Source organism: Fundulus heteroclitus, chromosome 21, assembly GCF_011125445.2.
Source record: "Fundulus heteroclitus isolate FHET01 chromosome 21, MU-UCD_Fhet_4.1, whole genome shotgun sequence".
NCBI lineage: Eukaryota > Metazoa > Chordata > Actinopteri > Cyprinodontiformes > Fundulidae > Fundulus > Fundulus heteroclitus.
In genome coordinates this window covers 5,420,664-5,564,842 of record NC_046381.1, presented here as the reverse complement: position 1 = coordinate 5,564,842, position 144,179 = coordinate 5,420,664, and the positions used below count along the sequence as shown (strand labels likewise).

General features: G+C 40.2%; 6 protein-coding genes across 17 annotated transcripts in view; 3 read left to right on the top strand and 3 right to left on the bottom strand.

The window, feature by feature from the left end:
- Positions 1 to 33,610, top strand: part of abi1a (abl-interactor 1a) — an 80,767-nt gene extending 47,157 nt beyond the window's left edge. The window contains exons 4-12 of one of the 12 annotated variants that reach the window (XM_036125578.1): positions 7,349 to 7,363; positions 9,180 to 9,280; positions 10,111 to 10,251; positions 16,865 to 16,965; positions 20,228 to 20,374; positions 23,803 to 24,063; positions 27,193 to 27,279; positions 31,009 to 31,191; positions 32,794 to 33,610. In XM_036125578.1, the coding sequence (XP_035981471.1) occupies positions 7,349 to 7,363; positions 9,180 to 9,280; positions 10,111 to 10,251; positions 16,865 to 16,965; positions 20,228 to 20,374; positions 23,803 to 24,063; positions 27,193 to 27,279; positions 31,009 to 31,191; positions 32,794 to 32,969 (1,212 nt within the window). In that variant the 3' untranslated portion in view covers positions 32,970 to 33,610. Of the gene's footprint in view, positions 1 to 7,348; positions 7,364 to 9,176; positions 9,281 to 10,110; positions 10,252 to 16,864; positions 16,966 to 20,227; positions 20,375 to 23,802; positions 24,064 to 27,192; positions 27,280 to 31,008; positions 31,192 to 32,793 lie in introns of all 12 variants that reach the window. The other 11 variants (XM_036125577.1, XM_036125580.1, XM_036125581.1 and 8 more) reach the window with 11 other exon arrangements.
- A 2,752-nt stretch (positions 33,611 to 36,362) lies between these two features.
- On the bottom strand, positions 36,363 to 46,184 carry pdss1 (prenyl (decaprenyl) diphosphate synthase, subunit 1). The gene is made up of 11 exons (XM_012876323.3): positions 45,975 to 46,184; positions 44,394 to 44,458; positions 44,171 to 44,306; positions 42,893 to 43,023; positions 42,590 to 42,731; positions 40,967 to 41,078; positions 40,760 to 40,869; positions 40,584 to 40,664; positions 40,387 to 40,500; positions 40,204 to 40,284; positions 36,363 to 37,023 (listed from the first exon to the last, which is right to left on the bottom strand). The coding sequence occupies exons 1-11, from the start codon at positions 46,128 to 46,130 to the stop codon at positions 36,883 to 36,885; spliced, it is 1,269 nt and encodes a 422-aa protein (XP_012731777.3). The 5' UTR covers positions 46,131 to 46,184; the 3' UTR covers positions 36,363 to 36,882.
- Positions 46,181 to 60,194, top strand: LOC105935766 (protein adenylyltransferase SelO). The gene is made up of 20 exons (XM_036125734.1): positions 46,181 to 46,289; positions 49,949 to 50,183; positions 50,273 to 50,391; positions 50,496 to 50,624; positions 52,430 to 52,494; positions 52,575 to 52,631; positions 55,211 to 55,309; positions 56,362 to 56,429; positions 56,517 to 56,604; positions 56,693 to 56,762; positions 56,841 to 56,913; positions 56,985 to 57,068; positions 57,145 to 57,274; positions 57,888 to 57,932; positions 58,552 to 58,642; positions 58,724 to 58,816; positions 58,957 to 59,033; positions 59,119 to 59,162; positions 59,233 to 59,312; positions 59,391 to 60,194. The coding sequence occupies exons 1-20, from the start codon at positions 46,227 to 46,229 to the stop codon at positions 59,511 to 59,513; spliced, it is 1,833 nt and encodes a 610-aa protein (XP_035981627.1). The 5' UTR covers positions 46,181 to 46,226; the 3' UTR covers positions 59,514 to 60,194.
- Positions 60,195 to 61,174: 980 nt separating this feature from the next.
- On the bottom strand, positions 61,175 to 98,962 carry LOC105935737 (amyloid beta (A4) precursor protein-binding, family B, member 1 interacting protein). The gene is made up of 14 exons (XM_036124885.1): positions 98,753 to 98,962; positions 88,463 to 88,522; positions 87,200 to 87,287; positions 85,208 to 85,503; positions 80,662 to 80,739; positions 76,990 to 77,149; positions 70,835 to 70,956; positions 69,385 to 69,459; positions 69,156 to 69,299; positions 67,307 to 67,417; positions 63,507 to 63,605; positions 63,280 to 63,406; positions 63,111 to 63,172; positions 61,175 to 62,100 (listed from the first exon to the last, which is right to left on the bottom strand). The coding sequence occupies exons 2-14, from the start codon at positions 88,520 to 88,522 to the stop codon at positions 61,525 to 61,527; spliced, it is 1,998 nt and encodes a 665-aa protein (XP_035980778.1). The 5' UTR covers positions 98,753 to 98,962; the 3' UTR covers positions 61,175 to 61,524.
- A 12,881-nt stretch (positions 98,963 to 111,843) lies between these two features.
- On the top strand, positions 111,844 to 120,059 carry si:ch211-37e10.2. The gene is made up of 4 exons (XM_012876283.3): positions 111,844 to 112,653; positions 114,740 to 115,299; positions 116,782 to 116,848; positions 116,938 to 120,059. Exons 1-4 carry the CDS (start codon positions 112,053 to 112,055, stop codon positions 118,467 to 118,469), a joined length of 2,760 nt encoding a protein of 919 aa, XP_012731737.2. The 5' UTR covers positions 111,844 to 112,052; the 3' UTR covers positions 118,470 to 120,059.
- A 20,023-nt stretch (positions 120,060 to 140,082) lies between these two features.
- gad2 (glutamate decarboxylase 2) overlaps positions 140,083 to 144,179 on the bottom strand; it is a 31,630-nt gene continuing 27,533 nt past the window's right edge. The window contains exon 16 of the mRNA XM_012876316.3: positions 140,083 to 143,800. Coding sequence (XP_012731770.2) covers positions 143,627 to 143,800 — 174 coding nt within the window. The 3' untranslated portion in view covers positions 140,083 to 143,626. The remainder of the gene's footprint in view (positions 143,801 to 144,179) is intronic.

Below are 144,179 nucleotides of genomic sequence, written 5' to 3'. Positions count from 1 at the left end.
TCACTGCAATCCCAAACCCTTAGAAATGTCTTTGGAACCCTTTCCAGACCAATTTAGATATCACCGATTTCGTCTCTGTTTTTAGATTTCTTTACATTGGGGCGTGATGCATTGCTTTTTGAGATCTGTGCTTCATTTAGTCAGACAGGTTCTGTTAAAGTATTTTCTTGATTTTACAGGTTATGTTTTATTCTCTTACCTGGAATTGTCATTGCAATATTTAAATGTGACAAAAAAGCAAAAAGAGAAGAAGCCTTTAAGGGGGTAAATAATCTTTCATAGCCCCGTTTCTCTTCTTCCCCTTTCACCTTCTTCACACTCTTCTCTCTTTTACTTTCTCTTTTATTTTCTGAAAGCCCTCCTCCCCCGAGGACAATCCTTTTTGCATGTGGGTTGGTGGGAATCGTGCGGGGGTGGAGAAGGACTGTAAAGGGATTACATCATCCAGCTTTCAGAAAACGGCTCTGCACTCAGAGCTTTGTGAAAACGGCAATAGAGACAAATTTGTGAGATTTTTAATAGCACTTATGCCCTCATAATCTTGTTGTACAGTTATTTGGATATCAGTCAGCTTGATCTAAACGGTGGGCAAGAAGCTTTTTGATGCGATAAACCTCTCTCCCGTTAGGACGGACTGTAGGGTCATGACGGTGTCCCGGCAGTGACATAATTCCCTGTTTGCCCATCCCGTCTCTTGAGTGTCGTCTGCCCCATCAGTCAGACAATCAATGGCAGCTGTCAAATGAATTCGATTAGCGGCCGGCCACAGTTTTCGTCCTCGGGATACAGGATTACTCACGTCTGATGAAGAACAGAGTCACAAAGATGAGAGATGTTAACAAGTCTGTGATCCTGAAACATTTTCTGTACATTTTCTGCTTCTCTTTTAATGAAGGACAGACATTAAGAAAGATTTAATGGCTGATGTTTAGTGACGTGTAGGTTTTAGAAAGCAGGATGTACAATTGCTTCCCAAAAATGTAGACGTTCAAATGAACCAGTTTGTTATTAAAATGAGGAGATGGCTACAAGTTTAAATCCCCCCAAGCCAGGAGGTGGCGCACTCACGCTTGCTCACTCTTGTTCCAGCCTTTGCCAATGTACTGTTTACATTGGCAAAGGTTAGCATTAGCAAACATTTAACTTGCTTGTCCAGAAGGAAAGCAGAAATCTCCTCTTGGCTTCTGAGCCCCTTTGCTCGGCTGTTTTGTAGATGTTCTGTGAATGTATTATTTTAGAAAAATTTAGTTTTTGGATTAAAAAAAAAGTTGTAGCTACGACCTTTAACAAAGCTTTGTTTTAGTGATGCACTGGTCAGTTTTGAGGCTGATATCCAGTTAATGTAGCCAGAAAATAAACACTAAGTTCACCCTTGACTTGTTTTGTCCTAAACCGAAAATTAGCTCTTAAATTTATAGGATTGTTGTCGTACAAACCAAAGTAAACACACATTACAACGGATGTAGTCATCTTGGTTTCTCTCATGTACGCGGTGGCAGAAATGTTAGATTTCATCAGTCCGTGTCGGGCAAACACCCACAGACGTTACAGCACTGCAAAAACAGATCTAAAATAAGTAAAATGTTATCAAAATATCTGTTTTTGTCCTTGATCTGAGCAGGTAAATAATATTATTTGCCAATTAAATGAGTATTTTGACCCCTAAAATAAGATAATTAGATATACTGCACTTGAAATAAGATGAAGGAGATGAGTTGTTCCTATTTTAAGTGCAAAAATCTCATTCCATTGGCAGATCATCTTATTTAGCTGCTCAAGTCAAGGACAGATACGCTCATTTTAAGAAAATATTACTTATTTTTAGTTCCGTTTTTTGCAGTGTGCTGTTGCACTGCAAAAAGGAAACTAAAAGTAGGTAAAATCCTCTTGAAATTAGTGTATTTTTCATTGGTTTGAGCTGGTAATTCAGACTATTTGCCAATGGAATAAGATTTTTTGCACTTGAAATAAGATGATGGAGATGAATTGTTCTCATTTTAAGTGCAGGATGTCTAATTATCATATTTTAGGGGTAGAAATTCTCATTCCATTGGCAAATAGTGTTATTTAACTGCTGAAATCAAGGAAAATATACATATTTTAAGAAAATTTTACTTGCTTTTAGTTCCCTTTTTGCAGTGTGTCTTCATGGTTAAACTCCTAATCTGTCCACGTCACCGTCCAAAGCGCCAGTCAATACATCTCGTCAATTCTCCATATAAGTTCATGTTGCATGTTGGCCTTTCGGTGTCGACATGCTTTACTTACTGACCGTAATCGATGATGCGGTGAGGCGGGGGTTGGGGAGGGAAATCACATTTACAGGCGTCAGTTTACGGTTAAACTCACTGTGTTTGCCTGAGGGTGAATTATGGCCTAAAAGTTTATCCGTCTCACACCAGATCCTGCGATCAGATCCAGAAATAAAAATTGGGGGGGAAACGAAACGGGGACGTCAGGAGAAGGGAAGCATGAAGCAGCAGATCTGGAGTGCTGTCCATCTTTAAGGCACTCCGTTGGTGACATAATGAGATTTATGCCTCCCCGTCAGATTATGTTTAATCTAGTCAGCGAGGCATTCAGGAATCCAGCTGGGGTGACGTCAGGGTTTCCGCGTTAGATGTCAGACGTCCCTGTAGTTACAAAACCCCTCCGGAATGAAGTGATTCAGTAGCTGTAAAACGAGGTAAAACGATTACAGAAGTGACTAAAGAGTCTTTAGCATTTTATATTAGCATGGTTAGCATTGTTGAATGTAAAGGGACCAGTCTCCTGAAACTTATATCTGCACCAACACACCTGAACCCAATAATAGGGAGGTAGCAGTTTGATTCGACTGGAACAGAGATGCTTGTAAACCCTAAGACCCTGAGAATGCACAATATACAGGACTGTCTCAGAAAATTAGAATGTTGTGATAAAGTTCTTTATTTTCTGTAATGCAATTAAAAAACATGAAATGTCATACATTCTGGATTCATTACAAATCAACTGAAATATCGCAAGCCTTTTATTGTTTTAATATCGCTGATTATGGCGTACAGGTGAAGAAAACTCAAAAATCCTATCTCAAAATATTAGAATATTTCCTCAGACCAAGTAAAAAAAAAAAAATTATAACAGCAAAACAAATCCAAACATTTGAAAATGTCCATTAATGCACTCAGTACTTGGTTGGGAATCCTTTTGCACAGATTACTGCATCAATGCGGCGTGGCATGGAGGCAGTCAGCCTGTGGCATTGCTGAGGTGTTATGGATGCCCAGGATGCTTCAATAGCGGCCTTTAGCTCATTTGCATTGTTGGCTCTGGTGTCTTTCAGCTTCTTCTTCACAATACCCCACAAATTCTCTATGGGGTTCAGGTCAGGGGAATTGGCAGGCCAATCAAGGACAGTAATGCCATGGTCAGTACACCAGTTACTGTGAGAATCTTATGTCGTCTATTAACCACTACCATACTTGTGATTTAGTTTACTGAACCAAGCTGAGTGTTTTTCAAGGCTCAGGAAACCCTGCAGTGTTTCAAGTTAATTAGACGATTCAAGTGATTAGTTGAATAGCCTACTAGTATACTTTTTCACGATATTCTAATATTTTGAGATAGGATATTTGGGTTTCTTAAGCTGTAAGCCATAATCAGCGATATTAAAACAATAAAAGGCTTGCGATATTTCAGTTGATTTGTAATGAATCCAGAATGTATGACATTTCATGTTTTTTAATTGCATTACAGAAAATAAAGAACTTTATCACAATATTCTAATTTTCTGAGACAGTCCTGTATTGTTGCAGTTGTCGTACGCATACCTATGCGTGCAGTGCAGTTGCAAACGACCGCATGGATGCAATGTTTTATAGGACATTGTCTGTGCAAATTCTGCATGCCAATAACTCGTCTGCACTGTTGGACGGACTTTCACGGCCCTCTATGGTCACACTAGATGTGTGTCTTTAGTAGCTGAGATGCTAAAGTTCACAAAGACGGTTAGGTGTATTGTATCGGATGAAAAGTAGAAAAAAAAGGCTCTTATAAATACATGTTTAATTGATATGGTGCAGCCCTAAAATCCAGCACTTTTCATGTTTCAATAAAAGCTCAAAAGGACAAAAACAGATTTGCTGTATTCCTTGCGGCCTTCTTGTGATCTGCTCTCAGTCTAACTCTCGCAGCCTCAACTTTATACATCATAGAAAACCAGATTCTTCTTAAACAGCTTCCGCCACCCTTCACCCCTCCTCTGGGTTTATCTTTAAACACCTTGCTGATGCTGAGGAGTGTAGCTGTTGTTCTAGAGCATCCATTGATCGAAAAAGGATCAGATTTTTGATATTTCTGCTCTACAGCTGACCGTCCGGTACCGGTATGATTAACTCGTAAATGTAGAGGATACTAAAGGTGCTAAAGCTCATGGAGATGAATGAAAATGTCAAGATGAAAGAAAAGAAACAGAAAAGTGGAGAAAATGGGGGTTTATTTAAAACGACGTAAACATTGCGTTATTCACCCTTTTTGTACTGCGATCACATGTTCAGTTTGCCTTTTTTGCTTTTGGCACATTGGTGCCTATAAATGTAATCTAGGGAACAAGTATATTTAGAAACTATAAACTGGCTCCCTTCCTCTGCCTCCTGGTGCTGCTTCTGCCTGTTCTGTTCACCCACAGCTTATCAGAAGTATAAACTCGCAAATAGACAGCCGTACTTTGGATGGATACACTGCAAAAACGGATCTAAAACTATGTAAAATGTTCTTAAAATTTGTGTTTTTGTCCTAGATTTGAGCAGGTAAATAAGATTATCTGCCAATGGAATGAGTATTTTGACCCCTAAAATGAGATAATTAGACATGATGCACTTAAAATAAGATGATGGAGATGAATTGTTCCTATTTTAAGTTCAAAAATCTTATTCTGTTGGCAGATGATCTTATTTACCTGCTCAAATCAAGGAAAAATGCACAACTTTTAAGAACATTTTACTTATTTTTAGTTCTGTTTTTGCAGTGTAGCAGCAAGAAACAACTGAATCTGCAGACAATTGGGTCTTTTTCTGGTTGTTCTCCAAAAGTGACGCGCAGAACCGGAGGTCTTGCCTCTTATTATCCCTTTAGATATCCTCTGGGCTCAGAAACGTTGTACTTTTGCTGTTTTTAAGTGCTCGGCTCTAACTTTTGCTTCAGAAAGTGTTTTTTTTTTTGTTGGATTATTTCGCTTAGTTGCAGCAGTCAGAAGTGCTCGGTTTGATTTAACTGTAGACTAACATTAAGAGCCACACTGACCTTTAGGAGTGTCTATATCTCCTGCAGCTCAGTCGAGTTTTATCCAAACTTGACGTTCCAGGTCCTTGTGAAACCTGACGGCGATCTCAGCGCGAGGACGTCTGTCCTTCGTTCAGTACTGAAACATTTCCACGCTGATTCAGCAGAGCAGACGCAGCGTTTGCCTGAAAGATGCGGCATCGAGGCTTCAGCATTTCTAACATGACCTAGATAGTACATCTGAATCTGCTCCTGCGCGGATAAGAGGGATAAATCTGAATGGGAAATCTGCCATTCACCGCTGAGTTAAATGGCTTTTTTTTTTTTGAAGAGCCAGAAGATGCTGCTGTTTTGCTGCAGGTTTGTCCTCTTTTTCCTCATAGACTGGGGGTATTATAACGCTTCCTGCTGAGGCCACCAGGAAAGCTGCATTATAGATGAGCCACTTGACTCTGTAGCTTCCCTGCAGCTTTGGCTCTCCTTGACATCGGCCCACACACCAGGGCTGATCTGAAGCTGCCAATAGTATGATAGGATTTGGACGTTTTTTTGCATTTTTAACTTGGAAATGGACAATGCAGAAGGGAAAATGTGTTTATGTACACAAGCATACTGAAGCTTTTTTTGGTTTTTGCCTGTTGGATGGACTTTCTCAGGTATATTTCTCATAAATCAGAGGCTAAAGTTCATGATGGGTGCTGCACTGCAAAAAGAGAACAAAAATAAGTAAAAAATTTCTTGAAATGAGTGTATTTTTCCTTGATTTGAGCAGGTAGATAAGACTATTTGCCAATAGAATGAGATTTTTGAACTTAAAACAGGAGCAATTCATCTCTAAAACAACATAATCAGACATCCTGCACTTGAAATAAGACGATGGAGATTAATTGTTCCTATTTTAAGTGCAAAAATCTTATTCCATTGGCAAATAGTCTTATTTACCTGCTCTAATTAAGGAAAATTACAATGATTTCAAGAAAATTTCACCTACTTTTAGTTCTGTTTTTGCAGTGTGGGGACGTTGTGATTAAGGAACGAAAAGAACAACGCTAGATAATCTGGGTTAATTATCATTATTTTAGGAAAATATTGCAAGTTTTCCTGATATTGTTGAACCTTGTTAATTATCTTTAGCTTCTTTTGATAGCGAGTGACCCAATCACGCATTAATGCATATAACCGCAGTATAAGCTTTTTTTTCCCTCAATGGCACTTTTTGATAAAAGAAGAAACTAATAAACCGAGGGGCTTCTGGTAACGTATTCACTGCAAAAACGGATCTAAAAACAAGTAAAATGTTCTTAAAGTTAGTCTATTCGTCTTTGATTTGAGTCAGTAAATAAGATTATCCGCCAATGGAATGAGTATTTTGACCCCCTAAAATAAGATAATTAGACATCCTGCTCTTGAAATAAGATGATTGAGATGAATTGTTCCTATTTTCAGTGGAAAAATCTTATTCCATTGGCAAATAGTCTTATTTACTTGCTCAAATCAAGGACAAATACACTCATTTAAAGAAAATTTTACTTATTTTTAGTTCTGTTTTTGCAGTTCGGCTTCCAGTTGCTTAAAAACGGAAACCATGAGCTTATATGATCTACAGTTCACTTCTAGGGCTTCCACCTTTCTCTCTTGTAGCCTTTTTAACGCTTTATTGATATTAAAAACGCCAAACTCTGAGTCGTTTTACGCTGTAAAAACTTCCACACCAAATTGTTGCCCTGGCTGGATGCTTGCGTTGGTTTAAGTTCACAGGGTTATGGATTCTTTGCATCCTGAACGTTGTTCTGATGCATTTAGTAAACATTTTTGGTTATTATGACGTCTAGATAATCTAGTTTATTTCATTTAAAGCTTGGGATGTATTTAGAGGCTGACCTTTGTATGGTTCTGAGTAAATGGACCCTTGAGGTTTCCCTCTAGTTACACAGAGTCTAATTGCAGACCTTCCCTGGTCTAGTAAAATGTTTAAATACAATAAGGGACTTTATGTTTTTTGTACTTTCTGTCCATGCAGACAAGGCTATGTTGACCTGCCCTCTCTCTGTCTCTTTTTTGTGCTCATATTTTCTCCTTCCATGCTAAGTGGCTAAAAGCAAAGGTAAGTAGAGATTGTTGTACGACCCGTTTTGTTCAGTCGTCTGTTTGTCCACCTCCTCCTCATCCTCACTTCCGACCCCTCTAAGTGTGAGTAATGTTGTCGTTCCCCATGTTAACCAACCCGTAGAACATCCCATAGTACCCTCGCTGTCTGTGAACCCAAACCGTGTCACTGTTTAGCCGTGACGTGGGACTTTACCACCACAGTTTCTGTGCTAAGCTAGTACTGGTGCTGGAGCCTGGATGTGTAAAAACAAAAGTACAGAGTGGCCAGAAAGCAAAATCAAACAGGAGCTTGCGGGGTTTTAATTGGTTGTTGAACCCACCTCTGGTTAGTGTCAGCACTGCACAAATGGATCTAAAAACAAGTAAAATGTTCTTAAAGTTAGTCTATTTGTCCTTGATTTGAGCAGGTAAATAAGATTATCTGCCAATGGAATGTATATCCTTGCGCCCAAAATAAGATAATTAGACATCCTGCACTTGAAATAAGATGATGGAGATGAATTGTTCCTATTTTAGGTGGAAAAATCTTATTCCATTGGCAAATAGTCTTATTTACCTGCTCAAATCAAGGACAAATACACTCATTTCAAGAAAGTTTTACTTATTTTTAGTTCTGTTTTTGCAGTGAGGTTTTTAAAATTATGGCCTGTTGTTATTTGACCGGCTGTAGATCATTATTTTATTGCCTAAATGGAAAACAACACCTGATTTACCCGACGTTCCTCACAATGGCACGCAGACTAGTCATAAACGCACACTTTCCATTCTGTTGGTTCACTTAAAGAGGAAGTCTTGCATTAATCTGATTGGTCAATATGGACAACTTGCATCCATGACCTTCAGAGTAGCTTTGCATGTTTTCCTTCTAGTCGGCCTGTAAGGCTGAGCAAGTCAATGGAGGCTTTCTGTCTGACCAGAATTGCTCTACAGTTTTCATCAAAATATAAAAATAAAATAACTCTGATCGGGTTAACTGATTAGTCCTGTGGACGGATCCGTGAGGATGAAAACGTTCCTAAACACCACAATTTCACGGCTTCCCGATGGAAGACGAAAATTCCTTTTTTATTTCCAGATTGCCAAACTTTTTCTTTCTTGTGAGCGAGAGAAAAATTCTTGGAGCCTCCTTTCAGCCAACAGTGTGCAGAAACAGGTTGGGGAGGGGCAGCACTGTTAAAATTCCTATGTCTAAAATAACTTTTAGACATAGGAACTTTTTATGTTAAAAAAATAAATAATAATTTTGTGGTTTTGAAGCTGAACCCGTTTAAAAAAAAGCCTCGCTGTTGATACTGACCCATGTCTCATAAATATGCATTGAAATGCTCACAGTTCTCTCAATTTGGACAATTTGCCCTAATAAATGGTGGGAGGGGGGGGGGTAGATTATCTTCCAGGGGAGCATACCTCTGATATAATTTCTGATCCAGCTGTTGACAAAACTGCTGGCGTAGAACGGAGTTCGTGGAAGGACCGAAGGATCCATGTAAGCAGGAGTACTAGTTTAGCACTGCCACTGGTTTGGTGGAGGTAAAAAAAACAAAACACTAGGTCCTAAAAAATAACAAAAAAAAAAAGTTTAGTAGTAGAGTTAAATCTTACAGGCTTCTCAGACAGATGTTAAAACCACGCTGTCACAAGCTTGGTGGGATTATGTAAGCACGGTGTGAAGCCAAGCGCCGCGTGTCGTCTGAGCAGGCTGTAACGTTTCGCTTCAGTCACATCAGTGAAGGAAGTTATTTGTGAAATAAAGCAAATGTTTTGTTTATGTGTTGTTGTTTTTTTTTTTTTTTTTTTTTAAACCACAGCAGCATGGAAACAATCAGGCGGTCAGAGCAGGAACGCTGTCCAGGACCAATCCACCGACGCAGAAGCCGCCCAGTCCGCCGATGTCGGGCCGCGGCACGATTGGGTAAGAGGCCCAATTTAGGCTTCCTCAGAGGAGCGAATGGTTAACGAGGCTGAAGAAGAGATATTATGTGCCGGAATAAAATAGATCTTTATTTATCTATAGTAATTTAGCTTTTTTTTGTTTTGTTTTATCTTCTGAAATTGCCAAAGCCCTATTAGACAGTATTGAGGTTTAATCTTTAAAGTCAAATATCCACCCAGAATTATGGCGGAAATATCCTGTGGTTTCTCTTTGCAACTTATTAAGGGACATTAATCTAAATAATCTAAATATCAGTAGAGGTTTATATATTTACGCCTATTTATATATATATATAAACATATATATATATATATATATATAATATATAGATAGATAGATAGATAGATAGATAGATAGATAGATAGATAGATAGATAGATAGATAGATAGATAGATAGAGAGATAGATATAGACTACTATGAATGTAAATAAGACACCATATGCCCATTCCTATTTCCTTTTTTTTGTATTTTTTGGTATTCTTTTTGATCCATTGTATATATGAAGATTTACTGTATATAACTGAATGCACCTTCCCTACTCAGCACCTTCTTGTATGAGCCGATGTGACGAGTGAATTTCTCCATTGTGAGATCAATAAAGACCATCTTATCTGATCTTATCTTTAACCACAATAACTTAAATATGGAGATTTTTTTTAATTACTTACATTTTCTTGGTATTCTTACTCTACCCTCATGAAATAGCAGTTCAGATTAATAATAAAACGCAGTATGGAGAATCTGGACAGTTCTCATCATTTATTTGGTGTTTATTTTTTTTTATCTTCTACTTTTCTGGCCGCTGCAGACGCAACACGTCTTACAAGACGCTGGAGCCGGTGAAGCCGCCCACGGTGCCCAACGACTACATGACCAGTCCGGCCCGATTGGGCCCCCAGAACAGCCCCGGACGCACAGGGTCGCTCAACCAGAGGCAACGCACGCACAGGTACGCCAGAGACGGGCGGGTAAAGGGAGGAGGGTAGAAAAATGCTCACTAGAATCCCCCATGGATGAGTATCAGGGTGTCTGGATCAATGGGGGCAAAGGTAGTTTAATGGTGACTGAAGACATTCGCCCAGTCCAGAAGAGGAGATTGATTTTGGTTTTTCCGTAAAAGCTTGTTTTGTGATTTCAACATTTAAAAAAAAAAAAAAATTTTTTTTTTTACGCGTTTTTAATTCCTCTGCAACTGGTCGCTCTAGTCTGACATGCTGGATGTCAACGTCCGGGCCAAATGCTGACTGATGGTGACCCGTTCGGATTTTATTCTCAGAGGGAGTTTTTCTGGCTTCTTTTAATTCACAAATTTTCAGAAATGATCACAATTTCTCAATGGAGTTCAGATCTGGCCAGTTTGCTGAACTCGGGTTCACAATTTAGTTTTTCTGATCTTACTGAGCCACTTTGCTCCAGTTTGTCCATCAAAGTCAGAGCATCATCAGCAAACGGGTTTAGTTGGGTTATATCGAAGGTCTGGAAGCGGTGGCTCTGAAATCCCATGTGGCTCTTTAGCCCTTCTGGTCTGGCTCTTTTCTCTAAGTTTGATCCAAAATAACAGGAACTCTTCTAATGATCATATTTAAATGCCATTGAGATAGGTGAAATCGATTTATCAGATATTTATGCCTTATAGTGTGAAAGATAAGATGCATAATTACTTTAATAACAGGGAAAAAAGAGGAGCCAGTCATGTAAAACCATTATAAATGCATGATATCAACAGCTTTCCATAAGTTTTATTCGGATAGGCTGAATATGTCAAGTTTTAACTAGTAGAACACACAAAGATGATTAGTTTGACTACTAAATGAATAGTTTATTCATCTGCTTTCGTCTTTGATTGTCCATCCTTTAGTTGCTCTCCAAAACATGCAGAAGGGATGAAGTGTTTGAATTGTTAAAGGAAAAGCAGAAACCTGTCAATTCCCAGTTTTCTGACATCAAGTCATTCTGAAGAAAAAAAAACCCTGCATTTATCTGAGTGCAAAATACAGAGAAAGGGGAAAGGGAAAAAAAATTAACCTTATTTAAGTAATAACTGTCTTATTTTGCTTTCTTCCTTATGTCTTATTTATTTTCAGCAAATATGATTAGCATTTTTTTGAATGCTGGGCAGCATTTCCCGCTCTACACATTTTATATTAAACAGAAAAAGTATAATGGTAAGAAAATAATAAATTAGTTATCTGTGGAGCCAGTTTTTACTTTTTAAATGGTGTTTAAGCGTTTTTCCTTTTATCCCCTGAAAGTTCATGAATAAAACTCTCTAAAATGCCTCAAAGAACGAGCCGTGTTTTGACACAAGTGGAGTAGGTGTGAGCCCAAAAACCTAAACTGTGCAGTAACAACGTTGCCAGGCTTTCACTGCTGTGTGAAAAACATCCCTGTGTCAGAAAGTTTTAATCTCTTCATTTGCCTCCACAGCTTAGTGTACTTTCACACCTCTTTTATTTTTTTTATTTTTATTTTTCACCCCCTCTCTGCTGCACTAAATCCTGTATTTGTCTGTCGAGGCTCGGAGTGGCTTTTACCACGGCCAGGATCACTCTGATACTAATATCTGTAAAAGCCTCAGATATAAAGCGCTATTTGATATGAAGAGGGAGGAAAAAAACAAAAAAAACCCAATGCAGCATGGAAACCCTTGAACGCTGCAGCTCTCCCCGGAAAGGCAGCTGCGCTTTCATTAAATTTGACTTATGAGTGAATGTAGTCGCCTCATTAGCTAAAAAGCCGGTTATGCTGACTGCGACGCTAATAAATACCCCTCAACTTCATGTTTTCTTTAATCCTTCTTTCCCAGTTCACTTTTTTTTTGGAAGAAGGTTTAGCACTATTATAGCGAAAGAGGCTGCAGCCTCCCTGCTTCTGCTAATATAACCGTGCTATCGCTATTCGATTATACCGGCGCGAGGTCAATTGGGTTTATTCAGCTCATCGGTCTCAGTCAGTCTCAGCTGTGCTCTGATCGAATCTAAGCTCCTGTTGCACCTTAATGTGTAGCGCAGGATCCATTAGCGTGCCACATATTACGGCTCTGGCAGATGAGGCAGGATCACTGCTTTGTAGCGGCTCGCTTTCAACGTTTGGCATACAGCTGGTATTTTCCGCTCTCTTTGCTTACATCCTGAATGACTAAAATACTCAAAGCGAGTAATTTAGCCACGCATCATAAATAACAAAAATATTTGAGGGTTAAATGTCAAAAATTGGCAGCAACAATTGTTTTTTTTTTTGTGCAAAGCTGTTTTTTTTCCCCATATTTGCAAGTTGGTAGTTTTCCAGTACATGAAAAAATATCAGATTGAAATATTTAAAAAAGCAAAAACAAAGATGTCACATTGCAATGGATGCGTGTTTTACACAAAACAAACAACATTTTGAATTGGAGTCCATGCTGTAAGAATGTTAAAGGGACAGAGACTGGTCTGTAAATATGCTGGTGAAGATTCTCAGTCATCCAGGTCATGGTCATTCCAAAAAAAGTAAAAAAAAAAAAAACAAAGCAACTGGACTTGTTTTCCATAGTTTGAAGACGTTTTCGCTTCCTCTCCAGGAAGCTTTCTCAATTCAAAAAGTCTGGAGTAATGTGGAGTACTTTTTGAATTGAGAAAGCTTCCTGGAGAGGAAGTGAAATGTCTTCAAACTATGGAAAACAAGTCCGGTTGCTTTGTTTTTTTTTTTTTACTTTTTTTGAACTGGTCTGTTGAGTTTAAAAGGCATGAAGTTGAATAATTATGAGAAATTAAAATTCTTCTAAAAATTTTCAACCTGATCGATTTTATACGGTTTTGCATAAAAACAACCAAAATTGTGCAAATATAAAAACTAATGGGAAGATTGCAAGCAAGCAATCAAGCAGGGCTGATTGTAGCCATGTAGGTTAATATTACATCATAACATCCTCCCAACCAATCACAAACACAGATCCAGGAACCAAGCTCCGCCCCCTTCAAAGAGTTCAGAGAGCAGGTGTTATTTTTTTCTTTTTTAAAAACTTGCAGTTTTGGTAAAAAGTTGGTTGAATAAAGGGTTGAGTTTGAATTCAGTGTTTGTGTGTTCTTTATCTAAAAATCGGTCTCTGGCCAGGGCTGCACTTAAAATATATGTATTCCATTTGTTGATAATTATCGATATCATTCAATATGATTTTTGTTTTATCGATGCGCTTTTTTTTATATATATCGTCCAGCCCTAATTTATAGTCCATATTATCTTCTAGACGATATCAAACGTTATTATTTTGATGAAAAAAAAAAAAGAAGAGAAAAACTGGGCTAAAAATAATGTTAAATATATCAATTAGTTTTATAGATCTAATCAATAAAGCAGAGACCTGGCTAGACCAAATGATGACTTCGGGAGGAATTTGTTCTCTGAATAGTGGAACAGGGTTTTCCTGCAGGAGGAGAATGTCTTATATTCTTCCACCCTTTTGTCCGTCATCTGTTAATACAGTACATCAGTCTGTTTTTCCATCTATCCACCTAGAAATCTGTCCCTCAATCTACACTGCAAAAAGGGAACTAAAAGTAAAATTTACTTGAAATGTTTGTGTTTTTCCTTGATTTGAGCGGCTAACTCAGTCTGTTCGCCAATGGGATGAGTATTTTTACCCCTGAAATAAGATTATTAGATATCCTGCACCTTTAAATAAGATGATGGAGATGAATTGTTCTTATTTTAAGTGCAAAAGTCTTATTCCATTGGCAAATGGTCTTAGTTACCTGCTCGAATCAAGGAAAAATACAAACATTTCAAGAACATTTTACTTATTTTGAGTTCCCTTTTTGCAGTGTAGACCTGAGTCCACATATCTGTCTCTAACAGGGTTCCCGCGGATCCTTAAAAATTCTTAAAAGGCATTGAATTCTGTAATATGAAACTAAGGCCTTAATTGGCATTAAAATGTCTTAAATCAGTCTTTCTTAGATCTTAAAATTGTTACCAGGTCATAAATAGGATTTTATTTTTGTAATCCTTACCAAACAGTAAAATAATTGACACAATTATATTTTTTATTAATTTACCGAACGGCTCAATGTAACCATTATTGGTTCCGTCCCGATAGCGGAACCAATAAAAACTGTTGCGGCCGGACCATAGCTGTGAAAAAGAGTTGGCACTGGTTATGTTGTGGTTTTTAAAACTGATTTATAGTTTTATTTTAGTAGGGAACAAAACAAAGTTTGTGAAATCAGTTCAGTAGTTGTTAAAAATATATCTGTAATTTGTGTTTTTTTTTATCTTTCTTCCTATATGGAATGTTTTTTCAAAATTTTAAGCATGTCTACTGGGCCAGAAAGTAATGTTTTATGTTAAAATCAACATTTGGGTGAAGTTGTCGCAACCAGGTTTTTCTTGTTTATCGTGAATTTGGTCTTAACTTTTTTATTTTAAGAGGCATTAAAAAGTCTTAAAAAGTCTTGAATTTAACTTGCCTTATGCTGTAGGAACCCTGCTCTAAGTTTTATCCATCTATACCTCCGTCCGTCCATACGTTGACGCATCTGTACATATTTCCATTCATCTGTTTTTTAAGCTTTCTGTTTTCCATCTATCTGTCTGGCCTTCCCTCCATTCACCCACCCATTATTTAACAAAATGTCCTACATTTTCCTTCCTTTTCTCTACTTAACATTACCGTGAACTCTGGACGTTTTAGTCTGTAGAAATATGGACTTATGACGTAGAAATATACGTAGGAAATGAGGTTAACAGATGAAGGGAAAGTTGCTAAAGTCCAACGTTGCCAATGTTGAGTGGGGCTGACATTCATCTGTGGGGGTCTTTATCCCCTGCAGACTCTTTGCTCTCAGTGCCACAAGAGGGGGTGACCCTTTTGTCTGTGCCTAAAAAGCTGGGAGGGGGGAGCGTTGATTGGGGGGGGGGGAAGGGATAAAGAGATGTAGGGGGGGAGGTGGAGGAGAGCTGCAGTTCAGCGGGACGGAAAGAATCGCACGACTCGAAGGAAACTCGCTAGGAATCTCCTCGAAGACGAGGAGGACGTGAGGGAAGCGGGTCAAGCAGCGAACACAGGGGTGAGAGGCAGGGAGGGTCAGCTGTAGTGCAGCGATGAAAGGGGGACGAAGAGGTTTGGGTGTAGGGGGGGGGGGGGGAAACAAAAAAACTAGGATCAAGGCCAGGCTGAAAGGGAGAGCGAGATGGCAGGAAGGGGATTTAGTTTGGCAGACTGCTGATCTAAAAGCCCTGAGGTCAAAGGCAGGGTGTAACGGAGCCACGCCACGCCAGGGCTGACATACATACTCCAGTCACATGTCCTGTAGCTGATGAGGCCAAATACCCGCCAACAAGACCTCTACTAGAACGTCGATGATGCGTTCATGACAACAACTAGTGCAGCTGTTTGCACACTTTAATGCCGGTGAATTATTTTACATGAAAACAAACATTCAGCTCAGAGTAGAGACTTTATCTGAAGAACGGAAAGCTCAGAGTGACGGGTTCAGTCTGGGTTTTCTTTTTTTAGCATTTGTCATTTAAAAACACCCTGATCACTATTACATTTTATTCCAAAAGCAGTTTCTAGCCATTTCTAATTTATTAAATATCTTTGAATATTCTCTAAATTGAGTCATGCGTCACCCTCCTAAGCTTATGCTGTGAACGTGAATTGAATGGATTCAATTCAATTCAATGTTATTTATATAGCGCCAATTCATGAAACATGTCATCTCAAGGCACTTTACAAAGTCAAATTCAATCATATTATACAGATTGGGTCAGATTATACAGATTGGTCAAACGTTTCCTATATAAGGAAACCAGTTGATTGCATCAAAGTCCCGACAAGCAGCATTCACTCCTGGGGAACTGTAGAGCCACAGGGAGAGTCGTCTGCATTGTTCATGGCTTTGCAGCAATCCCTCATACCGAGCAAGCATGAAGCGACAGTGGGAAGAAAAACTCCCCATTAACGGGAAGGAAAACCTCCAGCAGAACCGGGCTCAGTATGAACGGTCATCTGCCTCGACCGACTGGGGTTACAGAAGACAGAACAGAGACACAACAAGAGAGACAAAAAATCACAGAAGCACACATTGATCCAGTAATCTGTTCTACATTAGATGGTAATAGCGGGTGATCCGTCTTCTCTGGATGATGTCACAGTTAACAGAACGCCAGACCAGGTGTACCTACTATGAAGAAAAAGAGAGAGAGCAAAAAGGTAGAAGCTGAAATAACAACAAGCAATGCAAATTTAGAGAACAGTAGAAATCAGCAGGGTGAGAAAAATAGGCCCTGATGTCCTCCAGTAGCCTAAGCCTATATTAGCATAACTATAAAGGTAGCTCAGAGTAACATAAGCCACTCAAACTGTAAGCTTTGTCAAAAAGGAAAGTTTTAAGATTGGTCTTAAAAGTAGACAGGGTGTCTGCCTCACGGACCAAAACTGGGAGTTGGTTCCACAGGAGAGGAGCCTGATAGCTAAAGGATCTGCCTCCCATTCTACTTTTGCAAAGTAGAAACCCAGAGGTAGTCCGAGCAGGTTTCCTTGAATTAAACGACTTCTCTTCTGTGTTCCTCTCCTCCCTTAGCGGAAGCAGTGGGGGCAGCGGCAGCCGGGAGAACAGCGGCGGCAGCGGGATCGGCTTCCCCATCGCCGTGCCCACTCCCTCCATCCCCAACTCTGGACCAGGTGAGCAACACGGCAGCTGCGGCTCTCAGTCGACCCCTTCAGCTCAGGTCACTCTCGCTCTCCCTCCTCTGCAGTGCGGCCTGAAATAAGCCACGGCCCCGCCTAGATTCACCAGCAGCCGGCGTGTTTTCTGATATTCTGAATGTACGATTGGGTGAAAATCGTCAGATGCGTTAAAATCTGCTGTTTTTTCACCACCTTGACAGGGTTTTCAGGAGTATAATTTTGTTTTAACCTATGAAGGAATCTTAAATATAACTCAAAAGCTTGGGTTTAGCAGACGGGGGATTATTCTGAGCCATTATGCTCTCTATCCTAACGTGTAAATGGGCCAAGCTGTCGGAGGCCTTCTGCTTTTCGTCTAAATGGTTAAAGGTCCACGTAACTCACTGTTCAGGCTACACTGCAAAAACGGGTCTAAAAATAAGTAAAATGTTCTTAAAGTCAGTGTATTTGTCCTTGATTTGAGCAGGTAAAAAAGATTATCTGCCAATGGAATGAGTATTTTGACCCCCAAAATAAGATAATTAGATATACTGCACTTGAAATAAGGTGATGGAGATAACTTGTTCCTATTTTAAGTGCAAAAATCTCATTCCATTGGCAAATTATCTTATTTACCTGCTCAAATCAAGGACAAATACACTAATTTTAAGAACATTTTACTTATTTTAAGTTCCGTTTTTGCAGCGTACAGATGCAGAACAGGTGTGTCCTGCACTGCAAAACCAGAACTAGAAATAAGTAAAATGTTCTTAAAATTAGTGTATTTGTCCTTGAGCAGGTAAATAAGATGATTTGCCAATTGAATAAGATTTTTGCACTTAAAATAGGACCATTCATCTCAATCATCTTATTTCAAGTGCAGGATGTCTAATTATCTTATTTTAGGGGTCAAAATACTCATTCCATTGGCAGATAATCTTATTTATCTGCTCAAATCAAGGATAAATGCATTAACTTTAAGAACATTTTACTTATTTTTAGATCCGTTTTTGCAGTGTGATAAAGTGATTTGATGAACAAAGTGAAATTCTGATCCAATATGCACTGAGCGCCATATTTCAGGTAATGTTAATGATTATGGCTCAAAGGTAATGAAAATCCAAATCTCAGATTGTCAGACATTAAGAAGTTGTGGCAAATGGCTTAATACAGAGACACCAGCCTATTGAAATTATGTCCATGGAGTAAATGGACCCAGTTGAGGCTTGAATTATTGCATCAATGCTTTAATATCCGCCTCCAGCTCATGTGGATTGCTGGTTCTAGTGTCTAGTACCACCTAGCTTAGGGGTTCAGATCAGGTCGGTTTGCTGGCCCAGCGACACCATGGTGATTAAACCAGGGATTTGTACCTGTTGGCAGAGTGAGCCGGTGCCCTGATGGAAAATTAAATTGGCAGCTCCATGACTTCTCCCGGCTTCAAAGGGTCATTGCTTAAGAAGCTTGCTTGTTTCCACAGCGCTGTGTGTAAGCACCATTACAACGGTAAGTTTAGTGGAAGGAAAAACTGTGGTGGGAAAAAGATGCGTCAAGGATTGTGAAGCAAAGCCCTTTGGAGAACTTGGTTGGGATAGTGATGAGGTGCGGACTGCGGCTGGAGTCTGTGCCTTAAGAGCCACTACACACAGATATATCTTTTTTTTTTTTTTTTTAAGTTATTCCTTAAAGCTAGGCATACACTGTACGATATTTTCAATCTCAGATACAGCTCAAACTGTACGATGAAACCTCAGGGTGTAAAAGTTCCCTGCTCTCCATATCTGTTCTTACTGTACGGCCCGACGCTCTGATGCGACCTGACTGCTCACACTGTACGTCTAAAAGCCACATGTCGGACTCAGCCTCGTAGAGAGATGGCGCTACTCGGACTCGTCTGTCTGGAAGCCAAATGTAAACAGTAGAAGAAGAAAAAAGACGGAAGTGTCGATGCTCACTGTTAAATATGAGGCTCACTAGAACGAAACGCGCTGCTTTGGCAATTCTACCAGTTGTTCCTCCGTAGTTTGACTCCATGTCACACGTACCGCCACCATGCTTCTCTCCATTCCTATGTTTTCATTTGAGAAGAATAAGAATTCCCTTGTTTGCACATGCTCAGTGCACGAGGTTGGGGGAAATTGTCTCGTAGCTCTGCTTCACCAACAGGAGGCGCTCACGATCACCTCATGAAGGCCGACTGAATTTAAAAATGTTTAATTTTCAGGCGACTGTCTGATTCCTGATCAGGAGGTGGTCGTGAGAGGCTAATCGCCCCTCGTTACGCCCTGTATGCTACACGACGCACGATGCAGCTGAAGCTCGGCCCGGTCCAAAAAATTCTCGCACGACCTCAGATTGGAAATTCGTTTTTGACCAATCTGTATAATCTGATTGAATTTTGACTTTGGAAAGTGCCTTGAGATGACATGTTTCATGAATCGCCGCTATATAAATAAAATTTTATGTAATTGACTAAAGAATCGGCAAAAAGTCGTACAGTGTATGGCAGACTTAACCAGAGACGACATCAAACGCGTCTTTCCTCTCTAAAGAGGAAACAGTTCGGACAATCATCTCTGACTGTTAAAACTTCCCACTGGGCCTTTAACGACTTGGATTCTGCGTCTTCCCAACCCTCCTCCAGACTCTGGGGCGTTGATTCCCAAATGAAACGAATATTTAGCTTTTATCTAAAAAGTGGACTTTGGACCCTTTTTCTCCTTAGCCCAGGAAAGCAGCTTCTCTTTCTCCTTCCACTAAACTTTCCATTAAAAGGTTAGATACAGCCCTCCGGAGAACAGCAATCCTTTTTAGAAATGTCTGCGTACTCAGGAACATGGTCATGACATCATATTTCTGTATTAACCATCTTTTTTCCTGCGGTCTGATCTAATTTCATATGTTCGTAGGATCTTTTTGTTTATTTATTTATTGCCTTGTGTGCCATTGTCACCAAAAAAGTGCATAAATACACACTTTGTGAGCTGGATTACTGAAATAAAGTGTTATTTATTGTTTATTTATCATGGAGATGCCCCTGTAGTCTTCAGTTACCACATGGCCTGCTTTCTGCAGACGAGGCAATAGTTTGTAGGTTTCTACCGCAGCTTCAAGATCACGCCATGAGCAGGTTTCCATGGAAACCCCCCCCCCCCTCTCCAACAGCGAAGCGTCCCCCTCCAGCCTCCAAAGGCTCCGTGGTTGTTCTGATGTTATGTAACAGGAGGTGCAGACGTTTCTCTCCTCCTGCTGCCATTAACCATGATCCTTCTTTCAGTCTCGCCCATGTTTGCTCCTCCGGGAGCCCCTCCGCCCCCCCCTCCTCCTCCGCCTCCTCCCCCTGGAGTACCTCCACCCGCTCCTCCCGTGGATGGCATGGCCCCGCCATCACCGCCACCACTCCCTCCTCCTCCTCCAGCCCTAGGTGAGACTCGTCGACTCCAGGACCGCCGCCGCCGTCGCATCACCGGTGGTGGAGCAGGGCTGCTGCGTCCCTGGAGGACGTTTCTAAATGCGGGGCGGTGCTGGTGTGGGGTCTCCTTAATCTGTGGTGAATAAACGGAGGGGCGCTTAAACCCCAACGAGGTGCAGAGAAGCTTTCAACAGGCAGGAAACCTGGTGGTGGCTGCTAATCAAACTTCTTCTTTTCTCTGTTAAGAATCACATTTAACCTTTTAAATTAAGTCATTTCTCCTGTGGTGATGGTGGTTTTAATTCCTCATTCCTTCCTGACTGAAAATTATTATTATTATTATTATTATTATTGAATCAGGATCACAGGGCTTTGCAAAGGTCTCCACATCCGTCGTGCTGCAGCTTCAAATTCAGTGTGTTTTATTGGGATTTTGTGTGACAGACCAACACAAAATATGCCTGTTTTTTTAAATATTATTTTAGCAAAGGAAAAAAACTGAAAGTGTGGGAAACGTTTCACTTGTCATGAAAAATTACTCTGCACATTAGATCCAATTCACCATCCAAACCAGAGACGTGGTGGTGGCAGGATCATGCTATGGGAATGCTTTTATTTATTTATTTTTTACTCTCTTCAGATGTGATGGGAACCTGGATGGAGCTAAATATAAATCAGTCCTGGAAGAAAAACCTGCAGGAGGCTTTAAGATATTTTATAATAGTGAACTATAACATAAAAAGGTTTTTATTTTATTTTATTTTTTTGCAAAATAACTCCAGGTGAGGCTGGTTGGATCTGTCTGTCGCTGTCCCACAGCATGATGCTGCCACCGCCGTGTTCAGGGTGACGTGCAGAGTTAGTTTTCCCTCTGACTCCACGGTTATGCACAACTTTGTGTTGGCTTCTCACACAAAATCCTCATAATATACTTTACAGCTTTAAGTCAATGGGTGTCAATACTGTTGTTCTGGATTGAAGAAGTCTTCAAATCTCTGAGTAAAATGACTACCATGCTTTCCTTGTTAGCATAAAGATGACACACTTAACTTAAAACTAACCAAACTGCTGAAACTAATTTATTTTTTGGGGAGTTGTTTTGCAGAACGATGTGAATTTGACGCTTTTCTCGTAGCATCTGTTGGTTTTATTTAACTTCTATGTCTGACATGGAAAAGGAATCACTTTTTCCAGACTAAAGCTGTGTTAATAAATGTTATTTACTCGTCTCTAAGCAGCGACGCTTTCATGTTAAACTTTCATGTTAAACTGTGTGTTTGTGTTTGCAAAGGTTTTACCAAAATCTCTCCTGTCAATATTTTTAGACCATGTCCGACAGCAACATTTAAAACGCAACGTTTTCCCATTTCCTCGCTACTTACAGTACCATGTAAAATTTTGATCTACATGACCTGACACTGTATAAAACTGTTTGTCCTTATGGTGATACTGAAAGATTTTATTGTTTACTGTAAGGCTTTAGAACAATGAGCCAAAGTTTTAGAAAGAAGAGGGAATATATATATATATATATATATATATATATATATATATATATATATATATATATATATATATATATATATATATATATAAGAATCTCCTTAAGTAGAAAAGGGCCAGAATTCATGGGAAATTAGGAATGAATAAATGAAATTAAGCGCATGTTTGGAGTCTAATGACTTAAAACAACGAAGCAAGAAGAAAGAATATTTCTTGTACCATTAGTGCAGATCTGATCTGATGTGGTGATTCTGTGCAGATGCTGCATAAAAACCAGACGGCAGCACAATTTCTGATTGGGTAGGAGACGAATGATTTATACTAACGAGGGAACAAACTCTGCATCGACCACCCGGATGGATCTCTTTTAGTTTTCACATTTATATTTTGCTTCCGAGCTCTGGCAGAACGGCTAAAACTAGCCATCTTATGGTCTTAATGTGTGAGGCATTGGGAGTCTAAATGATCAGTGAAGTGTTAGATCATTTAAACACTCTTCATTTTCTCAAATTACACCCAAGAGCCCACATGAATAATCTCATGAAGAGATTTTGTAGCCCTAATAAATCTGACAGTTGTGAATCTGATCTTGGTCCGTTTTTATGGTATAATGTAGTGCAGGAGGTGACTCGATGTAGAAAACTGGGTATTTTTGAACAGTCGCATAAAAAACTGTCCATTTGTGATTGAATCACAATGTGAAATCTAAATGGATACTAACAGGTATTTTGTACAAACTAATAAAGTAGAAGTATAAAGGAGTTTATGGTAAAATTATCCCACTCAATCAAGTAAATTTTTCTTAATTCAATAGGAAAAGGATATAAAATTGCATAAACTAAACAAAAAAATGTTAAGTTGATATGGAAAGATATCTTATCTGTTCAAATCAATTTATTTTTATTTCTGTTATATACCTGATAGATAAAAAGTACAGGAAGACAGAAGCTAGCTCGCCCCATTATTGGATTATTGCAGCTGTTGTACCACATTGAGATTCAGTGCGTCATGAGGCTTTTGTGTCAAAAATAAAAGTAATGCAAATAAGAACAAAGACCCTGAATATGTAAATTTGGCTAAAATTGTGGCATGTTTTAACCTAATATTTAAGAAAGATGCAATTCTTGGAGTCAATAGTGTTGAATTATCTGCCTGATGCGGTTTTGATCTTTCAGGAATATTGACTCCAAATCTCAGACGCCTCAGTAACTCAAACCAAACTGTGCTCAAGCACCAGCCTTTGTGCATGTGGGATTGTGGCCGTTAGTCCGATAAATGAAAACAATCTACGGCTCTGCAGTGAGACAATCACTTGAGACATCCAGGTTTTGTCCGCCCTCTTCCAGCTCTAATTACCTCGGCTGCTGACAGCACGGAGAGGTTTGTTTGTGTTCCTCCGAAGATTAACTTCCTCTGGTTCCGCCCGTTCCCAGTTTGAGAGTTTGTTCTCCTGAGAGAATTAGATATTATTTAGAAATATGAAACAGGAAATGTTTGAGATTTTCTTCTTTTTTTTTTTTTTTTTTTGTTCCAACAAACACACCCACGCTGGAATAGAAAGTCGTTCTTTTTTTTTTTCTCCATGAGAACCCATGGGTTCAATCTTATGTGCCGCCTCTCTGCTTGTCCCTCACTTCATCTTTCCTTCTTTTGTGCCACATTTAATGAGATTATTTCTTAATGTTTGCCTCTGTAACGCCACTATTGTTCATTTATATTGTTCCCCTCGGCTCATCTTCTCGCTCGCTCTGTCTGGTTGTTGTTTTAATACAATTTGGGGCTCTAATCAGTTATTGAAAACTCTTTATAACCTTCTTGGTGTTGATGATTCATGACATTTTTTTTTCTTTCCTCTTCCTCTGCCTGAACTCCCTTCCTCCCTCTCGGTTCCTTCCTGTCCTCCCTCTTCTCTCTCCTTGTCTTCTGGGTGTGTCTAGCGGTGGCCTCCGGGCCTGGTCTGGGCCCCGCTCCAATGTCCCAGTTTGGAACCATCTCGAGGCAGATTTCGCGGCACAACCCTTCCAACTCCTCTGTCTCTATGGTTTCGGCGACGGGCACCTACCGCCGGGCGCCGTCGGTCACGTCGCAGTTCTCCTTGCAGCAGCAGCAGCTACAGCTACAGCAGCAGCAGCAACTGCAGCAGCAGCAGCCTCAGCCTCATATTAACGGAGGCACCCCTGGCTATGTCCAAAACTCAAGTAAGGCCCTTCTGTTTCCATCTTGAACCCTAAAGCTCAGAAGCATGAAAGTTCACGTTCTTTCAAATCACACAAACTCACGGATGACAGAAAAGTAACCTCAAAAGTTACAAAGTAAACCTTTATTTTTATTTTTTTTAAGACATGCTACTTTTTTCACAGCGGTGACATCTTCTTGCAACGGGTTTCACTTTTGACTTTCAAAGGCTTTCCTGGTTTTTCAATGTATTAGGAATTCTAAAAACACCCGATGCTTTCATAATAAATATGTTTTAAAATGTGCTTAAAAAAAGTAAGTAGGGTTGCTTTAAAGTTTTGCTGGAAGCTGACAGGTGTTTGCTAAAGCTTATTGGAAAGAATACCTTAACATGAGCAGTAGTAAAGAAACCTTGAATGTTTTCCACAAGTAGATTTCAGCAAAAACATTTTAAGCTCTAACATTAGGAGTGAAAGTAAACATAAATCCAAAATAAAAGCTAATTAATTTATTCTTTTCTTAATGTATAACCTAATGCTAACACGTTAGCTTGGCTAACAGCTAAAGAAAATTAGAAAAGCTGCTGTTTAAAAACAAAACAAAACAATGGGATGGTTTATGACCTATTTGCTGCTTAAACTTTAAAGGAAGACAAAACAAGGAGAAAAATAACATTTAATGTGGCAGAAAGTAAATTTCCACTCTTTGTTCCTCTTTATGTACAAGCTAGCTTTAGCAGTGAGGAATAGCTAGTAAGACGTTAGCAAATTAGCAGTTTAAGTCTACCCTTAAACAATAGCTTCAAGAGTCATAAAACTGTTTCTCACCTATTTACTGATTAGAGAAATTCAAATTAAGGACAAAAATAAACATTAATATACCACAACCTGAATCTCCATGTTGTAGAGTTGGTTTAAAGTTTTGCTGGAAGCGGACAGGTGTTCGCTAAAGCTTATTGCAAAGAATACCTTAACATGAGCAGGAGTAAAAAAAAACTTGGATCTTTTTCACAAGTAGATTTCAGCAAAACAAAAAAGTAAGCTGTAAGATTAGGAGTGAAAGTAAACATAAATCCAAAATAAAAGCTAATTAGTTTATTATTTTCTTAATGTATAACATAATGCTAACACGTTAGCTTGGCTAACAGCTAAAGGAAATTAGAAAAGCTGCTGTTTAAAAACAAAACAATGATGGTTTATGACCTATTTGCTGCTTAAACTTTAAAGGAAGACAAAATGAGGAGAAAAATAACATTTAATGTGGCAGAAAGTAAATTTTCACTCTTTGCTCCTCTTTATGTACAAGCTAGCTTTAGCAGTGATGAATAGCTAGTAAGACGTTAGCAAATTAGCAGTTTAAATCTACCCTTTAACAATAGCTTCAGGAGTCATAAAACTCTTTCTCACCTATTTACTGATTAGAGAAATTTAAATTAAGGACAAAAACAAACATTAAATAGCACAAACTGAATCTCCATGTTGTTCCTGTTAACATACAAGCTAGCCTGAGATGTGCAGCTCACCTTGCCTGCTTCTACAAGAAGTTATAGCAGTTTAAAACTCCTACTAGCCTTTGCTTCAAAAGTTGTAAGATATTTCAAGCCAATTTATTTTTCCTTAGAGAAAGTGGGGCAAAAAAAAATAAATCTACTCAAAATTGAATCTCTCCATTCTCATTAGAGCTGTGAAGTGAATCTCCACCTGTTATTTCGGTTTAAGTACAAGCTAATGTTAGCACTGCATTATGGCTGACTGCTTCATGTAGATGAAATTTTTTTTTAGATTACAACTTCTAGAAGCCATTTCTTTAAAAAGTGGTTTTATTATGGTCCATTTATCATTTATGCCAAAGTTTAAAAAAGTAAAATTAATCATAAATTCAAAACATTTGGTCTCAACAGAAGAACATTTACCACAGCAACTGACAGACCTTTCTTTTTAACATTACACAATGTCCTGATGACTCTCCATGAGCTGCAGCACCTCAGCCAAATTTAATATGAAACAGAGGTGTGTACTTTGACTTGATCACTTGAGACTTGACTTGGACTTGAGTGTCTAAGCTGACAACATGCAAAAGATAGAGACGCACTCTGATCAAGTTCCCAGTCCATCACAGGCCAACATAGAGACATACAGGACAATCAACCATGCACACACTCCTAAGGGCTATTTTGATTGACCAATTAACCCCAACAGTCACGTTTTTGGACTGTGGGAGGAAGCCGGAGTACCTGCAGAGAACCCACACATGCATAGGGAGAACATTCAAACTCTATGCAGAAAGATTTCTTGCTGCGCCACCATGCCGACCCATGTATACATTTTTATTTTGTTTGGGACATTTAAACTAACACTTTTTTTAGTTGTGGTTGACTTGGGACTTGTTAGTCTTGATTTATGACTTGGGAAGTAATGACCCGGGCTCACCTTTGTTAATTCAGAGTGTGACTGCTTTAATATTCCTTTCACCTAGAGAGGTAATTTAGATTCACATTTGGTATCATGGATTCCAGGTGTCATGAATTCGCAACAGAATTGAAGTCAAACTTAGCGTCGAGACAGCCTTTACCTTTCCGAGAGTCCTTGAAGTCTACTATTGATCTCCCTAATTTCTTAAAATCGTTTTTCCATCATTTAAATGTGTTTTCCTGATGAAAAAGGCAACCCATATTCAGATGTTGCAGATCAATACGTGGCGTGTCGTATCACCATAGAGTATGTCGACCAGCTCAAGGCTGAGAGGAGTTCAGCTGCTGTGCTTTAGGGGCGGACATGGAGAAACAGCGCCCTCTTGTGGTCATTATGCCCACTGGCCTTGTGTTGTTAAAGCGTGGGAACAATCTTGACTGAATTCAGACATAATCTGCGGTTTATCCGCCAACCCTGCTTATCCTAGGATGTAATGTGAAATCCTCCTCACAATCCGAACTTTTCAACTGTTGCTAAATGCGATCCACAGATTTAAATATATATATACACACACACAAAGTTAAATCAGAAGAGAAATCGTGAACTCCTCGTAGTGTTTCTGCTTGTTCCTGCAGCGCTTCAGTGTCTTTGGTGTCTGAACGCCTGTTCTGTAAATTCTCGATGACTGATGGGATCCTGTCTCTTGGCCCTCCTGTCCTCTTTCTCTCTGCTGGCTTTCAGTGTCTGTCGCACCTCCTCCTCCCCCCATGCCCCAGCTGACTCCACAGATACCTCTCACTGGCTTTGTGGCCAGGATGCAAGAGAGCAGTAAGTGAAGAGGCTACACTCAGCTACTTTATCCTATAATTCCAGCCTTACTCTGCATGCACAGTGCATTTTGAACCCCTCTGATGACGTAATTATTGTCACGTTGCAGCAGATATGGACGGTTTTGTCCACACTTACCCCTTCATTTAACTCATAGTTGTTAGGTGCATGCTTTGCTTGGCATTAGGAATATTACTGCATTTCTGTAGTTTTGAATTAGAAAGATCTATCACAGCTGAGGATGAGATGTTATCCTCTTCTGGTGCAAACCTTGATAATTATTATTCGTTTTGGTTATGAACTGTGAGGTAATTAGGTTACATTAAGGAAGCATTTGATAAAATAAAACTTGGCTAATTTTTTTACCTATAGTTCATATTTGTTTAAATTATTAGCTGCTTTTTTATCTCGTGATTGAAATTATGCGAAATTATGTGAAAAATAAGAGTTGGTAATTGAGTAATTGACATTTGTAGGAAATAACATTGTTGAATGTTGCTGTAAGTTGGAATCAAAATCTATTTTCTCAGGTTTGCCATCGAGTCGTTCATGATGACAGAATGGATGCTTTAGTTTTATTAATATGATTAGTAAACAGTTAGCTAATCATTCCTTAAATTTATTAAGTCTTGTTCAGTTGTTTGCCCTTTTTAGTTTATTTGAGAGATTCCCAAATGGATTAGTATGTTCTTTTACTTCTTTTCTCCACCAATCATTGACAAATCAATTTAAAGCTTAGAGCATTTCTGTCGGACCACTGTCCTTATGCGATACTCATCGGGTTTCTCTTTACATAAACCTGAGGTATGAAAGGGTTTGGAATTTGGTCTTAAAACAATATTTTAGTCCAGACTAGATCTACTAAGTCTACTGATTGATATTTGTCCCATATTGTCACTTTACGACCTGAATGTGTTTGCTTTGGAAGAGTGAGATCAATGCAGTCTCCATGGAGGAACTTGGGTGGTGGCAGCATCAACCTGTGGGGATGCTTTTCTTCAGCAGGGAGGGTGGATAAAGATAAATACAAGAATAGGCTGGAGGAAAACCAGTCTGCAGAAGAACTGGAACTGGGTCGAACGTTTCAGTAGATGATGATAAATATAAATATGCAGCCAGAGCTACAGTGGAAGAGTCTAGACCAGGGGTGTCAAACTCATTTTGGTTTAGGGGCCGCATTCAGCTTAATCTGATCTCAAGAGGGCCACACGAGTAAACTCATTGCAAGATTAAATAGAACTAATAAATGTGGACTTGTTGTTGATTTTTATATTAAGTTAATTTCACTTTTACACAATATATTATGAATAACCTCAGCGTTTTTAAGAAAAGTATGTCCAATTTCAACAATACTTTTACTCAGTTAAACATTTACTTGTGCATTATGCATAAGAACTGATCACAGTGATTGTACAATGTTGAAAAACATTTATTCACATTTTTTGGAACTTAAAAACACTGTCCTACATGACAAAATACATCAAACAGATAAAAATTAAGAAATGATTTAAATTTTTCCACACCTGAAGCTTAATCTGCTAATTAAAACACAGCGCCCCTCGTGGACAATATAGGGACTGCATATTTTCAATTAAACAAAATACATGTTTTTTTTCAATAATTGTTTTATCATTCTCTTCCTTTTATCTTGTCCATTTGTGAAAGTCAAATCTGATGAGCTCTTTGTGGCATCTTATTGCCACATTGCCAGACAGGACGCTGTTTTTTTTTTTTTTTTTAATGATAATGCATTTAGCCACAGGGCCGGACTAAATTGTTCGGCGGGCCGGATCCGGCCCGCGGGCCGTATGTTTGACACCCCTGGTCTAGATCAAAGCATGTTCATGTGTTAGAATGGCCCAGTTGAAGTCCAGATCTAAATTTAATAGAGGATCTGTGGCGAGCTTTGAAAAGTAAAACTCACCTGTTCTCTTTACCCAGTCTGACTGAGCTTTAGCTTTTTTTTTTTTTTTTTTTTTTTGCAAAGAACGAGCGAAGACTTTTGCTCTCTAGATGTTGGAAGCTGATAGATATAAACTCCAAGGTATTATTTTAAAACAATAAAATAAAACTATGCATCATTTTCCTTCATCTTAGAAATCCTAGTTTATGTTGGTCAGTCCTGTCAAATCCTTCTAAAATGCATTAGTTTGTAGTTATGTGACAAAATGTGAAAAAAATGGCAAAGCTTAACAAAAGGCAGGATATCTAGTTTAAAGGCTTCCTTAACCTGTTTGTTTGAATGTTTCTAGACATTTGTGTGGTTGGAACGTGTCGCGCGTGTTTATTGTTCCTCCTCTAACCTTGGACAATCCTTGGAACGCAGTTATGTTACGATTTATAGACCAAAACCTTAAACAGATCTCTGGGTTCTCGCCAAGGTTTCTCTTCAAAGTTCAACACCAAAACAGCTTTCTTGTAAACAAGTGTCTGCGAGGCAGACCGTCACACAAACGCTGCAAAAAGGAAACTAAAAGTAAATATAATTTCCTTGAAATTGGAGTATTTGTCCTTGATTTGAGCAGGTAATTAAGATTATTTGACCCGTAAAACAAGATAAATAGATATAATGCACTTGAAATACGGTGGTGGAGATGAGTTGTTCCTATTTTAAGTGCAAAAATCTTATTCCATTGGCAGATCAGATTATTTAGCTGCTCAAATCAAAGACAAATACACTAATTTCAAGAATATTTTACTTATTTTTAGTTCCCTTTTTGCAGTTAACGTACACACTGCAAAAACAGACTAAACTTAACTAAAAATAAGTTAACATTTTCTGGAAATGAGTGTATTTGTACTTTATTTGAGTAGGTAAATAAGATAATCTGCCAATTGAATAAGATTTTTGCACTTAAAATAGGAAGAACTCATCTCCATCAACTTATTTCAAGTGCATTATATCTAATTATCTTAGTATAGGGGTAAAAATGACTCCGGTTTTTCCTGCCGGAGGTTTTTCTTCCCACTGTCGCTTCATGCTTGCTCAGTATGAGGGATTGCAGCAAAGCCATGTACAATGCAGATGACTCTTCCTGTGGCTCTACGCTTCCCCAGGAGTGAATGCTGCTTGTCGGGACTTTGATGCAATCAACTGGTTTCCTTATATAGGACATTTTTGACCAATCTGTATAATCTGACCCAATCTGTATAATATGATTGAATTTGACTTTGTAAAGTGCCTTGAGATGACATGTTTCATGATTTGGCGCTATATAAATAAAATTGAATTGAATTGAATCCTTCCATTGGCAGATAATCTTATTTACCCGCTCAAATCAAGGACAAATCAAATCATACACTCATTTCAAGAAGGTTTTACTTACTTTTAGTTCCCTTTTTGCAGTTAACGTACAGAAACAAAACTACTATAAGAAAAAAGTGATATTAAATTGTTGTTTTTTTTGCCACTTTTAGCTGGTGAAAAGCTAAAAAGTCACAAAAATATATTGGACTTGAACTAATGGTCTTTAACAGCTAACATACCGAACCGTGTTCTTCTGTTTAAGAAGCAAATAAACTCTCGTAGAGTAGTGTGTGCATGCCTTACGTTTCCAGAAGGCTTGGAGCATTGAGTGTATTATTACCTTACAGCGTGTTTATCTTCCTCTGCATGTTTCTAAATGATTCTGCATGATCCCGCCGCCGTTACCGCCGCCCTCCTGGTCTCACTGAGAACTGTGAACCCAGGTTTCATCGTGTCTTCGCTCGTTTCTGATTGTCCTACAGTAGCGGACGCTCCGGCTCCACCCCCGCCCCCGCCCCCGTTGGACCTGCCCATGTTCGACGACGCCCCGCCGCCGCCGCCGCCTCCGGTGGATTACGAGGAGGAGGACGCCGCCGTCGTCGAGTACGACGACCCGTACGCCGACGGAGACCCCCAGTGGGCGCCCAAGAACTACATAGAGAAAGGTTTGCCTCAGACCTCGGCTGGTTGATGTTTTACCTGCAGCAGGTAACTCTGCTGGTGTCTATGGGAGGAAGTCCTGCTCTGCCATGAACTTAATTCCAGGTCTAGAAGCAAAGGAGAGGAAAAAACCATCAAGATATTTTCATCCGTCCATCCATCCCTGTATCTGTTCTTCATCCATCCATGCATCCACCCATGTCTTCAGCTATTCATCCATCCATATATCCACATATTCATATTCATCCATCCTTGTATCTCTTTATGCATCCATCCATCCAACCATCTGCCTGGCTGTACATTCATCCATCCATCCATCCATCCATCCATCCATCCATCCACCCATCCTTGTATCTCTTTATGCATCCATCCATCCATCGATCTTTGTATCTCTTTATGCATCCATCCATCCATCCATCCTTGTATCTCTTTATGCATCCATCCATCCATCCTTGTATCTCTTTATACATCCATCCATCCATCCATCCTTGTATCTCTATGCATTCATCCATCCATCCATCTGCCTGGCTGTACGTTCATCCATCCATCCATCCATCCATCTTTGTATCTCTTTATGCATTCATCCATCCATCCATCCATCCTTGTATCTCTTTATCCATCCATCCATCCATCCATCCATCCATCCATCCATCCTTGTACCTCTTTATGCATTCATTCATCCATCCATCCATCCTTGTACCTCTTTATGCATTCATTCATCCATCCATCCATCCATCCTTGTATCTCTTTATGCATTCATTCATCCATCCATCCATCCATCCATCCTTATATCTCTTTATCCATCCATCCATCCATCCATCCATCCATCCATCCATCCTTGTATCTCTTTATCCATCCATCCATCCATCCTTGTATCTCTTTATCTATCCATCCATCCATCCATCCATCCATCCATCCATCCATCGATCCTTGCATCTCTTTATGCATCCATCTATCCATCCATCCATCCATCCATCTTTGTATCTCTTTATGCATTCATCCATCCATGTATCTCTTTATGCATTCATTCATCCATCCTTGTATCTCTATCCATCCATCCATCCATCCATCCTTGTATCTCTTTATGCATCCATCCATCCATCCATCCATCCATCCATCCATCCATCTGTTGATGTATTCATCCATCCATGCATTTATGCATGAATGCATTTATGCATGAATGAAGTTACAGGTCGGATGAATCAATGCATGAATCGTTACAGATGGAAAGACAGAGATGTATCTTCTATTTATTGCACAGCTTAGCATATTTAATATTGCAGAAATTTTGAAAAAAAATGGTCTTCAGAACTTTGGAAATCTGCATAAAAAATATTCAGTAATGAAAATGATAAAACAGAAGTACAGAATGAGCACCTCACAATTAAAAATGGTAGGAAATCTGTTTGGATTTGGCCTCACTCTCCGACTAGCCGTTTTTTTTGTTGTTTTTTTTTAACTCGTTGCTTCGAACAGTTACCAGCTGCAGGTAGGCTGTCGACTGCTCATAACCGCTCAACTAAACCCCACATTTTTTTTTTTTTTTTAAATCAAGTCTCTCCCTTTAATGTGTGGCATGTCCTCTGTGTCTCATTCCTGTCTAACAGTGGTGGCCATCTACGACTACATCAAGGACAAAGACGACGAGCTGACGTTCATGGAGGGCGCCATCATCTACGTGGTGAAGAAGAACGACGACGGCTGGTTCGAGGGCGTGTGCAACGGCGTCACCGGCCTGTTTCCCGGCAACTACGTGGAGAGCATCATGCACTACGCCGAGTGACGCCGCCTGGCCGTAACAAGTCCTATTTATTCAGTCATATCCTAACCCGGTGACAGACTGACAGCAGCAGCAGCGTAGAAATAACCGTATGATTCCTTTTTTTTTTTTTTTTTTTTTAAATGAATGGCAGAATGTTTTCTCTCTTCCTGAATGCAAATAATATAAAAAGTGATATCTGTGTAGGTGGTGTGCTAGGGGACGGGTGGGTGGCATTAAGACTTTTTCTTTTTTTTTTTTTTATCCTGAACAAATATGGTCTAATTAATTAAAGAGTTTAAGATGCGTTGCTTCAGAAGATGAGCTCCTTCGTCGCTGCGGCGCCCCTGTTGAGTCCAGACAGGAACACAAACAAGACGGTTTGATTTTCAACCACTGGAAATTATATTTTAAAGAATCGGCTTTGGAAAATCATGCAAATCTGATGTCATTTTAAGCTTTTGACACTTTTTTTTTCTTCAATTATGTTGTAAATGTTTTTTTCCCCCCTAATTTACCTTTTTTTTTTTTTTTTTTTTATTTCACTGTCGAAATCACTGAACTTTTTACTCTGAAGCCAATTTCCAAACTTTTCCATGAGGGGGGGGCACATTTTTTTTGTACTTAATCTTAAAATAAAGGAATTGTGTTGTTTTTTTCATGAATTTGAATCTTTTTATAGAAGATTTTACTATAAAGCATAAAAGTTTGGGCTCTGCTCGGCAGACATCATGATTGCGTCTTTTAGCAGAAGTTTAAACAAAGTAGACAAACAGCTTCAGAGAACCACCAGATTGATTGAAAATTACATTTTATAATTTTTTTTTGTGTTTTTATGTTGAATTATTGTCATTTCAGTTGTAAAACCACAATATTTGCTGTCATTTACAGAGAGATTACAGACCAGAGGTCTGCAACCTGCAGCTCTGGAGCCACAGTGGCGCTTATTAAATTAGGCTAAAGTGATAAAGAACAAAGAAATTAAACATAGGTATAACAAATGGAGTTTTTTAATGGAATAATTATAATACATTGCAACAGAATGACCCTAAAATTTACCTGTAATCTGTTTTTAGATCTATTTTTCCAGTCATTTGGTTGGAAATTGTGCTTTTTTCCCCCCTCAAACATTAACATCCCACAGATGTCTATCTGCCTATGTTCTTTTTTATTTATTTTTTATTTCAAAAGCTAAAAAATAGTAATAAAACGGTGGTTCTTTAAAAATGACAACACATTTGCCATATTCCGATGTTTCTCAAAAAACTTTTCATCTCTTATGGGCTGTGATTAGGCGGCCTTTGGGTTCTCTGATTCGTTTAAGATGACATGCAGCGCTGAAGTTTCGAGTCGTTCCCGTTTGCTTTTAGTTTTCCTCCAACAGGCAGAGATAACATGACGATCAGGAGTGGGCCGGTCCATGATGCATCTCTGCGTCATGATTTTTACTCCAGTCTTCATAGCAAAAACAGCAGATCAACATATAAAATGATTCAACTCTCCATACCTGCACCGTAGAGCCTACGTTTGCACAGAATTATGGGTCTTTATGGCGCAAAGCGGGAGTATAATGAGCTGATGTCAGCTGGTTAATTAGTCGGCCTGGCTCCTTGACGAACGTAATGCTCTTAGCCTGCCGGCTGTAGTTTTAAAACACCTTAGTTTTTTTTTATTTTACGAAAACATACAGCCCTTATAAGCAAGGGAAAGCATCGGCGGCGCCTTTCATCCAGCTGGCTGGCAGTGTGCAGCATGGTGTAGGGGAGAGGAAGCGCCGTTACTACCTTCCTTTCTCTGGTAATTTACCGAAAGAAATTAAAGCTGCATGCTACAACTTGGTGGAAACGTGTGATTTGGAAACCTTGATGCTGCTGACTAAGCTAATGCTTAGTGGTGACCAAGACTCTCTGGATTTTTAAAGGTTCTCTTTGGACTTGAGCTGCTTTTGCACGCATTTTAACTTTTTAAACCACCTTTGTCTGAACAGAGACACGCTGATTAACGGGCTAACCGTCCATAAAATTGACCCAAATCACTGATATGGAGGCCAACCCAATTAATTATGTGCTTTAAAACCAAGATCTTTCACCTTTTTCCATCTGTTGGCCCAATAGTATACACATTCTTTAGCGTTAGAAACTAAAAAAAAAAACTCAAAGGTATTATATAGCTCATAGCTACAACCTCTACCAAAAAAATTAAACATTGGCACATTTTTTCTATTCTAGTTCTAACGATAAAATACACCAAGCTCTTAAACATAAACATTAATTAAAAAAAAAACATGTAACTCTGTCATGGGCAGCAGATAAGTGATTCTAAGCGCCGTTGGTAAACGGATCAACTGAAGGAGGATTCAGCTTCCTGGGTCAGTTGGGTCTTGTTTCTTTCAAGAACTGAGTGTAAAAATTAGCGATAAAGCAGCTAAAGTCTAATGAAAAGCTAAGAATTATGTGCTTTAAAACCAAGATCTTTCACCTTTTTCCATCTGTTGGCCCAACTGTATGCACATTCTGTAGCGTTAGAAACTAAAATAAACCTCAAACGTATTATATAGCTCAAACCTCCAACCTCTACCAAAAAAATTAAACATTGGCACATTTTTTCTATTCTAGTTCTAGCTCTCAAACGAGCATTAAGGGCAGCAGATAACTGATTCTAAACGCTGTTGGTTAACGGATCAATTGAAGGAGGATCCAGCTTCCTGGTTCTGTTTGGTCTTGTTTCTCTTTCAAGAACTGAGCGTAAAAATGAGCGAAAAAGCAGCTAAAGTCTAACGAAAAGCTAAGAGACCTGGACAAGATCGCTTTAGACCTTTCAGCTAAAATCCTAAATCCTTGGGCGTAAAATCTAAAGAAGCAAGCGCTCCAGAAATATTTCCTTCTGCTCTCCTAGAGTTTCTGCTTGTTCTCCTTGTACATGCGTAGCTTCTCACCGGGTACTCCAGCTTCCTCCCATCGTCTAAAAAACGTGGATTTTGGGTTAAATGGCCACTCTGCATAAAACGTAGCAGTAACCCTTCATCCCCAATCAGCTCAACGCTGCTGGATCCGGCGGCCCGAGTTCATCCTGAGGTTCGGGGCGATAGATGAATCCCCCGCCGCCAGACACTGCCGTGAGACAACTCAGACGTAACAACCCCCCCCCGACAACTAATACCTCCTACCGCTCAGGAATCATCTTGTTGGATCAAAACGTTTCAGGAGCGCCACCGCCTGGGTTTTTATTTTCCAACGCTGTCATTTTTTCCAACTTCACGAATCCAAGTACTGAAATCCACCTGTTGTCTGCTGTAGATAAATATATATATATAAAATGTTGATTGAGAAACTAATGTACAGTCTTTTTATAATAAACAGTTCAACATTCAGCAGGTGATGGTTGTGTGATTATTTGGGGAGGAGAAGAAACAAAAACTTAAAGCAGTTGGTTTATTGAGCACATATATATATATATATTTTTTATTTTTTTGCAGATGTTAAGGCCTTTTGTTGTTACAGGACACTTAGCAGTAAAGTTCACAGAGTGTAAAACACACACAGAGAGTTTGGCCTTTTGAGATTTGGACGGATCCGAAGCCGTGGCGTCCAGACGGACGACGACTCCGTCACGTTTGGAAATGCAGGTTTTGTTTTTTTTTTAACCTCCCACCGCGGCTCAGGAAGGGTCCGGCTCATCCGGTCCGAGACGCGGCGGGCTGTTGGTTACAGTACAGGACGAAGGTTTCAGTCCAAGTTGTAGTTTTCAGTGCCAGCTCCTCAGCTTCCACTCAGGAACCACAAATCCCCATTTCCCCTCTCTGCACCCAGTATAAAGCAACTCTTAACGGAGGTTTTTACACGCCGCCAGCCGTCCCAATCTCCCTCGAGGACTCGTGTCTCGCGTGGCAAGTTGTCTTTGAACATGTAGCTGCCAGAAGAGAGGGGCAGGGGGGGCTTCACTTGTCCCTGTTGAGCACGATCTCTGTGAGCCTGATGAGGGCGTCCCTCTCCGGGGACGGCCGGAGCCGGCTGATCTGTCTGATGGCTTCTTCGCAGTACCGCCGCGCCAAGTAGGTGGTCTGCTGCACACCGTCGCTCTGAAACAGGAAACGGTTTAGCACCTTTTTAGACTGTTTTCTCTTACAGCACTGCAAAAACAGAGCTAAAAGAAGGTAAAATTTTCTTGAAATTAGTGTATTAGTACTTCATTTGAGTAGGTAAATAAGATAATCTGCCAATGGGACAAGATTTTTGCACTTAAAATAGGAACAACTCATCTCTATCAACTTATCTATCAAGTGCATTATATCTAAATATCTTATTTTAGGGTTAAAATTACGATTTCCGTTGGCAGAAAATATTATTTACCTGCTGAAATCAAAGGACAAATAAAAAATATACTAATTTCAAGAAAATGTTACTTGTTTTTGCAGAGAGCGTGTTGCAATCATATTTAAACCCCTTAAACTTTCCCTTCAGTGCAACTTACTGACCGTGGATGGGCACTGCAATACGGGAACTAAAAGTAAGTAAAACTTTCTTGAAATTTGTGGGTTTTTTCCTTGATTGGAGCAGCTAAATAAGACTATTTGCCAATGCAATAAGATTTTGGCACTTAAAATAAGGACAGTTGATCTTATTTCAAGTGCAGGATGTCTAATTATCTTATTTGAGGGATATAAATACTCATTCCATTGGCAAATAGTCTTATTTAGCTGCTCAAATCAAGGAAAAAAATGCTCATTTCAAGAAAGTTTTACTTACCTTTAGTTCCCTTTTTGCAGTGGGTAAATGTATTGCTTTAGGTCACGTGTATCAATGTTGAGGCCCGTCAAAGCAATTTATCCGGCCCTCAAGAGGCAAAAAAGGTCTATCATGACATAAAGTACAGGCATATATCTTTTTAAAGTGTATAAAGTGGCTAAAACTGGGCCTCCTGTAGTGAATTGACAAATAAAATTTGATTGATTGATTGATTGTTGGTATTTTCTTTAACTGTAGTAACAGTATCCTGCCACTAGATGTCAGTTTTCCTGCAACACATTAAAACAAAAAGAGAAAAAGTGACGCAGAATGATAACTCGCCCCAATATCAACTTTTTTTTTTTGCAGATAAACTGTAAAATGGGCCTAATGGTGCATTTCTTTTACATTTCTATGTGAACAAATGAAATTATGAAATCAAAAGTATCATACACACAACCGGCCCTTTAAATGACTTCATGATGCTAAAGTGGCCCCATATAGAAAAGAGTTTGACAGCCTGGCTTTAGGTAAAGGGGACTCATCATAACATGAGATTCTTCTTTCTGCTCCATTTCATTCAAGTGTTTGTTTTTATGTTTAATTGTTCTGTTTGAACAAAGTAAAATTAAAATTATACTTTATGGAGTATAAAAATGTCTGCAGCGCTGAAATTGTTGCATTGCTCCAACTGGGCTCCAGGTGGCGCATGTTTACTGAGTCTTCACCTTGAAAAAGAGACATGGAGCCACATCTTAAGAGCGAAGGACAGAGGAAAAATCGCCTGAATTTCAAGGCAAACCTGTTTAGTCTGCTCAGAGAAGCCATCTGCCATGACGGATGTGAAAACAAGTCTCAACTAAATATGAGCAGCTTTCAGGGTCAACCTTTTGTTTTTATCACCAGAACCACGCAGGAGTCTGCAGTCTGGGCACAGGAAGTCACAGCAACTGGTTATTTTATTTTTATTTTTTTACACACTGCAAAAACGGATCTAAAAATAAGTAAAATAGTAAAATGTTCTTAAAGTTAGTGTATTTCTCCTTGATTTGAGCAGGTAAATAACACTATCTGCCAATGGAACGAGTATTTTTACCCCTAAAATAAGTTAATTAGATATTCTGCATTTGAAATAAGATGATAGAGAGGAATTGTTCCCATTTTAAGTGCAAGAATCTTATTCCATTGGCAAATAATCTTATTTACCTGCTCAAATCAAGGACAAATACACTCATTTTAAGAACATTTTACTTATTTTAAGTTTCTTTGCAGTGCACGCATTTGAGCATGAAACATATCAGGTTACCGCTCTGCATGTTGCATATTAAAAAATGGAAGTTTTGTTACATCGGGTTGAGTTTGGACCTCAGGCCAGAAAGTTGCCCTTCTCTGCACTAGAGCAACACAAAGGGGGCAATATTTCTGAAGTGGGCTAACTTGTATTTAGCCCTTGAATAAAAATCCACCACTGTAACCTTTTGCCTTCAGAAGTCCCTGCAACGTCAATTAGCAGCAGCCGAGAGGCCTGTGGTGACTCTGGGGGAGCTGCAGAGATCCAGAGCTCAGATGGGAGACTCTGCTTTTCACACCTGCACTTAATAGTAAAGTTTGCTCCAAGTCACGCAGGAAAGCCAGCGCTCCACATCCACGGTGAAACATGGTGAGGGCAGCATGGTGCTGTGGGAGCTGGGCAGAGTCAACGAGAAGATGGATGCAGCTAAATCCAGAGCAATCCTGGAGGAAAACTTACACTGCAAAAGGGAACTAAAATTAAGTACAATTTTCTTGAAATGAGTGTATTTTTCCTTGATTTGAGCAGCTAAATAAGACTATTTGCCAATGGAATAAGATTTTTGCACTTAAAATAAGAACAATTTATCTCCATCTTATTTCAAGAGCAGTATGTCTAATTATTTTATTTTAGGGGCAAATTTTTATTTTATTGGCAAATAGTCTCATTTAGCTCCTCAAATCAAGGAAAAATAAACTAATTTCAAGAAATTTTTACTTACTTTTAGTTGCCTTTTTGCAGTGTGTATGAAACACTGCAAAAACGGATCTAAAAATAAGTAAAATGTTCTTAAAGTTAGTGGTTTTGTCCTTGATTTGAGCAGGTAAAAAAGATTATTTGTCAATGGAATGAGTAATTTTACTACTAAAATAAGATAATTAGACATCCTGCACTTAAAATAAGATGATAGAGAGGAATTGTTCCCATTTTAAGTGCAATAATCTTATTATAGTATTATTTACCTGCTCAAATCAAGGACAAATACACTAATTTTAAGAACATTTTACTTATTTTAAGTTCCGTTTTTTTTGCAGTGAAAATGGCTAAGGGTTGAAATGACCTGCAGTAGCCTTTCCTGTTTACACGCATTCAAAGAAAATCTAGATCAGCAGCAGATTCAAAGCGTTGCTGAGGTTGACCAAAAACCAGGGATAAAAAGTTAAACTGGGGAATTTCATTTTGCTGCGCTGGTTAAAAATGTCTAAAGGGAAGCTAAAGGCCTTTCTTTAACAGGAGAACGCACCTGAAGGACGTACTGCCAGGCCAGGTCCACGTCTCCTTTGGAGCTGAAGCGCCTCATGATCAGGGCGTGAAGCTCAGGAAACTAGAGACACACAGAAAAAGAAAAAACCTCAGGATGTTTGCTCTGGATCACGACGCCGTGTCTGAACAGAAACGGCGTCGCGCTGCTTTGCTTGCTTTTTACCTGCTGACAGGCGAACAGCACCGGCCCGGTCGCCAGGCCCAGCTTCAGGTCGGCGGCGGCGGGTTTCCCCAGCTGCTCTGCCCCCGACGTGAAGTCCAGGACGTCGTCCACCAGCTGCACAGACCACAACACAACGTTTTTAATTCCTCGCTCCTTCGGGACACGAGCGGCAGTGAAGCGGGTCGCTTCTTCAGGACCTGGAAGGCGATGCCGACGTTCTTCCCGTACTGGTAAGCTATCTCATGGACCTCTGGGTCGGAGCTCACCAGAATGGAGACCTGGAGGCGGAGCGGAAAGAGGCGTGAGAGGGACGGCGGCGCGGGACGCGAGGCTTTCCCTCCCGTCTATTGCTGCCAAGACAGAACGTACATACTGCTTTACAGCTGTGCGCCATCAGGCTCGCCGTCTTCTTGTAGGTCTTCTCCAGGTAGTGCTTGAACCGCTCGTTCTCGTTCTCTTTGGAGCCCAGCTGCATGAACTCGCCTGGAGGGGAAGACGGCAGGGAGTGGATTGAAACGTGGAAGATAAAACGGCCAGTCGAGGTTATTTTTTATTTATTTTTTTTTTACTTTCTACGTACCTCTCACCAGGTCCTCGATCACCTGGGAGACGACCTTCACCACGGCGCTGTTCCCGATGCGGGCCAGGGCCTTGGTGGCCGCCGAGAGGATGAAATCCCCGGCTAAGATCGCCTGGAAGGGACAAAAAGAGATTCATCTGGGTATTTTTTTCCCCTCATGTCACAACTTCACTGCAAAAACGGATCTAAAAACTAGAGCTGGGCGATAAATCGATTAATTCGAATTTACAATTCTTTAAGATTTCATTTTTGGAGAATCTGGATTTTATTTTGCCAATACACTCATTGGGTTTCCATGAAGAGAACAGCATGTGATGCTGGATATATGTTTAGGCAAAATTATTGTCAAAATATTGTTAAGTGGACACTTTTTTTTACCATAATACGAGGTACTTCATTTACTTATTTACTTTTTTTTTCTAACTTAGTTTGAAGTTCACAAGTGCAGTGAAGCCTGTTCTTAGCTCAATGTGTAATACCACTAGCAGCAAATGTTTTGTTATATTTTCATTGTTTATAATGGCACGGCTGCCATCTTGTTTCACAGCTTGTTTTTAGTTGCACTTTGAATTAAGGTCAACTCCCTGACGAAATAATTGACATAAAAAGCAAGGTTTTAAAATAATTTCTTTTTATGAAACAAAAAGAAGGAAAAAAATCGATTAATCGGCTTTGGTATGATAAAATCGGAGATTTATTTTTTAATCCATATCGCCCAGCCCTATTAAAAACAAGTAAAATGTTCTTAAAGTTAGTCTATTCGTCCTTGATTTGAGTCAGTAAACAAGGTTATTTGCCAATGAAATTAGTATCTTTGCCCCTAAAATAAGATGATTAGACATCCTGCACTTGAAATAAGATGATACAGAGGAATTGTTCCTATTTTACGTGGAAATATCTCCTTCCATTGGCAAATCATCTTATTTACCTGCTAAAATCAAGGACAAATTTAAAGAAAATTTTACTTATTTTTAGTTCTGTTTTTGCAGTGAATTTAAATTCAACTTTTATTTACTGGCGGATGGATGGAGTGAGAAAGAAAGGATAGAAGGAAATGAGAAGTCAAGAAAAATAACGGAAAAGTAAGCAGCAAAGGAAGGAGAGGATAGCAGGAAATGAGATGGAATGGAAGGAAGTAAATAAGAGAAAAGGAAGTGAGGGAGGAAAGGGAGGAAAATAAAACAGAATAAAAGCAAGTAGGAATAAAATGTAGAAACTTAAAGCAAAACAGTTGGACTACAAAGTTGAACTAACGATATTTCAGTAAAACAGTTTAACTAGAACAGTTGAAGGAAATCCTAAACAAATGTGTTTTTAATCTTGATTTAAAGGAACTCAGGCTTTCAGCAATTTTACAGTTTTCTGGAAGTTTGTTCCAGATCAGTGGAGCATAGGAACTAAATGCTACTTCTCCATGTTTGGTTCTGGTTCTAGGTATGCAGAGCCGGCTGGAGCCAGAAGACCTTAGTGGTCTGGAGGGTTGATACACTGATAACAAGTCTGTGATGTATTTAGGTGCTAAGCCATTCAGGGATTTATAGACTAATAGAAGGATTTTAAAGTCTATTCTATAAAGGAAGGAAGAAAGGGCGCTGCGTGGCGTCGCAGCAGAGGAGGCCGTACCTTTCTCTCCCCCCACACCTCATTGATGGACTTCTTCCCTCTTCGCTCGTCCGATCCGTCGATCACGTCGTCGTGCACCAAGCTGGCGGTGTGGATCATCTCAGAGATCATGGCGATCACCCTTTGCCCCGGGAGCAGATCTCTGCAGGAGACAAAAAAAAAATCCAGCTTTTATGGCTCATATATGGATTTATTACAAGGTTGTTACACCTCTCTTTTCATTTGATTTTCCTCCTATTAAGTCAGACAAAAAAAAAAAGCCCAGAGGAAATAGAGTGAGGTGCGCTCTGTTGGTCCATTTACCCGGCTCGGTTGCTGTGGATGTTCATGGCCCGGGCCATCAGGACCACGATGATCGGCCGGATAGCTTTTCCCCGGCCGTCGAAATAGTAATCGCAGAGGTATTGTAGCTCGGCTGTGGCCACGAACAACTCCTGCGAGACAAGAAAAGAAACGCTGTAGTTTCATCACAGCCACAAAAACACCAGCATCTTCAAAACAAAGACCTTATCCACTCGCTTATTGGCCACTTCTCTTAAAAATATGTAAAAACAGAGAAATTATTCTAAGACATTTGTATTGCAGGACAATCATCTCACGCAGACTAATTTATCAAGTGGCCTTACTTAGGATTTTAACTAAATCACTGGAGACACTGTGTTTTAACAAAAGAAATGAAACTGGAGGCCTTATATTTCTGTTTTTAGCAATGTTCCACATTTAAAATGTACAAATAACAGACAATAGGTCCATTTTTTCTTTAGCCACTCTTCAAGACGGGAAAGAACTGAAAACATGCCGTTAGGCCGACTAGCTTTTGGAAGGGACACCAGCAGGAAAAGCCTTCTCTGTCCTATCAGCACAAACGTAAACATGCAGATCTTCCTAAACGTGGAACCGGAACCAGAACCGTGTGGTTCTGGTCAGATGAGATTAAAAACACACTCCAGGTGGGCCTGGGGTGCAATAGAGGAGGATTGCATGGAGCAGTACATCCTCATGCTGTTGGGTAAGGTGGAGGATGCGTGATGAAGAACAGAATTGAAAATTCTCTTTCTCACGTTCTCACTGAACCTGGTTCTGGTTCTGTTGGAGGTTTTCCTCCCTGTTAAATGGGAGTTTTCCTCTCCACTGTCGCCTCATGCATGCTCAGTATGAGGGATTGCTGCAAAGCCATCAACAATGCAGACGACTGTCCGCTGTGGCTCTACGCTCTTTCAGGAGGAGTGAATGCTGCTTGGAGAGCCTTGATTCAACCTGCTGGGTTTCCTTAGAGAGGAAACTTTCTGACCAATTTATATAATTTGATTGAATTTGACTCTGTAAAGTGCTGTGAGATGACATGTTTCATGAATTGGCGCTATATAAATAAAATTGAATTGATGCTGTGGGCCGGATTCTCCTCCATAGGTCCTGGGAGCCGCGTTAGAAATTAACGTTAACTTTAACGTTAACTTTCACTGTGAGATTGGGGTACTGCAATTAGGCTTTATTTATTTTATATTTGAAACAGATCTTTACCAGGCGTAAAGCAAAGCACATGTCCTTATTTCCTCCAATTAGACGTGAAACGCAGCTCACCTTTTTGATGTCATCATACAAACTCGCCAGGTCTTTCTGGGCTAACGTGAACGGGTCTCTGGGCTTCGCGTCGCTGTGCGTCGCCCTGCAGCCGCATGTCTGCAGCGTCGGGTACAGCAAACTACCGGGGTGTCTCCTAAGAGACCAACGCAACGACTTTACAACCAGAAACCAAACCGTTTTAAAAAGGAAAGAGAAACACGAAGGAGGAAGGTGGACTCGCCTGATTACAGATGCGCCGAGGTCAGGAGCTCTGGAGTGGCTTTGTGCAGGAAACAGCGGCCTTCTCTGAAAAGTCAGCAGAGACAAAGTCAGACAACAACGACCGCACCAAGCTGGCAGACACTGACATAAATCCACATGGGACCAATTATTATGGAGAGAAAGCAGACTCAATACGTCCCGCTTGATTTGTACGTAGGGCTGGATGATAATTCAATAACTATATATATATATATATATATATATATATATATATATATATATATATATATATATATATATATATATATATATATATTGATTTTCTTCCTTTTGCATTCTAGCCTATCATGCAGATTAATATTACAGCCATTACATCCTCCCAACCAATCACAACGCAGACTCAGGAACGCTCCGCCCCCTTTAAAGAGTTCAGAGAGCACTCGTTCTTTTTCTTTTTTTAAAACTTGCAGTTTTGGTAAAAAAAAAAAAGTTGGTTGAACAAAGGGTTTGAGTTTGAATTCATTGTTTCTCTGTTCTTTAAATAAAATTAGGTCACTAAGCAACAGCATAAAACGGCCAGGGCTGTGCTTAAAATATCTGTTGATAATTATGATAAATATGACTTCTATCTTATCGATATGCTTTTATATATCTATCTATCTATCTATCTATCTATCTATCTATCGATATAGATATATCTATCTATATATATATATATATATATCTTCCAGCCATACTTAAAACAGGATTTGCAGACGCTCAGATGCACGCACGGATATATTTTAGAAGAAAATTATACGATAAATACAGAATAAATGTATACATGGGCACAATTACACAAACATTAACATTCAACGTTTACCTTTAACCTCACGAAAGTGACAATTACAAAATAATTACTAATGCAAAAAGGCCTCATCTGCTGCGAATCGTTAAATGTGTTTCTGACCTCCTCCATCTACATCCTCAAAGCTAAAACTGTGCGTCTGTGGCCATTTGTGTTGGCATGAAACCACACTACAGCTCGATTTTAAGGGATTAGAGAGAAAACCAGAAACTGGTGTTAGTGCTAAACAGCTGATCGCTTCATCTTTATATCCCTCTGTGGTTTAAGGTTCACACACATATAGGAACAGAAAGCTGTGGTTACGCCCTGAAACCATTTTAAGAACTATTGTAGTAATTCTACACTGTTTTTATGTTTTTTTTTTTTTTTTTTTTTTTTTTTACCAATACTATATTTAAACAAGTCCTCCACGCGTGCCTCAATGTTAAATGAATGAATGAGAAGGTGATTATGTCTGGATTAAAATTAAACAGGTTTATATCAGTCAGGCACAGATTAGTGTAAAGGCTCATTAAGGACCTGTTTATGACGTCAGAATAATAAACTAATTCATAATATCACCTGCATGAAGTCAATGTTCATTCTGGAGACCCATGGATGAATTAAATAGATTATTTTAGCAGACATGGGGCCCATAAAACCCTCCAGCAAACGGCGGTAACCCGAGAGTCCAAATCGCCACGGAGGGAGGACCGGGGCTGTCTCCGTGACCTTCCCCGGTTTGACTGCACTTCCTGTCAGGTACAAACCCACCTCGCTTCCCGGAGCGGAGCTCCACGGCGGCCTGCCCGCAGAGGACGCCGACGAGCAGGCGGACCTTCTGCCGAAACACCGCAGGGTGTCCGGTAACCCGGAGGTCGCAAAGCCCGCACCGAACCTCCGGCAACACATCCACCAGGACCCCGCCATGATGCTCCCACTTCCCAGCAGTCCTCCGGCGCACGGCGTGCTTGTGCAAAGGGGAGAGTGGGAGGGAAGCGGTTACGTGATGCGGCGGAAGCGGAAATGAGCGAGGAGGGCGTTACTTTCAAAATAAGATTCCGTGTACCGGACGGAGCTAGTTTGCAAGTAAGAACAATCATATATATTTATTTTTTCCGGGGGAACTGAATGTATAGTAACCGATTTAATTTCTTAAATTAAAGATATAAAACTTATTTTGTCAGAATATTTCCAGGAAATATACCAGTGTTTGGGGTGCGACTAGTTGCTGGACGAGTAGCCGTTACACCGGACGCCGAGGTTAGCAAAGGCAAAGGTACATTTATTTGTATAGCACATTTCAGTACAGAGACAGTGCAAAGTGCTTTACACGATTACAATATAGGAAAATAAAACAGAATAAAAGCAAGTAGGAATAAAATGTAGAAACAAAATAGAACATGGCAGAATAGAAACTAAAAGCAAACATTAAAAACTGTTGGACTACAAAGTTGAACTAATGATGCTTCAGTAAAACTGTTTAACTAGAACAGTCGAAGGAAATCCTAAACAAATGTGTTTTTAATCTTGATTTAAAGGAACTCAGGCTTTCAGCACTTTTACAGTTTTCTGGAAGTTTTTTTTTCCAAATAAGTGGAGCATAGGAACTAAATGCTGCTTCTCCTTGTCTGGTTCTGGTTCTGCAGATCCAGAAGACCGAGTGGTCTGGAGCGTTGATACACTAATAACAAGTCTGTGATGTATTTAGGTGCTAAGCCATTCAGGGATTTGTAGACTAACAGAAGTATTTTAAAGTCTATTCTCTGAGATACAGGGAGCCAGTGGAAGGACTTTAGAACTGGGGTGATGTTCTCTACTTTCTTAGTCTTAGTGAGGACGCGGGGTTCTGGATCAGCTGCAGCTGTCTGATCCACTTTTTAGGCAGACCTGTGAAAACACCGTTGCAGTAATCAATTCTACTAAAAATAAACGCATGGATTAGTTTTTCCAGATCCTGCTGAGACATCAGTCCTTTAATCCTAGAAATGTTCTTCAGGTGATAGAAAGCCGACCTTGTAATTGTCTTTAGATGCTTTTGGAGGTTCAGGTCTGAGTCCATCACTACTCCCAGATTTCAGGCCTGATCAGCGTCCAATTGATGGAATAAATGGTGAACCTGCACTAAATTAATCTACAATGCTTACGTAGTCTTTAAAGGGCAGCTTGGGAAGCATTTGCTGTAGTTTGGAAAACACTTTCAATATGTTTTTTTCTTCGTTATCGGGGGAAGTGTACCACTTTTAACAGGCTGCTGAATCAAAAGCCGTGTTAAAATCGTCTGTAGGCGGTGTAAAACAATCCCGGAGAGAACCAACGTATGCACAGGGAGAACATGCAGACTCCATGCAGAAAGACCCAGGACTTGAACCCAGGACCTTCTTGCTGCAAGGCACTGTGCAGCCGAGCTCATCTCAGCTTTATATAAAATACACACATTTTTATTATTTATTTTTTTAGACATTGTCATTTTTCAATCTGTGTTTTTAAACCCAGGAAAAGGAACAGAATAAAATAAAATTTTAGACGTGCGACTATAGAACAGGGACTGGGGAACCACATGCGGTCCTCGGGGGGCTACCTGGTGGCACCGTGTTGGTGACCCCTGGTCTAAACCATACACTTCAAAGGCAAAGTGTGGCAAACGTATGACTGTGTTTGTATCTTCTTACGACCTTTGGCTTCCATTCTTCACAGCAATAAACGACACAAGCAAGGCCCACAACCTGCCGCGCTGCCTGTCCTGGACATAAGGACATTTTCTGAGACGTGATAGCTGATCCTGCATAATATCAAAGTTTTGTCTTCAGTCTGTTCTTTGACCTTCTGCTTGCAGCTGTGTGTTGACGTCCGGGGAACTAGTAGATAGTCTGAACAGGAACTAGTCGTGCTGCTAGATAAGCGCTTATTATTGTTGTAATTTCCACAGAAGGTCGGAAGGCAAGGCTGTGGCACAACTAAGACAACTATTCTGCTTTCCTCGTCTTTTGTAGACATGCCACTCAATGGCTTTTGACTTGTTTGCCTCCACTCGTCTACAAACTGAAATCTAATTAATGTCTGCCCACTCTTTTTTTTTTTTCTTTATTGTAAAGCAGCTTCAGTTCAGTCAGACTAGGCGGACGACGTCTCTGGATGTAGATTTTCAGTCTTGCCACACATTCTCAACTGGATTTAGGACCAGTTTTATGTTTAGGATTATGGCCTCTCTGGGGAATTAATTGGCGACTCAAATTCAAAGCCTTTTGCAGATTCTCAGAGTAGTGTTGCACCGATGCCATTTTTTTGGCTCCAATACTGATACCCGATACCTGGCTGTGCAGTATTGGCCAATACCGTCTGTTTGAAATTGATGTGTGTGTGTAAGTTATATATGAAGAACTGCATACTATTTAGGGTAGTAGAACTTTTTATTGCCTACCCTGGAATGGGTGACAATAGTTGAATAAACTTTTGGCTCTCAAAGGCCAAAATAGTGCAACTTTAGTGAACTTATATAACATGTATAATAGTAGTGCAACAGTAAAATTACATTAATAATTGAATAATCTCTTTTAAACCCTGAGTTTTGGCTCTCAAATGCCAAAATAGTGCAACTTTAATGAACTTATATAACATGTATAATAGTAGTCGGGAGAGAGAAGGCTGCGTTCAGGTGACATACAGACATCAAAATGGTATCGGTGCCTATTTGTTGGTACTCGCTGATACTGATACCACCATTTTAGCGGTGGATCGGAGCCCCGCCCCATACTGGTATCGTATCGGTGCAACTATCTGAGAGGTCTCCTTCCAGGAATTCCTTCTACGCAGCTCAGTCCGTCTTCCCTGTCTGATCCCAACACCACCATGTTTCACCGCGCCTATGGGGAGTGTCGCTGTTAGTTTGTGCACTTTGTTTAAGTCGGGGTGTTGGATTAAAGAGGGGCTGACCCACTGAGCTATATTATACACTGGAGTGCTAATAACCCGCTGTTAGAACGAGTCGCTTTGAAGCCACCAGCCGCCATATTGGTACTCCCTATTTCCCCCCAGTAACTAGGGAATATGAGCGCTACAGCATCGAATAACGAGGATTTTCTCATGTTCAGGGGGGGCTTAAGACTTTTAAAATGTCAAATGCCATATACTTTTATGTTATGTTCTAAAACTATCAAGTACTGAGAAAGTCATGTGCTGAAATATTTTGCATTTTATTCATTTAAATATATATATGTAACATTTATGAATATATAAATAACAATATACAAAAACATATTGACATATGTGTATACATATATATATATATATATATATATATACATATATACATATACACATACTTATATATACATATATATATATTTAATATGAATAACATGTAAAATATTTCAGCACCTAATTTCCTAGTAGTTGATAGTGTTAGTACATCCACTGACTGTAGAATTACCTATGAAACGTTTTCACACAGCCAGAAAACTGCTTGTTGTTGCAACCAAATCCTATGGGATTCTGTGAGAGTAGGGAGTAGCAAGATGGCGGCCAGTGACTTCAGTTTTTCGGCCAAATCAGCACTCCAGTGTATAATATAGCTCAGTGGGCTGACCACAAGCGCATGCCGCACTTTTAAGATTTCTTTGCACATTTTTCCTTTTTCCAAAAGTGCAGTGACTATGAATATGTTTGCAAGGCGATGTAAATTTGTGCTCTTTAGATATTTTTTCCACTGGGATGATGATGATGATGATGATGATGTTTCTTATTCTCAGAACACTCCACCTGCTCCGTCTGTGGAGATGTGGCGCTCCTGCACAGCTCTGGTCTTTACGGTGGCGGCGGTATCGACCTTCACACCCGTGCACGCCCTGGAGTTTTGCCGAAGTGCCGATCCAGACTGCAGCGGACCCGCGGACGCGCAGGCCGCCCACGCTAGGTGGAACAAGGATGCTGCAAATCTTACTCAACATCTGGAGCTGTTCAAGTTGTCCTGCAAGAAGCTTATCGGTAGAACCATCATCTTGCTTTTGCCGAGTTGACGCTTGTGTGTGTGTTTTTTTTTTGTCTTCCTCATGCAATCCTTCCTTTTCCTGCAGAAGCGTTGCCAGTCGACGAGATTGACGGCAACTTTGTTCGCACAGTGAAGAACTGCATATTCTCCAAATCCAATCCGACTCCGCTAAGAGGCTCTTTGAGACTGGCAGCGGTTTCCAAGGTGATAGCGGCGCATCACTGTAACAGGCCTGCGATTATTTATTTTCTTTTCTTTTTTACTGTGCAACATCCCAGAGGAATCTGTATCCGACTGTCTCCTAACAGGTTGTCATTGAGGGGATCTTGGACGTAGACGTGGCGGTGACGCGGTCAGAAGACTTCCTGCTTTATGCAAGCGGAGCCAAACTGCTGCCTGGTTCTGTTCCACTTGCTCACAGATATGGAGGTCATCAGGTAAAAATCATCTTCTTGAAGCCGTAGTCACCACAGCGGTTTGGCAAAAGAAGCCTTGTTGCAAATTTAATTGCATTTTATTCAGGTTTAATGTGATAAACAAAACAACATAGTGGTTAATTAGAGGAAAATTATACATGGCTTTTAGATTTTATTTACAAATCAGAATCAGAAAAGAGTGGTACTCATTCCAGAGAGAACTGCAGTTAGCAAACAGTATCAGGGAGACCCAGAGTGAGATCAGCCAGGTCCAGGTTGAAGACATGGACATGTTTAAAGCAGAGCGAGGTTATGAAGTAATCTCCCAAGCTTTGAAAACGTCGCTAAACACTGTTCAGCGCATCGACAGAAAATGGAAAGCAGATGGCACTGATCCCATGTGTGGATGAAAACGCACCAATCCCCATTTTAAAACATGGTGGTGGCAGTATCATGGCTTAGGGAAGCTTTTCTTAAAGCAGGAATCAGGAGAACAAAAATAGCAGGATACTGAAAGAAAACCTGTTAGTATATATCATTCGGTAGAGCAAGGCTTGGGCTGGACGATATAGAAAAAAAGCATATCGATAAAATAGAAATTATATTGATCGATATTGATAATTATAAAAAAAAAAATCTAAATATACATTTTAAGTGCAGCCCTTGTAATTTTATGCTGTTTCTTGATGACCTATTTTTAAATATGGATTCAAACACAACCCTTTATTCAAACAACTTTTTCGAAAAATGTAAGTGTTAAAAAAAAAAAAAAGATCACGTGCTCTCTGAACTCTCTGAAGGCTGATGGAGCTTTCCCGGGTTTGTGATTGGTTGGGAGGATGCAATGACTGTAGTATTAACCTACATGATAGGCTAAAATGCACTGTTCTTTTATTGAACTTTTTATTGACCCCTGATTTTTATATTGAACCATACGTCTATGGATCGATATATATCGTTATTGAATTATCGTCCAACCCTAATCAAGGCATGTTTCTGTGTTGGAATGGCCTAGTCAAAGTCCAGACCCAAATCTGTCTGATGAATCATGGACACTAAACGACAACGGGCAGAAATTTCAGTTTCTGGATGTTAAAAGCCGGTGGGAAATCTGCCCCAAATCACCACCATACGGTGGTTATAAAGAGATCTAAGTCAGGGGGAAATAAATGCATGCCACACTTTTCAGATTTATATGTTTAAAAGAATTTGTAAGAAATGTATTTGTGTCCCTTGACTGCACATTTATGCACCTCTGTGTGCCGATCCATAAAATCCCAGTGAAATCCATTGAAGTTTGCGGTTTTATTGGGGCAAATCACGCAAGATGAATAATTTACCAAGGCACTGTTTTTAACACATATAAGTGTTAAAAAACTCTAGTAAAGATGTGGAAAAAGCCTTAAAATAAATTTGTCTTTGATTGCAGACGCATCATCTCACTGTTATAAAAGCCAAACTTTTAATTTGACCGCCTCTGTTTCGAGTGGAATAAAACTCAATGAGAAGACATGTGGCACACTAACCACTACATCCCTCACAATTACCATGTAATAAACATAAGTGACCTGGATCTGAGTGTCTAGGAGCTTTTATTATGCAACCTATTACTTCTTGTGTTCCTGTTATAATTAAGGCCACCTTTAGAAATGGGTAAGACAAGACAAAAGTAGGCAGCTGCAGCAGAGAGCGGCCTCCTGCGGTCACCAAGTCTCCATAACAGGCATTCATTTAAATGGACGTAGTGTTTATATCTGTGTACAGTTTAAAACTCAAACATCTGATATGTGATATTTATGAAATATTCTCATCTGCCCCTGTCAAAGTTTGGCTACTGGGCTGGACAGCTTGGCGACGGTCGGGCACATTTACTCGGGCAGTATTTAAACAGGTGAGGTGATTGTTTGCTTTATTGAAGTTTGAAGTGTTTCTCTGCCTATTTCATTTTTTAATACAAGTCTAAATGTACAGGAAAGGGGAAACCTGGGAACTGCAGCTCAAAGGCTCTGGGAAAACTCCATATTCAAGGTTAGTTTCACTATATACTATGTTCTGTTTCTGGCCAAAGACTTTAAAATGATCTTGCCGATTATTTGAGAAATTGGATTTCTCAAATAATGTAATGTATAAGAAGCTACCATAAAACTATGGAAAAAAAATCTCTGCAACGTTGGAGGAAACTTTTTTGGACGGAAAAAAATTGCCCACCAGCTTTAACTCGACACTATTTTTTTTTTTTTAGATTTAGAAATGATGAACCCTTGAATTTCAGTCTGGACAGCAGTTTTAGGTTTAAAAATCAAGTATTTCTTATCATCATGTGAAAAAAAAGGAAAGCCGACAACAGCCTTTGTATTTTTCTACGTTATTTATGAGTACAGCTATTAAATTTAGTTAGATTTAATACACATTTCACAGCACTTCAACTCTGGAGATATTCTGACAAAAAAGGTTTTATAGCTTTATTTTAAAGAAGTGAATCGGTTACTATACATTCAACTTTCTTGAGAAATTCCAGCAGCTTTTCAAACTTTCTGCTAAATGTTAAGAATAAAAATCAGGGCTGCCCCACAGTTATTCCTATTAAACAGCCAAAAATCAAACCAGATGGACATGAGAACGACTTCACTCTGTATTTTGAAGGAGGAGTCCTATGAGGCATATGTGTCAAACTCAAGGCCTGCGGGCCGAATCCGGTCCGTGAAGGCAATTTATCCGGCCCTCAAGAGCCAAAAAAGGCATATCAGGTCATAAAATAGAGGCATATATCCTGTGAAAGTGTATAAAGTGGCTAAAACTGCCTCCTGTAGCAAATGTTAATTTGTTTTAACTGTGTAGTAACAGCATCCTGCCACTAGATGTCAGCTTTTCCACAACAAATTAAAACAACCCAGAAATGTCCAAAAAGAGAAAAAGTGATGCAGGATGATGAGAGTTTAAAGTGTAACTTACCCTAATATAAATTTTTATTTGCCAATAAACTGGGCCTAAGGGTGCTACTTTTATGTTACTGTGCAACTTTGTTATATTTCTATGTGAACTGAAATGAAATCAAAAGTATCATCTGTACACATGCAACCGGCACTTTTAATCACTTTATGATGCCAAAGTGGCCTAATATAGAAACGAGTTTGACAGCCCTGCTATAAGGGATTTCAACAAGTCCAGAAAAAAAGAATGTAGTCAGCTGTTTTCCATCAATTAATGTAAAATCTCATCATGTCTTTTATTATTTTATTGCTATTGTTGAAACTACATGTCTGGACAGTCAGAAAGAGAAAGAGCAAAAGTTAAAATTTCATCTCTGTTGTTTCTCTGAAAGTTGAATTATGTGGACGCCAGAACAGACGACATGTTTAGTGTTAACCAGATGAAGCACTGGAGGAAAAATATCCCCTATCAGCTGTGAAGCATGGAGGTGGGAGTGCCATGCTTTGGGATTTTTTGCCGCAGCAGGATCTGTCTGGCTAATAATCCACCATTTGTTCCACCGTGTAGAAGAATTTAGTACCGTATGACGAAAACAGAAAAAGATATTAAAGCTGAAGCAGAACTGAATTCAGTTTTATTTATATAGAGCCAATTCATGAAACCTGTTATTAGTTAAATTTACTATTATTTTTCAAGCTGTATGCAAACGAAATTTCGTTTTTGTACGCACTTTGTGCATACAAAATGACAAATAAAGCTGTCTATGTCTATGTAATCTCAAGGCACTTTACAAAGTCTAATTCAATCAGATCATACAGATTGGTCAAAAAATGTCCACTGTGGCTCTACGCTTCTAAGGAAGCGTAGAGCCACAGTGGACAGTCGTCTGCATTGTTCATGGCTTTGCAACAATCCCTCATACTGAGCAAGCATGAAGCGACGGTGGAGAGGAAAACACCCTTTAACGGAAAGGAAAAAACAAAACATACCATCAACACTGCAAAAACGGAACTAAAAATAAGTATTATTTTCTTAAAATTTGTGTATCTGTCCTTGATTTGAGTAGGTAAATAAGATGATCTGCCAACAGAATAAGATTTTTGCACTTAAAATAGGAACAATTCATGTCCATCATCTTATTTAAAGTGCTAAATAGATAGATAGATATCGATAGATATCTTTATTGTCATTTTGTATGCACAAAGTGCGTACAGAACGAAGCACAAATGTCTAATTATCTTAATTTTTGCCATTCCATTGGCAGATGATCTTATTTTCCTGCTCAAATCAAGGACAAAAACACTATGTTTAAGAACATTTTGCTTATTTTTGCAGTGAAGTTCTGGGTGAAGGCCAAGCCCAGATGGTGGTCTCTTTGAGATGCTGGGAAGTGACTTAAAATGAGCTGAACATCCAGGAAACCCCTCAAACATGTCACAGCTGAAAAGATAAGTGAGCAAAACTGTATTTATATAGCACAAAAATCACAAAGTGCTTTACAACAGAACATAAAAAAACCCAGACAAGACCAAATTAAACAAAAGCAAAAAAAAAAAAAAAAAGGAGATCTGGGGCAAAGCTTCCTCAGAGACTGGTGGATTGGCTTCAAGAAGGACCTGACTGCGATGGTTAGTTAGAATTGCCCGGTAACGAAGGCCGTTTGGATCCCCTCGCAGGTCTGGAGACGGCCGAGCTGTGATCCGCTCCTCAGTCAGGGAGTTCCTGTGCAGCGAGGCCATGCACTTCCTGGGAGTCCCCACAAGCAGGGCGGCCAGGTGAGAACCACCAGCCGGTCACTTCAGATCATCCAGCCTTTAAAAACGTTTTCTAACTCTTGATTTTATTGCTTTCATTGCCTCTAGTAAAAGCTGTTTATAACTGGCTCTGCCGTTCCAGCAAACAAAAACAAACCGTTCCACCTTTAAGCCACTAGGGGGCTCTCACATCAGCTAATGGACTCCGATACCACTGAGCTATATAATACACTGGAGTGCTGATTTTGCCGAAAAACTGAAGTCACTGGCCGCCATCTTGCTACTCCCTACTCTCACAGAATCCCATAGGATTTACTTGCAACAACAAGCAGTTTTCTGGCTGTGTGAAAACGTTTTACAGGTAATTCTACAGTCAGTGGATGTACTAACACTATTAACTACTAGGAAATTATGTATATATATATATATATATATATATATATATATATATATATATATATATATATATATATATCTATTATATAATATATATATTATATTATATTAGATATAGTAATTGTGTTTATGTGTAGACATATATATAATGTATACATATATGTAAATATATGTTTTTGTATATTGTTATTTAATATATTTATCAAATGTATGTATATATATATAGAATCAATCGCTATATATATATATCTATATCATATTAGCTATATATATATTATAATATATATATTATTTAAATGCATACAATGCAAATATTTCAGCACATGACTTTCTCAGTACTTGATGGTTTAGAACATCCAGAAAAGTTATGGCAATTTGACATTTTCAAAAAAGTTTATAGTCCCACCCTGAACATGAGAAAATCCTCGTTATTCGATGCTGTAGCGGACATATTTGCTAGTTACTGGGGGGAAATAGGGAGTACCAATATGGCGGCTGGTGGCTTCACAGCGACTCGTTCTAACAGCGGGTTATTAGCACTCCAGTGTATAATATAGCTCAGTGGTCTTTGCCCCCTCATTCAGGAAGAAATATCCCCACCCCCATACGGGCGGGGCGGTTTGTTATCTCCGGGTGTCGGATCGTTGCCTGATTCCCCGTTACTTGCTTTCTTCCAGCCTGATTGTGAGCGAGGAGCCGGTGCTGAGAGATCAGTTCTATAACGGAAACGTGGCGACAGAGAGAGGTACGGTGATGAGAGAGAGGTCGTCTCTGATTTCGTCTTCTTCCTGACCTTTGTGTTTTTTGTTTTTTTGTTTCCTGCTCTGATCAGGAGCGGTTGTGCTCCGACTGGCCAGGTCCTGGTTCCGGTTCGGATCCTTGGAAATTCTGGCTGAAAACGGCGAGACGGAGCTTTTAAAGTGAGGCGGACCCCTCGGTCGTGTTGGTTGTCTCCGTCGTTCCCCCCCCCCTCTGTTGGCTCATCTGTCGAACGTCTTAAACCTGCAGAACGCTGCTGAACTTCGTCATTCGGGAACATTTTCCCCTGATCCGTCCGGATGACCCGGATAGATATCTGGTGAGTCGTGTCACACAGCTCTGCTCTGCGGTGATCCTCTCTAGGACTCCCAACGTTGAACTCCTCTGTCCTCCTCAGGCCTTTTACTCCACGGTTGTCAGTGAAACGGCACGGCTGATCGCTCGGTGGATGTCGCTGGGCTTCGCTCACGGTGAGGAACCGCTACGGCCCAAACCGTCTTGACGCAGCTCGCCTCGGGCTAAGCGTGCGCTTCCATTACAGGCGTGTGCAACACGGACAACTTCAGCCTTCTGTCCGTCACCATTGACTACGGGCCGTTCGGCTTCGTGGACTCCTACGACCCCGGTGGGTACACGCCGCCGGGTCCCTTTGCCAGGAAACGCAGGAGCGTCCTGGTCCTGACGAGGTGTTTGTGCCACAGGTTTTGTCCCCAACTCGTCTGACGATGAAGGCAGATACAGGATGGGAGCCCAGGCTGAAGCCGGCTTGTTCAACCTGGAGAGGCTGCTGGTGGCCCTGGGCCCCGTGCTCACACATGAGCAGACGAGACAGTAAGGATGGCAGAGACCATGTGGTGATTATTACAAAAAAAGTAAAAAACAAAGCAACTGGACTTGTTTTTCGTAGTTGAAGACGTTTTGCTTCCTCTCCAGGAAGCTTTCTCAATTCAAAAAGTCTGGAGTAATGATGAGTACCAAGCTTTATACTACTGCCAAACAAAGGCAGTAGTATAAAGTAGTATAAAGGTTGTTACTCCACATTACTCCAGACTTTTTGAATTGAGAAAGCTTCCTGGAGAGGAAGCGAAACGTCTTCAACTACGAAAAACAAGTCCACTTGCTTTGTTTTTTTACTTTTTTTGGAATGACCATGACCTGGATGACTGAGAATCTTCACCAGCAACATGCCGTGATTAATGTCTGGCTTTTCTTAACACCTCGAATCAAAGAGAAAAATTAAAAAGTGCACAAATGCGAGAAGTTCTGCTATAAAGTGGAGTTAGGAAACTTAATCTGTTAATTTATTATCTTCAATAAAAAGACAGAGAACTGATTCTCACCAAGTTAGAAAAAAAAGTGTGATTTATTTATTTATTTTTTGCTTTTTGGACATAAAATTGTGTTTAATTAAATTGTTTACTTCCTTTTCTTTTTATCCGTTTAGGGCAAAGATCGTTTTAAAAGGCTACCTCGATATTTACCAGAGGAGGTGAGCTCTATTTCCAGGCTGATGTTGTATTTTTAATAAACTCTATACAACATATGTCCGTTGATGATTTGTGATCACAAGTTTATGTAATTTTGAATTGTATTTTTTTTTTTTTTGTGTGTGTGTTTTGTTGTCTTTGGGGTTTTTATATTTTAATGTGTTCAATTATTTAATCAGTTTCTATTTTTTTCATTATATTTAGATGATTTTTAATTGTTTTACTTTGCTTTATTTTGTTTTTTAACACATTTATCTTTGTTTTATTCAGGGTTTTTTTCTTTCACTCTGTTTTGTTTTTCCCCTCTTTTATCTATTTACTTTAAAAAATATATATATTATTGTGTTTCTTTTCGTTTAATTTTGTTTTAATTTCCCCCTCATCGTCTCACTCCATTGTTTTTTTCTATTTTGTTTTATTTTCGATTATATGTGGGTCAAAATCTGCTTTTATATGGTTTTTTTTTTGGGGGGGGGGGGGGGGGTTGTTTTGTCTTACTCTTCAAATTGCCCCTTGTTGTATTTTCAACATATCCACCTTTATTTAACGTCTAAGACGCGACGACGTAAATAACATGAACGCGTCACCGTTCGTTTTATCTCGTTTTAATCGTTTGATCAGGATTCGCCGGCTCTTCAGAGCCAAATTGGGGCTTCTTGGTGAGGAGGAGGAGGAGGAGGAAGATGACCAGCTGGTAGCCTTGCTGCTTGAGGCAGGTCATTTAGAAACTTGTCCCATGTGATGATCCCAAACTTGTGTTTTTACTTCTCTAATACTTTGTATGCCTCTTCAGATGATGAAGGACACGCGGTCAGACTTCACCATGACCTTCAGGCAGCTCAGCGAGGCTTCATCCGACCAGCTCCGCAGCAGGAACCTCACAGAGGTGCAGCCGAGGAGGAAATCTGGAGGAACATCGCTGCTGTTCTCCTCTTTAGATAAAAACCTGAGCTGAAAACATGCAAAGCAGTCGAGAACCTGCGTCCCTCCTAACGTTTCTCTAACCTCTGTTTTCTCCTGTGTTAGATGTGGGCTCTAGAAGACCTGTCGTCACACAGGCTCTTTTCTGATTGGCTCGTCGCGTACCTGCAGCGGCTCAGCAGGTAAGCGTGGCTTCCAAGGTTTTGGTAAAAAAAAAACGAACGAGTCAGAAAGTCAAAGAGAAGCTGCTCATATGTTTCTGTGCAGGCCGCAGAGTGAAGGCGACCTGCGTCGTCAGCAGAGGATGAAACGTGAGTCACGAAAACGCCCGCGCTGACCTTTGACCGACGCAGGGTAGAGACGCGGCGCTTTGTCTTACAGGTGTGAATCCCAGGTATGTGCTGAGGAACTGGATGGCGGAGTCGGCCATCAGGAAGGCTGAGCGCGGCGACTTTTCAGAGGTAAGCCGCTGAAGCTGTTCTCTAGGGTCAGCCCTGCTGCAGCGGCCTCATCTTTGTCATGCTCTGGTTTGCCACCAGGTGGAGCTGCTGCACCGCGTCCTGACGGCTCCCTTTGTTACGCAAGACTCCGCAGAGGAGGCGGGCTATGCAGCAAGACCTCCTCTGTGGGCTAAGGGGATAAAGGTCAGCTGTTCTTCATGAGGAAAACCAAGAAATAGACGCGCTCCCTAACAAATTAGAATAATATTTAAAGGCGTTTAATGTCAGCAGCGGCTCAAAAGGTGAAACCAATGCTCAATAATTACACGGTACGCTGTTATTCTAATTCATGTGGTGATTGTGGCTTATAGGTAGTGAAAACTGTACATTTTTGTCTCTTAGAGAATAAGAATACCACATTAGAACAACAAAATATGGATCCTCTTTACAGAAATGCTTACAAAAATGGAGAAGAATGCTGACTTGACAGTTTTTTTTCAGCAGACAGTCACTAAAGACCCTCCACAAAGAGGATAAGCCACAGCAGGCCACACTAATGTAGCTAGCTGCTCATAGACGGTTTGATCCAATAATAGTAACAGAGGGTTTAGTGTTAGATAAAAGTAATGAAAGAGGAAGAGAAACACTAGACCCCGCAGTGCAGATGTGCTGAAGGCCTCCACAAAGCGTCCTTTAACACCTCAGCAGAGGCGCAGGTTGCGTCTCCTCCATGCAAAGCCGTATTGATGCAGTTAGTCGTGCAAGAGGAGCCAGCATCTGAGAAACTGGACCTGATGTTTTGATCCAAATAAAGACAGAAACATCTGTAGCGGCCTCTCTACTCCTCTTTATAAAACTTTACCTCAGAATGTTTTATGAGAAGCATAAAGAAAACTTTACATTATTTTTTGTTCTTCATTGATCTTCAAAGCGTTTGTAAGGTTGTTCTGTAAGTAAAATATTTTATGTAAATAATTTATAGATATGTCAGTAATTAGTCTATAAATACTTCAATAAGTGTTTATTATTCACTACTTAAGGGGTGAGTAAGAGACTAAAATGGCTGGTTTCTTGCCTAATAGTGAGCTTAATCTGCTCAACTATATATTTCATATAGAGTTACTTATATTAATCATTTCAGACTAAGTTAATATAATGTTAAAATAAACTGGTCACTTGCTTGCCCTTAATTAATGCATAATAAACACAAATGTGTTTACAGATTAATAACATATCTACAAACTATTATTAGCTTGCTATGAGGGGAGCCTTGTTGTAAAGTGACACATTTCTTCTTTTTTTCCCACACTGTCGGCTTATGTCACAATATTTTCCCTCCAGATTATCATAAAATTTAACCAAGGGAGCATTTTTCTGGAAATGAGGATGAACCCCACAAATGGAGGGTATTCAGGTTCTTCCCTGCTGGCTCAGGGATAATAGTGATAATAACTTTAACGCACTCCAGACGTCTCACCTTGAAGCTCCTGATGGTCCAGAAAACGTCCTTTTCAATATCCCCAGCAGCAGTTTCCTTCCAGGTGGGCCCATTTTGACTCAAAGGAATGATGGCTGGCAACTTTCCATGGGAGCAACCGTTGCTTACGCAGGGAAACAAAGATTTCTTCCTCATTCACTCCCCTTTTGTAGCCCTCAGTCTGTTACTTGGAATGTTGGTGTGATTTCATCTGGACTCTTGTACAAATTTAACCAAGTTTCATTGTTTTTATGCAAAAGCACAAAGCAAAAAAAAAAAAAAAAAAAACAGTTTTTGTTACCACCTTTTTAATTTAATAAAGCTTTTAGCAGGGATTTGTTGCGCTCCTGGCATCTCTCTGCACAACAATGCGATGACAGCGAACCGTCATTGACAGCGAACACTCACATTGCAAAGTTTGCCAAACACACTTGTACCAAAGGCTGTAACAACATCAACCCCTAAAAGAGACAGAAGCAGCGTCCTGTTGCAGTATTTACAGTCCTGTGATGCAGACATATATATACACTTCTTTACACAAAAGGTTCTGTAACGCACGAGGACAGCTTCATTGCTTTTACTGTGCTCTGTTAAAACAAGCTTTTCATGGGTTTACTTCAAATGATTATTCGTGAAATGATGTTCGGGGAAAACTAGAGTGAATGGAGGATTTTTCTGCAGAGACGAATCCATTTTAACGTGGACTGAAGGAGACTAAATCAGTTTCCTATTCAGACTCCCGTCGTTCCGCTGAAGCTACTGATCGGTGCGCTTCTTCATAGCGAACATCAGTTCTGACATGAAGTCCCCGCCGCCTCCTCCGCCTCCTCCTGACAGCATTGGGGTAGTCCTCTTTGGAGGAACTGGAGGCATCTTTCTTGGCTGCGCTGCAGGTCGCTGAATGGAAACGGGAGCAGGAGGGGGCGGAGGAGGTGGAGGTGCGGGAGGCGCACCCGGTGCCAAGATCACCGGATCAGGAGGAGGCGGCGGTAAAAACTCTGGTTCTGGAGGGGGAGGAGGAAGGGACTGGTTAGGGTTTCGACCGAAACCGGCCGCTGGGGGCGGAGGCGGAGGCAGCGAACTGTAGCTGGTAGGCGGCGGAGGAGGAGGGAGGAAGTCCGGAGGGTCTTCTAAGGAGTTCTCCATGGGCGGAGGCGGCGGCGGAGGAGGGAGGCTGTCCATGGAGAGCGGAGGCGGAGGCAAGTCGCTGGGCTGCTGTCGCTGGGGAGCAGGCTTGGAGGCCAGCGAAGGTGCCGGAGGAGGAAGGACCGGGTCGGGAGGCGGCGGAGGGAGGAAGTCGTTCGGCGGTGGAGGTGGGAGGTTACCGATGCCCTGAGAAAACAAAACGAAATGATCATAGACGATACGCAGGAGGGAGACATACTTTTAGTGACAGAGAGATGCTTCGTGTAGTTCTGGGACACCGAGGATCCTTTGAGCTCAGCTCAGGATGCACTTCAACCTCAATGTGGGTCATTTTATACTAAAAACCTAGTCTACCCTGCACACACTGAGCTTGAAGCCTCTGTTGAGGAAACTGCAACTGCATCCTATTCACAAAGCAAAAAGCACTAATGATATGCTGGCCTGTGAATGGCTGGCGAAGGGAAGGAAGGAAGGAAGGAAGGAAGGAAGGAAGGAAGGAAGGAAGGAAGGAAGGAAGGAAGGAAGGAAGGAAGGAAGGAAGGAAGGAAGGAAGGAAGGAAGGAAGGAAGGAAGGAAGGACACAAACAATAAAGAAATAAAGACCATCAGGAAGGAAGGAAGATCTTGTTCCTTTATTAAAAATCAATTTTTCAATTCAATTTTATTTATATAGCGCCAATTCATGAAACATGTCATCTCGAGGCACTTTACAAAGTCAAAATCAGTCAGATTATGCAGATTGGTCAAAAATTTCCTATATAAGGAAACCAGTTGATATCTTCAAAGTCCCGACAAGCAGCATTCACTCCTGAAGAAGCGTAGAGCTACAGGGAGAGTCGTCTGCATTGTCCATGGCTTTGCAGCAATCCCTCATACTGAGCAAGCATGAAGCGACAGTGGGAAGAAAAACTCCCCATTAGCAGGAAGGAAAACCTCCGGCAGAACCGGGCTCAGTATGAACGGTCATCTGCCTCGACCGACTGCGGGTTAGAGAAGACAGAGCAGAGACACAACAAGAGAGACAAACAAGCACAGAAGCACACATTGATCTAGTAATCTGTTCTACATTAGATGGTAATAGCGGGTGATCGGTCTTCCTTGGATGATGTCACAGTTTAACAGAACGTTAAATCAATGATCTAATTGTTGAAAAAGCAAAGAAAGCATAATTTTAAGGGTTTCTAATGGTTGATTACCTGTAGAGGGGGTCCTGCTTGGGGTTTCGGAGCATGGCCGTTGGCCTGAGCCGGTGCTTTGGCTGCAGGAAGACACGGAAACGCCAAACAACATTCAGAACGATGGCAGAAAACGTTTAAACCGGGTTCATCCCGAGTAAATACAGGAGAGGGTTGTGTGCCGTCTCACCTTTGATGGTTGGTGACGGCGTTGAAGAGCTGGAGCTGGACGGAGTGCTGCGATTCGTCCACAGGGCGGAGCTGACGGCAGCCTTCTTCTCCGCTGTTTTGTAGTTTTCGTACAGCGACGCGCCGTACTGGAAAAGAGCGAGACGAACCATCGCAGGGTTTGGCTGCCAAGCGTCTGAGCGGAAAACTGAACCACGTTTTCAAAAGGCGGAGGTCGTCGGGTTTTACCTTGGCGATCCTTATCCCGGTCACCCACAGGTTCATGGTCCAAGCGTCATCGCAGCAAAGGTATTTGATGTACTGGGACTCTTTCTGGATCTGAGGATGCTGCAGAGACAAACCCGCGATAAATCCGTTCACTTACTGGACAGAACGTGTTTGTCGGACATCTTTGCAGCTCCTGCATACCGAAACCTCCTAGCATAAAGCTTGAGCACCAGACTGGACCCTCAACAGGAGAAAGATCCCAAACAGCAGCATATTCATAGCAGCATGATTAAAACAGAGAGGAATCGACACTTTGGATTGGCCCAGCTCAGTTTTTATCACATTTCTATCTACCAACACTGTAGGGTTGAGACTCTTTGACACCTTCCATTTGTTTTAAAACAAAATGTTTGGCTAAAATCACAGCTGTGGCAAATCTCTCCCATTTTTGTAATAATTTCTGCATTCAGCCATCAAACGCCTTATGCCCAAATTTCTCCATTGTGACAGAGTGGAAACATCTCTCTCTCTCCTCTCTGACTTCCTCCTTTTTTAGGGTTCCTCTTCTCGCCAAGCAAACACTCTGCCCGAAACAAATTTCTAAATGAATGCAGGTTTCCGAGGGGGAACCACTAGAGGGCGCTGTGGGTCTAGAAGCATTGAGCTCAATGTAGATCTTCCTTTACACAATCAGGGGCCCTTTAAAGCCGTACGAGCAGGAAATGTTAAAACACGAGAATAAAGCCAGAATTCATGCTCTCTCTGCATCTGTCGCCACGCAGTAAATAAACACACAATAAACACGCAGTGGAGCCGTTTTCCCCCAGAAGAGGAAGTTAAAATTCCCTGTAATGGCTCAGTTTCAGTGATGCATCATGGGGGTGGTGTTGGAGATCATCCCCCTCCTCTTCCTCCGGCAAACCCCCCCCCCCCCCCTCCCCCCAGCTCACACCAGCTGTGAGGAAGCTCAATTGTTTTGCTGTAGCAGGTTCTGCTATCTGTCAGAACACACCCTGGTTAACCACTCAGAGCGCTAAAGTTAGCTCCACTGGTTGTCACTTCATTTCATCTGTGGTGACCGAAGAAGCTTCGAGCGGAGCTAGCAGTCCAAGAGGCCCGCTCCTCCCTGAGCCGTTGACTCAGAACCGTCGTCTCATCTCAGACCTTTAAGAGTTTCTCGTTTGTTTGATGGTAATTTGTAGAAAATTCACCAAATTATTGTCTCAACTGGATGCAGCAGCAGAATCCCGGCATTAGTACATTAGCAAAATACAACAAGCCTTTTTGTTAGTATGTTTATTCATTGGGGACAAGTGTTAGATATTTGTGCTGCTCACACTTTTTCAGTCTCAGGGATAATTCCCGGAGCTTTTTGGAAGAGAACCCGGCCCGCAGCATCACGGATCCTCCACCAGACGTAACAGCGAGCTTATTTGCTGTTTTCATACCCAACTGGACATTTCTGCTGCTGAGATGCTCAATCTTAGAGTCTTTCTTTACATCTGAGGTTTTCAGTCTGTTTAAAACAAACTCTGGTTCGTTGCTTTGCATTGTGGGATGCGGTAGAGTAAATTAACTAACAATGTATTTTTCATGTCTTTTTCTTAAAGCATGAAGCCCCATACAACTTTCAAAACGTGGTATGCTCAGATAATTTTGCATAAAATAACGTCCACTAATAAAAAGAATAACATTCCCTGTGTTTCCAACTAGCACAGTATCAGCTTCCTGTGATCATCCCCCCCCCCCCCTCCCGCGGCAAATCAGACCAATAAACACGTTCTCACCCAGTTTTTAGTGAACCTGGTTCTGTTTCTCTTGGAGCTTTCTCTGTGTAAAAAGAAACCGAATCAACCGTAAAACTCATCAACACATAAGCCCCATTTACACTACCCTTGTTAAACCGATCCATGCCGAGTTCAGACCGAGCTTGGATCAGTTAACCAAGCCGAGTTTGGTTCTTACGACCGTTTACACGTCACGCTAGCACGGTTCCTCGCCTCCTAGTGACGATCTACGGTACTACTGCTCTCTAGGATCGAAGGAGGGACTGCAAATAAAAATGCCGGCACCCGTAACATTTAGGAAGTTATGCTTGGTTATAATTGGGATATTTCGTTGTTTGCGGAAAGTCAGGCAAAGAAGGCAACTTTTGGTGAACTTACTTGACAGAGTCGGCTTTTGTAACATGGATAAGACAAACAAACATATAATCAGGGTTTACAGATGCAGGAAACAGCGACGGACGCTGAGGTTCATCACACTGCTAAGCAGAATCATCACTGGAAACCTTGTGGCACGGTAAGGAAGCTAGTATTATTATGAATGTCTGAAACCGTGAAACTAGTCAGCTGACAGTAAGGAGATGACGCGGTCTGCTCATGCGCTCTTTGCTATCAGAGAACCGAGCCACTGAAAAACCGGGCCGAGCCCTACTATTGAACTGGTCTAGATTTAGCGCGGTTCGGTTGTGTCTGGCACGGTTCAGTTCAGTTTGCGATCCATTTACACTCGAATAGTTATCTCAGTTAGCGAGCTGGGACCGTTCTGGGCACGGTTAAAAAAGGGTCGTCTAAACGGGGCTTTATACTGATTCAGACCAAACTAAAGATAAAACTTTAGGTGTAAAAACACCTCACATCTCACCTGACCAAATGTGGTTTCCTTATCTTCCTTAAGTGTGAAATCTTAGATAAAACACAAAAGTACTAGTGCAAAGTGCTATCTTTGTTGCTTTCTGGTGTTGGTGAGTTTCCGGTGTTCATAAGCAGACTGAGCTGCATCTGTTGGCCAAATGAAGCAAGCTTTTTCCAAGAAGCAGTGAGCAGATGCCGGCCTTGTTGGTGAAAAGGCACCGAAACTTAGTAGAAAAATAAAGGAACAAAAAATAAATAAAAATAATAATGGGACTTTTGAAGGTAATTGGTTGCACCAGAACCTTTTAGGGGCTTCATACCAAAAGAGTCGAATGCATATGAACATGCCAATTGTGTTTTTCTTTCTTATTTTCTTAATGCATTGTATATATTTTTCTCATTTCACTTTTAAAACTTTTTGTGCAGATCCAAAACATAAAATAATATAAAAACAACAAATCACAGGTAGAAAGCCTGAAAAAAAAGGTAAAATAAAGGGCCGTTTTATAAGAGCGTAGGCCTGGGAAGCCGTTTTTATGTTTCGGATCCGCAGTGTTTTAGAAATCCCTTTGATACAAAAAAGAAATCAGACTACTTCATTTCATGAAGCTATTCTGTATTTAATTTTGTACAAATTTCCAAATCAAAGACCATTTGCTTAAAAAAACAAAAAACGCTTGTTGCCGTCAAATACTTTCAACTTGATGATTTTTGCCCGTGTGGGAAAACGTTTGGGCATCTCTGACCTACGTTGGTCTAATTCTGGTGTTTCGCTGATAAGAATGGGGAAAAGAAAGAAAGCAGACTTTCACATCCCCTTAAACTGTTACCAAAACATCATCAAACTGCCTTGTATCAGCATGTTTCAGTCCTCTGTCTGTGTCTCCTTGCTGCTGCTGTCCTTACTTTAATCTGTTTAGATGCATTTGGTTGATGATAATAAAAATAACAAGAAGAAGAAGAAAAAAAAAACAAGGAAGTGCTTTATGAAAATCAACCCATTGTTACAGCTTTCAGCTAAATTGGGTGAAAATGTCTCCTTTCACTTCTTCAAATGTAATTGTTGCATCTACCGTATGTTTCTCCACAAAACAAACAGCTGCAACGCCTCAAATCATAAAAAAAATAAAAAAATAAACAGTGTCATGTTTGTTGGTTCTGCTAAACCCACCGAGATCAACTCACCTTTAGAACAAAGCAGAAGTCAGTGGGGGCCTTGTATCTGTTCTTGACGTCCTTCCCGTAGTAAACGTTCACGTTGTCGAACTGGATGAAGCAGACGAGATCACGGGACGACTGGCGAGAAGAAACAAGAAGATGTTCAGGGCCCGCAGGTCAACATCGTCATTTTCAGCTGTTTCTCACGTCCTCAATGCCATTTTCACTTTTCAGAAATACTGTACTGCCAAGAGATTGGTGGCTCTGTGAGGTGTTTTGAATTTATTATTATTATTAAACCTTTATTTAACTAGGAAAGTCCCCGTTGAGATCTCTTTTTCAAGGGAGACCTGGGAAAAATGGAGACTAAATAATAAAAATAAAAAATAAACTGTATTACACGGACAATTTAAAGAAGTCATCTCTAAGACCATCGATGTAGCTTTAAAATCACTCAGGGAGGTCCAGCTGTAAGACATTTTGCTCCATGCTGTGGAGGCGAAGTAGCCAAAAGCCTTTTGTCCAAGTTCAGTGTGAATATTTTGGACAGAGAGCAAGTATCGGTCACTGGAACGTAAAGAGCTTGGTGCTCTTTTGTATTATCATTTCACACAAATAGAATATAATTATACATAAAAGTTATATCAATGATGGAGCCTGTGGGTAGTCAACGGCCGTCCAACCCGAGAATATAAGTCGCAATGACGGGTCAAATTGTGACCGTTTGTTATAGATCTTAGGGCAGAATTATAAACTGTGTGAAAGATTGAGCGGAAGGATGAAAATACACGCGTCTGTTGATTACACCTCTCAAGGTGTAAAAAAAAATGACATTATGATCAATTCAATTCATCAGTATGATGTTTATCTTGAACAATTGTAATAAAGTAGAATAAAGCGTCTTTTGATTCAGCTGCAGCATTCAATCTCCTTAGGAAGCAACCAATCAGCGTCCCACATCTGGACATTGTGATATTTGCCAAGTCCACCTTCCAAATTCCATCAGATTGTGAGAAAACTTCTTGCCCACAGACCTTTTCAGGTAATCCCATGAGTCTTCTGTCAGATTTAACTATGGACTTTGACTAGGCCGTTCCAACACTTACATTTTCCTCTTGTGGAGTCATTTTTTTTGTTGGTGTGGTTTCACTGTGACGCTGAAACAAGAATCCTGCTTCATCTTCAGCTTTCCAGACCCACCTTGAGCAAAACACCCAGTTCCCGCAGCTCCTTTAGTTTTTCTGCAAACCTCCTTGGTTCATTTCTGCCTTATTTTTAATTTTTTTTTTCATTCTTGTTGGAGAAACGTCCAGCTTTTGTAATATTAAATTATTGCTGTCTGCCTTTTAAAATTCAACCATTCAAAATTGTTGATTTGTTTGTGCTTTTCTCCTGACTGATACCTTTGTACAGTGAAATCCTTTTGATCACGTGTAACTTCTCTGCAAACTACGACTTTAGTTAAAGTATGGACAACTGAATTTTAACTTCGGGTTGATCAGATTAACTGTAATCAACTGTAATAGTTGTGACCACAAGAAGACTGAAAGCTCAAATTAAATTAAAATCTCCTGGTGAAAACGTTTAATTTAAGGTTGTGCACATTGATGCAATTGGGTTATTGCAGCATTTTTGTGGTTTACATTTTTTTTCTCATAACAGATTTGTTTGTTTTCTGGATAAATGTCAAATCAAAAAGGCTCGAAATGGGTGCGTATCGAGAGCCCCAATAGCTACCATTTCTATTCAGCAGAGCGTGAAAGCAGCTGTAACCGAGAGCTGTAAGACCAATCAGAACCACTGAAATAACCACTGAAAAAATTAAAAGAACTGGCTAAAGATTTCATAAGATGTCTTTGTATCCTGGTCCCTTCACCTTGGTTTTTCCTTTGGGAACGTAATAAATTCCTGAAGCTCGGAGCTGAAAGAGCCGCTGCTTCCACGCCTTCTTGCCATCTTCTTTGAGGAACAGCACCCCTTCCAGGTCGGGCACGATGATGGATGTTCCACAGAAGTTCTCCTGCACGAGTAAAACCATTATGAAGAGATAGCAGGCAGGGAAACGATGTTTCACCAACAGCAGGCGCACACATCTGTTTATTTACCTGCACCAACAACTCCTTGTCTTTGTCTTTCATGTCCTTGAGAGTTTTCTTGTCCTTTTTCCAAAGATAAAAGTTCTGCAAACGATTTGAAAAAGAGAGTTACTAATAACAAAGAAAGCTGTTTTATTAATTTGTTTGTATTTATTTACCATATTGGCTATATTTTATTCAAATACTTGTGTGGTTGGACACCACAGTTGATTATGTCAGTTTGTTTGCTGCTCTTCCTCTAAAGAAAGAGCAAGAAATTGTGTGCAGATGTTCACTGGACACAATTTTTGACAAATCTGAACCAAACTGCAAATCCTCTTTGACCCTGAGGGTGGAAGTGCTGAAGGTTCGGCACAGAAACCAACCTTCATCTGCATCATTTCATGATGCTGGAAGCCTAATTATTGAAGAGGAGCTCATCAGATTTAAAAAGGCTACTGGTGTTTCTTCCTTCAAACCAAGGCTAATTATAACTAATTGTGGAGGTTCAGAAACCTCTCAAACACAGAGGCATAAATAAGTAGTTGTCCCCTTACAGATCTCACCTCGTTTTTTGCCTTTTTTGATGCACTTAAATGTTTCAAATCACCAAACAAAAATTTTAACATCCAACAAAAAAAAATACCCAGAGTAAAGGTTTAACAAACCTTGCCAAGGTTGCTTGTTAAACTAGAGCTAAAGATTGGCTTGTAGCTCAACTTCCTGGACTCTAAACATATCCATAAACTAACTAACTAACTAACTAACTATCTATCTATCTATCTATCTATCTATCTATCTATCTATCTATCTATCTATCTATCTATCTATCTATCTATCTATCTATCTATCTATCTATCTATCTATCTATCTATCTATCTATCTATCTATCTATCTATCTGTCTATCTATCTATCTATCAATTTAAATATATATATGTATATCCATCTATCGTTCGATAGATAGATAGATTTTTCTGTTAGCATCCCTAAAAGAAAAAATACTTCCCTACTGAGTCTGTCTGTTACTAGAATATTTAGACTTCCTTTCACAGTCCTTCTGTTCCTCTCTGGAAAAGCTATTTGGACATACTTGTCAAAAGGTAAAAAAATGTAAATGAACAGAGATGTTCTGTCTTTTGTTGGAGCGAATGATGGGGTGGTTCAGCGCCGTTCCAGCCAAGCTATTTGTCTCTGCCAACAGAGCGAAGCCATTAAAATCTCTCAGATTGTTAAGTGTCCCATTATAACAACAAACATGCCAAGATCTCTTTGGCCTCCAGCTGTTGTGTCTGATGTATTGCAGCTACAGCTTTAAAGAAAAGGGTCGGCCTTCATAGAGGAAAGATATCTCATAATTCAAAGAAAAGAGCCCGTTTTCTTTTTAGGGAGGGATTTTCACAAACTTTCTGGACTTGTATATCATGCCGCTAATTTCAAAGAGCTGAATCTGGTCTCTTTTAAAGCAATGACAGGACCAACCTGTGGGTTTTTGAAAACCTCAAATTTATCTTTTCTCTCCTGGAAGAGGACTTTGTTTTCGCTGTCCCTTGTCCATGCTAGGAGCGGCTCCACCAGGTTCTCATGGTCCTCAAACGTACGTTCTGTCAAAAGAAAGCAGACTTAGGAATCAAAAGAACAACATGATCAGATCATGTACTTATAAAACCTTTATATCATTACACAAAAGGAGGTTTAAAATGACTGATTAAAGTTTTTAAAGCATAAAATTCTATAAAAATATACCTTAGTTAGCTTAGGAATACTCTAAGTATATAACAATGATAACCCAATAAACAGTTAATATTATTAGGTGGTTGTCTTATTTGGCTTTCATTTGGGGGGGTTGGTGCCCTAATGGCTAAAGCAGAGTTGGGTGCTTGTGCCTGGGGAGTCTGCAAGTTCAATGGTTCGAATCCCACAGACTGCTATGGGTCCCTGAGCCTAATCCCCAGAATGCTCCCTGGGCTGTAATGCAGTGTGATACATGGATCTTAATTGGCTCCTTTTGCACCTGATTTGATAAGATCAAAGCATTTTTACTCATCTAAGACTAAATTAAAATGTAATATCAAAATTAGCATCTCACCATATGAAACCAAAAACAGAACAGGAGGAAGATGTGTGTGAAATAAAAAAGTAAGAAACATGAGAGGAAAACAGAACAAATACCACAAAGGGAGAAGAGCTAAGAGGAACTAAAATTTTACTTATGAAGTAAAACTGTAATTTCATATGGGAAACTTCAAACCTACAAAACATTTGTCAACAGACCGAAGCTTTGTCCTGTTTTTGGTAAATCAGAATCTGCAAATAACTGTGTTCAGCCTTTACTGTAAAGCTTTAAAGGTTACGTTTTTGTCACCTTCCTAAAATGTCCTATGTCATTTTTTTCCTCTTTTTTCTTTAGAAATCACACAAAATAATAAGATAATAAATTATAAAAAAATTAAAAAATATATATTTTCTGAAAAAAATTACTTCAGCCATTATTTTAGGAAGGTGACGATTTATTTGAAAACGTCATTAAAACCTAAATAAGCTGTTTAAGTTAAAAACATCACAGGCGGTTTGATTGGATGAACCTGATGCTAAGCTATGCTGATCATGAAAGCATAGCTTAGCATCAGTTTAGCTACATCAAACTAAGCTACAGCTAATACGCTGCTAAATTCAAGCTAAGCACATGCTTGTTATAGTGACACTTGCTTGACCAATGATTCATAATCATGGATGAAGTTAGCCTCAAAATAAATTAACTAATCGAATGAGTGCAAAGACACTGCATTTTATTTTAATGTAGGCTACACTTTTTTTTAAGCTAGGTTACAGCTAAGACCGAGCTGCTCCTAAACTTAAGTTATAGCTAAAGCCTCGGCTAAATTAAAGCGAGGATACAAACCGTCATACAAACATACTACTGGTTCCACAGGTTCTTGATTCAATCAAGAATCATTTACGCACTAGTGTCTGTTTGCTTACGGTTAGCTTCTCGGGGAGCGTTGTTTGGACAGCCATGCAAATTACACAGTTCTTTAACTTGAAGATTAACATTTTTGCTAATGTCTTGTTTCTATAATTTTTTAACTTTTCCGGTAATGTTTGTCTGATACATTAATGCAATTGGACAGTATTTTACATCATCCTGTAAACTGACTGCTGCATGTCTTTTTGACTATTTTCACACTTTTGAACTTCTCCAGGAATGTTTGTCTGAGACATTCATGCAATTGCACAGTAATTCAAAGTTATTTACATTATTATCTAAAGTGACTGCTATCTGTGTTTTTTGACTCGGACATTTACATCTTAGCATATACTAAGGACTATTTAAATGCTTTTAACTTCTCAGAGGTGTGGTTGGGGCATTCATGTTGAACATTATATCTTGATTTGTGTCTGTGTTTTGTGTGTGTGAATTCTGAGCTGGAGTTTCACTATGGTCTCTTTATGGTTACATAATGACAATAAAGCCTCATGGTTCTTAATTTTTGGCATTGCTACAGCACAATAATACTAAGGAGAGGCCGTTTTTGACCAAATGTGCTCAAACGGTTCATAAAAATAAACAACATCACCATGTAACAAATTGGTTCAACTCTATTATGGAGTCAATTTTGAACTTTTTAAATGGAAAAAGAAATTCCCAATTTGGCCTATGACCACAATTAGCCACACATTACTAAATTAGGGATTTTTTCCACTAACGAACAACCACTCTTGAACATAAGATGAGTTGTAGGTATTCAACTGTTATAGAAATTAGTCTATATTGCAAACTCCTTTTAGATAATTTAACACAGCCTGTTTAAATTCTTACACTCACTTAACAGCACTTCAAACATGTTTTTACAAATTCTTTAAACCAGCTCTAATTGCTGCTGTTTTAAATTGCCCAAAATAAGGATAAAATACACGGGTGTTTTTTTGTTTTTGTTTGTTTTGTTGGAGGACTTTTAATGATATTAAACTTTAAAAGCACATGCACTTCCTTTTCCCCCTTCTGCCCACCCACCAACTTTAGTCTTTTAGATCTCCATCGCACAGTAGGGCATTTGAACACAGTTTTGCCACCGTCTCCAATTACAGGTTACCAGCGGGGGGGAAAGACTAGGCGTTACATTAAATTGTTGCAACGATTCCAGGCTACAGTTTGGCTGCTGCAATCATTAAATTAGCTGCTGGAAATGACCTGTATGGAGTAGAAATCCCTTTGAACTTTATTTCAGTAGTGGGCATGGTGAGCAGATGGGAAAGTTTTACAGCAGCAAAGATTTGTTTGAAGATGTGTTGCTGTTGAGCTCTGTGGGTGTTTATTGGACCTGACTCGGCTCGACTTTTATCTCGATAAAGAATAAAGGTGCTTACAGTCAGAACGTACGTAACAAACTCGGGGAGGTTTGCAGACCTTTAAAACGATTTTACTCACTTTTTTTTTACTACCAGGCTGTTGTGGTGCTTATATTAGTCAACGATGACATAAGACACAATTCACCTCCTTGTGCTTCTGAGTCACAGGAGCTAAAAAGGATTTTTTTTTTTTTTTGCATAGACAGCATGCTGGTAATAGTGTGTCAGGCAGCTTACTTAAACATGGTAGGAGTAATTGTTTGTGGATGTAATAGCAGCACAGTCACTTTATAACCGCAGCACAAATTAATTTGGTGCAAAAGAGAAACAAGTTCAGCTCTGACCCAGAAAAACGTTGATAGAAAGGCCTTTTTTTTCTTTTTCTTTTTTACTGACAGCTACAGCGTACCCTTTTCGATAATGACCAAAGAAACTTAACATAAAGGCGCTGTCGCTCAGCTCTTTCAACAAGGGAAGCTGAATTTGAATTCTGCGTTATCTTTTCAGCAACCCACATCGTGCCCTCAAAGCAGTTAATATCAGCGTAATTCATGCGTCAATCCGCTGCTGAAAATGGTTCCCCCTGAAATTCAATACTGCATTGTGTTGCAGTGTTTGCTTCATACTCCACTGCGAACGGCGTTTTGGGAACTACTAAAATAAAGCTGCAGTCGACATTTCCTGGAGGACCTAAAGTAACATCGTAGCACATGGCTAGATAATCTGGTGTTGGTGAGCTACAATATATATATATATATATATATATATATATATATATATATATATATATATATATATATATATATATATATATATATATATATTCTATATATGACTCATGTTAGAGTATAAGCAGAAAATGAGACGGAGAAGGTATGGGAAAAACGGAATTGTTCTCTTAGAAGCAAGTAAAAGGAAATAAAAGTGGGTGTGTTAAAATAAAAAAAGAACTTATGTCCAGATATTGAGATAATCTGATGACTTTGGGGAACTTTCTCATTTGACAGCCAAATAGTCAGTGGTATTTTCCCGCTGCACTATAGTTAATATAGCCTGGGGTGCCACAAGGCAAATAACAAAGGACTTATCAGTAATTTGCCTCTGAACGAGTTATTTGATAGCGTATTTCAGTGTCCAGTTTGCGAGAATAAGTGTGACCTGTGAGTTTATATCATGTAAGAACTGTGAAAAGAAAATGGCTGTATGGCGAGGGCCTAATGAAACTGGAAGTAACAGCTTTGCAGGAGTGTTGGAGCCTGGGCTATTTTTGACCATTCAGTATAAATATCTAAAGGGTTTCTGCTGCTCAACACTTAAATGGATGGTTAAAAATGAAAATATTCAATGTTTTCTTTTTTCTTTAGCTTTTGGAACGCCTCAGATTGCAACAAGCATGAAAAGCAATATATATTGACTGTATGTTGGTTCGCTGTTGCCTATGATGTGATGATCCTAAGTGCTTAAATGCAAGGAAACTTGACTTCTTTTGTTTCTTGTGGATGTTTAACCTCTCATCCAGTCTAAGCTAAGTAGACCTGGACTGAATTATTCTACACTGACTACAAATGCTTTAAAACACAGCCTGTGAAATGTGAAACACTTACTTCAACTGTAATTAGGGGGATTCTCAAAGCTTTTTTAAGAATATTGCTGAAATTTCTATATCTGCATATATATATATATATATATATATATATATATATATATATATATATATATATATATATATATATATCAAGAATGATTCCAAACACAAACACTTATCATTTAATGTATTTTTTTGCGTTTCAGAATTTTTTCTCTCTCTATATTATTGACCTGATTTCATTGAGGCGCCAGAGGGAGGAGCTTTCCCAGGGCACTGTTCATGCAAATGCCCCCACTGACAATCATAATTTATAAACAGCACAAATAAAGCAAGTCTTTATGCTGCTGAATGTTGAGTCACTAAAAGGTCACAACTCTCTGCTTCCGTTTACGCCTTGGCGTGTGATTAGGACATATTGCAATGTTGATGCGCAACTTCATGCAGCCGTGCTTCTAGACTCTAAATGACATAGGCGATATTTTTATGTAGGAAAGAAATGCTGTAAATTGGTTTGTAGCTTAACAACAGCAAAAACTTAAATTGGATGTTGTTTAAGGCTTGGAGGGAGAGTGAAATGTCGGTGTTTGGGAGTAATCTCAGCCAAGAAATAAAGAAATTTATACATAGTTGTCGGCTTGCTCCTCTGCTTTTGATAAAAAGTCATTGTCGTGCTTCGTCCACCCTTGGGATCGAATTTTCTTTTAAAACAATAAAGATCTATAAAAAAAATTAGATTAAAATCAATCATATTTTTTAAATTACTAAAATTACTAAACGTGTCACTGTTTTCATCGTTTTAAGAATTTTTGTGATCAAGTAATGAAGTCAAACTTTGATTTAACACTTATGCTTACTGCGTACCAGTTCACTGCTCGTTTTAAGCATAGACATAATATAAGAGTAGACGCGTCGTTGGGCGGGTTCTGCCTATGCTGCGATGCGTCAGAGCGTCCGCCATCTTAAATGTGGCAAATCTGCAGTTACTCAGTCACTTAAACAGTATCAGAGGGACTTTAATCTCTGAATATACTTTGTATTCGTAATATTTTTTTTGTAATATTACAAGTTTATTTTCGTATCCCTTTAGCTTCATTCTCCTGAATTTATTCTCCTAAAGAATAAAAATATTTAAAATAATCTAACCTGGCCCTATTTCTCCAGGAGTGAAATAATTCTGCAAACTGTGATTATTCTGGAAATGTTCCCCCTTAATTCTCATAATATGATGTTTTTATCATAACATTATCACTTTTGTGTTTGTTTGTTTATTTTTACTTTATTGACCTAGGACTTTTTTTCCTCAAATTATTAATTTTACCTCTTTAATACTCACCCTAAAAGTCTGTTCCTAAAGGTTCACATGTGACACGGTTTTATGAAATAATGAAGACCACAATGTTTAGATTTAACAAATTGATATGTATATATATATATATGTGTGTGTGTATTTATTGTAGCACAGGAATGAGGCATCTTCTCTGATCCACGTTCACAATAACAGAACTCAACTTTTTTTTGCCACATACAATATGGCGGTGACGTTGACGTGCGAACCTGCGCCCTATGACGCGTCTACGTATATATGTCTGTGGTTTTAAGCACTTTAAACATCCGGTCGGTTTACGTTTGCCACTTCCATCCTCCACGTCTTTGCGATAGCGTTGTGACATCACTCGACGGTGGCCGTTTAGGAACTCACCGAGTTGCAGCTCGTAGTTGGTCTCGCACAGACTCCAGTCCACGTTGCCGTCACAGTGTGTCTTCTCAAACAGGTTGTCCAGGACCTCCCTCACGGTTTGCCTCTCGTCAACCATCAGTGTCTTGGAGCTGCCGTCATTCATGAGCACTTTCACCACAAGCTGTCGGAGACACACCCAAAGAAGGTCAACTCACTCTGCTTTTTTTTTTTTTTTCTTCTTTCAAATATCAACAAAACAGCAAACAACAAGGGTAGCTGAAGGTTTAGGACAAGACGCTAAGTGTCACGGTGTCAAAATCAACGACAGAGATAAACTGGGTTACCAACCAGCAACACCATGTTTTACTGTTATTTGTGAACTTTTATTTTACATTTTTACCAGTCCTTTTACTACAACACACTGTTCCTAGAGATCGACCGATACGGGGTGTTTATGTCTGACCCGATTTTTCTGATATCAGTCTAACCCAGGGTTCACCAGCATGGTGCCTGTGGGCACCTGGTAGCGCCCAAAGACCACATGTGGTGCCCTCAAGCCTAAAACTAGCCCAACTATCCAGTGAGCTGCATCTGAAATGCTATTTTTAGTCTGTTGCCCTACGTTTGTAATCACACTTGCATTTATATAGATTTAAAAATTACAATATTACAAATTACAATAAAAAAAACACCATTTAAAATGTGTTTATTGGTGAGCGCTGACTCTTGTAGTTCAAAGGTCTGTACAATATTCATAGTACATATTCACCTGCAAACTCTGTTATAATAACAATCATATGTATATTATGCTATTGTACATATCTGTAGAAACCCTATTTATAGTAATATCCACCTGTATATTATATTCGGCACACATCCAGCTGTAAATTTAGTTCACTATACTAGTTATCTATATATTCATAGGACAAATCTATCAGTAAAATTCTGTTTATAATAGTATCCATCTCTATATTTATTCAGTAAAAACCCATGTCCTGTACTTATGGAACCATTATTTATCCTGCACTTGCTGCTATTGCACTTCTGGTTAGACCTAAACTGGATTTCGTTGCCTTGTACCTGTGTAATGACAATAAAGTTGAATCTAATCTAATCTGATCTAATCTACTGGTAGCCCTTCCTGAGACACAGTACCGATGTGCTGTCGATATAACTTTTTCTTTCTCCATTTGCATGATAAAAATTGACACAATGACTAGTTAATAATAACGATCAGCGTCAGACCGCAGTTTAAAAGGTACTTGTGTTTTACGGCACCGCTAATTGAACGTGTCGCAGCGAGAGAAAACAGCTTCTTTAGTGCAGTGGGGAGAAGGAGGAGAAAGAACACTGACCACCGCTGAAGTGTATGGACGCTATTTTATGTAAAGTTAGATGCTGTACGCGTAGTGATTGGTAATTGTTTTCATGTGCGTACCATGATTCTCCATGGAAACAAACACGCGCTCGCCAGCTGGAGATCAGACGTGGGGTTTTTCAGACAGAGAAACAGACACACACTGCTGTCCCCCCACCGGCTCACAGTGAGACAGGCAGACCTTCAAAGGCCAGATGCGGCTAAATTAGACAGTTAAAACTACATTAAGAGTTGAAAAACGTACGCTTGTTGTGTTTGGCACTCAGTCTTACAGCATTACCAGCCGCTCTATGCCAGGGAGGGAGCAGCAATGTATGCGCTTCGCGTGATCTCATGGCACGGCTGCCAATATGATGAAAACAAAACAAAAAATAATATCGGCCAAAGATATCCGGCGGCCGATATTAGCTGACAGAGTTTTGGCGTTGCATCATTCAAAGTTAGCCGCACTGGCACCAGACATGCTGACCAGTCAAAGACAAATAATCAGCATCTGAAATAAACAGAATTTCTTAAACACACGTTACATATTCAAGGCATGACTAAATACCAGAAAAAACAAACAAGATGTTTATTAACTGCCAATATGCATTTACAGATTGGCCTTTTCTGTATATTGATATGTCCATCTTCCTCTGGTTTATTAGGGAATAGAACCCCTTGCTAAATCGAATGTAACTGAACACACAGGGAAGCTGTGTAATAAAAGTCCTCGCTGAATAAATTTAAAATACAGAAAGGAAAGTGATATCTGATCTAACTTCTACTACTACGCTGCCCACATATAATACGATGTGGACAGCAGTGGGCTCCCTGAGTCAGACTAAATTCAGCCTTTAAGTGCATGCAGCTTGTTTGTTTGCCGGTTTAATGACATGTTCTGCGCACAAAATGATTGTTTCTGCTTCGTACTTTAATGGAATAGCTGAGAGCATCAGCAGTTCAGTAATTCATTTCAAATGTCTGTATGTAATTCTAGGTCCTCAGCCAGAGCTCTGACTGAGATTTACTTTTATCTAGGCCCAAAATATTCACACTTCCTGTCATGTGGAAGCAAGTCCGGTTTTGGAACGCCGAGGACTTTTCATTAAGTCGGTTGTCTTACTGCTGTCATAGACATATGTTGTTGTTGTTTTTTTTTGTAGATCTTATCAAGGCTGAATAAGACGAATTAGTTTGCTCAGCTTTGTCTGTCTCTAAAGAAGAATTCCATTTCTGGCTTCTCGGTACTTTATTGTGCAACATCTGTCGTCCAAACATCCTCAGAAACCAGGGCGTATGTCTAAAAATAAAAAGGACCCGACCCCAGAAAGATCTGCTGAAACATTTAGAAACACGTGTCTGGATTCCTGCATTTCTTATGTTCATGCAAAAGTGGCAGCGCCTGGTTTCTTTGGCTTCTTCTTGGACACCGTTGTTTACATATTCCTGGGAAGTTTCAACAGATCACCCTCAGATAAAAGAACATTTTCTTAGAACGATGGAGTTTGCATGCAGGAACCAGCTATGGTTAAGCCTGCGCTGAAGTGGAAGCTGCTGGGAACACCAAGGACCAGGGAAGAGCCAATAAAGAAAGAAATCAAAAAGTGTCAAAATAGACACTTTCAGGCTGGGCTGAAATTTACAGCTATATACTGCAGGTTGGAAAACCAAATGACTTCTTTGAAAAGGTTTTGCAGATGAGACAAAAAAAATGTAGCTAGTTGCCCACAACGATGAGAGGCATATTTGGATGAATTATCTCTCAGCCATAAGAAAATTAAGCCACATTATGGAGAGGGCCTGCTTTGCTGGCAGTTACCAGTTATGTTTCTAATTCCAACATCCATATTTCAAGCCTTCTCAGAAACTGGGGGATAAATCTGAAACATCTGAAAATATACACCTGCATTTGTGCGTGTCAAAACCCTGGCACATGACGTATGTTCCTGCAAAAGTGACCATGCTGGGTTTTTTAGTTTCTTTAGCAATGAGAATATTGCTGAGTAGTATAATCCGTCACATGATCCTGGACAAAGTTATTGCATGCCATCCGAGTCAGAATGGTGAACCTTTATTTTTAAACCGTGCACAGCTCTACATGCAGGACTATGTTTAGGCGCTTCTGTGCCACTTTGAAGATGAGTGAGTGTCCGTCTATCACCCAGAGAGGAAACCTTGGTGTTCTGCAGGATGTTGGCTACACGAAAATACCCATCTATTAATGTGATTGACGGTTCCTCTGAAAGCACAGACGGGAAGAAAACCGCAGCAACAAAGCATTTTCCGTCTAGCCAGCCATAACTCTACGCGTCTTTAATGCAGCCCGGTCTTACCTTTTTCACTTTGGCTTCCTTGAGCTTCTCGAGGGCAAGCTTGATTTTGTCCGCCTTCAACTGAGCTTCTATTTCTTCCTAAACAGGGTAAACAACACACAGAGGAACTGAATTAGTAGATATTTTTCTCACTTAGGTAACACTTGTTAAGATTGAGGAAAGATACTGTCCATTTCTTAGTTCTTTTTTTTCTTCTGACCAAAAAAACCCCCAAAAAACGTCGTCTTGCAATCACGCTAACTGACCCGTGCTTTAAACAGCCCGTGGTGGTTGACCATATAACCACATACAGATTCATTGGTATGCTGTTGTTACTACATTGAGATCAGACTGCTGCACAGAGTAGATCATGTTTGGATCAACTAATGTACCCCGACTTAACAAGTAACCTACTGAATGCTACAAATTACCCAAACTACAGATTTTATTTTGCCATAGAGCTGAATAACCAGCATAAGTAGGGTCCCTCAATGTTAAGTCAAGAATTTGTGACCACATTGTTAAGCTCCTGCTATATTTTAAAGGTATAGTGGACAATCTTTCAGCTTCGAGTTCCAGGCGGATCACCTTATCTATTGCTAATCCCACATGCCGATCATTGTAACACCAGTGTGCATGCACGTTCCTTGCTAGTTTCCTCTTGCCGGCTCCGCATACACACTTCTAGTGTTTACATATCCAGTTAGCTTCTGTTCATTGTAGCTCCGCTGCTCTCACCGTATCTTTTAAAAATGGATGAGAACCACGAGAAGCAAACTGTCTTACAAGTTTATGAGAAGAAGAGGAAGGCCTCCCGCGATCCCCCTGAGGAGCGGAACAGCCGCTAGGATGGTCTTGTACATATGCAGTTATTAGAAGTAGGACTTGGCAGTTTCTTACCTACATTACTTGTAGCTTAACTACAGCTATCCTTTAACTTAACTTAGATTTACATGTAGCTTAGCTAGCTGCTACTTAGCTGTAACTTGGCTGTGGCTTACCTGTAGCTTAACTACAGCTATCCTTTAACTTAACTTAGATTTACATGTAGCTTAGCTAGCTGCTACTTAGCTGTAAATTTGCTGTGGCTTACCTGTAGCTTAACTACAGCTATCCTTTAACTTAACTTAGATTTACCTGTTGCCTAGCTAGCTGCTACTTAGCTGTAAATTTGCTGTGGCTTACCTGTAGCTTAACTACAGCTATCCTTTAACTTAACTTAGATTTACATGTAGCTTAGCTAGCTGCTACTTAGCTGTAAATTTGCTGTGGCTTATCTGTAGCTTAGCAGCTGCTACGCCTCAATTTAGCTGAAATTTAGCTGTTACCTAGCTGTAACTTGGCTCTGGCTTAGATTTAGTATAGCTGCGGCTATTCATCAACTTAGCTGAAGTTTGGCTGTAGCCTAGCTGCTACGTGAGATATTTATTATGGACCTGGCACCGTGACTTTTGACCTTCATGTTCACATTTTTTCTCGTGCTTTCTTGATCAGGTACAAGAACTAGTTGAAAATGATAAAATAGGGGCTAAAGTCTCAAGGAACAAATTAAGAAAGAGCATGACTACAAATCAAGAAAGGCTTTTGGCTTTTCATCATTAAAGTAGAAAGATATTTGTATCATTGCATATTTGTACACCGCTATTGCTTATCCCACATTGATGGGGTTAGCTGAGTGTTCAGAAATCGTTTGATCATTATTGGGGTGTAGCTCAGAAGTACAATGTGTTGTTTACATTTTCCTTTTCAGATGGAAAGACAGATTTCAAGAATCCAGTTTATGTTAATGTTTCCAGCCTGTCAGTTTCCAATGAACAGGAGCATTCTTCACCTTCAGGCTCACAGTGAAGTTAACACAGTATGTTTAAAGATTGTCTGCAGCTTAAGATGAACCATCTCGCTTACCAATGACGCACCGAGCACAGCTGGTGTTTTTCACCACAGTTAGATGAGGTCACAAGCTCTGCTAAAGCAATAAGCTCCCATCTACCTTTCCTATCCCCGACCATGCAAAGACTGCCACTCTTTACCTCCTCTAGACCCCCTGATCCTGTTACAGTTTTCACATGGCTGCATGTGTTTGATCTGTTCCAGACAGACCCTCAACTGTTTCTCCTCACGCGTCTCTCTGACTCCAACAGATGGATCTACTTAGCTGTGACCTCACTGTGTGCGACAGTTAAAAGACCTGCACCACTCTTTAGTTTCAGAGAAAAAAAATAAGCGAAGAAGTCATTTGAAATGTACACGAAGGGAAGAGCTTTGCAACAGATGACATAAAAATGGGGTCAGAAGTTTGCTGTTCATTTTTCCTAAGGTGGATAATTGAACGGCAAACTTCTTAATATATGTTATAAAACAGGAACTAAGTGTTAAGTTTCGGGTTAATTCAAATTTTTCTCCAATCAAATTATACATAAATGCTCAAATAAATGCATACACCCCCAATAATATTTGGTTAAATGCCCCAAAGAAATGTATACCTTGAACAGAAGCTTTTTGTTGCCATCAACAAGCTAATGGCATAATTCAGGTCTGATATTAGAATCAGAATCAAGTTTAATCGCCACTTACAAGGAATTTGACTTGGTATTGATGGTGCAGACAAAAAATAAGAATACAGTAAAATAAGAAGCAAAGGATATATACACGGAAGCTGTATGCACTCAGCAGACTGTGCATCAATGTAACGCATTGATGCATTTAATGTACATTGGTGTACATTAAATGCATCCTTTTTGCCAGAATTGGTAGATCTTACCCGATTCCTTGGCACTGACCAGGCTTTTAAGGATAAATACATTTTTTCTCACTGTTGAAGCAGAGACCATTGATGTTAGCCAGCCTGTTTATTCCAACCAGTTTTGATGCTTGGAATCATTGAATCATTGTTATGTCCATGTTTCTTCTGACCCAAACTATCACCATCAGATTAAAATACATCGGTCAGTATCTTTTGAAACAACGCAAGAGCCACCAAGTCCAGACCCTTTCCTAAACTGAAAACAAATTGTGCAGGAGCGTCACCATACACGCTGAAGCTGACCAAATATGAAGCGCTGGCTCCAAAATTGTCAACTGAAGTTGGGACTGAGATTTGCCCACATGGTGGAGCAAAAACCCTTTGTTGTGTCCGGAGCAGTTTGGTAACAATGACAGGAAGTACGTTTAGATCCGTAAAATAAACGCAATAATAAAGGAAGACCACTTCCAAATCCATCCACTACAAAGGACAGGGAATGCTAGACAGATGAATGCTGATACAGTGGGTGGCGCCAACAGGTCCGTTATCTCAGACGTTTATCAAAACTTTTTTTTTTTTTTTAATTAAAAAACAGCAGGCAAGAATGGGCTTAACATAACCATTTAAAATTCATGCACCACATTTAACGTCAAGAGGTGTTTAGTTATTGTTGTGCCCAATTGTGCCAAATGTGGTTAGTTTGCATCACAGTTAAATTTAAATCTGTTGGATCTGCTATATTCAAATGAACAATCTCTACTTAAATTAGCATCTGCCTGACAGCAAAACCACAATTATTTAAAGTGTACATAAATTTAGCCAGTACGGGATTCAATGAAGTATACTTATTGTGCAAAGGAGAGAGGTCAAATTTCAACCCAGAAATGCCAAAAGCTTCTTGATGAAGACAGTTTAGAGCAGGGGTCTGCAACCTGTGTCTCCAGAGCCGCATGTGGCTCTTTACACCTTCAGCTTTGGCTCTTGAAAACAAAAATGTGGGGTCAATGTTTCTAAATGTAAAGGTAATTTAAAATGGCTGCGCTTTAGCTCTGGAAAATATGCATAACATTTCCAGAAAGAAAGAAACTAATGGTGTGGAGAATATTTTACGACAGATAAATGAAGTATCTTCTTGTCAATAGGTTGCAAACGACTTGCTTTTTCATCATTTGCCATCAATGCCATTTGCTACAAAAATCAACTGTCCAATTGTAGAAAATGCATTAAACCTAAACATATAAAACTGTGGTTAAACAATAAAAACTGTCGTCTTTAGTTAAAAAAAAATGTAAACACATTTCCTATAGTATACTATAAAAACAAGCTCTTGTTTCAAAGATGTGTATCTTTTGCGGCTCTAAACAAAATTTGTTTAGCTGGACTGAAGGCAAAAATGGCTCTGCGGGTTGAAAAGGTTGCTGACCCCTGGTTTAGAGTCTAGGAAACGTTATCAAATACTTATTATGTGTAAATTAAAGAAAATCCCAATTTAATTCCTAGTTTTTATTGATTGAATTTCTTTGCTGTATCATTATTTCACTCTGGAAAGTGAATGCCTTAAATAAATCATTAAAAGCCCCAAAGTAATAGGCCACCAATGCCAGTGATGAGTTTACATAACCTTCTCATCAGAACTAAATGAGACCAGACAACTGCTTTTGTTGTTGTTCAGCCACGCGTTATCAATCTAAAGTGCAAACACCTCTAAATGCTTTGTTACCTTTCATTTAACCTCTCAGTTCTTTTAAAAATGTGGAACAGTTCCCGTACGCCTACTGAGGTGAAAAGGTGGCTGTTATTCAGCTCTAAGACGAGGTGCCGTACCATTGTGGGTTTTGCTGACTGAGGAGGGGGAGGCGGCAGAGGGGAGGCGGTGGAAGAGGATGGGGTGGTGACACTGTTGCTGTAGTTATTTCCTGGAGACGACGGTGACGTAACGGAGGAGGTGGGCTGGTGGCTCAGGCCTTTGGGTGGAGGCGGCAAGTCTGATGAGGACGACGGCGGCGGCACGTCGAGACCTTGTATTTCTGCTGCCAGTTTCTCTTCTGTGGCGTTGAGGTCGGCCACCAGGTCGGCCATGAGGGCGTCCAAGTCATTGTCCTCCAGTTCGTTTACGGATGCTGGTGAAGCACAGTCAAATAATCAAGACACACATTAAAATATCCTTATGCCTTAAAACTGTTTTAGAAACCTGAGAAATTATGTCTATATAAAAAGAGACCGGCTTTGTACAGCTGGGTTAATTAGATTTCAGCAACATGGTAAAAAAAAACAAAAAAAACATGGTCAATGGAACGTTGTTTTCAGTTTTAACCACTTGTCCTCCTTTATTTAGTAGGTCTGCTGATGCATAATGTCTTCATGTGTTGCGTTATTTTACTTTCACATTCAATATATAGTTTTATTTCCAGTTCTTGACCTAATCGCCTCAAAAAGCCAATTCTGAATCAGCACTGAAATACCAACCATTTATGAGCATCGTCATCGTTAGTTAAGGATTCGCTCATATTTTATCATTTGGCTCCAACCAAAGACACGATGTAAATGTGGGAGCTTATATGTTTACTCGTTTTGTTTGGTCTTCAGCAAAGTGACATGACTGAATCATCATCAGAGTATTTATGGCTTATTGTAAAGGCCTCAAACTGCAGCTTCCAGTCAGTTAAACTTCTGCATCATGCCCGATGTAAACGCCACCGGCTGTTTGCCTTTTTAGTTGCAAATAGTTACTTAAAGATAAGTTTGAAGTCTTTCATAGTCGTCCGCAAAGCTGTGATATGCGTCATTGTCTCGGCAGAGTTATTTCAGCTATTATTGCTATATACCTCCAAATGTGTGTGTGTATATATATATATATATATATATATATATATATATATATATATATATATATATATATATATATATATTACTATTACTATTACTATTATCAGCTTTTATATCATAATTAAACAGAGAACTTTGCAATCAATATATAATAATATTTATGTATACAATGCAAATTTATATTTTAATAAATCTTTTTTTGGTATCATTTGTTTTTAAAAAATTCAAGATTTACTTATTTAACCCATTAATTTTCAAATGCATTTAAATGATCACGTATTCAGTTTTTAAAATTCTATTTACCCACATACCAGGATTTTACAATAGATATTTTGTAGTTGATAAGACATATGTTAATATTTATTATTTACCTATTCATATATGTAATTATTGCACTCTTGGTTCTCAAAAACATCAGCAATTGAAGATTATAAACTAAACATTAGTTATGTGGTAATGGAGAGGGGGCGATGGAGTCCTAATTAGCAAATACCTATAGTGAACACAATAACAGGCAAACTGGAAGCACCTAAACAAAGCTGCAAGTCCAGATGTGCAGTTTTAATGTTTTTCAGAGGCTCTCTTTTAATTTTAAGAAAATCCGTACGTTTGGCATTAGCAACATTTCATTAAAGAAATACTCTGTAAGATAAAGTGAAGAAATAAAAGAGGAAGGGGACAACTTAGAGAAGAGTGCTGTGAACACCAAAGGGTGTGGCCTTTCTTTGAAACCCTCACTGGCTTCACAGCCTGTTAGGACACACAAAGTGTGATTAGACCCTTTTCTCCGACATGTCCAACGGACAACAAATACAGAGCAGAGAAGCTAAATGTCGCCATATTTCCATCTGACTGCTGGAACTGATAATTGTCCTGAACCTTCACAGCTTTATATGTCAAACTGAGGGACATGGTGTACGTTTTCTAACTGACTTGCGATCAGAGAGCTTGACAAAAACAATAACAACAACAAAAAAAAAGTCAAGTCACCGTTTAGGCCAGTAAAGCCGATGGAGAAGTCGATTTCCTGCTTGGGGCTGCGGAGAGGTTCAGGAGGTAGCGTTTCCTGTCCGAGACTCTGCAAAGAAGAGTAAACACGATTATATTGGTAAGACGAAGTTTATATCTGTACAAAGGTACTAAACCCTTTGAAAGAGTCAAGACAAAGCAAGCTTATACTTATAGTGCCCAGTTCTGCAGCCAACTCAACAGTTTTTGCACAACTCTGGTTTTCAGGGAATTTGTTCCATACCGTAGAGCATAGAAACAAAAATGCAGCCTGTGTTTGTTAAGTTCTGGTCCAGGGAACGACGAGGGAAGGGTCTCTTTATTTTTTATGTTGAATTTAGGTCTGGGTCATTAAAATAGTAATAATAGTAATAGTAAGTAAAATGAACCAGACCTAAATTATTCTCTGTGACCTTCAGCCTGAATGAGTTTAGTTGAGTCCTGAGCTCAAATATTGCATTTTTAGACAAAAAGCGACTAGTTACTTCTGTCTTTTAGTACATTAAGCTATAAGGTAAAGGCTGACCCATTCACTCATTTATGTTATAGACATACTTCTGACTGTAAGGGACTCCCATGGTGACACAAATATATATGATGGTCTGTCCTCCGCATGCATATAGTAAGAAATGTTGTATTACTAGAATATGAGGCAGGGGAGGCATATATAGACGTCTTTACCACATGAGACACCCCACATGGGATGGTTGTTGGCACTGATTTTATTAATTAATTAAAGCTCATTGAGTTTAATTCCCAAAAACTCAATGAGGTTCCCTTATGTGAAACACACAAGTTTCCTGAAGTAAAAACATACTGTATGTGCAAAATAAAACAATGTTCCCTGCAAATTCAAATAATATACAATTTTGTCCTACAATACCCTCATTTGATGATAAATGTGGTAAAGTTAATCATTGATGACATTATTTTGACTGTAAAGATTGGATCAGAACCCATTTTATTGTTGTGTTATCTTGTGATCCTGTCTCTCTTTCTTCACACTATTCCTGTTTTACTTTATTTCCTCATCTCTTTCGGGTCATGCATTGTACTGATGCTGTGAGCTGTACTACAAAAACGCTGAAATTCACAAAGGAAAAATTGCTACAAATAAAATAAACTAAGTACATTAGTTTATTAAAAACACCACCACCATTTATTTGATGTAAACTGGCCCATGAATTCAAGAGAAGACAAAAAAGGAGGGATTTTTACTGAAAGTCTGGAAATATAGTTCTGCACCTGAGTGAGGAGGTCCATCTCCCCCAGCAGGTCACTAAACATGGCGTCAATATCATCCATCTGGGGAAAAAACAAGACAATGACAAAGTTAATATGTAAGAGTAGTGATTTACTATATTTTACATAAACCGACGTGAAACATAATGTGATCAACATACATAAAACATAGGAGAGAGAAAACAATAATTATAGCTGAAACTCAGCTTTGTAATCAGATAAAACACTGAATACACTATTTGATTGTTGAAAGGGATAAGAATGTAATTCAAAACAATTATAACACATGAAGCAGGAAGCAACATTGTATTGTTATAAGTAAAATTTAACTTATAATATTAACTCTGAAGCTGTTATAAAAAATGGATAAAAATGTCGATATTCAGACTGAAACCCAATCTTTGCTCATGTTAGCGCTGTAGCACAGCTAGCTGCTGCAGAACAAGCAACAGTTTATTAAAACTACAGCACCATTGCTTCAGAAGTAAGGTGAAGGCTCGTTGTAAGGGTTATGAATTGTTACTTTTTGAAAAGAACAAAAATGACATATGCATATGCAGCAGAAATCCAATCTTTGCATGTCGTTCCTGTCTACTCACAAACTAGTATCGTCAGCACTGCTGCCTGAGGAAATCAGAAAACTAGCTTAAAAGCCACAGTGCCACTGCTTTAAAAGTGTCATGCACTCATGAGATTGTCTATGAGGAAGAGGAGGAGATGAATAACAATGGCACAGATGAGACTCAATCAATCAGTCAGCTTTATTTCTAGAGCACATTTTAAAAAAACTCACATGGGTGACCAAAGTGCTGTACATTAAAACAAGAAATGTTTAAACATAAAGTTAAAAACATACACACACAATAGAGACTGAATAGAGCCTGGGTTACTTTGCCTCGTTGCTCCACTAATCCGCCATTCAGACACATCCAGACCCTTTTGTTCCATGAATTTATCTACTGTAAACCTAATTCTGCCAATTTTTAAATGAACTGAGGAGGTGTAAAAAAGACTCAGCTTTGACATTATTCATTGAAGTCATAAAGCTTTTATTTCTGTACTACAATGAGCAGCATTACAGTAACTTATAACATGTAAAAACAGGTTTTTAGCGTGTACAATGCAACGTCCACGAGGCAGAGACAAAACAGGAACTTTAAATTTACGAAGTAGGGAAAAATCCAAGTAAAACCAACCTAATCTCTTCTTCCAACCTTACAAGCTGCCATCAGCCCAGACGCAAAGCTAGCTGCTACTGGAGGCTAGAAAAGGAGTTAATTCAAACTAACATCGGGGACGCAGCTATTGCTTCAAAACTCAGGTAAACAATTATTGACAATGTGTTTATTGGGTTTTGCAAGGTGCAACTTTAATTTATTGTGTTCTGTAATTTGAATAGTGGTGTTGCTAAGAGTGTTGCTCTAACTGTGCTCCACTGTGCACTTTATCCTGGAACTGTCCTGCAAAATTACTTTTTTTATCCTGCAAAGTTACTTTACTATCCTGCAAAGTTACTGGATTTATCCTGCAAAGTTATTTTATTACCCTGCAAAGTTACTTTATTATCCTGCAAAGTTACTTTATTATCCTGCAAAGTTACTTTATTATCCTGCAAAGTTACTTTATTCTGGAATCCACTGCAATTCACTGAAATACTTAAGCTGTATGCAAATGAAATTTCGTTCAGTACGCACTCTGTGCATACAGAATGACAATAAAGTTTGTCTAAGTCTAAGTCTAATACAAAGGATTGATAACCCCCTCCTTAACAGCTTCTACAGCGATGATCCATATCCACAGTCCAGTCCTTTTGTAAGGTAGATAATCAGTCATCCAGCCATTTGCTTTAGCTCCTCGGTTCTTACAGGACCCCAAGGTGCTGGTGTCCTTCTGTAGGATGGCAGTGCTGTTTAGTTTTAATCTTATTTATATTGTGGATCATTCACAGTGGGTTGGACCATGGTGCCCCCAGAAAGTAGTTTGTTCACACAAATGATTTCAAAAGTTGCAAAAGTCTCAAACCTTGGTTGTGTTGAGATCTGTGCCTTTTAAGAAAAATATCTGAAAGTGCCAGCAAAAGTGTTTTGTGGGGTCAAAATTAGTCATGACAGATTGGAGACTCATTTCAGATTTTCTAAAAGCAGTATCTTTTAAAATTAGCTACACTTACAAATGAGCATAATCACAACAGACTCAGTAACTGTCTATAAACATGCAAATGGTGACACGGGTTGTGATCTGTCTCTGAGACACTTTCACACGCTCCAGATGCTGCTGTACTATGATGCACATTGCATACCATCTCATATTGTTCTGTAAATAGGCGTTGGTGTTTTTCCACTGGTTAATATTTCATTATTTTTTTTTTACCTGAGTATGCTATATTATCAATAATTGTGCCATATTTACTCTGGTGTTTACTTTTACTTCTATTTTTGGGTATTTCTGATAATGCTCATCCTCTGTTGCTTTAGCACTATAAATTCAGATTAGATTAGCTTGTTTTTTTATTAGTATTGATTCTGTGTAACTCTGTCTGTGTCTTTGCCACGGTCATGCCTGAAATTCCCCATTGTGGGACAAAAACTGAACTTCTTATCTTATCTCAATACGTAATGGAGATGTGGCGATATTTTTCAAATCAAAGATACAATTCCCCCGTGAACACATGGAAAAGCCAATTCTGAATCCGGTATTTGCAAAAATACTTGTATAACATCAGTTTTGTTCTCATTCTGCTATAAAATATAAAGATCCAGTAATAGACTACAAATATAACAAAATCTACTTTCTTTCCAGATAACTAGGCTCTATCCTAACACCTTTATGCAAAACCAAGAGGTCAATGAAGGTTTTACAATCAGTAAATCAAAATAACATAATAACAAAGGTTAAATGCATGTTTGTTCCACTCAGCCAGAATTGACATACAACCAAAACGCTTTACTTTGAAATGTGTGCAGAAATATCTTCCCTGAGGCTGCACTATCTTGCAAAACATCTCCAACCCACATTGAAAGGAGGAAGACTGTATGCATAACTTCAGGCATTCGATAGTTGCTAAAACTTGCCTCTTCTTGTCGTAAATGTTGAACCGTTAAGTCTGATTTTACGTCAGCATATTTTTCAAAAAATTCAAAGCAAGCAGGAGCTGACTTTCTAAAAGGTGCAGAATACTGGTACAAGTTGAGGCAACACCAAATTCTAACACAACTTTATATTAAGTCATGCAGTCAGCCTTATGTGCAATATAAACCTAGAGAATATCACTATAAAATGCACGCTTTTGATTAGAGTCTGTGGCAGAGGTTGACACAAGAGTTGCTAAATAAATCAGATTATAAACCTTTAGGATCATAGAAATTAATCCCTGAAACACTTTGCACCCTAAAAAGTAAGACTACTAAATGACCAAAATTAAATATTTAATGTTAAAACCAAATTTTCTCAAGGAACCATCATGGTGACAGAGTTTTTTTTCTTGAAAACAGCCCCATTATATATGCTGTAATCATATAGGCTACAGTCAGCTGTCCCTGTAATGTACTAAAGGGACAGAGAATATTATGACAGTGCTGAACGAACAGTCAAAACAGGGTCCAGGTTTCCATTTCTTAAATTGGAAAGTAAGCAGTAGCATAAAAGAGTCATGGATGTTTTCTATGGAGCAGTCTGGCAATAGGATACTAAGGGCAGACATTCAGCATGTTTCACGCATAACCTTTTGCAAACTTCTCATTCTTTTCCATCTAGACAACATATTTATGATGCTTTTATGTGTTTTGGTTTTACTTTGTGCAACTGTATGATCCAAGCAAATCTAGACAAAGACTTTTAAAACTTCCTGGTATAATAAATTAATGGGAGTTTTTTTATGAGTGGATTTAACACCTCCACTCATAGAAATCTTAGGATGTTTTTTTTTTCTTTTTGTTTCTTACTTGATTGTATGGGTTTGTTTTAAGTCGCAGTTCCACTCTGGTCCGGGACTAGAATTACATTTCTTTTTATCCTAATTAATTAAACTAGCAAATATTCATAAATGCGCGGTTGGATAAACAACTTCTCTTGTAAATAACTCTTACTGTAGTTTCCTAGACCCAACGAGTCTGTTAAGACGACCTCCTTACTCTTATGCTTTCTTAGGGTGTGAAGTAGTGTTGCCAACCGTCCCTCGAAAAAAAGGAACTGTCCCATATTTAGAAACATAAGTATGTGTCTAATTAAATTCTGGTCCCAGTCAAATGTTTACAAAATAATTTCACATACAGAAGAAAAGGAAAAAAAAAGATTTATCATGTCATTAGGGTGGAAGATAATGGCCAATAAGTGTCCCTCATTTATTTTTCAGGGAGCTAGCAACACCTAGTTTGAAGCTAATTGTTAGCATGGAAATTAGCCTTAGAGGAGTGACTGCCAAAAAAAGTACTAAATAAATAAATATGATTTGTTTTTGGAATAATGTTGTATTTTAGAGGTATTTTTTTGATAAAATCATTAAAAGCCTTAGAATCATTTTATCTTCATCTCTGTTTGGTCCAGTCAAGTTTATTTGTTTAGCACATTTCAGCTAACCTGACAACAGCCAGCTGCATGTATCGCTCCGCCTAGCTCCACTCACATACATCTGGGACACGGCTCATTGAAAATGATTTCCCCAACCAAATTTTTGGTCTGGCCAATCAGGACGCAGGGCGGGTGTTTCATGGATGTGACGTAGTGGAGAAGCCACCGTGAGATTCCAACAACAATGGCGGCTCGCATCGAGGAAGCAAGCGTTAGCATTGATGCTGCTATTTCCTCCGTGTTGTCCAATCTATCTGATATTGTTTCATTAAAAGAACATCAGAGAACGGCTCTGAAGGCTTTTGTTGGTGGAAACCATGTTTTCGCCCTTCTCCCGACCGGATTTGGCAAGTTTTGTTTTCCGGGGCGGGGGGGGGGGACGACACGTTTTCCGCTGACCGGCTCGCGGAGCGGAGGGGGGGGGGGTGGACGACACGGTTTCCGCGGTCGCCTCGCCAAGATAGCGCTGCGGGAAACCCTGCACTAGAGCCGCAAACACATTAAAAAAAAAAAAGGTTTTTTTTTCCGGCGTCGGTCTCATCAGCGTCACGGGTTAGCTTCGGTGTGAGTGGTTGAAATAGCACGTCGATAAAGATGACAGACAAGTGGCTTATCCAATCATATGCAAGGAGTTTTGATAAGGCCCAGCCTTCAGTAAAGGCAATGCCTATGGCGGTGTCCCAGATGTATGTGAGTGGAGCTAGGCGGAGCGAGACATGCATCTGGCTGTTGTCAGGTTACATTTCAGCAGCAAGGCGGTTCAAAGTGCTTTACATCATGAAAACATGAAAACATCATAAACACCTTGATAATGGACCAGTAACAAACATTAAATTACGTCAAGTGAAAAAATCAAAACACATCAAATAAGTTGGTCAATATTCCTGTTATTATGGACCGAAAACAAGGTTTTAATTTAAACGTTAGCATGCTAACATCTTGAATCATTGTGACCAACTTAGCATTTTGGAACAGTACACCATAAAAATAGTCAATTATGTTATATTATTAGTGATATATTCCCTTTGAGATAAATTTTTAAATTGGGTATTTTATGTTTTTACTAAAATACTTTAGTAAAAACAGCTTCCTTTATTTTTAGATGCTTAAGATTTTGAGCTACATGTTAGCATATTTGCAACATCTTGATCTACATTTGAAAAGACCTTCATGCAAATTAGATATGAGTTTTAAACATTTGTGATTGTTTTCCCCACTTCCGTTTATAATACAACGATCCTAAGCATTTTTTTCTTTAATATACTTCATCTTCACCTCACTGGTTAATTGGTAACATGCTAGCAACATCTTGTGCATTTTTAAATGACAACTGCAAAAATTAGACATGATATTGATTAATTCATGTAAGATTAAATCAGCTATCCTTATTTACTTGGTGCTTTGGTTTCCAAAACCACATGTCGAGATAAAGTCCTTCCTTTTGCTCTAGCTATTGTTAGCATACCGATATCATGGCTATTGGGGGGCATAAAAGACCAGCAAGAGATGAATACCTACTTTTTCTTTTGAAATGTCAGTTCTGCAAAGGCTGAAACTAGCAGCTACCAACCTACATATGATCTGTGGTTTTTGCTCCACGCACTTCTCAAGCTCTGTCATCAGCAATAGTTTATAAAGGATAGATTCTAATTAACTTGCTTTTATAGACACCTTAGGAAAATCATTCTGAATATAAATTTGTGGGCAGCTGAAAAGCTTAAACTCTTCACGGCATTTTCCACACTGACGAACTTTAATGCTGAACTAGGGTGAAGTTCCAGGTTATTGGTTTGTTTTGGGGGCAGTTTAAGACCACTTCTTTAGCATTTAATCATTTTTGAGGAGGGTACACAGACTCGAGAGGAAGCGGTAAAAGGGTTAACTTCCTGTCATTCTGCAAACTGAAATTCTCTCAGAAATGCTGTCAGCAGCCACCTGCAAACTTTATTGGTTTGCTTGCTTAATTCTCAGAACGCCTCTTGGGAGGTGACGTTTGTGGCTGGGGTGAATATCTAAACAAAGCAAAGTGAGCAATTTTTTCTAATAATAACCGTAGTTTTGCTGTTCATTTGATCCTATATTCTTCTCGTGGCATCACATGTAATTCTTGTCATAACAACCATAATGAAACAAGTATAATTTTCTAACCCAGCTCATACAAAGCTTTACTCTGTCAGTCAGATGTCTCCGGACCGATAATTTCCGAGGCGTCACAGAGACGGCTGCCAGCTCTCACAAAGTGCGAAGCAGAGTGATTGCATTGGGACGGATTGTGAAACGTCTGCTGATAAAGGCAAAAGTGGACCGGAGTCTTAAGACACTTCCTCCTCAGATAAGACTGAAACTGAGTCATATACACACCGGTAGAAGTGTAAAAAAGAAGTTGTGTTGCGAAGAAGGGTTGCGTTGCAGCTGAAACACAAACCGCAAAAAGAAGTGTAAGTGACGAAATTATCCTACCCTAACTTAAAATGACTGAATCTTTATTTTTTGCACTTATGTGGAAATAATCCTTCACATTTTGCCTCAAAATGAATCTGGTATAAAACCCACAACATCTGTATAGATCCTGTCAGAGAACTACTGTTTCTTTAAGGGGAGATCCTATAGTAACTTTTATTTGCAAGTACTTAAATACTTTGGGAGTATAACGCACAGATTATTTCAAATTTTAAACCTAGGCTGATTGGACTACATCCCACAGTTCCTAAGCATCTTTTGAATGCTGTTACTTCTAAAATATAAGAATCATGATTTCCACATGTTGTATGGTTTAATTAGATAGATCCATTATCTCTGATATGTAAGAAAACGGCCCAACGTTACAAAATGAGAAACATAAATGACACCTGAACCTCCATGCTTTCATTTAATGTACTACAGTGTGAATTTTGCTTTTTTTCAGTATACAAACTTTTGCTTAATTTTTGTTTAGGTCAGTAAACATGTTGGCAAATTGTACCAAAGATTCAAAGTACAATAAAGTTTTTAGCTTTATTTTGATATTCCTAGTTTATGAAATTCCTTCACTGAGTCATTTGCTTTGGAAAACTATGTGTTTAATAATAAGGTTTTCAGTGGATTTGAGTAAATGGCTAAAGGGTTTTAAAGTCATGTACTTTAGATTTTAAAAGACTAGACTCACATCTAAGAGCCAAAAACAAACAAACAAACAAAAACAACACAGATGCACGTTGGTATAGGATGTGGATCTAGAATATAGATCATAATGGTCCTGAAAATCTTAAATTAAACTTACTGAAACTTGCATGAACCGTCATTCTGTCATGTTTTCAGTGATAAGACTGTATTTTGGCCTAGCTTCACAGAACTGTCACAGTTTTCTCAGGGGAAAACCTTCTTGGAGCAACCTGGAGCTGATCATCGGCTGACTCTTCTGGCTGTTCAAACAGCTGTTTTCTTCTGCATCTGTTTGGTTTTAGTTTTCAGCTTAGACAATTTTAGCTGATTCTCCTATGGTTTTTCTGCACCTTTTGAACAGTTTCCCCCCTCTCTCCAATCAACCTTTTAGTCACAGGTTCCTGTTTTTCAGAACAACATCAGGGAACAACCAGCTTTACTCAAATTTTAGGAGAGAAATACACTATATCTGGCTCTCGTTGAACGTCACTGTTCTTTAAACATCCAGTTATTTGTTTTTTTTTTAAAGAATCAGTTAATGCATGTTTTTTTAATGCATTTTACATTTAAGCCACCCAGTTGTGAACTATATCAAGTGGAACTGCTATGTTTTGGTTTGAAATCCTCATTATTGTTGCCTCACAGCGCTTCTTTTACCCCTCTTCTGAGGTGCGTCTGAAATCAACTCGTTTTGGCGCTGTCCCTTTAAATGCAAATTAGACACATCACATCTCGCCCCCCTCCAGGTTGCAGAGCGTTCAACTCCACACCGTTTGGCCATTTTGTAGTACGCTGGGGGACGGTGCCATGATTTGTGTTGGTTAATACACCCAAAAGCCGGACGCTTTGACTCATCCCCTCGCAGCTTTCTGCTTCCTTCATGTGGAACGACAAAGTCACAGCGGAAAAGTAAAAAAAAAAAAAAATGGGGTTTTGCGAAATTGGTTAGCCGGAAGTCCATGACCTTGTTTATCAGTTCTGTAACAAATACTGTAATACTGTGACGTGATTGTTCTCAAAAAACAACAAAACACACAAAAATAAAACGTAATAGAGAACAGAGAAAACTGAAAGGCTTATAAAATATGACCCAAACAGAATATCAAGATATCTACGGAGCACAAAATGTCTTTAAGGGCTACAAAAGTGGCTTTTGCCTAAGACGTCCTGTTTAAGCTAAGTCAGCAGAATGCTTCTCGTAGCCGTTGGTTTTGTTGGTTTTCTTTCAGTCCTCTGCATCTATTTGTAAATTATCAGCACTGTGTACATGCACTGTAGTTATTTTAAAAAAAAACAGTGATTGATCCGGTTAGCAATGTACTGCGACTGTTTTGAACACGCTGAACCTCGGTTAAGTGGTTGTTTCTTTAACTCTCAGCGGCTCTACAAAGAAAACAAGCTGCCAACTACTGCAGGCGGTCCTTTTCGGAGACGAGATGGAGGGAACAATGACGGTTTTCACTTCCCCTTTGACGTGCACCGAGAACCTTCACGCTTCTCTGCCTCTGTTCAGATTGGAAAACACAGCGAGAATGCAGAACTGTACCACGATTCGCCACGGAACAACATAAAAAAACTATCCAGCAGCCAGTTTCCACAACAAAACGTTAAGCGTGTTTGCGCCACTGTATCCAATAAGTCCGTACCTGCAACCTTTAAGACTCAGCTAGTCATTGCAAAACAGACGTTTGCTTTGTAACTCCCGCTCCGACTTGGCCGAGACGTCTATATCTGGGTGGCTTAAAGCAGACGTATTTATAGAGCTTAAATTTGCTCCCCAGCAAAGTCGGGAAATCAGAAGAAAAGAAAGCACCTGAGGGCATGAAAACCCATGAATCATAGCTGACATGAAACAAAACTAAGATTTCTTATCTTTGTTTGCTGAAGAGGATTTTTTCTTCTCAGACTTTAATACGCAATACTACAGCACTATTTTAAAAAAAAAACATAAAATCCTTCCTGCTCATGAGTCACAGACAGAGTGTGCAATGACTAAAACGTTCCCTGACAACCCGAAAAACACCCTCTGAACTAAAAACTTTACTTCATCTTTCCAAGTTCAGCTTGCAGGCATGTGATTAGATCCAAGAATCTAGACTCAAAACTTTTCTTTTCCTAGCGGCAAATTAACATAACGTGAAGCTTTAATCAACAAACCTGTCTGTTTTATGTGGTTATGTAGGCACAGCAGGTCTGGGGCCACTGGAGGTTACACCCAGTTCCAAAGAACTATACATGAACCAATATCCCTTTTTATCACTTTAGCTTGTGAAGAATAGCTTTATCTGTATGAAAACACAATAGAAACGCTTTTGAAATTTTAACAAACAATAGTTTTACATTTTCTCGCCCTTCGTCCTGTCTCTCAGTGGAAGCTGGGACAAAATGTTTAAGATTTTCTGTCTTTATTGATGTTTTTATGTCTGAAACTTCCCCGTTTGGTGAAAGAAAAATAAGAGAAAACCATTTCCCCGTAAAGTCAGAAACCAGCCGTAAGATTCTGAGTTTACCTTCAGAGAGGAGCAGCTCTAGGTGTTTACCGTTACCTGACGCTACGACATTCAACCCGACAGAGATGTAACTCACCTTTTCAAATGTAACGTTCCTCGATTCACCAGGTTAGTTTCAAAATAAACGCCACATGGACATTAGTTCCACCCTGAAATATCGCTCTCTTGAGAAAAAAAAAAGCCCCACTACTCAAAGATGACAGCCACATGCAAGGCAGATCTGGGTGTGCTGATGTGGATTGCATTTGGGCTCTCTGACTGTTTCTTCCTGCTTAATGCGGAAGTTCAGGTCCAGACCTGTCACTGCATTCCTGCTGAGAGCTGAAAAACTTTCACAATCCCCTCGTCAGGGCAGAACTGGACCGTCCTCCACCCCACCCTCCGCTTTCACCAGCGCTCCTTATCTGTAACTGTCACCACAAAACTGTTTCAAAAGTTGGGTTTGGCGGACAGAGGAGACGGTGTCTGAGAAATGCTGAAGTGGATGATGGTATTTTTTCTGAAAGAAAACAAAGCCGGATCAGCCATGTTGGTTAATAATTCGCCGAGCTGAAAGGTGTTTACAGCAGGTTTTCAGTCAGGGGTGACGAGTCTGAGCTGCCATTCACTCCGAGTGATCCACCTCATATATATATATCATATATATTCCATATTCTGATTATACAGCTGCAAGTCTTTTGGTGGTACATCTTTACCAGCTTTTGCACATCAATTTTATCCTCAACCTGCAATTTTTGCCAATTCTTCTTGAAAGAATAGGTACAGGTCAGTAAGTATAGATGGAGAGCATCTGTTAATGTCAGCTTTCAGGTCTTCAGACCAGACATTCTTGGTTAGATTTAGGTCTAGACCAGGGGTCTACATGTGGCTCTTTACACCTTCAGCTTTGGCTCTTGAAAACAAAAATGCGGGGTCAATGTTTCTAAATGTAAAAGTAATTTAAAATGGCTGCGCTTTAGGATGAATTTTGCTCTGGAAAATATGCATAACATTTCCAGAAAGAAAGAAACTAATGGTGTGGAGGATATTTTACTATAGATAGATTAAGTATCTTTTTGTCAATAGGTTGCAAACGACTTGCTTTTTCATCATTTTGATGCCATTTGCTATAAAAATCAAATGTCCAATTGTAGAAAATGCAATAAACCTAAGCACAAAAATACTGTTGGTTAAACAATAAAAACTGTTCATCTTTAATTTAAAAAAATGTAAACACATTTCCTATAGTATACTATAAAAACAAGCTCTTGTTTTAAAGATGTGTAACTTTTGTGTCTCTAAACAAAATTTGTTTAGCTGGACCAAAGGCAAAAATGGCTCTGCGGGTTGTAAAGGTTGCTGACCCCTGGTCTAGACTTTGACTACACCATTCTGAAGCCAAACATTTTCTGGATCCGTGCTGTGAACTAGTAAATTGCACTTCTGGCTGTTTAGATTTTAGAGTGAGTCTGCGTCCAAGTCTCAAACCTTTTGCAGCTTCTAACAGGTTTTCTTCCAGGATTGCTCCAAAGTAAAGCATCACCACTGTCAACAGATTCTCCCACCTGAGCTGTGGATCTGTGCACCTCCTCCAGATCTGACAAACGCTGTCCTTGCCCAACCGTTCGCTTTATAGGCGGACATGTTTTTTTTCAGAGGGCAGATTAAAATCAAATCAAACAAATGTATTTATCTCGGAAAAACAATTCAGTTTACAGCCTCAAGCGCCACATCAGCAAAAGAAAAATGGATCTAACAGCAATAGGAAGAGACAGAGGGAGAAGACTCCTCTACCGCACAGAGAGCAATAATTCATTCTCTACACAGTCGGCACGCATGATGCAGTTAGGAAGAAAGGAAAATCAAATTAAGAAGTGGAAAATAATTCTAATTAAGCTACAGTGGTTAAAAGCTTGATAGCTCCAGGAACAAATGACTGTTTGCCTCCTTTGGCGGCGTGGGTCATTAAGTCTGACAACAACATCCTGAGGGCATTAAACAGAATCTGCATTTATAATGTATCTGGGGTTATCAATGGGCTGCACCAAGAAGGGTCCAAATCCCAGCCTGGGGTCTTTTTGCATTCAGTATGTTCTCCCCATCCTAAAGCACGACTTTTGGGCTCGTTGTTCTTTGCAGATTCGCCTTAGGTGTGACTGTGTGTTTGCATGGTAGTTTGTCGTGTGTGTTTCTGTGTTCACCTGTCCAAGGCCTTTTCCGAGGTGTTCCCCGCCTCTCGCCCAATGATCGCTGGAGATGGACACCAGCTACTCCTGCAACCCTGCACTGATAATGAGTTTAGACGATAGATGGATGGGTTATCAACAAGAAGTTTTTTTTAAATCACCCGTTTTCTCCACATCAGCCTTGTTCTCTAACAAACCTCTGAAAGCTTCACAGAGCAGCAGCAGCAGCTAGATTTCAAGTTTCAAGCCTCCAGAGATGGACTTCAATTATTGATTACTAATCCTTAATAAATTATTACTGGACTTTTAAGGGTATTAAAGTAAAGGGAATCCTCTTTAGTCCATTTCACCTTCATGTGCTGCTTTGTGTTGGTCTGCAACCCGTGGCTCTGGAGCCGCAAGTGTCTCTTTGGACCTTCCACAGTGGCTCCTAATAACTTTGGCTAAAAATTATATTTTTATTGTGGTATTTAAATGTAATAATAATAAATGCAGGTTTTAGCAGTTTTTTATTGTAATAATTGCTTTTAATTTTCACAACAGAATGATGCTAAAAGTGCCCGTAATATTTCAATTCAATTCAATTCAATTTTATTTATATAGCTCCAATTCATGAAACATGTCATCTCAAGGCACTTTACTAAGTCAAATTCAATCAGATCATACAGATTGGTCAAAAAGTTTCCTATATAAGGAAACCCAGTTGATTGACTGAAGTCCCAACAAGCAGCATTCACTCCTCCTGAAAGAGCGTAGAGCCACAGGGACAGTCGTCTGCATTGCTGATGGCTTTGCAGCAATCGCTCATACTGAGCAAGCATGAAGTGACAGTGGGGAGGAAAACTTCCCATTAATGGGAAGGAAAAACCTCCAGCAGAACCAGAACCAGGCTCAGTATGAACGGTCATCTGCCTCGACCGACTGGGGTTACAGAAGACAGAGCAGAGACACAGAAAGAGAGACAAAAAAGCACAGAAGCACACATTGATCCAGTAATCTGTTCTACATTAGATGATAATAGTGGGTGATCTGTCTTCCCTGGATGATGTCACAGTTAACAGAACCAGGTGTACCTACTATGAAGAAAAAAAGAAAGAAAGCAAAAAGTTAAAAGCTGAAATGACGACAAGCAATGCAAAACTGGAGAACAGTAGAACTCAGCAGAGTCAGAGAAATAGACCCTGATGTCCTCCAGTAGCATAAGCCTATAGCAGCATAACTATAGAGATAGCTCAGGGTAACATGAGCCACTCTAACGATAAGCTTTGTCAAAAGGGAAAGTTTTAAGATTAGTCTTAAAAGTAGACACATTGATTTAATTTCAAATCAATATTTTTTCATTATGTTGGAAACTATGATTCTTTTTACATCATTATCCACAAATATCAACATCTGGTCTGTCCTCTTTTTTTAAACCCCAAAATAGACATAAAAGAGCGTTTCATAAATGATGACAACATATTTCCTACAGTAGATTTTTATAAAAATTATAACCAGGCAACATTTGTGGCTCTGAACGAGTTTAATTCAAGTTGACTGTAGGCAAAATGGCTCTTTGGACTGTGAAGGTTGAAGGCCTAGCATATAAAATCACTCTAAAATACGCTGGACAATGAATTTGGACTAACATGTCGTGGTATTGTAAAGCCTTTTCAGGATGGGTATGAATTTTGGTCAGAAACACGTGTGTTTTGTTTTGGTTTTTTTGCCTTTTGCTTTTGCCGACAATCAACACAGAACATCTGAACTGACCGTTTATATGCAACTGCGTTGGTTATTTCCAGGGGAACCAGGAAAAGTTGAGCCATCACGCTGTGAATATCCTCTGGCCTTTATCTCTTCGTGCAGACGCGCGCGTTCTTCTTTTGTCAACCTGGGAGGCCAAGTAGCCAGATTTCACTTCTGTTTTTCCTACGGCGAAGCACAAGCACACATTTACGCAAAGGTATTCACCAAAAGGACAAACTTTCCTCCGACATTTCTAGAGAAAATATTTGTGTCTGTGTTTGAGGTATGCGACTATTATTAGCTCGCTTCAACCGTATTTTCCCTCAGCTCTGAGGAGAAAAGCAGACCACCCTCTCTGTGGCAGGAAGCTGTCATCGTACGGTGAAGCCGAGCGCCACGGGAGGAAGAACGAAGAACCTCAAATGGCTCCAGGAGCCTTTCATGACACGGGATGAATTAAGCAAACACCCTGGGTGCAGGCGCTTGTCCTGACCGCGCTCGTTTCCTCTCCGAGGTTGACAAACAGATGGACGGCAAAGGCAGACATCCAAAAACACGAAGCAGGCCGGGGCCTTGGAGAGCGTTTCCCAAATAAATACACTGATTAATGGCTGTAGAGCTCAGCAGAAGGAGGCGAGGAGGCTCGTTTAATTGTGTCTTTGACCCAATTTCTGACGAGGAGGGTGGTCCAACGGTGTTGGTTCTGATCGAGGTGGCGCGACATCTGCGAATCACATTGTAATTTTCTACTGTTTTATTTAAAGTGGGCCTTTTATAGATCCTTCAGGCTGAGTTTGCTGTTGTAATCTAGTGAATGCTGATTGCTTTCGTCTGTCTTCGTTTGGTCCCAACGCTGATCGGTCTGATCCTGATAGTTCTTAAAGTAATTTGGTCTGACTCTAATTGGGCTGCTGTCAATTGGTCTGAGAATGATTGCTCTAACCCTGATTGGTCAATTCTAATTGCCCTGATCCTGATTTATTGTTGTTGGTCTAATAATGGTTGCTCAGATCCAGCCTGATCCTGTTTGGTCGGATCCTGATCGACACAGGCCGATCAGCATGAGAGCCAACCGGATCAAGCAGGATCAAACCAGTCATTATTATCCTGATTGTGCTGTTTAGTCTGAGATTATTTGATCTAAAGTCATTCTCTTGGGCAGGACCTACTTAACCTGCTGGTAGGCTAAGCGGTCTGCCAGGGCCTCCCATAATAATCTTCCCCATTTACCGCCAACCCACACCTGAAGACCATCATCACAAACTGAGACGATGTGTCGCAATTTAAATGATTTAATAAACCAACCGTTAAAACAGAAACGGCGAAGAAAAGCATAAACAGTTTTTCTCCACATACCCTGAGATCTATTTACAGGATTACATGCATGTGCAAAGACATGCACCACTTTTTCTTACGGCACTAACGGTCCTTTTATCGACAGTAGGCTGACAGGAAAAGGGGGGGCTGAGAGAGGGGGAAGAAATGTGGCAAAGAACCGCAGACCGGAGTGGAACCTGGGTCAGCCGCGTCAGGGACTGAGGCCTCTGTACACGGGTTATGTGTGCCACCAGCACATCCCCTGGTCCACTTTTGACTAAGATTTGTAGCATATTCTAGGTAGAGGAGCAAACAAATGCACATTCCTCTTAAATCATTGCACAACTAAAACCTTTAAAAACCTAAACAGGGGGCTGGAAACCAATAAATATAGCACTATCTTACCTTTTAGAGGTATGTTTTCCCTTGTCTTAACAGAAGAAGTCATGACTATATACTTTATGTCCAAACCATGAAGCATGTTCTGCTGATATCAGTAGGAGGGTCCTCACTAAGACTAAGAAAGTAGAGCACATCACCCCAGTTCTATAGTCCTTACACTGGCTCCCTGTATCTCAGAGAATAGACTTTAAAATACATCTGTTAGTCTATAAATCCCTGAATGGCTTAGCACCTAAATACATCACAGACTTATTATCAGTGTATCAACCCTCCAGACCACTAAGGTCTTCTGGCTCCAGTTTACTCTGCATACCTAGAACCAGAACTAAAAACGGAGAAGCAGCATTTAGTTCCTATGCTCCACTTATCTGGAACAAACTTCCAGAAAATTGTAAAGAAAAGCCTGAGTTCCTTTAAATCAAGATTAAAAACACATTTGTTTAAGATTGACTTCGGCTGTTCTAGTTAACTGAATCACCACTTTTTTGTTCTTTTTTTCTATCTACATTTTATTCCTACTTGCTTTTATTCTGTTTTAATTTGCTATATTTTAATCATGTAAAGCACTTTGCATTGTCTTTGTACTGAACTGTGCTATATAAATAAATTTGCCTTGCCTTGCCTTGCCTTGCCTGACTCTTTCCTGCTGCATGTTTGATCGCGATCAATTTGTGCCTTGATTTTGTGGCATTGTGTGAAATTCAGTTCCCCTGAAATAATCTGTTCTCCTGCGGTCAGGAGAACACGGTTGGAAAAGCTGAAGAGGCTGATTTATTAACGAAGTAACATCATTTCTTCCTCTCATCATACACAACTATTTATCTACATTTTAAGTTCTTTCCGTAATAAAGCTATGCTAGGGAACAGAATATTTCAACCTGCCTTTAGTCTCTCTAAAACAATCTGTTCTTCCTAGATCTAGAGCAGAGATCAGATCAGATCAGATCATGTTTTGGCTTAAATTATTCTTGTTTTTTTTTCTCTCACCCATATTGCCATAAATATGGAAATTATACTATAATTTTCTTCTGTTTATCCAGTAATGTGTTATAGTTTATTTTTGAAAAGTGGTTTTAGAAAATAAGGTGGAAAACTGATCGTTTCAGGAAGCTGTCCAGTGACTGAGCCTCCAGCGGTTTATATCGGTGATAAAGAAAGTAGTAAGTTAGTAAGTGTGACTGCGTGTTAGGTTAAGCTATTGTTGAAGCGAACACGACCCAATTTGGAGAATGCACAAAGTTATTTCAACACAAAAACGACTCAAAAGTGTGAATTTTCATTTCATCTACTGGAAATCACTAACCTGACAACAGCCAGCTGCATGTCTCGCTCCGCCTAGCTCCACTCACATACATCTGGGACACCGCCATAGGGATTGCCTTTACTGAAGGCTGGGCCTTATCAAAAATCCTTGCATATGATTGGATAAACCACTTGTCTGTCATCTTTATCGACGTGCTATTTCAACCACTCACACCGAAGCTAACCTGTGACGCTGGTGACGCTGATGAGACCGACGCAGGAAAAAACACCCTTTTTTTTTTTTTTTTTTTATGTGTTTGCGGCTCCCCGCGGAAAACGTGTCGCCCCTCTCCCCCCCCCCCCAACCCCGCTGCGCGAGCCGGTTCGCGGAAAACATGTTGTCCACCCCCCGCTCCGCGAGCCGGTCCACGGAAAACGTGTCGTCCCTCTCCCCCCCCCAACCCCCCCCCCCCCCCCCCCCCGCTGCGCGAGCCGGTTCGCGGAAAACATGTCGTCCACCCCGCTCCGCGAGGCGGTCCGCCTCGCATAAGCAAATTCCTGCGGGAAACACTGTAGTGGCACACCTTTTATTGACAGTGAGCTGACAGGAAGAGGGGGAAAGACAGGCGGCAAAGCGCCGCGGGTCGGAGTCGATCCCGGGCCGACCGCGTTGAGGACTAAAGGCCTCCTTATATGGTTCGTGCTAACCGCTAACCGCTCCGGGGACGCGTCCGCGTTGCGCGTACGCGTACGCGCCCCGGAAAACAAAACTTGCCAAATCCGGTCGGGAGAAGGGCGAAAACATTGTTTCCACCAACAAAAGCCTTAAGAGCCGTTCTCTGATGTTCTTTTAATGAAACAATATTAGGTAGATTGGACAACACGGAAGAAATAGCAGCATCAATGCTAACGCTTGCTTCCTCGATGCGAGCCGCCATTGTTGTTGGAATCTCACGGTGGCTTCTCCACTACGTCACATCCATGAAACACCCGCCCTGCGTCCTGATTGGCCAGACCAAAAATTTGGTTGGGGAAATCATTTTCAATCAGCCGTGTCCCAGATGTATGTGAGTGGAGCTAGGCGGAGCGATACATGCAGCTGGCTGTTGTCAGGTTAGGAAATCACAGGTTCAACGGGAAAATAACCTTGACTTCTACGGACTAAAAGACCCGCCTTTCAGGCTGTATGATGTTATTTTTTTTAAATAAAGGCACATCAATGCTGGGTACATTATTTCAGAGGAGCTGAATTTCACACAACACCAGGTCACTGTTATAAAGCCCAAACGTAACGCCTCCTCTTGCCTGATCCTCCCGCTGCTCCTGTCCGTTCCCCTGCCCTCCGGCCAGCCCAGCATCCTCCTCTCCTCCGCTGGCTGCACCTCCTCCTTCTTCACCCTTCAACTGGATCATCATCTTCGCTGGCAGCTGTTCTAAAAAAAAAAAAACTCTGTAAGCTTTGCTGTAGTTTCTAGTCAGTCTTGAAGCTTCTAACAAATTATTACTATGTTTTTCTTTTCCCAGAACCACTCTCAAATTTCTTTCCCGCCACGTTGACAACCGTCACACATTCACAGCCTAAAACCCTAGCTCATCACATTCTGATTGGTCAGCCCGTAAATCAGCTAGCCCACGTGGGTCACTTTTAATTTGGCCCAACCAGCGGCATCTAAAGTCGTAGACATGTGTCTAAAGGGATTAATAGACAGCCTGACAAGTTACAACCATTGATATAAATTACAATCGATAATCAATGGTTACAAGACGACTGGATTTTTTTTACAGCTCGTCATGTGACCTTTAAAGGGTAGAGCCCCTTAACGCTGTAGGCCCCTGGGCTCCAGCCTGGGTAAACCTGCGCATTAAGGCGGCTCTGCTCTTGGTGTACAGGAAAAGACATTTCAGGTTAACTTTTCAATTCCAGGTGTATCTTTTCTTTAGCCTGTTTGCTTCCTTCCAAAAAAGTAAAAAAAAAAAAAGTAAAAAAATTAACAAAAAAAACCAACAACTGGACTTTTTTCCGAAGTTTGAAGACGTTTCGCTTCCTATCCAGAAAGCTTTCTCAATTAAAAATTGTGGTGGATGATCCTCCCACCAACACATCGTGTTAGTATTCTTTCTTTATATTATATTACAGTTTGAGTTATTTCATTTAGACAGGTATTTTCTAATGGGTGCACACTTTGGTTAATGACTGTCTGAATGGTTTATTTACACTTGTTTTTTGTTTGAGGTGCTGCTGATACAAACCAGCTGGAGGAGGAAACCTGGAGCATACCATTTGTTTTTTGAAAGACTGACAGGGGGAGACTTGTTTCAAGTTTTTAATTAGTCATTTTGTCACTTAAATATTTACATATTATTGTTTCTGCTAAGTAAGAGTTAGTTTTGCTTTATTTGTTTCATAGAATGCTTTAGTTTTGTATTTATTTGTTCTTTTGTTATGTCGTGTCTCCCTCATGTGGTAGACATGGGTTACTCCATCCCTATTTAAGCAGCCCTTTGTTCTTTGTCTAGAGGTCAGTTTTGTTTGTGTTGAGTTAGAGTTCAGTTGACCTCAGTTAACTTGGGCCCAAATTTATTATTTATCCTTTGATTTATTCTTACATTAAGTCTTTGTTTTGTTTACTATTTTTGGAAGAATGAAATGGAATTCTTTCCTACTTTGAAATTTTTTTTTTGTCCTTGTTTGAGTCTGGTCCCTCACAAAAATGTCTGGAGTAGTGTGGCGTTCCAAGCTTTATACTACTGCCCAACAAAAGCCTTGTTATGGCTTAGATAACATTCAAAGTGAACCGAAACAGGTCCACCCACTTAGTAATGGGGAGTCGTTAACGGGAAAAAGTCCAGTTGTTTTTTTTGTTTTTTTTTTAAATGGGGATTTTTCGCGGCTCTAGTGGCTCGCCTTTTAACACAGTAGGTTGACAGGAAGAGGGGGAGAGACATGCGGCAAAGGACCGTGGGTCAGAGTCGAACCCAGGTTGACTGCATCGAGGACTAAGGCCTACGTACATGGGTCACGCTACCCGCTGCGCCACCAGCACGCCCCGTGTTGTTTTGTTTTTTAACTTTTTTAACTTTTTATTGGAAAAACCATGACCTGGATGACTGAGAATCTTCACCAGAACTTGTTTGCTTCCACTTCACAGCTATCTTTGTCGATTCCGGAGCTCAAACTCAGCCAAAGTCAAGTTAAAGCCGGTTGCGGATGCCGCGCCTCGGATGATTGAGAATCACGTTCTCAGGACCATTAAACACGTTAAGAGCTGTTTAACTGCTGATCGTCGCTTCTCGCTTTGCTCACTGTTGACTTTTCTTTGACCTTGTGACCATCCGAGCTGCAGAAAACTCCCGTAACGTTGTTCTTGTATGTTGAGACAGCTGCTGGATGCTCGGGGAAAACATCCTTCCACTTGCGCTGACCTCGGGAATGGAAGCGCCAGGGCCATTTTTCACACAGATCAGGGTCAGGAGAGGTCAACCTTTTATTGAAGAAAGCTAACACAGGAGAATGGGAAACTCGTTCCAACCGGTTTTTGGTGCTTCTCTAACATTGCCTACATTGTGGAAGGCTATCAGAGGTTGCTGTGCAGAGGTCATCAAATGTTACCGGCTGATTGCATCGAGACTAAAGGTCAAAGGAAGTACAAACAGACAAAATACAAAAAATAACTTTACTTCCCTGGCTTTAAAAGAAAAAACTGTCATGTTTTCTGGGTTGCAAATAACTCTTGTCTAGACACACAATCTGGGTGCAAACATAAAAAACCCCCACCAACTCACATCATGGGTGGACATTTATGTCCCATGAAAAAATAATTGCCGTTTTACAGACTTTCTGTTGCTTTTTTAAATGTTTCAGATCATCAAACTAACTGTGAACCAGTCTTTTACGTCTCAGTGGAAGAACTTTGGCCCGCTCTTCTTTGCAGAATTGTTTCGATTGAGCCACACTGGAGCGTCTGCAGGAAAGCTTAAGGTCACGCCACAAAATCTCGTTCAGATTTAGGACCGGGCTTTGATTAGGCCACTCTAAAAACGTTCACTTTGTATATTTGGGCGATTCAGAGGTGGACTTGCTGGTGTACCTTGGATCATTGTCCTAATATATAACCCGAGTGCGCTGGAGTTTAAGGTCACAAACTGATGGTTGGACTTCATCGTTCAGGATCTTCTGCTAGAGTAAAACTAACTGTTCCATCAATTTACATATACGTTTGCAATACCGTACTTTAACTGTAATATGCAATTACCTTCCACTGCACTTTAATTTAAATAGCTTCTGTCCAAACTTTATTTATTCATTTTATAGTTATAGCTACCTGTATATCATGCTCACAATTCTGCATATAGTAATAGCCATCTGTACATATATTAATAGTACATGTAAATTCTGTTATATTAACAATCATCTGTATATTATGCTATTGTACATATCTGTAAGACTCTATTCATAGTAACATCCACCTGTATATTATATTCGGTACACATCCAGCTGTAAATTTAGTTCACTATACTAGTTATCTATATATTATATTCATAGGACAAATCTATCAGTAAAATTCTGTTTATAATAGTATCCATCTCTATATTTATTCAGTAATAACCCATGTCCTGTACTTATAGAACCATTATTTATCCTGCACTTGCTGCTATTGCATTTCTGGTTAGACCTAAACTGCATTTTGTTGCCTTGTACCTGTACCTGTGTAATGACAATAAAGTTGAATCTAATCTAATCTAATCTAATTATGACCAATCATGAAGAAGCATAACGCCTCTTCCATGGTTGACTGTCAGAACGATGCTCTCTTTTCTGAACTGCCATGTTGGATACAAAATGATGCGATGCACATCATCAGTAAAGTTCCACTTTTGCCATGCCAGTCCATAGAATATTGAGGATCATCAAGATATTTTATGAGGGTAATGTCAAAGGGGCCTTAGTGGGGTTCTTTTGTTCAACAATGGATTTGTTACCTGATCTCTCTTTTAGATAACAAAGTTTTCCAGCGGCTTTCTCATTCTTGAATCATGAGCACTGACTTTAACTCTGCCAAGTGAGGTCTGCAGGGCTGTAAATGTTCACTGAGCTTTTGTGACCTCCTGGATTAGTCGTCGGTGCACTCCTATAATAATTTGGATAGGTTGGCCATTCATGGGTAGGATCTGTGTGGTGACACCCTGTTCTGTTTGTGGGTACGGGCTCTATGTGGTTTGCTGGGGTCCTAAAGCCTTAGCAATGTCAGGGGTCTCCAATGTGCGGCCCTGGGGCCAAGTTTTTATTTTGAAATTTGGGCAAAATTATTAGAGACAAGTTAAAATCCTACAATTAAATATTAGGTAGAACACAAGACATTTCTCTTTCAATAACCACATATTTAACTTTCTTTTTTTATTTCATAGTAAACAGGAGTACATCTGTCCAACGAGTTTTAATTATTTTGCTTCTGTGTAGCTTTTTCAGATCTTTTTGGCCTACTTCATGTTGTCTGACAGGTTCTTAATAAGAGTCTTTCTAGTTCTAAAGGTCTGACTAATCAGATGTGGGGTTGACTATTAAAATGTAACCAAAACAGTAGTTATTCACTCCATGACTTAATGCGGGCATTTACTTTTTCACAAAAATCAAGGCTGGTTTTTATAGCCTTTCCCCCTTATAATAAATTATGGCAATCTTTTGAAAACCATTTGGATGTAATCAGATTATTTTTTAGACACACATAAAACGAAGCACAGGATATATCCTAGAACATATTGTGCCACAGTTATCTATTTTCCTATTTATGTTTTAATTTTTTTACCACAATGGCGCTCCCTGAGTTGCTCAAAGCTTGGGTTGTTGTGTTATAACCTAACTCTGTTTTAAGCTTCTCCACAACTATTTATCTGCTGTTTTCCTTGGTCTTGGTTTTTTCAGAACATCGTTGTTTAAATTACACACAGCACACACATTTTTACCTATTTAAATAACATCTGTAAGTTGGTGGCACTGGATTTCCTTTACTTTAGAATATCAGACTAAAGAGGGTCTAAATACAACTGCATGACACGCTTTTCACGCTTACATTCGTAAAAAACTGTGAACCAATTATTAAACTGCATGTGTTAAATTTTGAGGTTGCAAAGTGACAACATTCAAGCAGTATGCATTCTTGTGAAGCACCTGAATGTCAGTGTTGAGGGGGCTTTTTAATTGCCCGTTTCTGGACCACATCAGAGGGATAATGGGGAGGGTTAGGGAGGATGAAGGGTTAACATGTGGCCGGGGAAACCTGAAGCTAATTAAGTCTCAGGAATGCCCCACTCAGACACTGAGGTGCAGGATCTCCCAGAGTGGGTCGGACACGGAGAGAGTCAACTAATCCCTGCTTCCGATTCCTTTTATTCCTCACTAAGCGCAAGTCCGACCAAAGCCTGGAGCTGAAAGCAACAGCATGGTTTGGTTTCAGCTGTGGGGAATGAGGACTTAACCCGGAAAGCTGCAAATAACTGTTTATTTTTTTTGGTGCTTCATGCAAAATGGTCTTATTGGCATCCGCGCTGTCGCTGTTGCTCTCTTTGCAAAGCGTGGCGCACGCATTGGCGGAGATTTGCCAAGGCGCGCACTGCTTTGGCGGAGGCACAGGCGATCCCAGACCGTGCACAGGAGAGCACTGTCCGGGGAGCAGATCTTCCAGACTGCCTCGGCACTTCAACCCCGCGGCGCAGGCCAGAGGTGGAAACGCAGCGGTCACCCAGCACCATGCCCGCCCGAGCCCCCAGAGAGCGCCGCTGGGGACCGAGCCGTCCGTCCAGCTGCTGCTGCGCGGGCGCCACGGTCACGGCGGCGGCGCGCAGATCGGATGCGCCGATGGCGACTGCGCCGTGAGGCAGCTCCAGCAGCCCAGGAATGAAACCAGAGACTGCAGGGGGATCGAGTGCAGGCTGCCGCTGGGGATACGGCCCAAAGCTCGGGGGAGATCCTGTGTGGGAGAGGGGTGTGCGGCTGCGGGGGAGGAGATGCCCCCGGTCTACCTGTCCGACAGAGCCGCGCAGTTCCTGGGAGACGTTCCGGAGTTTGGAGCCTCCGAGCTCGGCGGAGCCCCTTTGGGAGTCCAGCTCACATGTGACATAAAGCCAGGTCTGCTTCAGTGACTTTCCCCGTTCATTTGGTAAAAGCTCCACATTTCAGCCTCGGTCTTCAAAAGAGCGGCTAGAGGCGTTAAAACGAGCCGAGAATTTATCTTTATTTTGTTTAATCTTTACGATTAGTACCAACAGTCTGAGCAGTTTAAAGGTGGATCTGATCTACTGGGGTATAACCAGCCAAAACACCCCAAACTTCCCATAACAAACCAAACTATGATAACGCTTTAAAAAAAAAAAGAAAAAAAAAGGGATTTGTTGAATTCCAGTCTGTTGAGCTGGAGCTGTTCTCAGTTGATCCAGATTGTAAAAGTCTTCTGATTTATTCTTCTTCTAACTTCAGTTTGAGTTTTTCAAATCTAAACTGCTGCAAAAAATGATTTCAGGACAACTTTATTAGAGGCAGTCTGGTTAGTGTGGTTGTTTAACAATAATTTATTTCTTTAAAACTCCAAAACCAAATGTGTTGTAGACGTTTGAATGAAATTTGGATATTTAGTTGTTTTCAAGAGATAAAAGTAGGCAAACGTGTCATTCTGGGACATTCTGCTCTTGTTTCCTGCTGAGAGTCTGTTTTCCCCCCAGCTTGTATCTTAATGAGCTGAAGTAATGACGATCAGTCAAAGCGTTAAACACTGGAGCCACACACACACACACACACACACACACACACACACACACACACACACACACACACACACACACACACACACACACACACACACACACACACACACAGATAGGTAGGAAACTTGGGGTTAAGTGCCTTGCCCAGGGGCACATTGACATGTGGCAGGAGAGGAGGAAGCTGGAATCAAAGCTTATAGATGACAGGGTTCTCACATTGTTGTCTAAAAGTCGTTTCCATCCACCCGTCCGTCCGTCCGTCCGTCCATCCATCCATCCATCCATCCATCCATCCATCCATCCATCCATCCATCAGTCCATCGGTCCATCCATCCATCCATCGGTCCATCCATCTTTCCGTCTGTTCGTCCTTCCATCCATCCATCCATCCATCCATCCATTCATCCATCCGTTCATCCATCCATCCATCCATCCATCCATCCATCCATCCATCCATCCATGCATCCATACATCGCTTCATCCATCCATCCATGCATCCATCCATCCATCTTTCTGTCTGTTCGTCCATCCATCCATCCATCCATCCATCCATCCATCCATCCATCCATCCATCCTTCCATCCATCCGTCCGTCCGTCCGTCCGTCCGTCCAGCCATCTGTCCAGCCATCCGTCCATGCATCCATCGGTTCATCCATCCATCCATGCATCCATCCATCCATCTTTCCGTCTGTTCGTCCTTCCATCCATCCATCCATCCATCCATCCATCCATCCATCCATCCATCCATCCATCCATCCATCCGTCCATCCGTCCATTGGTCCCACCATCCTTCTGCCCATAGATCTACCATTTGTCTGTCCATTTGTTGTTTGCAGTCATCCATCTGATAGCCTTTAAATTCATAGTGAACCTCTGTCTGACTAAAGGTTTATGGGTGGAACATGCTCCTTTATCATGTGGACTGGATGTGATTAATTTGAACAGAAGCCAGACGTCATAAAAAAACACTTGAAAGATTTTAAAGTAAGACAGATTATGGAAGCACATGTTTGTGTTGTAAAAGTATGCCTTCGTCTCCATTTGCACCAGTTTATTCATATAATAAGCATTTGAAGTATGTCTTTATGTGATTTAGCTTTATAACTTTCAATTACTTAACACCCTTTGTCCCATCAATAAATGAAACAAAAGTGAAATTTTGTTTTAAATCGAATCTTTTTGCTGACCATTGAGAAAAAGGACGCCTGCCGAGCAAATGTAGCTAAGCTGGAAAAATACCTCAGAGTTAATTAGGTGGAAAATGTCGACTGCTTTGATGTTTGTCCATGCAGCAAACGTTCAGTGAACTTTCATACAGCTTGGCTAAGCACATGCACAGGGCCCCCTTGTTTGCACGTGCAATTAAAATATTTCAAATTAGGAAACAAAACAGAAATTAATCTAACTTGATTTTGTATGTCCCGTTGTTCATTGTGCATCAATTTTACCTCAGGGGAGAATGAAGTTCCTTCAGAAGATGCCCTTATCCTGCACCTCCAGCTGGCCAAGGGGCAGGAGAAGCTGGTGGAAGCCCTGCGAGCCCAGCAGGTGATAATCCGCGACCTGCAGCAGAAGCTCGTCGACCAACAGGAGGCGCTTCTCGCACAGCAGCGCGAGGTCCTGCAGCAGCAGCGGCACATGTACGAGCAGATGGATGCAGTCAAAAGCCAGTTCGGCCAACTCCTAGAGACGGTCAAGCACGTCTCTTTCCAGGGTCTGCAGGGAGAGCTGCAGAACTACTTTGAGAGTCACTTGGCGGGGCTGCAGAGCCAGGCCCGCAGCCATCTGCAAAAATCCTACGCCGTGCATAAAATGGACATCGACTCTAAGGTGATGGATGTTGTTGAACAGACTCAGTTTCCGCAGCCTCTGCGCGGATGCCCTTCGCCCTGCGGATCAGAGGAGTTCTGTAATTTTCAGAGGGATCCGCCTCAGTGTGAGAAATGCACCATGTGTCCGCCGGGGTTTTTCCTCATCTCGCAGTGCTCCCCAACGGCAGACAGGATGTGCCAGGTACGACTTCCGCGATCCTGCAAAAGCCTTAATGCCGCGTCAATCTTAGTTACATTTTACAACATTGCAATCTAAGATTACAATCTGTTTATTGGGATTTTGTATGATAGACCAACAGAAGGTTGGGCATTGTTGTCAAAGAAAGTCCTCCTAATTCAATTCAATTGAATTCAATTTAAATGTATTTATATAGCACCAATTCATGATACACGTCATCTCAAGGCTCTTTACAAAATCAAATTCAATCAGATTATACAGATTGGTCAGAAAGTTTCCTCTCTAAGGAAACCCAGCAGGTTGCATCAAGTCTCTCGAAGCAGCATTCACTCCTCCTGAAAGAGCGTAGAGCCACAGTGGACAGTCGTCTGCATTGTTGATGGCTTTGCAGCAATCCCTCAAACTGATCAAGCATGAAGCGACAGTGGAGAGGAAAACTCCCCTTTAACAGGGAGGAGAACCTCCAGCAGAACCAGAACCAGGCTCAGTGTGAACCTCGATTGACTGGATGTTAGAGAAGACGGAGCAGAGACACACAAAAGAGACAAAAAAAGCACAGAAGCACGTTCTGTGAAAGCCTCAGAGGATTAGTGAATATACAGCCTCATGAAGACCAAAGAGCCCAGCAGACAAGTCAGAGATGAAGTTCTGGTGAAGTTTACAGCATGAGTTAGTTGTAAGACTATATGCCAGGCTTTGAATGTCTAGGAGAGATCCGTTCCGTCAACCGCAAAAGGAAAGAGTACGGAGCAAACACAAAGATACCAAAACCGACAGACCGGACAAGGAGGGCAGTAATCAGAGAAGCTGCAAAGAAAACCCCATTGTAACTGTGAACAAACTAAACTTTACCCAGAATATACTATCTCATGGTGAAATATGGTGGTGCCAGCTTCGTGCTGTGAGGAGGCTTTCATTTCAAGAAGAAATTCAGCTATGCACCGCTTTGTGTTGGTCTACAAACAAACAAACATAACAAAAAAAAAAATCCCTATAGCGTGCATTGTCGTTTGTGGTTATAATGTGAGAAAATGATGTCAGTGAATTTCAAGCAGTATGCACGGCTTGGCAAGGAAGTGTACCCGCAGCATGTTATCTGTCTATCAGGCTGAATGCACTGCAACCATTGGTCATCAGCTCAAATCCAACTTTTAAATGTGTCCCTTCTCCTGCACACCTGAACCAAGTGGCTAAACTGCCTCTCTAGCCTGCAGTCGACCTCTGCTAATGAGCTCATGCTAGTGTCAGGTGAGTTGAAGCAGTGACGCGTCTAAAAGTGGCAGGAATCCGGGCCTCGAGGACCGGAGTTTCGGATCACAGATTTAAACACAACCCACAGTGAATAGATGTGTTAGTTTTGATTCCTCTGAATATCTTTCGAGGAGATGTCGCAAACCTAATCTGCTCGACAAGAACAAACTAGTCCAAGGAAATGCTTTAATGATAACAATAAAAAAAAATTAACCATGATTGTGTGGATTGCAGGATAGAGACGAATGTCTTGAACTACCACACATATGCGGAGAGCGGGTCAAGTGTCTTAACACTCCTGGTCAGTTCATAACATCTTTGTTTCATTAAATATTCCCCACATAGGGATAGCCTTGGCAGAGCTAACCTGAAGCCCTTTTTTTCGTACAGGTGGATTCAAGTGTCTGGGGGTTTCGGAGAGAGAGGCAGTGACAGGCCTTTGCGGTCACGAATACTTCTACAACCAGGAGCTCCAGGAGTGCCAGGCCTGCTCGGATTGTGACGGGGAGCCGTTGGTCGCCCCCTGCACAGCTGTCAGCGACACAGTCTGCGGCCAGATTTCAGAGAACCGACTCTCCCAGGTCTGGGTGGCAAAGGTGGCTCCTCCTCCTCCTGGTACACCCGGCTCCCACATCTTCCCTGGACTGCAGCTGAACGTACGAGGCAAAGAGAGCAGCGATCTGCTGTCCAACGAGGCCGGGAGGGTGACCTTCCTCCAGCACGGTCTGGTGTGGTTGGATCATAACTTTGCTATAAAGCACTGCTGCAGGAACTTCCTCCAGGTTGGGATGAGGCTCAACAGGAGCCAGGAGGAGGAAGGCCAGGACCTCAGTGGCGTCCGCATCGAGCAACCGGACGGGAAGTACTTCCAGGGGGTGAGCGTCAGTACCGGCGTGGAGGTGGAGCCGGGCCACATCTTCGCTCTGCTGCTGAAGAGTCCCAATCAACACTGCAATCAGAGCAAGGACCTTCACGTCTTTGAGGTTCCCACTCCCTCGCTGAGTCTCCTCTGGTTGTCACATGACACCGGCGCTGTGGCCATGACGGCCCAGATGTCCCTGCTGGCGCACTACCAGACCAGCTACCGGCCGACGTTCCGCGTCACGACGGTGTCCGACCCCTACATGATCAGCCTCACGCACGACAGCCGAGGGGTGCGCTTCACGGAGAGCGGAGTGGTGAAGTTCGTCATCCAGCAGGCGCTTTACTCCATGGGTCACACCTGCGTTCGAGAAGGCTTCTCCTTGATCGCCTACACCACCCGGAACGCCACCGGACTGAAGACGATGCAAGCCTTCAAGACAGGCGTGAACTACAGGGACACCTCCATCACCCTCTCTGGCGCAGCGATGGTGGAAAGCAAAGACATGCTCACCTTTGAGATCACGTCTCCGTCTCAGTGCAACATCCGGTACTTTGGGGACAGCACTGGAATCAGCATCTTGAGTCTGATCTGGATTCCCTCTGCCGTGTCGTCCGCCCTGACGGCCACGGTCTCTCGGACCGGTCTCCCCTCTGGAGCCGTCAGGAATAAGCCGTTGCTGTTCCAGCAGATCAGCCCGGACACGCCGCAGGTTCACCTCGCCCGTTCCGGGGACTCAAACGCCCGGAAGAACTTCGTCTTTCACGAGGCGGGGACGGCTAACATGGCTCTCAACCTCAAACTGATCCACTCGTGTAATATAGTCAAAGTGACTGTGCAGAGGGTCGGAGGCCAGGGCCAGCAGGCCGGTCCTGTTGCTCAGCAGGTGTCCGGATCGATGCCCGACGGCAGCGAGTGGACTAGCATCGGACTGAGAGCCTCTTTTCAGGTCCAGAACGGCACAGCGGTTTATGTTACTCTGGATTGTATCAGAGGACGTGTGAACCAAATAACACACGAGGGGGGCACAAACATTTCGATTCTCTGGGTTGCACTGTGATCCAGGAGGATGGGGCATCGTCTTCAGGAAACTTTGGGAAAACTCAAAAGTCTGTGCTTCGCCTGAACCATGGAGCATATTCCCGTCTTACCAAAGTACAAACTTGGACAGCGTTGTTGATTTTCATGTATAATTCTTGTTCAAACATTTTTCTTTTTTCTTTGGTGCAAGTGCTGAAGCGATTCAGCTGGTTGGACAGTGACCAATTCAAAATCAATTTGAATGTCTGAATATGCGTGTTAATTTGTGTCAGGCTGTGTGCATACAGTGGTGCTTGAAAATATGTCAGTATGCACACACATTTAAATGCTTTATTTCTTTTTAATGTATGGATCATATAGATTTTCATGTATTTTTTTTATTCCAGAATATGTGTGACATATCTTTATGCCTGTATGACTTCATACGATCAACCCTTTAAAGCAAATGTGTCACACAAGAGCACCAGTGCTGCCCTTTAGGTAGAGAGTTTACTTCAGCAAAGCAATTTAAAACAGTTCCCTCTGACCATCAGTAGTTAAATCCGTGTTTCAGTAGTTACATTTTGCATCTTTTTCTACACTGTCAGGGGTTTGATCATCTAAATTGCTGTGAAAAAGCATCAGCCCCCTTTAGGATTTCTTCTGTTTGTCCTCCAAGTAAATACGAAGTTTGCAAATGAGGATTTCTTTTATTAAGGGAGGAAAAGCTAACCAAACCAACCTGAGTGAATGTGGAAAAAGTAAATCTAAAAGTGACCAGGGCCATTGTTGGTGGCAATAACTCGCAACAAGTCTTTTAAATCTGGTGTTGTTTTTGGCACAATCTTCTCTGCAGCATTGTCTTAATTCAGCTACATCAGAAGTTTATCTTGAGCAGGAAAAGCCTTTTTTACATCACGTTACAGCATCTCTGTTGAATTTCGACCTGGACTTCGACTGAGTCACTCCAAAACCTGCAGTTTGTTTTAGTCATTCAGAAGTAGACTGATCATTAGGCTCTTTTCCATTACATGTGAAAAGCCCAGCACGAGATTCCATACTAATTTACACGAAGAATTTCAGGTTCCTGGGGCCTTAGTTTTAAAGGAGAAAGGTTCTGGTCTAAGAGTAGGATTTCTTTAACAAGTCTGGAGCTTCATTTAATTGGCAGAGTTTTGTGCAGCAAGGCAAAACAGTCTGCTGAGATAAGTTTACAAATCTATCCACTTTATGCTCTTAAAACCGCAGTGTGGAAAGATTTACATACTGGCGGCCCAGCTTGTGATGCACTAAATTAATTACAAAACAACTTCGCTGTTAAGCCCGTAAGAACTACTACAGAAGCCATGGAGGGTCATAAATGTGACAATGTCAACATGTCCTCCATGTATTAGCTACTGCTAATAGTTACGGTAATTGTGTGAAATGGTTTTTGTGTGAAGTGGGTTTTTTTCCCGCAAAACCAGTTGTGTGTTCTCCATCTTGCTCTGCAGACGAGTGGCAAGAAGATCTCAGTCTGCCTTTGTTTGTTTGGCCCATGATGTCTTCTTATCACCACCTGCTGGACCGGAGGTGTACTGCAGTTTTCCCCACAACTTCCTGATACGTCATTGGGCTGATATATATATATATATATATATATATATATATATATATATATATATATATATATATATATATATATATATATATATATTTATGAAAACACATTTCATATTAGAATCTTACATGAAAATCGCTATCAAAATGACCGCTAGCAATATGACACTTTTGATACAGAAATCTAGGCTTAATGAAAGTATGTTTATTACTATCTTAAAGGTTATTGTTGTGTTTTCTTTAAATACTTTTAATCTGATAAATGAGCCTCATTGGAACCCATATGCTAATTTATTGAATACAACTGTAGAAAATGTATCGTCATCGCTATATTACTGTTGGTACTAAGCATGGACTGCAATAAGTGTTAGCTAATTACTTAAACTTCCTGATATTAGACCTTCATGTGCATGTGATATATTTGGTGACACTTATTTAATACATCCAATAAAGGTTCAGATAGGTAAGTAACGAGGTGGTAAAATTGTTAAGAAACTACCTCTAATTTGTTTCTTTGTTACAACTTTGGCCTGAGGCAACGTTTTTCAATAAAACCTTTTTGAAATGAACCAATGAATTTAAATTTTTCCCAGTAGCTCCATAGACCGATGATTATCTGGGGTCAGTGTTTCCAATGAACCCAAGTCATGTCATTATCACGATAATAACCAATATTATAGCGTATTGCATGTTTTTCCAGTAACTGTAACCCTTTAACTTATCATCTTACACATCCTAAGCCGTTAAATACTGAAACTCTTCTTATGTTGCTGAGAGATGTTGGTTGAACATATTTCAGGAAGGCAACAAAATGTCTATGCAGGAATGTTGATGCTTTTTATATTTATTCAAAACAACAGGAGTTTAATATTTTGCATAAAGGTTGGGTTAAAGCAGTGTTAAGAAGCCCAACATTGCGCTTTAGCTTCTATATCGGGCATTTTTATGCACATATTACATGATGTCTTTGTTACACATCTGTCTTTGTTATTCTTTTAGTGAAAGAAAAGTCTCTCAGTAAAGAGCTGTTCATGCAAAAATGCTTCTGTGTGTGTTCGGTCTGAACAGTTTGGCATAATGAAGTGTTGCAGAGACTGGGCAGCAGCTCTCACTTCATCGTTCTCGTTTCTTTTACCTTTCTTTAAAGCGTGCTTTATAGTTCAACACCATATTATATAGGTAGTTTAGCCAGAAAGCCAATTCCATTCTTGTAAAACAGTTTCCCTGCTGTTTTTCTCTAACAATGTACAATTGAGAAATAAAACACCTTCACAGTAAACCCAAAACATATGTAAGGGACATTTTGCAGGATTATTGGTGACCATAGCTATATGGTCTGTAATGCGTACGCTGCATTTATCCGTTGTGGTGATAAGGGAGCTTTGCCTTTTGGTACATCTCTGCTGACTCGTCTGCCCCCGTCCCAGATAAGACAATCAGTAAGAGTACGAATAGTACTAGCAAATCAGGTATCATACTTAATAGAGCCCACATCTGTCTTCAGAGCTGGCTTTTGCAGAATTTACTTTTGGGAACTGATGTGATTTTTTTCTCTTTCCTGTTGTGGAACTTATTGCATACCTTACAGCAGAAGTGTCAAACTCAAGGCATGTGAGCTGAATCTGGGCCGTCAAGGCAATTTATCCGGCCCTCAAGAGCCGAAAAAGGCATGTCATATGATAAAGTAGAGGCATTTATCCTTTTAAAGTGTGTAAAGTGGCTAAAACTGTGCCTCCTGTAGCGAATGTTGATTTTTGTTTAACTGTGTAGTAACAGCTTCCTGCTGATGTCAGTTTTCCCACAACATATTAAAACAAAACCAGAAATGTCCAAAGAGTTTAAAGTGCAACTCACCCCAATGTCAACTTTTTTGCAGATAAACTTTTCAAATGGGCCTTAGGGTGCTAATTTTGTGTTACTGTGAATTTTTCTTTTTACATTTTTATGTGAACTGGAATGAAATTATGAAATCAAAAACGTCATCTATGCAGGTGCAACCAGCCTTTTTAATGGCTTCATAATGCCAAAGTGGCCTAATATAGAAATTAATTTGACACCCCTGCCTTACAGGAAAGTAAATGGTACATTTTGGGGGAGTAAGTGGTACGCTTCAAGAAAGTTACAGGAAAGCACCCAGTAAGTTCTTTGAAAATACCTGGTAAGTATGTCACCTTATATTACAAACTGGCTTCTGAAAATGCTCCGTAAATTTTAGATAAAACTCGGTAAGTTCAAGGAAAGTTCTTGAAAACTACCTGGTATGTTTCAGGAAAGTATCTGATAAGTTCTGGGGAAAGCATCAAGTTGTACTACAACTCACAATCTTTCCTGGTTTCTGAAAATTCACAGTAAATAACAGGGAAGTACAGATGGAAGTTTCAGGACATTAATGAGTAAATTCAACGAAAATTCAAGGAAGGTACCTTGTTCATTTTGGGGAAAGTGTCTGCTAAGCTTAGAGAAAGCACCAGTTTCTAAATCAGTTGTGACATTTCAGTAAAGTACCTTGTAAGTTAAAGGAAAAGTTTCAGGAAAGTAACCAGTGAGGTCCAGGAAAGCTTTGGGAAAGTACCTTTATAAACTTCAGGAAATCATCCTCTTATTTCGTAGAGAGTATTGGCTGCCATATATAGTGTTATCCATCAGTATACATCAAGAATACCAACAAGAACAGCATTGTTGTTCTTAAAAGATAAAGATTGAAGTTTAATCTCAAACATGCTGAACCATTTTGAAAGCTGCTTCAATCAGCAGTGAAGGTGCCAAAATTGCTCACAAATCACCTGGAAAATCATCCACTGTAATTTACACAGACTTGTTGATAATCAAGTCTAATTATTCCCCCGTCTGGTACCTGCAGGAATGCTGTTTTTGGTCTTAACCATAACAAATAGTCTCAGATGCAACGACCGAGGGAGCGAACAAAGAAAACACGGTTCTGGTCGCTAGACACGATCGACGGACTCTTGTCGGCTGCTGGAATTGAAACCAGGTGTTTTGGGGGAGCATTGCTCCAGATGCCTGATGCTGCTGCAGATCAAATGATGGCCTCGGCACATGTTACAGAGAGATCAGAGAGAAAGAAGAGACAGAGGAAAACAGGGCAGGAAAGCGACTTAAACAAGCAAGAGGAATGTGTGGGTCTTTGAACCTGAAACCTTACCCTGGAGTCTGTAATTATCCAGTGCATTCAGATTTAACAGCACATTATTTATATGTAAAGGGCACATGGTGGATAAATCCTCAGTGCGTATTGCAGGCTTTCATTCTGCCTCTTTGTTTTGTTTTTTATTGCAATCCGCTTAACAACTACAGTTTTACAGTCTGTAGAAAGAAAGCTCTAATGGTGGTTTTTGGGTGTAAAAAAAAAAAAAAAGACCCAGAAAGCTAGCTATATGGTTACAGAGCTGCTAAGAGGGTCATTTGAGAGCGAGGATCCTGGTTATTTCATCTGCTGTGGACAGTCTGTGTGAGGAGTGGAGCCTGGGAGAGGACGCTCTGTCCACAGAGGTGATCAATCATTCCTAGACTTTGTCACTAAGACATGAAGTTTAGCATTGAAAACACTTTTTTTTTTTTTTTTTTTTACAAGAGGACATGACTCATTGGTTTTTGTCCCATTTTATCAGTGGTTCTGGGGCTTAAGAAGAACTTCTAGTGTCCATTACTTTAAGTCAGACCAGATCAGCTGAAATGGTGCCCTGCTAAATGACTTATCATGTCATTTTTTACACATTCTGTCACATTACAGCCACAAACTGTGATGTCTTGTATTGAGATTTTATGTGACGCACCAAAATAAAGAGGGAGAGCACCTGTGGACATCAATTTTCAAGTCTTGATTGGCATTGGATTTTGGATTTTCGTCCAGACTTTCACTGGGCAGTTCTAACACACGAAAATGCTTCACCTAAACCTTTCCGCTGCACCCCCGTTTGCATGTTTAAGAGCCATTGTTCTGCTGGTAGGGCCATTATTCCTAACAGAGCACTTCGCTCTCAGACTGCAGGTCTGCTGGTGGTTCCTAGAGTCTCTAAAAGTAGAATGGGAGGCAGATCCTTTAGCTATCAGGCTCCTCTCCTCTGGAACCAACTCCCAGTTTTGGTCCATGAGGCAGACACCCCGTCTACTTTTAAGACTAATCTTAAAAATTTCCTTTTTGACAAAGCTTCTAGTTAGAGTGGCTCATACCCTGAGCTATCTCTATAGTTATGCTGCTATAGGCTTAGGCTGCTGGAGGACATCAGGGTCTATTTCTCTCACTCTGCTGAGTTCTCCAACTGTTCTCCAATTTTGCATTGCATTACATTGAAATTTGTTCTCTCTCTTTTTTCTTCATAGTAGGTACACCTGGTCTGGTGTTCTGTTAACTGTGACATCATCCAGAGAAGACGGCTCACCCGCTATTACCATCTAATGTAGAACAGATTACTGGATCAATGTGCGCTTCTGTGCTTTTTTGTCTCTCTTGTTGTGTCTCTGCTCTGTCTTCTCTAACCCCCAGTCGGTCGAGGCAGATGACCGTTCATACTGAGCCTGGTTCTGGTTCTGTTGGAGGTTTTCCTTCCTGTTAATGGGGAGTTTTTCTTTCCACAGTCGCTTCATGCTTGCTCAGTATGAGGGATTGCAGCAAAGCCATGTACAATGCAGACGACTCTCCCTGTGGCTCTACGGTTCCCCAGGAGTGACTGCTGCTTGTCGGGACTTTGATGCAATCACCTGGTTTCCTTATATAGGACATTTTTGACCAATCTGTATAATCTGACTGATTTGACTTTGTAAAGTGCCTTGAGATGACATGTTTCATGAATTGGCGCTATATAAATAAAATTTAATTGAATTGGTAGATGAACGTCCACCCCACTCTTAAGTCTTTAACAGGTTTTACTCGAGTATTTCCATTGCTTTTTCCATTAACTCTCTCCAGCTTCCTTGTCCCCGCTGAATGATACTGCCACCACCACAACCATTTTTCACCTTCATGGGTGACGTGCAGAGTTACTTTGTAGCGCTGGGATCATCAGACACTTTGGCAGCTGCCTGAAAACGCCTCAGTTATGATTACACTACTCATGCATACTAGTTCATTTTATACATGTGCCAGGCCCCATGAAATCAAATCACTGGAATATTAAGTTATGGACTGTTTGTGAAGCAGATCTACATCAAACACTCAAATTAAACACGTCTTCCTTTAATTTCAGTAATGATCTGTCCAAAAAAAAACTGATAAAAACACAAAACAGATTCCAATTCAATTCAATTAAATTTTATTTATATAGTGCCAATTCATGAAACATGTCATCTCAAGGCACTTTACAAAATCAAATTCAATCATATTATACAGATTGGGTCAGATTATACAGATTGATCAAAAATGTCCTATATAAGGGAACCCAGTTGATTGCATCAAAGTCCCAACAAGCAGCACACTGTGATTATTTATTAGACAAAAACTAAAGTGGAGAAACCCGCTTTTGCTGGCTTGATAGGGATCAACAGGACGAAGTAAAGATTACATTATAATTTTCAATGTTTTTAGCTCAATAACATCAGAGCAACAGCTTTCTGATCTGAAGTGAACAGATGAATGGTAACGTAACACCAAGACTGGTGGTTCTTGGTTGAATGGCACCCCTTAGGCAAGACCCTCCCTCTGCTTAGCCCAAACCAATCAAAATGCAGGAAACCATCTAGTCCAACTTACCACACACCAGTCAGCGGAGGTCCTCTGCTGTTATCTGAATAGTTTTTCTGGACCAGCAAACAAATTTGTAAACATTTCTATCTGGCGCTCCTGTTCAACCTTTTCTAATGCCGCCCTGAGCAACTGCCCATGTGGACCACATCAAAACTGCACTTGACCAACATGCAAAGACATCAGTAGTGGGCTTGTTGCCTCCCATCAATATAGGAAAAATTATAAGGTGATTTTCAAACAATTTGCAATTTTCTTCATGCCACCAGGAATTTGACTTTGGTTCCGCTTTAGCGGGTAATAAACGCTCTTAATTGACCAATCATGGCTACTTGTTTTCCAGGACAGGGAGAAGCTGCAGCTCAGAGAGCAGATTTCACAAGGATTAATCAGACATGCATGATTCAAGCAAAACACCACATTGGGCATCATTTTGATGAAGGAATAGAAACACAAAATAGTTAAAAGCTTAAAAAAGTAGATTTTGCATGATATAGGCCTTGGAAAGCCTATATCATGCAGAGAAAAAGACATAGATATAAAGATAAAGATATAAATAATAAAAAAGCCATGAACCATTGATTGTTCAGCCCCCCAAAAATCTGAATTGGATTGCAACTCTGGGATTTTCCTCCCAGCCTACTTGTGGCAAAGCAAAGAGGAATCCTTCATCACCACATGTGCATCTGTTGTGAGTTTGTTAGCTTTCTCAGGGTTTCTGTACTCAGAGTCGACTCAGACAGTCAATGGCGTGCAAACACAGCCGAAACCTCAATGTTTTAGCAGCTAGGAGTGCAACATAAATCCTCCCACAGCCAGCAAGCGTGTCGGAAAAAAATGTATTTCAGGAACCTTTGTTCATTTTTGCTTGAAAAAGATAACAAGATGGTGTCGCTTTAGCAAACTCATCAGTCTCAGTGATTTGTGGTAGGGGTAAACAGCCGTCCGAAGCCCAACCCCGGCCCCAGAGCGCTCCAGAGTTGACTTAAAAGGAAAAAGCAGGAGGCAGGCTTGCGTTAATCAGAAGCGGATGTTTCTGTAGGAGCCAAGGTCTCTTGTCTGCAGGGAAAATATTTACACCATGCAGTTTTGATGCTATAAAACCTCCACAGAATGTCACAGATTCACAAGGTGTGAAGGAAATTGCTTGGAATGTTTTACAATGGAGATTGCTGTTTTTTTTATTGGAAATATGTTAAACCTATTAGACAATCAAATGGGTCCATTTATTTTTATTGGAAACATTTGGCTGAATCCTGTTAATATGTTATCTCTCCTTACTGCCATCCTCTGGAAAAGATGCGCAAAAAAATAAAACAAACATTTGACTTCATTTAATCAAATTCTGAAAAAAATCCCATATTAAAGGTAATAGCTAGAACTTTTTCATCAAAACAATACATTTAAAAAATAAAAATACATCCACAGAACGTCTAGAGTGGTGCAGAATAAAAAATATAATTGTTACTAAAAAATAATTAGATTGTAAATAATAGATTTTTAAAGGCATGCTATGCAACATTTTTCAGTTAATTAATGTGTTCCATACCGTTTTGGATGATTAAATGAGTCATTTCAGGTCGAACAAAGGTTTTCTTGGCTGCCCTGGGGGTCTGTGGGGGAAATACCGTACTTGCAATTGCAGGAGCTCACGGCCCGCACACACAGAAGTCTCGCTTTACGGTAAGAACTCCATGTGTTTTTGCCCTGCCATTCACTATATGCACGCGCGAAAGCAACAACAAAGAACCGCGTGTTAACGTCAAATAAACATGCAAGCATATCAAGTTTTTTTTAATTATTATTATTATTTTATTATTATAATTTTTTTTTTAATGTTGGCGAGGCGGTAGCGTGAGTTTGGCGAGGCGGCCGCCTCGCCAAGATAGGGCTACGGGAAACCCTGATGTTCATACCTTCACTGTGTTAGTCATTGTTTGTACTGCCGTTTTTTCTACTTTTCGTTGCGTTCGCCTGTCTGCTAAGCTCAAAACAGCCGCGCCTGGCTTGACGGAGAAACCAGAACAGCTGAGCATCTTTATGACAGTGCACTTTTACTTTTGCCCTCTGGGGGGAGCCTCGCTGGAAAATCAACCCCGGTTGCATAGTATACCTTTAAATGTATGCGGTCCAAAATACATATACATTTACTTCTTGTTACGATGCCAACGTTGATACGAAAAGGATTCAGGACCAGTAGGTTGAAGTCAGGTGAGACGGAGCTCAGGCGTTGCCAGTAGCTCGGTGCTGAGAAATTACGTCTTCTTTGTGTTACATTTCTCAGATTCAAGCAGACCAAAACAGAAGCAAAACGAGGATGAACATTGGTCAAGCTTTTGAGCGTTGTCGACTTAAAGTGCATCTCATCCTCATGTAAAAGCGTCCATCCATCAAAGTGGGCGGGGATACGTGTGAAAGGGGAGGGGGCTGTGTTCAGGATGGGGGGGGAGCAGTAGCTAGCTTGATTTACCGTATTGAATCATGGAGAATAAACAGAGTTATGCCTAATCAGCCTAATCAGTCTAATCAGTTTGAGCCGCTGGCTCAAGGCGCTGACTCAGCAATACCCGGAGCCAGCACTGCTGAGGTAGTGGAGGAGAGGATCCGTCCAGCTATATATTATCACATTTATTTCCCGCTTTGTTATCCAGGCAGAATCACCAACAGTTTAGCTCATGCAAGATTTATTTGCAATGAGGAAACCGAGTGAGGTTGATCTCTCTGCTGTCTTTGCTCTGACTGACTGCAGGCCAGTTTCAGGATGAGGTAGCAGCTGTCAGCCTGTGAGACCCCTATGGCAAGACGAATAACATTTAATCGCTAGACTGGATATTTATTACTGATGTCTGCAACATAATTTTGCTTATGTTGCAGACATCTTATCTAAAATCAAACTTCATACTAGCCGCAGTGACATTACAATATCTACAACGACAATCTTGGCTAATTAAACTTACTGATTAAATATTAAATTGGCATGCAATACACCCACAGACAGGGCTACTGCCTTCAGTTTCTCCAAAACACGTCACAAAAACTTTTGAACCAATAGTAATACGCATTCTAAATTTAACGCAAGACCACTGTTTAACCACACTGACGAATTTAAGATAAAAGCAGGATTTAAACAAATCCACTAATATATCAAAAATAATGACCAGGATATGTAGACAGTACTATAAGACAACCATGTTAAAAGTTTATTGGCAAAACATAGTTGATGTAGAGGAGAGTTACCCTTTAAATAAGCAAAAGGGCTTAGAAGCCTTGCAGAGACTACAGTGTTTTTGTTAGAAAACCTAATCTTTCTAATGGTAAAGATGCATTCTATATGAGTCCTTTGAAAATGAAGCTTAATTTTCTGCTTAACAGTTCATTGCAAATCCTTTTCTTATTCAAATAGACAAAAAACACTGAAATCTAATTTGAATTGCCATTTTTTGCTCACAAATCTTAATTTTGATGCAAGACGAACCAATTTACCAAAAATCCATAGGGTGGAAAAAATCTTACAGAGAAATCATAACTAAAAACTGTCAACAAAAAAAGGCAAAAGAGACTTTTTGTTCTTGCAAAAACGTGAACATGCTGAGCAGGAAATCTGAGGCAGGAAGGCTGGTTGTGGTTGTCTGGTCTATAAAACATAAACACTTTAGAAGATGTTCTTTTAAGTAGTTTCTGCTGTTGTAAGGATTTGGGTAAGTGTGTTGGATTTATGCCAACTTGTAGTTTATTATAATTACCTACAATATTCCAGTCTCTTTGTATAAAAAAATCAGTCATGGAGTTCCACCAGGATGTGTGCCTGGCCCAATATTTTCTACTGCATTGTTCTGAAAATCATGATACTGTGGCCGGTTACCTTACAATGAGTGAATCAGTGTAGCATAATATTGTCTAAGGTCTGCACCCTATGGCACCAAACTAAAACCCTTATTATTATATTTTAGCTGCATCAATGTCTGCAAAACAACCTTTATTTAAAAAATACCTTTTTTAAAGAATCTGTGATGTGGAAAATCTTTACGAAGAACACAAAAAATTATGACGAAACATTATGGATTTTAGGCTAGCAATCTGAGTTATTTCAGTTTTAGATGACTGTGACATGAGCGGACGGGACCAACACAATCCCTACTTTTATTGCTGATGGGATTATTAGGGGTGTGCTTTTTGAATTTACAATTTTTGGGTTTTGCAGTGCCTTTTACAAAGCCACAAGAAATATTTCTAATTTAAGTAATGACAAATTGCCATTAATCCAGCATGTCATTGTGTCTTTCACTAAATTATGTTTGCTTCTATGGTCTCTAAAAGAAGTAGCTCTTATTATTAATTTATCTGCCACCTAGATGTAGAAAAACAGATCTACTGCATCCATTTCTTTAGCTGTGCTGTTCTCAGTCATTTTATTATGAATTTTGCATCCTCCTCTTCTTCTGCACACATCCCCTCCAATGTGGCAGCGATCTGCACCAGTGTTTCTTTGCTCATTACGGAGGTTAGTGATGCAGAAGGGGACAAGCTGGCAGGTTAAGACAACAAAAATGCAACAGGAGATTTATATTAAAACGCTTCTTCGTCTTACACACAGGAATGAAATTCCTCGATACATTTATATGTACTTTTGCAAACGGTGAAAAGTTCTCTTGATATATATTATTTTATTATTAAGGACATTTTAAAGGACTTCCTTGATGTTCTTGCAGAAACCTGAACTGGCATTACAAATTTTAATCTACATTTCTTCATAGTTTTTGCTTCGGTTTTTAAATGAATTTCTTGATCACCAAGAATGCAGCATTCAGTTTTCTTTCTCCCTGGTTGACCGCAACAATCTCTGTGTCAAGGACAATCGGAAAGCCCAACCCACCCGGCTGTGGACATAAATACCCGTGTGTGTAATGTATATAAGTTTATGTATGAGGGCTGTCTTTCCGTCTCTATGAAGGAACCATTTCAACTGCTGCTGATGAATAATAGGTTGGGTAAATGCCTGAGCGTGATTCCCTGTGGTGTATTTTTAACTTTCACTGAGGTGCTCTCTCTGTCATGTCAACTCCTCAGTGGTCTGTGAGGTTAATTGCTTTCTCTGGCAGGCGCCTACAGATGATTTCTGCATGCATCCATGCAAATGACTTTGCATGGAAAACATGACGCTCACCAGGTGTGTATGCATAGCAAGGTTTCTGCCTATGCACAGCCTGCTGAAAATGTCATAATTACTCACTTCACAACTATAAACCTGTATTGAGAATGTATGTGACAGACCACATTTGGCCCCGTTTAATCTTATACTCCTAACTAAAATCCAGAGCAACCAACTGGCTCCAGAAGTAAGCTACTTATTAAAAGGAAATGACGCTCTGTGTAATTTAATCTGCCACTAAGAGTTCTCGAAATTTTACTCCAGCTGAGGTTCCTGGGAGTTCCACAATTTCTTCACCTGCAACATTAGTTGCTACATGTGTCATATTTGACAAATGACAGGAAGCTAAGTTGCACCCTTCCTTCAGTATTGACACAGCAGGAGCACAACATTCGACTGTATCTCCCGCTGCAGGCCTTGGCTTTACTCTGCTAAAAGCAATGGGATCTGCAGATGCCCACCAAGCTGTGGAAAAGTCAGAAACAGCTCAGCAGAAGCCGGTGCTTGCTCTCAGCTCTGAACAGACAGTTGTTGGAGATCATGAAATTACAGAGACTGGACAGCAAAGGTGGTTGACATGGAAATTACAGATGAACGGACTCTGGAGGCCAGAGGCTGACATACTTGGATTGGACAAAATGACTGTTTATAGGAAAATGTGTCAGCAAGGACACGTCTGCGGTAAAGCATGATCTTTTAAACCAATGTAATGAACAGAACGCTGATATCATACTGTGCCTGCCCCTTAATTTGGGTGGACACATGCTTCTTATAAAATATCTGTGTGGGAGAACAAAGGGAGTTCTCAGGTGCCGGTTGCATTGTGTTGTAATGAGAAACCAGTACTGAATCTGCAAACATTCCTCTGCCTTTTAGATTAAATATGGTAAAATATAGTTACTGTTTGAAGAGTCTTTTTATTACTACCATACAAATTACCAGATAAAAGAACCAGGGAAGACCATGAACAGGTCTAAAGTTTAACACAGTGAATGGATCATTCAGCCCATTCAGGAAAATGAGTGTGTCTAACAGCCATTGTGTGAGACTTGAGAGCAGTACGCATGTGTACTGCCTAATGGTGCGTTCACACCAAACGTGATTCCTGCTACTGAGATTTTACTGAGTATATTCTTTCTTGATTTGAGCAGCTATTTGCCAATGGAATGAGTATTTTTATCCCTAAAATAAGATAATTAGATATACTGCACTTGAAATAAGATGATGGAAAGGCGAACAATGGCGCTGGAATCCCTGGGGATCAACCAGATCCTCCAGAGATGCTCCCAGTTCAGGGAGTCCAGCAGCTATGGCTGGATCACCGTCGCTTCCTGACATTAACACAGTCTCATCAGTTCACCACAGAGCGTATTATACCCCCAAAACCACAGAAAAATTTAATTTGTTGTCTTTAACTTTGGTCTTGTCTGGCCAGAACACATTTTTGACACATTTGGTGTCCCATACATGGCTTTTGGTAAACCATATCCAGGACTTCTAATGAATTTCTATTACCAACTGGCTTTCCTATTGTCACTCTTACTTAACAACAAGTTGTGCGACCTGCGCAACTAACATTTGTGTCCACAGCTGAGGTGTTTTTCTCTGCAGCTCCTCCAGAGCTACCCTGAGCCTCTTGGCTGCAGCCTGGATTAATCCATGCCCGGCATATCAGTAGGTTTGTAGTTTCACCATAATCTTTCCATTTTCAGATGATAGATGTTGGAAGAGTTTGTTTTATAACACCTTCATCCCTAATCTGTTCCTCTATCTACTCTGTTCCTTTATCTTAAATTGCTGTTTGTTCTCCAATGTTCTCTAACAAAACTCTGAGGTCTTTCAAGGACATCTGGATTTATAATTCTCCTCTTAGCTGAAAAAAAAAGGAGACATACATTAAGAGTTGAGGTCCTCTGCAGGCATGTAAGGGAAGAGCATTTCCCCAGTGAAGCTAAATGCTTGCACTTTGTGGGGTGAAATCAGTGCAAAGCCAGCATTCAGGCGAACATCACCAACATGCACGCAGCAGCTGTAAATATGCACCAACACTGGCCCAAAGGAGCAAGTTTACAGCGTCTTAAACTTTACGGCGTGTTTGCTACATGTCCTCTGTCTCTGTTTTGAAACAAGCTGCTCTGCTTCTACACTGAAGTGGGACTATTTTTGGAGACGATACAACGACAAACTGTTGCTTCCTCCTGTGGAAACCCTGAGGAAGCAGTGCCCTCTAGAGAGAGGAAGGTGGTTAAAAGTAGCGACGCTTTGAAAGTTACTTGAGATTTGAGCCCCCATCCTCTAGTTTTAGTTTGCGCTGACAGTTTGTCATAAGGTTTGTAAATGAAGACGGTTACAGATGATATTTTGCAGGGATGCTCCTGTGGCATCCCCAGTCAGACAGTGATATAAGCATCATAATATCTAGGTAGAAGTGAGCATTGATTTACTTATGCTTCTGTATAAATCTGAATCTAAACTGTACACAGATGAGGGTAATGGGTTAGTAAATCATAATACTTTTACTATTTCATTTTAGGTGATCCCGATAAATGTTTCTCCAATAATGAAACCTGCTGGCATCCTTGATCTAAGCATAGTGCATAACGGACTGTACACCACCAGGTGTCCAAGGAGCCAGGGTTTGATTATATTAAACAAAACACATAGTTTCACCAAAAAGAGACAAATTAAAACCCAAAAAGAGATACAAAAATGAAAAGCGGCAAATTAAACTACACAACCCTTGGCAATAGTATGGGGATTCCCTATAAACTTATATAAAATGGCAAAACTGCTTAAAAAAGAGGGGGTGGGGGTCAATAATTGGTCAACTTCATTAAAAGTGCATTAGAGACACTCAGATTTGAAATGCTCCTGGTCAGCTTACTTTGTATCAGCAAACATCCCCACTGGAAGTTAAATAACATCTTTGGTGTGGCGTTGCAACAGGAGAGCTCCGTAAAAGTTGAGTTTTCAAGAAAGCTGAAGCAGAGATTGCGAATTTGAAGGCCTGTGGGATCAGGAAGGTTACATCTCCACATCACTCAGTGGTGCCCCGCCCCGCCCCGCTGCAGTGAACAAGCACTGTGGCTCCATCCGAACAACCTCATTGGTTAAGGACTCTTTTTGGCATTAAGGCAACAATTCGTATTGCTACACTGCCAGATAGGACACAATAAAAAAAAAGAAATTAACAAAAGTGTTCGTGGAGAACAGAGTTGACACTTTGTAGTCTCGGATTTGACTCGCATCATCCATGTGCGTTTCCGTCACTTAATGACGTCATAGTTAAAGGCTTCCCGAAATCGGCACAGCAGTCCGATGCTCCTTTCCTTCCCACAATAGAGTAGTTCACGCGTGACGTCAGCCCTACATCCGGGTCCCGCGGGTAGGCACAAACAGTACTGTTCTCGTCTACTACATGACAAAATGGGTGATTTAGAGCGTACTTTTAGTTAGTTTATTTTTGGAATCTAAACAATGCCTACGACTTGTTTTGCTCCCGGTTGCACAGAGAGGCATTCCAAATCGTTGGATGTACGTTTCTGTCGTTTACCGAAGGAGGAAGGACGAAGAAAGAAATGGATATTTTCAATGAAAAGAGCGCAGGCAGACACTCCCAATGGACTGGGGCGCGCATCATACTACGAGAGAATTTGCAGTCTACACTTCATCTCCGGTAAATACAACTTAATTCTGCTCTAGTCATTGTTCTGCTTAAATAGCGGCGGAGGGGAGGTGGCGATCGCTACACGGGCCGGAGAAGCGGCTGCTGCTGTTGTAGCAGCCGCTTCTCCGGCTCCTTTACGCCCCCGTTCACGGGCGCTAGTACTTCTGTGTTTACGCTGCAATGTCGCCGACACCGCCACCCATTTTAACAAGACAAAAACACCAAAATAATCCGTAGTAAACAATGTTTTTTTAACCTACCGGGCGGGTCTTCCTCTCTGCTGAGACGCGGCCTGTGTCCGGCTCCACTTTCTGCTGTTGCACAAACGTGTGAACAACATCCATCCATCCATCCATCCATCCATCCATCCATCCATCCATCCATCCATCCATCCATCCATCCATCCATCCATCCATCCATCCATCCATCCATCCATCCATCCATCCATTTTCTGACCCGCTTAATCCCTCATGGCGTCGCGGGCGTTTGCTGGAGCCTTTTTCCTGATATAAAATAATTGCAGCCGTCCAGTGGTTTCAGGGGCTTTCGTGCTCTCTTGTCCGTACTGGCCTGCGTGTTTATAAAGCAGCTGTGTCGCGGTACGAAACCCTTGGCCAGCATTTCACAGACTCGCTCCGTCCCTTCAGGCTTTTGCTGTGTGGATCTGGCAATCTGATACCATCAACCATCAACTTACTCTTAAAACGATCTTGTGATACGTTATCTAAAGAAGAAAAATACGTGGAGAACTCGTCAGTTTCTCTGTTTGCGTCCGCCATTGTGTTCGCCTTTTGCCTTCCAGTCCGGGGCGCAAATGCGCGAAAAACCCGGATGAAAACAATAGCAGTGAACTACCCTATAGAGTTCTTCACCTTTGTCCCTGTGATAGGTAAAGGAACAGGATCTAGGAGCTATAATTAGAGGTATTCGGATGGAGCCAGAGAGTACCAAATGCCGGACTCAGCAGGCGCAAACGGTCCAGATTTGAGCAACTAGGAGCCATGCAGCCTGACTCGCAATCTTTGTGTCGCCCCCTAGGGGCCGGGAGAGTCACTCATGGGTGTAGGTGTCTCACGCTGACCTGACCCACCACCACAGTCTAAACGTTGAAAAGCTTTGCTTCCTAAAAGGTTTATTCAAATGCCTCCTCTATTCCCGGAACATGACCAGCATGACCTTTCAGATCGGCGTGGTCAACCGAACTGAGTCTCTTGCCTTGGACATAGAGGTTTTTGGTCCAGAAAGCCAGGAGGAGGTTGAGCGCTGTCTCCTTGACCTGCCCTTTTTTCTTCTTCTCGTGAGAAACTGAAACAACTTGGTAAACAACAGTTAGGAGCGAATATGTGTTCCCAGAAACTTATCACAGTTATTCAGCTCTTTGCCAGGCTGTAAGAGAAATGTACTCTCCATACAGAGATAAGTCCTCCTGCTTTTGCAGCCAAAAGAACACGAACCGCCAAGAGAATATTACCACCACTTCAGGAAGGCTTATCTTCAGAGTCATTAAGCTCCAGGTGTTGAAGAAGATCACACTTTTAAGTCTTTGTTTCCTTTACACAACCTCCATGACAGCGCGCTGTATAAAGCTACCATGTGTGGCAGGACGAGGAATCAGCTTGTGTGGGGAAACACGTGTCAAGATATAGGAGGAGGAGGCAGAGTTAGTGTCCTAAACATTCAAACAGACAACAGGTCCAAGAAAAAGTGCAAATCCAGTCTCCCAGTGATGCAACAGAACCACAGGGGTGGTACGAGGTGAGAAAAAAAAACAAACAGATAAAAGACAAACATATTTTTCTAATCAGTTGTGTCTCTGGCAGGATTAGTACAACCTGGCTTTGATCAATGGTAAATTAAACTGATAAATTAGCATGAACCAACACACTATAAGTGCCATTTTATATAAGCTAAATGTAATTACATTTTTATACATAACATTATAAATAAAGGCTCACTCATATTGCATATTTATTGAACAGAAAAGATTCACATCAATCCTTCAATCAGCCAGCAAGGACAACCAACATTAGATTAATATTTGCTTTTAGTTTACATTTTCCTATGTTTTATTTTGTTTAGATTTTCCTACATTTCATTCTACCTTTTTTTTATTTGCTTTTATTCTGTTTTTATTTTCCAATGTTTTATGCATTGTCCTCTTACTGAAATGTTCTATGCAAATAAATTTGCCTTGCCTTGTCCAAGGGTCTGCAACCTGTGGCTCCAGAGACGCTTGTGGCTCTTTACACCTTCAGCTTTGGCTTTTAAAAACTTGAAAAATTGGTCAATGTTTATAAATGTAGAGGTAATTTAAAATTGCTAGCTTTAGGATGCATTTAGTTCTGCAAAATATTCGTAACATTTCCTGATAGAATATTTTACTATAGATAAATTAAGTATCCTTTTTTTCAATAGGTTGCAAACAACTTGCTTTTTCATCATTTTGATGCCATTTGCTTTAAAAAATGCATTAAATTAGAAAATGCATTAAACCTAAACATAAAAATACTGTTGGTGAAATAATAACTGTTGATCTTTAATAAAAAGACAAATTTCCTATAGTATACTATAAAAACAAGCTCTTGTTTCAAAGAGAGGTGTATCATTTGTATTTGGTAACCTTTAATAAAGTTACAGTCTTAACTATTGCCTTTTTGCTCTTATTGATTGTTACTCACAGACAAACCAAAGCTATTGTTGCAAAAGAAGAGGTTGTCACATAATTACGCCCACTGTGTCCTCACCTTCCTCCTCCGACAGGGGGAACACGGTGCAGGGAGTGAGCAAAATGATGAGTACGCATTTGAAAAACAACTTGGGACCGCAAAGGCTGTTTATATATTTTTCCCCAAGGGTGAAGTGCTTTATAATCCATGTGCTCACCTTGAATTGTTGTGTCGACTTACCTTACCTGCCTACGCTGCAAAAAGGATATTAAAAGTAAGTAAAATTTTCTTAAAATGAGTTTATTTGTCCTTGATTTGTGCAGGTAAATAAGATTATCTGCTAATGGAATGAGTGTTTTGACCCCTAAAATAAATAACACACTTTCTCTCACTTAAAGCACTTAGCAAAAGTATTCAACCCCCTTCAACTTATTCTCATTTTTCCCTTTACTGTCCATTTTTAAATCTGCTTTGAAAACTCATCTTTTCTCATTAGCTTTTGACGTATCATGACAGAGCTCACCTTATTCATTTTATTCACTGTTTTTTTTCTACATCTTTTAAGTGTTTTATATTATGTTTTACTCAAATTACTTGTAATATTCTTACATGTTTTACATTGTATTTTACTCTAGTTGATTGTAACATATTGTATGTGTCTATCAGGTATGCTGTTCAGTTTTGTTCAGCACTTTGCGCAGCTGTGCTGTTTTTAAAGTGCTTATAAATAAAGTTGGCTTGGCTTGCAAAGATAAATGTGTGTTATTGGGATTCTTTGTGATGGACAAAACAAATTAGAGCATTACAGTCAGGTGGAAGGACAAGGAGGCATGGTTGTTGTTTTCTTTTACGAATTAAAATCTGAAAAGTGTGGCATGTATTTGTATTTTATCTGCAAGTCTTTAGGGGTACCTTTACACAATCCTAGTTATGTAAAATTAACATATTTTAAATTTTTTTTCTAGATGTTGTCGTTTTTAAATGTATGTAAATGCAAGTGTGAATAAACAGGAAGAGTAGCGAAATAAAATAAAGTTTTAGATGCAGCTCATTGGTGGATTGGGCTTTTTTTTTTTTAGAACAGGCTCATGGGCGTCACATGTGGTCCTCGTGTTTTCAGATTTTTATTTTTAGAAATCAATGAAAACCAGGCATCATTTTCCCATAATTTCATAATAATGCTCCACTCTCTCATGCTCTTTCACATAAAATCCCAACAAAATGCATTAGACCTGGAGCTCTGAAAGTACAAAGAAGTAAACGGCAACTGTTTTCATTGTTATATTTATTTCATGGTACTATTTATTTCTTCTTCTTTCCTTAGAGTTACACGTGGACAAATGCATGTTCGAAAGCCAGCACAGCAGTTCGCAGAATACAGGATTGGAAACTGCACCGTGTCTACTGAATTTAACTTGTCTTGGAGAACTACAGTGTGGGGGAGGTTTTCTATCTGTCCTCGTAAAACAAAGAAAAGAAAAACCTTTAACCTAAACAAGAAACCAGGGTCTGCTTTTCGTCTTTGTGTATTTTAAACCTAGGACATCCCGCAGGGTCATGGCACCGCTTCAGACACAACAAAACAGAGCAACATCAGGTGGCCGAGACACGTTAGGAGGAAGAAGCGCGAAGATACTGCTGCCAGAGGGCGAAGCAGAAGGAGAAAGACAGAAAAGGTCATACAGGTGCAGAGCAGAGTAAAGCTTTCAGAAAGACATGCTGAAGGACTACATTTATATATGTTTATATAAGACACTAAAAGCAGCGACAGTCTTCAAGCAGAAAGAGGGAAGAGAGAGAAAGTCAGATCGAGCACGGAGAGGAATACGATGCGAAGCGAGATCGGCATGCTTGCAGCACAGAGAGACTTTACAGGAAGCCCAAGACACAAAGATTACATGTAAAGGCTAGAGCGACAGTGCACTAATCTACAAGCTAAGCTATATATATATATAAATATATTCGGATATGTTGGACACTCAGGCTATTTACAGGAGCTATACGTACAGGATACATGTATGCACGTGGATATAGAGGAGACGGCACACGAAACAAGCTGAAAAGGCAAGGATTGGCATGCACATGCAAGGGAAGCAAGTGTAGCAGCAGCAATAGCAGCAAGTAGAACAAGCAGGGGCGGGACCAGGTCACAGGAAATCTTTCCACGCAAGTTTTGAGTCAAATTCCAAATAAAGACGCGCCAGTCCAGTGGGTCAGAACGTGCAATTTCAAAGGCGGCCTCAAGTCGCCGCGCAAGTCCTGAGTCGAGTCAAAAGATAAGATGTGCGAGTCAAGTCACATATTGAGTCCAATTTAAAGCTATGCAAGTCCCAAGATCTTGAATCAAGTGGTGGAGCGGGAAATACTGAACAACTCTGAAGCGGCTCAACAAGAGAGCATCTTCAGTCAGAGGCTTCTTCAGACCGCTTACAGCGCCGCATTGTTGCCCACAGCCAGGAAATATCACCAATGTTTGAATAAACCTGGATACTAAGCTCCTCCAGCAGGAAATTTCTGGTTGAGATTAATAAGGAATTGCTGAATTTGAACTAATTCAAAGTCTGGTCAAAAGATTCTTCGTTAGTTCATCATGTCTGAAGTCTTTAAAATTGTAACTTGAGTTTTTAAGTCATGTGACCAGAGTCCACACCCCTGTGGAGAAAAGAAAGGGTGTCTGGCTTTATTAAGCTCACCACAGTGAGATTAGTTGGTATGAATCTGATGTTGTCTCTGTCGCAGTGCGCACAACAGGCCAATTCTGACGAGACGCTTTACCACATGCCCACAAAAACAAAAACGAAATGTCCCTAATAACACACAGACCCTTAATTCCTTTCACATTCAGACCAGAGAGCTTCAGTTACATGTTATTTGTTTTTTCAGAGAATCTTTTTTTTTCTTCTTAACATTAAATCATAAACAACAATTAGACATTGCACGTTATTAAGATCATATACTCTAAAGTGCACAACCTCCTCCCGCCACCTTTTTTGTCGCGGGAGGAAAAACTAGACGATACTGAAAAATCTCTACTAAGGCAGCACAGTCACAAACACACTAAGGTACACATCGGCACATACAGTCAAGTATCACTTGTGCACAGAAAAACACGGAGCTTCAGAGTTGGAAACAAACAAAAATAAAAATGGCTTTGCATATTCATTTAAAACCCAAACGCCAGAGTTTCACGCCTCCTAAGGAAATATCTCAAGGTGAAATCTGTCCGTTCTTTTTAAAGCCAGTCCCTGAAACGAGTTGTCTTTGAAACAGCTAGAAGAGTCACATACGTACATACATACATACATATATACACACGCACAGTGAAAATCAAAGCCTTTCGGGCTGACTAGATGAAAATACAGGGCATCTATATCAGATATAGAGAAAATATGAACAACTTTACCTCACAAATAGTCTCTGGTTATATGTCTTATATACACGTATGTATACACAAAGATATGTACTTAGGACATCTTGAAGTAGTATTTACAGTCTATGTTTAAAAGTGATTGTTCAGTGAACGACCGTGTTGAGCAAATTGTGCTTTTCTACCTCAGTCTAATGAAAATGCTACAAAACTTCTGCTTTTTTTTTTTGTTTTCTTAAAAGAAAATCAGAGATCACATTTCAACAGCTAACCCTGCCTCTATGATAAGCATGCCTTTATACTCATTATTGATACTATTTTTATTATTACCATGTGCTTGGCTTGGAAAGTTGATTATCTTTAGTTAACGTGCGCCGATACTTTACTGGTTCTGTCGCGATTTTGCAGGATATGTAGATTGGACCCTTAGATATTGCTTTTGAATGCATACAGAAGGAATTTCAGTCGCAGTGCTCCTTGAGTTGCTGCCCCCTCTCCACGATTATTTAGTGCAAGTGATGTCTGTTGTTCAGCAGATCAGGCAGAGTACCTAAATCCGAGCAACACTGTTATCCTATTATTGCCCTGCAGGAGATTTAAGGTAATTCTTCTAAAGGAAGAGATGCTGAAATTGTAGTCCTTTGCAGTTGGAGATAATAGTTAATGCAAATTAAAGTAATTTAGTTTTTGATCCAGCTGCTCGTATACACAAACAACTGGGTAGAGACCCTGTAAATTTCCCTAAAACATGAAATTGTTCAACAATACATTCCGGCTTTTATTCTCAGTTGGAGGAAAATGTGATAAAGTGCAATTTAGAAACAAATTTGAGCAAATAAATAAAATGTTAACGCTCCTGGTCCAACGGACATTTGTTCACTGTGCTATCCTTTTCTATATAGACATAATCACCTACATTTAAATTTTATGGTAAGATTTTTGCTTTTCTACAGTTTTGCCCATAGATTAAGCACCAACAGTACCTTTTTTTTGACGACTCAGCAGTTCGTCATCGAATATTAACAATAATGGGTGAAGAAAAGCATAAACTGACGTTTTAATTTCCTGATTTTTTCCTATATATAATTGAACGAGTCTATGCAGGACCAGTGAATATCATGTGCAGAATCTCAACCTGAACATATCAGATGGTTTGTTACACTGTAAAAGTTGGACGTTGGTGGAAAAGAGCAGGAGCTAAAGCTGAGCTCAATCTACACACTCAAAAGAGCAAAACTATGATTTTAGACACATTGATATACATTAAAGTGTCTTCAAGTTTCTTATGAATAAAATACTACCAAGCTCTGGTAAAACTTAAACGATTATCCTTTGGGAATACCCTGAACCTTTTAACCATCTGTCATTTCACTGAGCCACTGGTTGCTTGGTCCCACCATCATGTCTAGAGGGTTTAAAAAATGCCAAAAAAGCTCACATTATGGGACAGGTTAAAGTTTCATTGCCTTGAGCTTCACCTTGTAGTTTTAAGCCGACATGATGATACGTTATTTAGTCTGTCGTTGAACTAAATTTGTCTCATTAAGGGCAACACTGTTCTGAATAAGCAGGGCCGACATCTTATATTCATATTATAACACTCTACGAACATGTGGCCTTTTCCTACGATGAAGGTTTTATTAAAACGGACATTTAGTGACTCACCTCCTACATGAAAGTGCTGTTTTTTGGTGATAAGAAATGCTAACAAACAAAAAAAAAAACAAAATAACAACACTATTTTTGGATAATAACTACATAACAGCATAATGTACACATGCCCATCAGGACTATAAGCATCAAGCATGTCCTAAAATAACAAAAATGACTGCCGTTGTCATTCCGATATCTGAATTTGCCTTCTCGACATTTTATTTAACCCCTTTTTGACGCCACATAATGCCATTTCGTAACAACCTACTTCTATTTCATACCTGATAATTATTTTTTTTAAACCCTTTGGTCACATGTATCTAATCAGTACAAGTAGTTGTTTCCTGGTACTTGAACATTTTAATCAATTATGGATATAAGCAATTGTAAATATCCCTACATTTTGTTTTCCATATTTTATAATTTGGCCTTAATTTCTGTTGCCAGTCGACTCTTAATGGAATATTACAGGTTCTGACCACTAATCAAACCAAAATAACTTTGAGCGACCTCCTGCTCGCAAATGTTATTTATTGGAGTCGTGATTTTAACAGCCGACCTCGAGTAGATTATAGAAATAAACTTTAAATCATCAGTTGTCAAAGCAGGTGTGAAATAAAATGAGTCAGATGGCTATGAACCAACCCAAAATGCAAAGCTACTAAATGTCAAAGTTAAATAAGGGGCTCTGATTTTGGTGGAATCGTTAACCAGGCTCAGAGTATCGTCCAGAACACATTTTTATGAGTAATTTGGCAGTTTTCGGATCTTGTGTTCTCATCTCATTTAATTTTTTTTCCCCCACAGAGACAAATAAATAATAAATAAATAAGTATCCGGATCAGTGTTGTCAAGGTTAAAATTCAAATGTTGCAACTTTGATTGAACAACTCCATGAACTGGACTCTGTGTCCAGTTTTACGGGCAGTTAATAAAGCTGAGGTAAAGTGAAGTGCTTTGTTTTTTTTGTTTTTTTTAAAGTTTAAAATTTAAAATGTTACGATAGAACACAACAACATTTGGCACTTTAACAACAAACTGTGCGAATGAGAAATGACCCCAAAAAAATGCCAGATCTTCCTCATCGACTTATTGCACAAGCATTTCATAGCACAAAAAGTACATATAAAGTCACATTGATCACACTAATCTCGCGGCGACTACACCATAAGAAAGGCGGACAGAAGCACTTTTACATGGCGCTGGACCAAGTCAGTCCACAGAAAAAGCTGCAGTACATAATATATTAATATATCTGTAGATTTTTTTTTCTTAAATATACTCTTAAATATCAGACTTTACAAGGAAAAAGAGAAAAGAAAATGTTTACCGATACATTCGTGACAAACATTTCATCCACCAACGGGGAAAGTACAGGAGGATTTGGCGAGAGGAGTCTTATAGATCGTGTCCGAGTCGCTCAATCTCCTCGATGAGGAAGTCGATGTCCTCGAAGGTAGCAGCGGGGTTGGAGATCACCATGCGGAAGAAGTTCACCTTGTCCCCTTGTGGCTGGTAGCTGACCATGGTTGTGCCGTACTCCATCATCCTGGCTTTTATGACTGGAGCCACCTGAAAACAGACGGATCGGAACAAAAAAAAATAAAATGATCAGGCCCTTCACCAAAATCCTCAATACGATCCAAGAAGTATTGGTTTATTTACCTTTACACTCACAGGAACCTGACTGACGACCCATTTTTAATGGGTTTACTTATTGCTCTTTAAAAGAGCAATAAGTAAGAAATTTACTGCAAAATCAATCTAATCTAGGCGTGTCCAAAGTGTTGCCCGTGGGCTATTTGTATTTCAAGAAAGATTTGGCCAACCAACACTTTAATTTTTATAATTAGTGTTGCACCGATACCGATACCAGTATCGGACAGTATAGTTGAATAAATAAAGTTTATTCAACTATTGTCACCCATTCCAGGTAGGCAATAAAAAGTTC

Excerpts from the sequence above, each read along its gene's own strand:
- LOC105935737 (XM_036124885.1), bottom strand. The coding sequence starts at position 88,522 with ATGGATGATATTGACGCCATGTTTAGTGACCTGCTGGGGGAGATGGAC. Across the intron at positions 87,288-88,462 it reads AGATGGACCTCCTCACTCAG|AGTCTCGGACAGGAAACGCT; the intron begins GTGCAGAACTAT and ends TCTTCTTTGCAG. Across the intron at positions 63,173-63,279 it reads GCCGTCACCAACCATCAAAG|CCAAAGCACCGGCTCAGGCC; the intron begins GTGAGACGGCAC and ends GTCTTCCTGCAG.
- pdss1 (XM_012876323.3), bottom strand. The coding sequence starts at position 46,130 with ATGGCGGGGTCCTGGTGGATGTGTTGCCGGAGGTTCGGTGCGGGCTTT. Across the intron at positions 40,501-40,583 it reads ACGTCGGCATCGCCTTCCAG|CTGGTGGACGACGTCCTGGA; the intron begins GTCCTGAAGAAG and ends TGGTCTGTGCAG. Across the intron at positions 40,285-40,386 it reads TGCTGTTCGCCTGTCAGCAG|TTTCCTGAGCTTCACGCCCT; the intron begins GTAAAAAGCAAG and ends GTGTGTCTCTAG.
- LOC105935766 (XM_036125734.1), top strand. The coding sequence starts at position 46,227 with ATGAGCGAGGAGGGCGTTACTTTCAAAATAAGATTCCGTGTACCGGAC. Across the intron at positions 50,625-52,429 it reads ACAGATATGGAGGTCATCAG|TTTGGCTACTGGGCTGGACA; the intron begins GTAAAAATCATC and ends CCCCTGTCAAAG. Across the intron at positions 59,163-59,232 it reads TCGTCAGCAGAGGATGAAAC|GTGTGAATCCCAGGTATGTG; the intron begins GTGAGTCACGAA and ends TTTGTCTTACAG.
- si:ch211-37e10.2 (XM_012876283.3), top strand. The coding sequence starts at position 112,053 with ATGGTCTTATTGGCATCCGCGCTGTCGCTGTTGCTCTCTTTGCAAAGC. Across the intron at positions 115,300-116,781 it reads CGGCAGACAGGATGTGCCAG|GATAGAGACGAATGTCTTGA; the intron begins GTACGACTTCCG and ends TGTGGATTGCAG. Across the intron at positions 116,849-116,937 it reads CAAGTGTCTTAACACTCCTG|GTGGATTCAAGTGTCTGGGG; the intron begins GTCAGTTCATAA and ends TTTTTCGTACAG.